Raw genomic sequence first — 139,530 nt, forward strand, 5'->3', positions numbered from 1 at the left:
GGATCTGGGCAGGGACTGAAGCTGGAGGAGATGTTTCTGCAGCTCTGCAGCCTGACTGGGAGCCACAGGCTAATCTCTTGTTTCTACTGGGCAGTAACTCCTAGAGCATATTTCATTCCCTGTGGCAGAGCTATGTGAACATGATGCCAGACTTCAAGGAGCTTTGTGGGTGTTCAGGCTTTGCTGATGGGTGAAATGCTTTGGTGCTCACGAACTGGGGAAGTCTGGGGTCTGAGGTTCATGGTGCTGACACTGTGAAGGTCTCATTGTCTCAGCACTCCTCAAGCATCCTCTGAGATGTTGATTGCTCAGCTAAAAAAATGGTTGTGAGATGCCAGCAGTTAGCTGAAGCTTTCAGCACACACAGAGGGCAGCAGCAAGCCCTTGCAACAGGAGCCTCTCATGCACAGGCTCCTGTAGGGTAAAGCAGAGCCAGGCTGAGACTGAAGCTTTGCCAGAGCTTCTGCACTCGACAAGCAGAGCTCCTCTGCTACTTTCCACTCTGCAGTGATTTGGGTGTTTTCACTGTGTTAGGTGGGGGAAGCCTGGTTGATTTATGAGAGGACTGAATATCTCTGTGTGGATGGAGCCCCAGCCATCTGCTCTCCAAGCTGATCTCCTGGGGGATGGGGAACATCGTTGCCAGGGATTGTTCCCACAGTAGGATAACGTGGTCCAAGCCCAGGGGACCAATCTCACCAGCTTTGTTTGCTGGGATGAGGGTCAGAGGAGCAGAATTTCCCCTAAATCAGTAAATGATAGGGAAACTGTCCCCATCCTCTGCCTCTTAGCACTGAGTTTGTACCAACTCTCAAATGGGGAGGAAATCTGAAAGCAAAAATGAGCAATATCTTGGGAAGAGAAAGTCCATTTCTAGACAAATAGCTTGGGCAGGAGAGAGCATCCTGCAAAGAGGGACATGGTGACTTGAGAGGGGACTCAGCTTTGGGCTGCAGGTCCTCAGGCAGTGGCTGGAGCTCAGGGTGGAACTACATCCTCCTGGGGAGAGAGCATGAAAAGCAACACTGAGGTTTGGGTTGCCAGGGCTTCTTAATTTGGCAGAGACATACCAAAGGTGTTTGTGCTCTCTTAGAATCATAGAACCAAGCAGGTTGGAAGAGAGCTCCAAGCTCAGCCAGCCCAACCTAGCACCCAGCCCTGGCCAAGCAACCAGACCATGGCACTAAGTGCCCCAGCCAGGCTTGGCTTCAACACCTCCAGCCACAGAGACTCCACCACCTCCCTGGGCAGCCCATTCCAGTGCCAATCACTCTCTCTGACAACAACTTCGTCCTAACATCCAGCCTAGACCTGCCCTGCCACAGCTCGAGACTCTGTTCCCTTGTTCTGTTGCTGCTTGCCTGGCAGCAGAGCCCAACCCCACCTGGCTACAGCCTCCCTGCAGGCAGCTGCAGGCAGCAATGAGCTCTGCCCTGAGCCTCCTCTGCTGCAGGCTGCACACCCCCAGCTCCCTCAGCCTCTCCTCACAGGGCTGTGCTCCAGGCCCCTCCCCAGCCTTGCTGCCCTTCTCCAAACACCTTCCACCACCTCAGCATCTCTCTTGAATTCAGGAGCCCAGAACTGGACACAGCATTCAAGGTGTGGCCTGAGCAGTGCTGAGCACAGGGGCAGAAGAACCTCCCTTGTCCTGCTGCCCACACTGCTCCTGAGCCAGCCCAGGATGCCATTGGCTCTGCTGCCCACCTGGGCACTGCTGCCTCATCTTCAGCTCCTCTCTCCCAGCTCCCCCAGCTCCCTCTCTGCCTGGCTGCTCTCAGCCACTCTGGCCCCAGCCTGCAGTGCTGCTTGGGCTTGTTGTGGCCAAAGTGCAGAACCCTGCCCTTGGCCTTGTTCAGTCTCATCCCATTGGCCTCTGCCCACCCATCCAGCCTGGCCAGGTCCCTCTGCAGGGCTCTGCTACCCTCCAACAGCTCCACAGCTGCTCCTAGCTTGGTGTCATCTGCAAATTATTGATGCTGGACTCAATCCTCTGGTCCAGATCATCAATAAAGATACTGAACAGGACTGTGCCCAGCACTGATCCCTGGGGCACACCACTAGTGCCAGCTGCCAGCTGGATGTGGCACCATTCACCACCACTCTCTGGGCTCTGTCCTCCAGCCAGTTCTTGACCCCTATCAGAGTGACTCTGTCCAAGCCAGGAGCTGCCAGCTGTGCCAGGAGCTTGCTGTGGCTGCATTGAGCTTGGTAGTTTTTGGGGACCCTTTCAGTCCCATGGCTCACATGTTCAGTGGGTACCATAGATTGGGCTAAACCAGGTTTGCTTTTCTTTACAGCACTTGGAAAGCTCTATTTGCATCTGCTGCTTTCTTAGTTTTCCACCCTGCCATCTAAGAGCCTTAATCCACACTAACACCTAACATGTAGAAAGGGGAATTACATCAACAGAATAAACACTTTCAAGTGTCATGGCAGCAGCTTACAGATACGTTACAGGCTCTAGTTTAACATGCAAGGCTCCTTAATAAAGACCCTAAAGGATTCTTACAAGCAGAGGAGCAGCAGAGTGAAGAAGTCTATTAGGAACAACCCAAAAAAAAAGGCAGTCATCAAAAAGCTACATCTAAATCAGGGAAACAGAGTGGAGCATAAACACTGGCAAATGGAAAGCCACATTTAATAAGGCAAGGGGAAAAAATTACAGAACACTTTGCCAGAGGCATAAAAATCCACTTAAAAACACAGCAGAGACAGAAAGTCTACCAGGGACTTGCTGTGGCCAGGAAGCAGTGAACTGGCTGGAGAGCAGCCCTGAGGAGAGGGACTTGGGGGTGCTGCCGGAGGAGAAGCTCAGCAGGAGCCAGCAGTGTGCACTTGCAGCCCAGAAAGCCAAGCAGAGCCTGGGCTGCAGCAGCAGAAGTGTGGCCAGCAGGGCCAGGGAGGGGATTCTCCCCCTCTGCTCTGCTCTGCTGAGACCCCACCTGGAGTCCTGCATCCAGCTCTGGAGCCCCTGGGACAAGAGGGCTGTGGAGATGCTGGAGAGTGTCCAGAGCAGGGCCAGGAGGATGCTGAGAGGCTGCAGCAGCTCTGCTGTGAGCACAGACTGAAAGAGTTGGGGCTGTGCAGGCTGGAGCAGAGGAGGCTCCCAGAGGACCTTCTTGTGGCCTGCCAGCATCTGAAGGGGGCTCCAAAAAAGCTGTGGAGGGACTTTTGAGGCTGTGAGGGAGTGGCAGGAGTGGGGGGAATGGATCAAAGCTGGAGGTGGGGAGAGTGAGAGTGGATGTGAGGAGGAAGTTGTTGAGCATGACAGTAGTGAGAGCTTGAGTGCTGTGTCCAGTTCTGGGCTTCTCCATTGCAGAGAGCTGTTGAGGTGCTGGAAGGTGTTTGGAGAAGGGCAGCAAGGCTGGGGAGGGGCCTGGAGCAGAGCCCTGTGAGGAGAGGCTGAGGGAGCTGGGGGTGTGCAGCCTGCAGCAGAGGAGGCTCAGGGCAGAGCTCATTGCTGTCTGCAGCTGCCTGCAGGGAGGCTGTAGCCAGGTGGGGTTGGGCTCTGCTGCCAGGCAAGCAGCAACAGAAGAAGGGGACAGAGTCTGCAGCTATGCCAGGGGAGGTCTAGGCTGGATGTTGTTAGGAAGTTGTTGTCAGAGAGAGTGATTGGCATTGGAATGGGCTGCCCAGGGAGGTGGTGGAGTCTGTGTGGCTGGAGGTGTTGCAGCCAAGCCTGGCTGGGGCACTTAGTGCCATGGTCTGGTTGGGTGGGCAGGGCTGGGTGCTAGGTTGGGCTGGCTGAGCTTGGAGCTCTCTTCCAACCTGCTTGGTTCCCTGATTCCATTCTAAACCAATTTCCCCCTGATGTCCCAAAAGCATAGTGTTTGAAAGTGACATAGTGAGGAAAAGAGGCAAAATGAGATCTTCGAGCTCCTTCCTTGTCCCTGGAGGTGTTGAAGCCAAACCTGGCTGGGGCACTCAGTGCCATGGTCTGGTTGACTGGATAGGGCTGGGGGATAGGTTGGACTGGCTGAGCTTGGATGTCTCTTCCAACCTGCCTGATTCTACGATTCTCTGATTCTCCCATCCCCATGTGGGGCTGGGGGAGCAGCAGAAGACACTGTAAATGCAGTAACATTGAGGGGAGGTTTGACTGCAGGAAAGCCAAGCTGAGCTGAGTTGTTTGGGAGTGTGTTTAGGAAGAGCATTAAAGTTTGCTTAGGCCATGTGAAAGCCAAAGTGCAGCAAAGGTCTTGCTTGCAGCGGGGGGGAGAAGTGGGAGAAGTTGAAGAGGATGCAGCCAGGAGGTTTGTTTTTCACACTGGTTTCGGTGCTGTGTTTGTTTCCTTTGACAGTGACTTACAGCCTGGCTTTCTTCTCTATTTTGTTAGGGCAATAAAGAAGATAAATCTGCAATAATTCAGCTCTCTGTCTTTAATAAAATCTTGTCTTCCTCACACAGCCCCTGGGAAGATCTCCCTCTCGCAGCCCTGGGAGATTGGTTGGGTTTTTCCACTTCACCTCTTCACCAGGAATGACAGAAAAATAACATTACCAGGAAAATTAATAGCTAAATCCAATTGCAGGCAGAAGGAAAGCTTTGGGCAAGAAGAGCAGGACTTGATCCTATGTCTTACTGCTCAAACCCGGGGGGATCCTCTTCAGAAAAGCCCAGGAGCAATGTGTTGGCCGCTGCAAGCACTTCTGCCTTCATTATTGGGCTGCTGAGTTACTGTGATGGCCACTGCAACCACTTCTGCCTTCATTATTTGGCTTCTGAGTTGCTGTGATGGCCACTGCAAGCACTCTGCCTTCATTATTGGGCTGCTGAGTTACTGTGATGGCCACTGCAATCACTCTGCCTTCATTATTGGGCTGCTGAGTTAGGGTAATGGCCACTGAACCCACTTCTGCCTTCATTATTGGGCTGCTGAGTTAGGGTAATGGCCACTGAACCCACTTCTGCCTTCATTATTGGGCTGCTGAGTTAGGGTAATGGCCACTGAACCCACTTCTGCCTTCATTATTGGGCTGCTGAGTTGGGGGCATCAAAAAGAAGCTAATGAGAGTTTCTGTCCTCAATGCAGATCAATGCTCAGCTAATCTTTGTTTTGTGCTTGTGTTTGGTACCAAGGGGAAAGGAAATTAAGCTCTGAGTGAAGAATCATAGAATAGAATCATAGAATCAAGCAGGTTGGAAGAGACCTCCAAGCTCAGGCAGTCCAATCTAGCCCTCAGCCCAATCACACAGACCATGGCACTAAGTGCCTCATCCAGGCTTTGCTTCAACACCTCTAAGGATGGTGACTCCACTACCTCCCTGGGCAGCCCATTCCAATGCCAATCACAGAATCATAGGATCTTAGAATGAGTCAGGTTGGAAGAGACCTCCAAGATCACCCAGTCCAACCTAGCACCCAGCCACATTCCCCTCTCTTTTACAGGACGTGAGAACAATCCTTTTCCTATGTTTAATACAGGATTTCCATAGAATCATAGAATCAAGCAGGTTGGAAGAGAGCTCCAAGCTCAGCCAGCCCAACCTAGCACCCAGCCCTGGCCAATCAACCAGACCATGGCACTAAGTGCTGGATGTTAGGAGGAAGTTCTTGCCAGAGAGTGATTGGCATTGGAATGGGCTGCCCAGGGAGGTGGTGGAGTCACCATCCCTGGAGGTGTTCAAGAAAAGCCTGGCTGGGGCACTTGGTGCCATATTCTGGTTGACTGGATAGGGCTGGGTGCTAGGTTGGACTTGGAGGTCTCTTCCAACCTGGTTGATTCTATGGTTCTATGACCCAGAACAAGGTCTGCAGGCAGCTGTGGGTCTGATGAACCCCCTAGAATCCAGACACTACTTGGGGGGCAGGAGGCAATCTAGAATCTCCAAGTCAAGAGGCAACTCAGATGCCCAGGTGATGTAGAACCAGGCCTCCAGGCAATTGTGGGTGTGAAGACCCATCTCCTTCCCCACCCCCCCAGACCTGCAGGGGAGCACAAGGTAATCTAGAACTCCCCAGTGTGCTCCAGCTCCCCAGCTGATCATAGAATCACAGAATTGAGCAGGTTGGAAGAGAGCTCCAAGCTCATCCAGCCCAACCTAGCACCCAGCCCTGGCCAAGCAACCAGACCATGGCACTAAGTGCCCCAGCCAGGCTTGGCTTCAACACCTCCAGGCACAGAGACTCCACCACCTCCCTGGGCAGCCCATTCCAATGCCAATCACTCTCTCTGACAACTACTTCCTAACAACATCCAGCCTAGACCTGCCCTGCCACAGCTTCAGGCTGTGTCCCCTTGTTCTGTTGCCACTTGCCTGGCAGCAGAGCCCAACCCCACCTGGCTACAGCCTCCCTTCAGGCAGCTGCAGACAGCAATGAGGTCTGCCCTGAGCCTCCTCTGCTGCAGGCTGCACACCCCCAGCTCCCTCAGCCTCTCCTCACAGGGCTCTGCTCCAGGCCCCTCCCCAGCCTTGCTGCCCTGCTCCAAACACCTTCCAGCACCTCAACAGCTCTCCTGAATTGAGGAGCCCAGAACTGGACACAGCACTCAAGGGGTGGCCTGAGCAGAGCTGAGCACAGGGGCAGAAGAACCTCCCTTGTCCTGCTGCCCACACTGCTCCTGAGCCAGCCCAGGATGCCATTGGCTCTGCTGCCCACCTGGGCACTGCTGCCTCAGCTTCAGCTACTATCAGTACCCTGATCTAGAACCCAGGACGACCCCCGCGCAGGTGACCTAGAAGAGTCTCCCTGCACTGTCTCCACGGGCAGGACGTGCCCGCCCCAGAGCTGCGCCGAGTGCGCGGCGCCCAGCGGAGCGCGGCGCCTTTAAGAGCGGCCCCGACCCTTTTACTCTATGTTTACATAACACACCGAGGCCGTACCACTGCGCGCCGGGAGGGGGGCGCAAGGTGAGAAGCGGGGGGGCGGGGCGCAGCGCAGCGGCTCCCCGTCCCGCCCCCCGCGGGCGCACCCCCGCCGCAGGCGGTGAACGGGAGCTGGGCGGGTGGGGCCACGCGTGTCCAGGCAGCGGGAGGAGGGCAGCGTTCCGCTCTGCACACCCCCCTGCCGGAGCGAGTTGGTACGCGCTGCGCGGCGCTCCTCCCCTCGCCCCCCCAGCCCCGAGTGTAGTGGCCGTGGCCGGGCGGCCGGCGGCTCAGTGCGGGGCGCATCGCCGAGCCCTGTCGGGACTGGCTCCCCGCCCCGGGGCGGGTGTGGGGGGACTGCTGGCGGCCGAGGTGACTTTGGCGGCGGCCTCATGTTTTCTCCCAGCCAGGAGGAGCACTGCGCGCCCAACAAGGAGCCTGTGAAGTACGGGGAGCTGGTGGTGCTGGGGTGAGCGCTGCGAAGGGGCGATGAGGCTGGGGGGGAGGTGAGGGGGGAACGGGACGACGCGGCGGGGACCCGTCCTGCGGCGGGGGGGAGCTGCTGCGGCCGCGGCGGCCGATTCTTCTCGGCGCCGGCTGAGGCATCGCCTCCCGCTTTGCCGCGGCCCTTGGGGTCCCACCGCTGCGAGGGCGGCCGCTGGTCCCCGGCGCCGGCAGCAGCAAGTTTGGCGGCTCGGAGACGGCGGCTCGGCCCGCATCCCGCTGCGGCGGCTCGGGGCGTGGGGGCTGTCGTGCACCGCGGCTGCGGGGCCTGCGGGCTGCGCAGAAACTTTGAGCGGGTCAAGGCGGGTGCGGAGTTGGCCGGAGAGGCAGTGCGGAGACCCCCCCCGGCCCTGTTCTCTCTTCGGTCGCTACCGCTCGCTGGGCTCTCCCCCTTCTCCTTTTCGCTGCCTTCGCCGGCGTCCTCCTCGCAGATTGCAGGGGAGATGACTTTGGAATTAAGGAGCGGAGGAGGCGTGGGGGGAGGAGGAGGAGGAGGAGGAGGAGGAGGGTGAAGCACTTGTATTCCGATTCGTAGCGGAGATGTTTATTTTCCCAGCTTGATACGGATCTTCAAGTAATCCGCTGGGTATTATGTTCTTGCCCTGCTGTTGGAGCTCGGAGCCTCTCTGCTGAGCGCCGCGCAGGCAGATGAGGGAGCAGCGCCTAAGCCGCGCTCGCTGAGAGCCCTCCTGAACCTTCTAAGAGATGCTTCATTTCGGCCGTTTAATTCGCAGAATCGCAGTCAAGGGCTCAGTTTTTAGCTGCAAACACACCAGAAAGGTTTCCATCCAGAGCGGTCAGAGCCTCGTTGCGTTCTTCACTTCCACCACCCCCTCCCCCCCCCTCCCCTCTCAGAATCTGTTACATATTTGCTGCAGGGTCGTCAATAAAAACAAATCCTGAGGCTGGTTCGTTATGGATTATTTTGTTGTTGTTGTTGTTTTGGGTCGAGTCATCTCGCCAGGGAGTGTTTCCCACCCTCCCCCCCTGCAGAATAACTGTTTGGATCTCTGGGAGGCGATAAAAAGAGCAGCCAAGACTGGGGACTTCTGTGTCCGATGATGTACCTTTCCCTGGGTTTGTTTTTCCCCTCGAGGGATGCGAAATGTTTCTTTTCACGAGTCTAGGTCAAGATACAGTTACCATCGACTAAAACGCAGCTGGCATTTGAAAGGCTTGAATTGAAGCTAACTCGATTCAGGAGAAATATCCGTAGCAAAAGTAAATCTAATCAAGAAGCCTCCTTGCTGTTTCCATTGTGGCAATGGAGGGTAGTAACCTCAGCTGTGCAACAATGAAGTCGTCGGGTGATGTTGAATCTTTAATTAAATTAGAGTGCATAAATTGATGTTGTGCTGCAGAGGCTTTTTGTGCACAGCTGGAAGCGTTTGCCTTTTCTGTTGCTTTCCTATTTTTAGCAGCAGTCGAAAAGTACAGAAGTATGAAATGTTTTGGCTCTGATCTTAACCTAGCAAAGCCTGGTGTGCTTCTCCTTTAATATGGGGAGGGCATTGATCTGGCTTTATCGGCTCTGCCAGAGGTCCTGATCTTCGCTGCTGTGTGTTTTGAAGCATGCCAGTCCTATTTAAATAAACTTCATAGGACTGAGGCTTGTTTTGATTCGAGCTGTTTTGATTTGAGCTGATTTCAGCTGTTCCCCTGAAACTCCCGAGGCTGTATCTTTGGGGTGTTAACATGCACTAAGAAAAGGCAAACAGATCCCCGTGTCCTTGCAGTTGAATGACGAGGAAGAGGTTTGCAGAGGGGCAGAACCTCTCTGGTCAGTATGTCTCTGTAGGCTGCTCTGAAACAATGGGACCTTGGCTCTCACGGTTTGCTGACACAATGAGCTTAGTGGCTGTGATGTAGGAATAGGTAGAGGTGGTGGAAACAGTCCAGGAAATGCCTTGGCTTGGGTAATTAGGTTTTTCCCTTTTTGGGACTGAAGATTTTGGGGGATGTTTAAGAACCATTTGACATTTCAGGAGTTGATTAGAGCATTTCCTGCCAGAGATGTCTTAAATGTTGTATGTGGTGCCATAAATAATACAAACATCTCTCTCTTTTTGGTGACTCAACGTTTGTGACTGGGAAACTGTTGGAACAGTTTAAGCATCTGTTCAGTGTTCTATATTAAAAAAAAATACTTCTTAATAGCTATTTTCTATTAAACATTCAATCTGGAGTCCCATTTGAACAAGACAATGCAAATCTGCTCTTCCACCTCCACGGAAACAGACCTGTGGAGCAGCAGCAGCATAACATTGCAGCTTCTGTTGCAAGTGCTTGATTAAAATTGATGGAGTGACCTCACAGCTAGATTTAAATTAGCAAACCCAGCAAGCCCCAGTTGTTCTGAGACACTGAGTGGTTTAAAGAGGGGAGGGCATGGATGGTGATGCTGATGAATAACTTGTAAGCTGGGAGGTTTTCTCAATGGAAGGCTGATGAACAAAGGAATTGGTGTACCTGGCAAACTGCTGAGAGCCCTGGCTTTAAGATAACAAAACTTCCCTTTATCTTTTGCTCTTCTCAGCAGTAAGGTGGTTGCGTTCTTGACCCTTTTAAGAGTGTTCTTTTGGCAGTAGGTAGCTCTCCCACCAGGGAATGTTCCTGTGTTGTCTTGAAGATAGTTGGGATTGCTTGTCAGTGTGTTGGTGTGATCAGAGGGTGAAGCCTGAGGTGTCTGAAGTCAGTTGTTGCAGCAGATATGTTTCCAATAGAGTCATAGAATCATTAAGGTTGGAAAAGACCTCTCAGATCATCAAGTCCATCCTTCTGCCCAGCACCTCCATGACCACCAGACCACAGAATCAACCAGGTTAAATAACCTCCTTCCAGCAAACCCTTACATGTTTTTCTGTGGGAGATGTGGCAGTGCACGTTTGGCTAAGGCTTTGCCGAGGTTTCCATAAGCAATGTTGTAGTGGATGTTTATGTAAATGAAGGCAGGCAGGTCAGGATGGCTGGTAAAGAGATCATCTGCTGATTGTGAACCTGCTTGTGTGCATCTGCTCCTGGCATCATCTGCTCACAGAAGGCTGTGGATTTCCTGGGGAAGCAGAAGCATTCCTATTCTAAATCTGAGGGGGGGGAACAAGGATTGTTTTGAAGTCATAGAATCAGGCAGGTTGGAAGAGAGCTCCAAGCTCAGCCAGCCCAACCTAGCACCTAGCCCTGACCAAGCAACCAGACCATGGCACTAAGTGCCCCAGCCAGGCTTGGCTTCAACACCTCCAGCCACAGCAACTCCACCACCTCCCTGGGCAGCCCATTCCAATGCCAATCACTCTCTCTGACAACAACTTCCTAACAACATCCAGCCTAGGCCTCCCCTGCCACAACTCCAGGCTGTCCCCTCTTGTTCTGTTGCTAGTTGTTTGGGAGAAAAGCCCAACCCCACCTGGCTACAGCCTCCCTTCAGGTAGTAGTAGACATCAGTGAGCTCTGCCCTGAGCCTCCTCTTCTCCAGGCTAAGCAACCCCAGCTCCGTCATAGGGTAGCAGCCTATTACATATCCCTTAAAACATGGGGTCAGGGGCAGAGTTTTGAGGGAGATACTGAATATAGTAACCAGTATGAGTAGAGCATCAGGGCATTAGTGTGTTGTCAGTGGCCTTCACTTCACTGGTGGTGCCTGGTTAGCACTCCAGAGCAACTTCCAGTTAAGAACTGTGCTAGGGAAAACAAAATTAACCTTCTGAGGTGAATGTCCTGTCCCCTTCCTCCTTGTACCCCATTTCCCTCCCTAGTTTGCATTGAAGTGTGAATGATTTATTCTGGCATAAGGACATCCAGGCCAGCTTGGCTTTGTCTTGCGTGCAGGGTGTTGGTCCCTGGCTGTACGGGGTGGCTTTTGCTGAAGGCAGCTGTCAGTGACCTGGTGCTGTTAATTCTCTCTTCCTTTGGGACTGCTTGAAGGTGCCTTGGTGATCTTTTCCAATATTTAATGATGCTGAAGGGCAGCTTTAACATCTCAGGAAAGTCACTTGATTAAAATGATGCAAACCGAAGGAGAGCAAGTCGGTGGTGGAGTTCTCTAGCAGTGAAATACTCTAACATCAGGTATAAAACTCTGTCAGTGCAATGTACTGTCACCAATTCTGAGGGGTTTGGGGTTTCTAATAGGTGTGTGTAATGTTTCTTGCTAATCCAAGACATCTGTTAGCTGTTCATTAGCAAGGGGGATGCAGCCTTTAGCTGAACTAGACAAAACTCTTAAGGGCTGATGCTCAGTGTTGCTATAGTACTCACTTGAAAATCTGTCAGCACTTTATGTATCAATTTTCCATATCCAACCATTTAAATCACTGAATGTGCTAACTTGGATGCTGCCAAAGAAGCCACTGAGTTAACCTGAGCTTTGTTTGATATGGACTGTTGGATGTCCTTGAATAAACACTCAGATCCTGCAGTGAAACGTGGTGATTCTCTGTTAATCTGAAGGGTCCTCCAGGTTTAGGCTCTTGCTGCTTGTACAGACTTTTCCTAATGAAGCAAAATTGCTCCTTAACCAGTACCTCCTCGAGGTAAAAGTTCCTGAAGTGGTTCCTGCTTTGAAGCATGTTTCAGATTTTTCACTTAGCTCTTTGGTTTCTCATAGAATTCTTCTTAATCTCTTGCTGTGTACCTCAAGGAGAAACCAGTACAGTAGTGCTGAGAGTGCAGATGAGTTATGGCATCTACATTTGTCCCTGGTAGCTGTTTGCTTCTGTTTAGGCACCAAAGACAGGAAGGATCACTCTGGCTGTGGCTGGTGAGACCCCACTTGGAGTCCTGCATCCAGCTCTGGAGCCCCTGGGACAAGAGGGATGTGAAGATGCTGGAGAGTGTCCAGAGCAGGGCCAGGAGGATGCTGAGAGGCTGCAGCAGCTCTGCTGTGAGCACAGACTGAGTTGGGGCTGTTGAGTCTGGAGCAGAGGAGGCTCCCAGGGGACTTTCTTGTGGCCTGCCAGGATCTTAAAGGGGGCTCCAAAACAGCTGGGGAGGGACTTTTGAGGCTGTGAGGGAGTGCCAGGAGTGGGGGGAATGGAGCAAAGCTGGAGATGGGGAGAGTGAGGCTGGAGGTGAGGAGGAAGTTCCTGAGCAGGAGAGTGGTGAGAGGCTGGAGTGGGTTGCCCAGGGAGGTGGTTGAGGCCCCATGGCTGGAGGTGTTTGAGGCCAGGCTGGCTGAGGCTGTGTGCAGCCTGCTCTAGGGTAGGGTGTCCCTGGGCATGGCAGGGGGGTTGGAACTGTCTGCTCCTTGTGGTCCCTTCCAGCCCTGACTGATTCTGTGATTCTAATTATCCTGACTGGCTGGGGCACTTAGTGCCATGGTCTGGTTGGTTGGTCAGGGCTGGGTGCTAGGTTGGACTTGATGAGCTTGGAAGTCTCTTCCAACCTGGTTGATTCTATGATTTGCTGTTTGATATCAAGCTGAAGCTTTGTCTAATGATCCTGTAATTTTCTTTAATGTTCTATATGCTGCAGATGTATTGGTGAAATTGTTCAGATAATTCAGGTTCTGCTTTGGAGACCTATCTAAAAATGTACTTCAAGCTTCATTTTAAGGAGCATCTATAGCAAGCCATGGTAGACACCCATTAAATATGTTCAAGGTCATGATTCCCTCTGAGAATCATTTTCTTCAGCAGACATAGCTGGGAGGCTGCTGTTTGGGAGGAACTGATTTAATTTCTTGTCTTGATATTGACAGTGGCTTCTTGGGAGACTTTTACGTCTTACACTTAGTTTATGGAGGATCTTATATGCTGCATATTGAGAATGTGAACAGTGCCAGTTCAGAGCTTGCCAGATTAATCAAATGCAGAATCATAGAATCAAGCAGGTTGGAAGAGAGCTCCAAGCTCATCCAGCCCAACCTAGCACCCAGCCCTGGCCAAGCAACCAGACCATGGCACTAAGTGCCCCAGCCAGGCTTGGCTTCAACACCTCCAGGGACAGAGACTCCACCACCTCCCTGGGCAGCCCATTCCAATGCCAATCACTCTCTCTGCCAACAACTTCCTAACAACATCCAGCCTAGACCTGCCCTGGCACAGCTTCAGGCTGTGTCCCCTTCTTCTGTCCCTGGCTGCCTGGCAGCAGAGCCCAACCCCACCTGGCTACAGCCTCCCTGCAGGCAGCTGCAGACAGCAATGAGCTCTGCCCTGAGCCTCCTCTGCTGCAGGCTGCACACCCCCAGCTCCCTCAGCCTCTCCTCACAGGGTTTGTGCTCCAGGCCTTTCACCAGCTTTGTTGCCCTTCTCCAAACACCTTCCAGCACTTCAACATCTCTCTTGAATTAAAGATCCCAGAACTGGACACAGCACTCAAGGGGTGTCCTGAGCAATGCTGAGCACAGGGGCAGAAGAACCTCCCTCGTCCTACTGGCCACACTGTTGACTAGAGTCTGTGGAAGTCAGCTTGGTGGTTCTTTGAAATATGCATATAAAGGTAGAAATTACTTTCTAGGTTATTGACTTGGGTGTTTTTGTTGCTGAAAGCAGCATCTTGGTTAAACTATGTCATGCTCCATCTCTACCAGCAGGCTCTTTTTCCACTGTGATTACAAAGTTGCTTGAGCACAGATTTTTTCCTAGAGGAGTCAGGAACTATTTATTATCCAGTTCAAACTAAATTATGACTGGTCTATGCTCATGTATTATGCAGCTACTGCTGCTCTCTAACTCACTTAGTATCTACTCCTCAGAAGTGACCCCACTTTGGCAAAGTATCTTGCACTACTCTAAGTGAGAAGCTGCATGAGTGTTGTATGGTGCTGAGCCTTAGCTATTGGACCCTGTTGAATCATACAATGCTTTAGGTTGGAAGGGACCTCAAAGATCATCCAGTTCCCACCCTCTGCCATAGGAAGGGACACCTCCCACTAGAACAGGTTGCTCAAGGACTCGTCCAACCTGGCTCTGGACACCTCCAGCGAGGTTGTGCTTCTCATGATGTCATCTGCATTTGTCTTTGGTTATGCTGCACTTGGATACTTGTGGCTTCTTTGCCCTGTGATCAGCAAGGCAAGTGACATAGAGGAGGGTTCAGACTGAGCTCCCAGTTTGAAACAGAAGCTGTAGTCAGTTCCTAGGTTTGCTGTCAAATCCTGTTCCACTTGTACTGTTTGATACCTTAAATCCCATTTGTGTTGAGGATGCTTTTCCTTTTACCAACAAAAGTCTGGAGAAATGGAGGCTCAGGACTGAGCTCATTGCTGTCTGCAGCTGCCTGCAGGGAGGCTGTAGCCAGGTGGGGTTGGGCTCTGCTGCCAGGCAGCCAGCAACAGAACAAGGGGACAGAATCTGAAGCTGTGCCAGGGCAAGTCTAGGCTGGATGTTGTTAGGAAGTTGTTGTCAGAGAGAGTGATTGGCATTGGAATGGGCTGCCCAGGGAGGTGGTGGAGTCTGTGTGGCTGGAGGTGTTGAAGCCAAGCCTGGCTGGGGCACTTAGTGCCATGGTCTGGTTGACTGGCCAGGGCTGGGTGCTAGGTTGGGCTGGCTGAGCCTGGAGCTCTCTTCCAACCTGGTTGATTCTGCGAGTCTATGAAATGTATCCTTCTGTTTATTGTCCCTCTGTCCCAAGGTCAGCACTGAAAGCTTGCATGTGACTCGTCACAAGCTTAAACCTTGAGGGACAGGAGTGGGGATGCTGACGCAGGGAGCATGTGCACTTCCAGGCAGCTTTGCAAGGCAGAGCTGCTCATTTTGCTTGTTTTCCAAGTACACCTCTTAGTGATGGCTTTGCATTTTCCACCTGCATCACCTATCTATGCCAGTAGCCTTGTTGAAGGGCTCCTGCTTTTCTTTCAGATGACTTGTTTCCCTCCTGACAAGGTGCAGTTCTATGCTTCCCTTACCTTTTGTGTCTGTGATGGTTTGTGTGTTTCCCACCACCCCCACTCTTGTGAAAACCACCTAGACTAGACTCAGCTGATGTGGACATTAGATAAATGCAGCTTTATATATGCAGCTTAGCACAAGATACAAGCAGAGATTTACACTATCTACAGCTACAGACAGAAATAGACGAGTTAAAAGTAATCCAGAAACACAGCAGCCCTCCCAGAAACCAGAGTCCCCAGGAGGGGCTCCCAACCACCCTTCCACCTTCTTCCCACCCCTCTACCTTATCCCAGACATTGCCTTATGTTCAAGGTCATAGACTTGATGATATCATCATAGTATAAAACTATCTCATAAATACAGTGTAAAGCTAAACTAATAAAAGAAATCAAATCTTCACCACAACCATTGGAAAGGGCTGCCCAGGGAGGTGGTGGAGTTGCTGTGCCTGGAGGTGTTGAAGCCAAGCCTGGCTGGGGCACTTAGTGCCATGGTCTGGTTGCTTGGGCAGGGCTGGGTGCTAGGTTGGCCTGGATAAGCTTGGAGGTCTCTTCCAGCCTATCTGATTCTGTGATTCTAAGGTGAGTTTGGAGAATTGGCCAGGGGGGTTAGGAAGCAGAAGAATTAGGTAGCCAGTTAGAGAGAGAAAAGTGCAGCCCAAAGCCAGAGAGCAAGCTGTGTTATCTATGTTCATGTTCTTGTTGTTCTCCATCTCAGCAAGCCTATGAGTGCAGCAGCCATCACCTCTGTTTCCTTTTCCCAGCCTAGCATCTAATTCTTCTCACCAAAACATCCCAGCTAGGCTCAAATAGCACAGTCTCTTAAGTTTTTAGATATCTAAGGTAGCTTTATGCAGGTTAGTCCTGGGTTTATGCAGGTTAGTCCTGGGTTTATGCAGGTTAGTCCTGGGTTTATGCAGGTTAGTACTGTGTTTTTCTTCATAACATCATCCACATACTGTGGGGGACCAATTCATAACTTCCCTGCAAACTGCAGTTAACACAGAATAACAACTAAAGAATATTAATAGTAGTTTGAGTTGGGAGCAACCTTTATAGGTCACCTGGTCCCATCCCCTGCAGTGAGCAGGGATGTCTGCAACTAGATCAGTTTGCTCAGAGCTCCATCTAACTTGACCTGGAATGGTTCCAGCAGTATTGCTTTTACCACTACTTTTTCCAGCCTGGGCCACTGTTTCACCACCATCAGGGGAGACTTCTCCCTTGTACCACCTAGTCTGAATTCATGTGATGAACTTCAGGTAGTCCCCACTCTGAAAGAAGTGATCTGCTTTTGGTCTTAAGGCATTATACAATAGACTGCATTGATCTTATTACTTGATGGTCTAAAATAGGTCCTGGTCCTCGTATTAAGCAAACAGTGCAGTCAAGAGGACTCCTTTACTGAGCTGGGGGTCAGTGAATAGCTGGAGCAGTGCTGGCCCAGCTCTTCAGCTGTAGGACACCACTGTGCATCCTCTCTGGGTGACCAGATGTGTCCAGCAGGTCAAGGGACTGTTCCTAATCTAATGGAGCAAAAGGTTTCCTGTGCTGGGGCTGGCATGAAAGCCACACCTGTGCCCTTTTGAAGTGTTAGACAATAAAGCCCTAATATTCATCTGTCACACTTGCTGCTTGTATTAACTATGCTGTAGCTACATTACTGTGTGGCAATGAACTGCATTAAACAGAGTTGAAAGCAGCCAGCTGCACAGTGAGACAAAGGCTAAGCCAAGTAGTCTGTGTACTGTGCTGTGTCCCCAAAGGAATGGGGACAGGTGACATAGAAAAGAGAAGGCCAAGAAGCATTATGGTCTTCTCATGAGTGTTGTAATGTTAACTGATCCCTGTAGTAAAATTCCCCTTTTCCTCTCTGCATTCAAGGAATTGAGGACAAAGAAGTGTTGGTGAAGGGCCTGGAACACAAACCCTGTGAGGAGAGGCTGAGGGAGCTGGGGGTGTGCAGCCTGCAGCAGAGGAGGCTCAGGGCAGAGCTCATTGCTGTCTGCAGCTGCCTGCAGGGAGGCTGTAGCCAGGTGGGGTTGGGCTCTGCTGCCAGGTAAGCAGCACCAGAAGAAGGGGACACAGCCTGAAGCTGTGCCAGGGCAGGTCTAGGCTGGATGCTGTTAGGAAGTTCCTGCCCGAGAGAGTGATTGGCATTGGAATGGGCTGCCCAGGGAGGTGGTGGAGTCTGTGTGGCTGGAGGTGTTGAAGCCAAGCCTGGCTGGGGCACTTAGTGCCATGGTCTGGTTGGTTGGCCAGGGCTGGGTGCTAGGTTGGGCTGGCTGAGCTTGGAGCTCTCTTCCAACCTGGTTCATTCTATGACTGGCATGGTCTAGAACTGATAGGTTGTGAGGTCTCCTTCTCTGGAGCCTTTCAAGGCCTGTCTGGATGTGTTCCTGTGTGATCTGTGTTAGCACTGTCCTGCTCTGCAGGGGGTTGGACTCGATGATCTCTTTGGGTCCCTTCCCACCCCTAACATCCTGTGATCAACACTTTCCAAAGGCAGTCTTCATATCCAAGTGTAGGGATGCATTTAGTAGACTTTCAGATGACTCTTCAGCCTCAAGTACTTATCTGTGTGTTAGAATCTGGTAAACTCAAACCATTTTTATTCTCTGGCTTAATAGTGCCTGAACAGGCAGGTGTGTACTCTTGAGGCATGTACATGCCTTGGATGGATGCAGTGGTACCAGATGTGGAGACAATTAGTCATGGTAGGAAAGTAAACTAACCCAACTGAAGCACAGAGCAGCTTACATCTCCTCTTGTGCATTACAAAGAACTGCAGACTGAATGTGCACTCTCTAGCACGTGTCTTCAGGGAAGAGAAAGGAGTGTTTAGTCTAGACACAGAAGTTAATGGGCTGGAACTCTGATAGAAGCACAGCTGGATTCCTTCATGTGCAGCAGCATGACTTGGTTTTGCTTGGTGATGTCTGATTTAGTAGGGTTGGGTCGTAGCCTTTGCAACAGGAGCCGTGTGCCTGTGTCCTCCTTTCACAGGGAAGAGTTCCTGCGAGGTGCTGAGAGCTGCATGGTCCTTGCTTCCCTGCACGGCTGTGGCAGGGTTCTGCATCTTGCAGGTGACTACAACTACCTGAAGGGGCATTGTAGCCAGGTGGGGGGTGGCCTCTTCTCCCAGGCAACCAGCAATAGAACAAGGGGACACAGTCTCAAGTTGTGCCAGGGTAGGTCTAGGCTGGATGTTAGGAAGAAGTTCTTCCCAGAGAGAGTGATTGGCATTGGAATGGGCTGCCCAGGGAGGTGGTGGAGGCACCGTCCCTGGGGGTCTTCAAGCAAAGCCTGGCTGAGGCACTTGGTGCCATGGTCTGGTTGATTGGTTAGGGCTGGGTGCTAGGTTGGACTGGATGAGCTTGGAGGTCTCTTCCAACCTGGTTGATTCTATGATTCTGTTTTTATGGAACATTGATTTAGAAACCACAACATCATTCTGCTTCCACCCTGCCATCCTCCTAGCCAGTGCTCCACCTCTGAGAGCAAACAGCTGTGAAGCTCAATGCTTTGATTCAAAAATCATTTTTGGTGCTGGAGAGGAACCCTTCAGACTGGGTAGGATTCATTACCTTGTGGTTTGTCCTGACCTTTCCACTAACTGATGTGTAAAACCTCCTGTGTGTTGCTTTCTGAAATGTAATGTTTTTGGAATCACTTCCTTGTTGAGGTGCTGGAAGGTGTTTGGAGAAGGGCAACAAAGCTGGTGAGGGGCCTGGAACACAAATCCTATGAGAAGAGGCTGAGGGAGCTGGGGGTGTGCAGCCTGCAGCAGAGGAGGCTCAGGGCAGAGCTCATTGCTGTCTGCAGCTGCCTGCAGGGAGGCTGTAGCCAGGTGGGGTTGGGCTCTGCTGCCAGGCAAGCAGCAACAGAAGAAGGGGACACAGCCTGGAGTTGTGCCAGGGGAGGTGCAGGCTGGATGTTGTTAGGAAGTTGTTGTCAGAGAGGGTGATTGGCATTGGAATGGGCTGCCAGGCTTGGCTTCAACACCTTCAGGGATGGTGACTTGAGTCAAAAAGGCTGTCAGTTCCTTGGTGAGTTTTTGCCCCCAAACTATCAGCATGTTACACAAGTGGAACAGGCTCATCTTAAGGCAGCTGTGGTTGACATCAGCAGCTGAGTGACTTGTAGAATCAGTAAAGTTGAAAGGCACCACAAGGATCATCTAGTTCCAACCCTCCTGCCATGAGTGGGGACACCCTACCCTACATCAGGCTGGCCACAGCCTCATCCAGCCTGGATTTGTCCCATCAGAGCTAATGTGGAGAAGTAGGGCAGCAGAGCTATGCTGCACTGTGTTTTACTCATCTCTTGTTTTCAGCTGGTCTTTGCTGAAGCAATAGAAGGTTTGAGACAGCCCTGGCTAGCCTGCTGCCCTTGGGACAGTGCCAGCGTTCCTAGAGCTTAGAGGAGTGTGCTTCCATGGGCCCTGCCTGTGGAAGTGGCAATGCTTTGGTTTCTCTGACTGTGCTGGGATCTTCCCCTTGGGTAAGATGTCCTGCTGAAGGTGCCAGGGTACAGACCACAGTGCACTTGTTGGGGAAACTTCTTTCCAAGGCACCCAAGCATTTCTTAACCCTTTTTGATAGTGAACCCCTGCAGCTGTTTAAAGACTGAGAGAGCTTTTCCCAGAGCTCTAAGTATATTCCTCCTTTTGCTTTGAGACAAATAAGTGGGTTTTTTTTTTCCCCAGTCTGTTTGCTGCCAGAGCAAAAAATCCTTAGCTTTGACTTCTGTGCCTTCCTTTCAATGTTTGAGCTCAAAATAACTGTTACCTTGCTGGCTAAGCCCTACCTTATCTCTTTTGCTTGCACAGTCACACTTTCAGCTGCAATACTTGAGTGCTATGTGTCTAGTTTTAGTGTAAGCTTTGAGTTTCCAGGATGCAGGGGTTGGGGCAATATAGCAAATACCTTTCCATGTAAGGGAAGCTACAAAATACAGTGAACTCCATGGAATAAACTCCACCAGTCCAGGCTGGGAGGTGATCTGCTGGAGAGCAGCCCTGTGGAGAGTGACCTGGGGGTCCTGGTGGCTAACATCCATGGCACAGCAATGTGCCCTTGTGGCCAAGAAGGCCAATGGGATCCTGGGGTGTATTAGCAGGAGTGTGTCCAGCAGATCAAGGGAGGTTCTGCTCCCCCTCTACTCTGCCCTGGTGAGACCTCATCTTGAATACTGCCTTCAGTTTTGGTCTCCCCAGTTGCAGAGGGACAGGAATCTGCTGGAGAGGGTCCAGTGGAGGGCTGCAAGGATTATTAAGAGACTGGAGGGCATGGCTGATGTGGAGAGGCTGAGGGCCCTGGGGCTGCTTAGTCTGGAGAAGAGAAGACTTAGAGGGGATTTGATCAATGTTTATAAGTATCTGAAGGCTGCCAGGAGCAGGGGGACAGGCTCTGCTCACTGCTGCCTGGGATAGGACAAGCAGCAATGGATGGAAGCTGCAGCACAGGAGGTTCCAGCTCAGCACAAGGGGGAACTTCTTTCCTGTAAGGGTCCCAGAGCCCTGGCACAGGCTGCCCAGAGAGGTTGTGGAGTCTCCTTCTCTGGAGCCTTTCCAGGCCTGTCTGGATGTGTTGCTCTGTGTTAGATAGGATTGTCCTGCTCTGGCAGGGGAGTTGGACTGGATGATCTCCTTGGGTCCTTTCCAACCCCTAACATCCTGTGAGCTGTGTGAAAATAAAATGTACAGGTTTCTCTAAGCAAAGATGAGATTTAGGTGATCAGCAGAGTCCAACTGAAGCTCAGTGTACCCTCCCAGTTTACTGTGTATGCTGTGACTTTAAACTCAATTTAGGAACTCACCTCTGATCATGTATTGATAGTTTACACCTTAGACTCCTTAAAGGAGCCAGGTTTATATTACAGCTCCCTGCAGGGAGGCTGTAGCCAGGTGGGGTTGGGCTCTGCTGCCAGGCAAGCAGCAACACAACAAGGGGACAGACTCTAGAGTTGTGCCAGGGGAGGTCTAGGCTGGATGTTGTTAGGAAGTTGTTGTCAGAGAGAGTGATTGGCATTGGAATGGGCTGCCCAGGGAGGTGGTGGAGTCTGTGTGGCTGGAGGTGTTGAAGCCAAGCCTGGCTGGGGCACTTAGTGCCATGGTCTGGTTGACTGGATAGGGCTGGGTGCTAGGTTGGGCTGGCTGAGCTTGGAGTTCTCTTCCAATCTGGTTGACTCTATGATGACAATAAGGCTTTTCCCCCCCTTCACTCAAGAACTTGGGAAGCAGAAGAGCAATCAGATCTGTTCCAGAACATCAAGAGAGCAGTAAGGTCACCTTGGAGAAGCTCAGCTACTTTTCCATGTGATTTCTTACCTTCTTTTCAGTTGATAAGGTTCTGCTTGATTTGTGTACCTTGTGAAGTGCCATGGTCTGGTTGCTTGGCCAGGGCTGGGTGCTATGTTGGGCTGCATGATCTTGGAGGTCTTTTCCAACCTGCTTGATTCTATGATGTTTTCAGTGTCTGAAGGGGGCTACAAAAAAGCTAGGGAGGGACATTTTAGGCTATCGGGTAGTGACAGGACTAGGGAGAATGGAGTGAAGCTGGAGATGGGTAGGTTCAGACTGGACATGAGGAGGATGCTGGGCAAGACATGCCTTGAGAGCAGCTCTGATGAGAAGGACTTTGCAATGCTGGCTGACAAGAAGCTCAACTTGAGCTCATGGAGCAAAGCTGGAGGTGGGGAGAGTGAGGCTGGAGGTGAGGAGGAAGTTCCTGAGCAGGAGAGTGGTGAGAGGCTGGAATGGGTTGCCCAGGGAGGTGGTTGAGGCCCCATGGCTGGAGATGTTTGAGGCCAGGCTGGCTGAGGCTGTGTGCAGCCTGCTCTAGGGTAGGGTGTCCCTGGGCATGGCAGGGGAGTTGGAACTGGCTGATCCTTCTGGTCCCTTCCAACCTTGACTGATTCTATGATTCTATGTTGCTCATTTCTGGAGAAGAGTTCCAGTGGATGTTCAGACCTGTGCAGACTGTGACAGATGTCAAAATGTACAAAAGAAGTGGTAGAGCCACCCAGAAGTGCAGATGTGCAGCTTATCTTGCCAACATTTAAAGCCACTTGAAATCTAGAGTGGTTCTGGAAGAGGTGCCTGGTTTGCACTGCTCATGGTAGCTGCTTGCAGCCCCCAGAAATGCTTGCATTTAGGGTGCCTCTTTGGAACTCCACAGGGCAGTTGTTGAGTAGGGCCAGAACAAGGTAGTCACTTTAGTGGTGATGATCCAAACAGATGGAATGAAGTGAGCTGTCTGAAGCAGTTACTGCTTGCAGCCATCTAAGCAGTCTTCTTGCAGGGGGACACTGCAGCCTCAACTCTGCTGGCACTCTTAGCTCCCTGTTCCAGTCATTTTCCATCTGCCTCTGATGCATGCCCTGGGATTTAGCTGAAGATGCAGTGACAGGTGAGGTTGTGTTCTCTAACTGGAAATGAAGGATGTCATTGAGTTAATTTTGTTCCAAAGCCTCCCAATGCTGTTTGAGCTGTATGGAGGAGAGTCTGTATGATGGAGCTCCCCTCAGCCTCATTCAACATCAGAGCATCTCACCTCTGAGGAGAAGCTTCAGTTGGAGCTGTCACCTCAGTAGACAGAGGAGGACTCCAACTGCATAACATTACTCAGAGGAAATGATGCTTTGGTGGTTCTCCAGCTTATGAAACTCCTTGGTTTTTGGTTGTGCTCATTGTCACTGCTGCTGTTTCACCTCTGCTGCCTGCAGTAGTGGTGGGATCTCAGCTTTGCATGAATGAGAATGGGCACAAAAGTTCTGGGCACTGCTAGTAACTATGGTGAAGAGATTTGGATGTGGAAGAGTGCTGTAATCCCCAGTGGCCACACCACTGCTATTTGAGAGGAGAACTTCACTAGAGTAAATGTTCCCTCTGTGTGTACAAGTCAGCACAGTGCCTTGGGGTGAAAACTCTTCTGGTTGTGTTTGGGCTACTAGAAGAGGCTTCATTAATTGTTTTGTGACATACTCAATGTAGAACATTGGCCTGGCTCAGGAGCAGTGTGGGCAGCAGGACAAGGGAGGTTCTTGTGCCCCTGTGCTCAGCACTGCTCAGGCCACCCCTGGAGTGCTGTGTCCAGTTCTGGACTCCTGAATTCAAGAGAGATGTTGAGGTGCTGGAAGGTGTTTGGAGAAGGGCAGCAAGGCTGGGGAGGGGCCTGGAGCAGAGCCCTGTGAGGAGAGGCTGAGGGAGCTGGGGGTGTGCAGCCTGCAGCAGAGGAGGCTCAGGGCAGAGCTCATTGCTGTCTGCAGCTGCCTGCAGGGAGGCTGTAGCCAGGTGGGGTTGGGCTCTGCTGCCAGGCAAGCAGCAACAGAAGAAGGGGAGAGAGTCTGAAGTTGAGCCAGGGCAGGTCTAGGCTGGATGTTGTTAGGAAGTTGTTGTCAGAGAGAGTGATTGGCATTGGAATGGGCTGCCCAGGGAGGTGGTGGAGTCTGTGTGGCTGGAGGTGTTGCAGCCAAGCCTGGCTGGGGCACTTAGTGCCATGGTCTGGTTGCTTGGCCAGGGCTGGGTGCTAGGTTGGGCTGGCTGAGCTTGGAAGCCTCTTCCCACCTGGCTGATTCTATGTTTCTTGTGGTGACACATGATTTTGCTTTGGGTCAGTTCACCTCTGCTTTCTCAATGGAAGATGATGTCCCTGGAGAGTGTTTCTGAGTGTCAGCTTGCCTTGGAAAGCCAGGCTTTTTTGGAGGCATTTTAAAGACAACCTCAAACTTTGTTTTGGTAATTGTGAGTAACATCTCATGTAGTTTGGCAGTCTCATGCTCTTTTCTCTCATGAGCTCAGTTCAGAACTAGAATCATAGAATCAACCAGGTTGGACGAGACCTCCAAGCTGAGGGGAGCTGAGATTGTCTGTGCTTGCACAGAGGCACAGAATGGTGGAGGTTAGAGCAGACCTCTGGAGATCATCTGCTAAAGCAGAATCACTCACCTTAGGCTGCACAGGGTGCATTCCAAACCCACATCCAGGTGTTTTTGGAATCTCTCCAGAGAAGGAAACTCCACAGCCTCCCTGAGCAGCCTGTTTAAGAGCTCTGGCAGCTTCATGGGAAAGCTGGTTTTGGTTGTGTTCTGATGATGCTGCCTGCGTTCCAGTTTGTGCCTGGTGCTGCTTGTTGTGTTGCTGGGCACCACTGAGGGGTCTGGCCCCCACCATCTTTGGCTATTGATAAGCATTGAGAAGAGCTCAGTCTTCTCCAGGCTGAACAGCCCCGTGCCTCTCAGCATTTCATTGTCAGAGAAATGCTCTGCACCCCTCATTGTTGTAGCCTCTGCTGGACTCCCTTCAGTAGTTCCTTATCTCTTTGTGTAGGGAAGACAGAACTGGACACAATTCTCCTTTCAGATGTCACCCAGCTGGGGCAGAGCAGAGAAGGAAGCATAGAATCAGTCAGGGTTGGAAGGGAGCACAAGGAGCAGCCAGTTCCAACCCCCCTGCCATGCCCAGGGACACCCTACCCTAGAGCAGGCTGCACACAGCCTCAGCCAGCCTGGCCTCAAACACCTCCAGCCATGGGGCCTCAACCACCTCCCTGGGCAACCCAGTCCAGCCTCTCACCACTCTCCTGCTCAACAACTTCCTCCTCACCTCCAGCCTCACTCTCCCCACCTCCAGCTTTGCTCCAGTCCCCCCAGTCCTGGCACTTCCTGATATCCTGAAGAGTCCCTTCCCAGCTTTTTTGTAGCCCCCTTCAGATGCTGGAAGGCCACAAGAAGGTCCCCTGGGAGCCTCCTCTTCTTCCAACTGAGGAGACCTTCTGTATCCTTAGACACTGGCAAGAGAAAAGGATGCCAAATTTCTTAGCATCATGCTCCTCTCCTCTTCAACTGAGTATCATGGCCAAGGTGCCCTTATGGGTCATAGAATCAAGCAGGTTGGAAGAGACCTCCAAGCTCATCCAGCCCAACCTAGCACCCAGCCCTGGCCAAGCAACCAGACCATGGCACTAAGTGCCTCATCCAGGCTTTGCTTGAAGACTCCACCACCTCCTTGGGTGGTCACTTGACTGCAAAAAGTCATCTCTTCAACCACCTGGCTGTAATCAGTTGCTTGGTTTCTGTGTCCCTGAACTAGCCCTCTTCAGACATGTTTTGCTGGGCAATCTGCTTCCAGTTTCACTCTTGGGCTCGTGAGGTTTGTATCTACAGCTGAATTTCCATTTGGCTTGCAAATGCTGCTTGTAAGTCCTGTAGTAGTGTTTGGAATTACAGCCTGTACTTTGTGAAAGTTTGCTTTAACCAGATCCTGTCTTTCCTTGCTCTGGTTTGCCCCCATAGGGGCATCCTTGCCTTTAAAAGCAAAGAGATCTCAATAACGAGAGAGAAACATCTGGAGTGGCTTGGGTGAACAAAAATAGTAGTAGGATGCTGACTCTGTGGATTTTGGCACAGAAAAAGAGAAGGATTTCCAAGGGTGGGGAGGGGGGGGAAAAACTGAGGGAGAACTAGATGTGGTTTCAAAGTTGCTTTCTGTTCTGCAATCCATTGTGCCATTGCTGTGCATTACTTAATAGCTGCTGGAATGTAGAAACACACACTTGATGCATCTTCCTTTGGTAGAGTTTGTAACCAGAAGCAGACTGGGTGAGCACTGCTGATAAACCAAGGGGGGGAAATGGTGGAGCTCCAAGAATCACAGAATGGTAGGGGTTGGAAGAGGCTTTGAAAGGTCATCTAGTCTAAGCCCCCCATGCCAGAGCAGGGTCACCTAGAAGAGATCACACAGGAGCACTCTGTGCTGGATCAAGAACTGGCTGGATGGCAGAGCCCAGAGAGTGGTGGTGAATGGTGCCACATCCAGCTGGCAGCTGGCACCAGTGGTGTTCCTCAAGGATCAGTGCTGGGCATAGTCCTGGGCAATATCTTTATTGATGATCTGGACTAGGGGATTGAGTCCAGCATCAGTAAGTTTGCAGATGACAGCAAGCTGAGAGCAGCTGTGGAGCTGTTGGAGGGTAGCAGAGCCCTGCAGAGGGACCTGGCCAGGCTGGATGGGTGGGCAGAGGCCAATGGGATGAGATTTAACAAGGCCAAGGGCAGGGTTCTGCACATTGGCCACAACAACCCCAAGCAGCACTTGGGGCTGGGGCCAGAGTGGCTGAGAGCAGGCAGGCAGAGAGGGAGCTGGGGGTGGTGGGAGAGAGGAGCTGAAGCTGAGGCAGCAGTGCCCAGGTGGGCAGCAGAGCCAATGGCATCCTGGGCTGGCTGAGGAGCAGTGTGGGCAGCAGGACAAGGGAGGTTCTTCTGCCCCTGTGCTCAGCACTGCTCAGGCCACACCTTGAGTGCTGTGTCCAGTTCTGGGCTCCTGAATTGCAGAGAGCTGTTGAGGTGCTGGAAGGTGTTGAGAGAAGGGCAGCAAGGCTGGGGGGGGGCCTGGAGCAGAAACCCTATGAGGAGAGGCTGAGGGAGCTGGGGGTGTGCAGCCTGCAGCAGAGGAGGCTCAGGGCAGAGCTCATTGCTGCCTATAACAATCTGAAGGGAGCCTGTGGCCAGGTGGGGTTGGGACTCTTCTCCCAGGCAAGCAGCAAGAGAACAAGGGGACACAGCCTCAAGTTGTGCTGGGGAAAGTACAGGCTGGATGTTGTTAGGAAGTTCCTGTCAGAGAGAGTGATTGGCATTGGAATGGGCTGCCCAGGGAGGTGGTGGAGTCTCTGTGGCTGGAGGTGTTGCAGCCAAGCCTGGCTGGGGCACTTAGTGCCATGGTCTGGTTGGTTGGGCAGGGCTGGGTGCTAGGTTGGGCTGGCTGAGCTTGGAGCTCTCTTCCAGCCTGCTTGATTCTATGAAATGATCAACTTGAGGAATACATCTCCCTGGTGACTGATTTGTGCTTAGTACATGCTGATATCTCAGCTCTTAAATATTTGTGCTGGTGTTCTGAGAACCTGTAAACCCTCAGTGTTTATTTTGATGGTGTGTTTTGGAAAGTCCTCTTAAGGACTCAAACCCCTGTGGGTAAGGTTGTGAAACTGAATCACTGCCATAAAGCTAAGGAGATCAGATTTTGTTTTGCTGGTGAGCAGTACAGCAGCAAGATCTTTTCCTAGCTGGGGGCAACTGCTCACTCTTGTTACAGATTGCTAAAAGCAAGCAGCCAAGGTTGCTGCACATGAGAAAGTTGTCAGAGTGTTATGAATCTGAAGGAGATCTGAATGTTACCACATCCAGTTGGCAGCTGGCACCAGTGGTGTGCCCCAGGGAGCAGTGCTGGGCACAGTCCTGTTCAGTATCTGTATTGATGATCTGGAGCAGGGGATTGAGTCCAGCATCAGTAAGTTTGCAGATGACACCAAGCTAGGAGCAGTGTGGTGCTGTTGGAGGGTAGCAGAGCCCTGCAGAGGGACCTGGCCAGGCTGGATGGGTGGGCAGAGGCCAATGGGATGAGACTGAACAAGGCCAAGTGCAGGGTTCTGCACTTTGGCCACAGCAACCCCAAGCAGCACTTGGGGCTGGGGCCAGAGTGGCTGAGAGCAGGCAGGCAGAGAGGGAGCTGGGGGTGCTGGGAGAGAGGAGCTGAAGCTGAGGCAGCAGTGCCCAGGTGGGCAGCAGAGCCAATGGCATCCTGGGCTGGCTGAGGAGCAGTGTGGCCAGCAGGACAAGGGAGGTTCTTCTGCCCCTGTGCTCAGCACTGCTCAGGCCACCCCTGGAATGCTGTGTCCAGTTCTGGGCTCCTCAGTTCAAGAGAGATGCCAATGGCATCCTGTATTCAGCACTTCAAATACAAGGTCCAGGTTTAGGCCTCTCACTAGAAGGAGGACACTAAGGACTGTAGTGTGTCCAAAGAAGGGCAGTGAAGCTGGTGAAGGGTCTAAAAGACTTGGGAGGATTATCTGAGGGAACTGAGCTTGTTCAGCCTGAGGAAGAGGAGGCTGAGGGGAGACCTTCTCAATCTCTACAGCTACCTGAAAGTGAATTATATTGTGGTGGGAGTTGGTCTTTCATCTCATTTAACAAGTGAGAAAACAAGAGGAAATAGCCTGAAGTTGCAGCAGGGGAGGTTTATGTTGGACATCAGGAACAATTTATTCACTGAAGGGGTTGTGAGTGCCTGGGACAGGCTGCCCAGACAAGTGTTCGAATCATCTCTCATTAAGGCATTTAAAAGCCAAGTGAAAATGTTGCTGAGGGACATGGTTTGGGGGTGACTTGGCAGTGTTGGGTTGGACTTGATCATGTTAAAGGTCTCTTCCAGCCTAAATGATCCTATAGTGCTGCATTGCTTCATTGTGCTCTGCTGTGCTGTTCTAGTAGGCTTCTGTGTGTTCTTTGTCCCCCTGGCTTTGTTCCTACATCTACCTCCTAGAATGCTCTTCCTCTTCATTTTTGTGTTTGCAGAGCAAGAATTGAAAGCAGAAATCTCTGGCAGTAACTCACACTGAATCCTCCATGCAAAGTGGTAACCACAGAACGCTTCTCAGCTAGGTGCTAGTGCAGCAGCTTTTGAAAGTAACCATCAGAAAACTTCCCAACTGCTGGATTTTCACAGGATGTTAGGAGTTGGAAGGGACCCAAGGAGATGGGGTCCAACCCCCTGCCAGAGCAGGACAATCCTATCTAACACAGAGCACAGAGGAACATATCCAGACAGGCTTTGGAAGGCTCCAGAGAAGGAGACTCCACAACCTCTCTGGGCAGCCTGTGCCAGGGCTCTGGGACCCTTACAGGAAAGAAGTTCCCCCTTGTGTTGAGCTGGAACCTGCTGTGCTGCAGCTTACACCCATTGCTCCTTGTCCTATCCCAGGGAGCAGTGAGCAGAGCCTGTCCCCCCCTCCTGGCAGCCTTCAGATACTTAGAAACATTGATCAAGCCCCCTCTCAGTCTTCTCTTCTCCAGACTAAGCAGCCCCAGGGCCCTCAGCCTCTCCTCACCAGCCATGCCCTCCTGTCCCCTCATCATCCTCATAGCCCTCTGCTGGACCCTCTCCAGCAGATCCTTGTCCCTCTTCAGCTGGGGAGCCCAAAACTGTATTCAAGGTGAGGTCTCACCAGGGCAGAGTAGAGGGGCAGGAGAACCTCCCTTGATCTGCTGGCCACACTCTTGCTAATCCACCCCAGGATCCCATTGGCCTCCTTGGCCACAAGGGCACATTGCTGTGCCATGGGTAACTTGTTAGCCATCAGGACCCCCAGGTCCCCTCTCCACAGGGCTACTCTCCAGCAGTCACCTCCCAGCCTCTACTGGTGGAGTTCATTCCTCCCCAGATGCAGGACTTGGTGGGTGCCAGAAGGCAGAAAGGGAATTCTTTGTTTTCTCTCCTCACTTAGCTGCTCTAACTCTGCTTGGAGCAGGCTGTGTGGCAGATGATCCTGCCTGTGACTGCTTCTGCTGCTGTAGCAGTTGGTGATAATTTAGCATCAGGGATATTAAGGAAGCTGTGGTGTTGAGAGAGGCAGTAATGCTTGCAAGTGCTGCAAAGAAAGAACCCTCATTCTTTATGTTCTGTTTGAGGCAAACACTTTGGGTTTAGCTAAGCAGTTGGGACTGAACAGAGAGCTGTGTCTGTTGCAAGGCTGTCTTGTCCCTGAGAAACTAAAGAGGATGTTAAAGTCAATGGGATTTGACCCAACTTGCAGGTGAGGAGAGGGCAGAGAGCTGCACTTTGTGTGGAGTGCACTGCCTGAGAGATCACCTCTATGCATGAAGTGGATGCGAATTGCATCTCCTCAGCTGTGCTGAACAATCCTGTTAGCAGGTTTAAGTGTTTGAAAACACTGTCAGTAACAGGCATCCTGCAGCTCCTTGTCTGGGGAGTTACAAAAGTGCTGTTACAGCTGCTTGTGTTTGGAGGATAATTCAAGTCTCAAGGAAGCTGTCAGTTACCCTTCAGAGAATCATAGAATCGAGCAGCTTGGAAGAGAGCTCCAAGCTCAGCCAGCCCAACCTAGCACCCAGCCCTGCCCAACCAACCAGACCATGGCACTAAGTGCCCCAGCCAGGCTTGGCTTCAACACCTCCAGCCACAGAGACTCCACCACCTCCCTGGGCAGCCCATGCCAATGCCTTAGGAGAATGGCAGCTGTCAGAGAGTTCTTGGTAGTGTGTTAGGGAAATCTGAGGATGGCTTAGGAAATGGTTTGCCTGCATTTATGCTTTTATTTTCTCCTAATGGCTCAAAACGTCCTTTGAGGCATTGAATCATAGAATCAAGCAGGTTGGAAGAGAGCTCCAAGCTCAGCCAGCCCAGCCTAGCACCCAGCCCTGGCCAATCAACCAGACCATGGCACTAAGAGCCTCATCCAGGCTTGGCTTCAACACCTCCAGCCACACAGACTCCACCACCTCCCTGGGCAGCCCATTCCAGTGCCAATCACTCTCTCTGCCAACAACTTCCTAACAACATCCAGCCTAGACCTCCCCTGGCACAGCTCAAGGCTGTGTCCCCTTCTTCTGTTGCTGCTTGCCTGGCAGCAGAGCCCAACCCCACCTGGCTACAGCCTCCCTGCAGGCAGCTGCAGACAGCAATGAGCTCTGCCCTGAGCCTCCTCTGCTGCAGGCTGCACATCCTCAGCTCCCTCAGACTCTCCTCACAGGGCTCTGCTCCAGGCTCCTCCCCAGCCTTGCTGCTCTTCTCTGGACACCTTCCAGCACCTCAACATCTCTCTGCAATGGAGGGGCCCAGAACTGGACACAGCACTCAAGGGGTGGCCTGAGCAGTGCTGAGCACAGGGGCACAAGAACCTCCCTTGCCCTGCAGGCCACCTCCCTCATGTTTAATGCAGTGAAATCTCAGCTGTAACCTGCTGTTACTGCTGTTGATTGCTCACACTGAAATGTGAGCAGCCTGCTTTTGCACCTTCAGCTGTGAATGAAGATCAAATGGGTTGGGAGCAAGTTTGGTATGTGAGGGGCAGGTGTGCTTTGAGGTCTCTGGTGCTGGTGTGTTTTGTGAAGTCCAATTTGCCTTAATTTTGAAACTTGCCACCTCTTTTTAATTTGATCTGGCACTTAAGATTGTTAATTGTTCCCAGACAGGAGTGTGTGGAAAGAAGGTTGTAGCTAGGTGAGGTTTGGTTCCTTCTACCGGGCAAGCAGCACCAAAAGAAGGGGGCACAGCCTCAAGCTGTGCCAGGGGAGGTCTAGGCTGGATGTTGTTAGGAAGTTGTTGGCAGAGAGAGTGATTGGCATTGGAATGGGCTGCCCAGGGAGGTGGTGGAGTCTGTGTGGCTGGAGGTGTTGAAGCCAAGCCTGGCTGGGGCACTTAGTGCCATGGTCTGGTTGCTTGGCCAGGGCTGGGTGCTAGGTTGGGCTGGCTGAGCTTGGAAGTCTCTTCCAATCTGGTTGATTCTATGGTCTGGTTGATTGGCCAGGGCTGGGTGCTAGGTTGGACTGGATGAGCTTGGAGGTCTCTTCCAATCTGGTTGATTCTATGGTCTGCTTGATTGGCCAGGGCTGGGTGCTAGGTTGGACTGGATGAGGTTGGAGCTCTGGTTGATTCTATGATCCTAAGCCTTTGGTATGTTGAATAAGCAACCTTCTTCCTTCACTTCTTTCTATTTGACCAAAATCTGTGTGTTGCCCTTGCCTTTAAAAGGGATTTTGTGTTTCTCTGACTTGTTCTGCAAGCAGTCAAACCCCAGTTTCTCTTTCTGTCCTGTCTCTTTCAATGTGGTTTAACAAAATCCCCCATCAAGCAATTTCAGTGGCGTTTGGCCGGATTATAGGCAGTTCTCAGCTGAATGGCATTTCCTCTATAGAATGAGAGGTTTAGGGCTGGAAAGAGGATTCCCTCAACGTGGTGCTTTGCTCACCTCTTGTGCTCTTGTAGCTGGAATAGAAAGCCTGCTTTGAAGTGAGCTTGATGAGTTTATACCCAGTGTTTTGCTGCGTGCCAGCGTGGTTGGCTTTACCCAGCGGCGAATGGCTTCGGTTGGCAGCTTTGGAGAGGGGCTGAAGGCACTGACTGGAATTGCCTCCTTGTTAAATGGATGCTGGGGGGAGCAGGAAAATGTTGGGAATACAGACTGTTAAGGAAGTCATTATGTGAAAGAACAGATTCCTTTTTACTCTTTGCTTTCTCAGAGGAAAATCCTTTGCATTCTAATGCAAGAAAAGCCTGGATGAGGCACTTAGTGCCATGGTCTGGTTGACTGGATAGGGTTGGGAGATAGGTTGGACTGGATGAGCTTGGAGGTCTCTTCCAACCTGGCTGATTCTATGATTCTATATTATGCTGGAATTGGTGTAATAGTATCTTAAATGTGAGGGTTTGGAGGTATTTTCCCTGTTAAAGGTAGCTGCTTTTTCCCCTACTAGTATCATGGTTATGGATGTGTGCTAGTTTGAAGCAGTGTGCCCAGGTGGGCAGCAGAGCCAATGGCATCCTGGGCTGGCTCAGGAGCAGTGTGGGCAGCAGGACAAGGGAGGTTCTTGTGCCCCTGTGCTCAGCACTGCTCAGGCCACACCTGGAGTGCTGTGTCCAGTTCTGGGCTCCTCAATTCAAGAGAGCTGTTGAGGTGCTGGAAGGTGTTTGGAGAAGGGCAGCAAGGCTGGGGAGGGTCCTGGAGCAGAGCCCTGTGAGGAGAGGCTGAGGGAGCTGGGGGTGTGCAGCCTGCAGCAGAGGAGGCTCAGGGCAGAGCTCATTGCTGCCTGCAGCTGCCTGCAGGGAGGCTGTAGCCAGGTGGGGTTGGGCTCTGCTGCCAGGCAAGCAGCAACAGAACAAGGGGACACAGCCTTGAGCTGTGCCAGGGGAGGTCTAGGCTGGATGTTGTTAGGAAGTTCCTGCCCGAGAGAGTGATTGGCATTGGAATGGGCTGCCCAGGGAGGTGGTGGAGTCTCTGTGGCTGGAGGTGTTGAAGCCAAGCCTGGCTGGGGCACTTAGTGCCATGGTCTGGTTGGTTGGGCAGGGCTGGGTGCTAGGTTGGACTGGCTGAGCTTGGAGCTCTCTTCCAGCCTGGCTGATTCTGTGAGAATGTTTTGGTGAGAAGAATTAGGTTACAGGCTGTGAAAAAGAAACCATGGAGAAGTCCACTCCTCATAGGCTTGCTGAGATGTATAAGAGGAAGAATGGAAATGTAGATAACAGAGTCTCTCTCTGACTTTGGGGCTGCATGAAGTGCTCTCTGTCACCTAAATTGCTGCCTAACTAATCCATCTGCTTGTTGACCCTCCAAGGTCACTTTGAATGTAAGCCCAAGTCTTGGGTAAGGTAGATGGGTGGGAGGAAGGTGTTAGGGTGTTTGGGAGCCCCTCCTGAGGACTCAGGTTTGTGGGAGGGCTGCTGTGTGCCTGTATCCCTTTTTACCCTGTCTATTTCTGCCTGTAGCTGTAAGTATTGTAACTCTCTGCTTGTATCTTGTGCTAAGCTGTAAATATAAAGCCTCATTCCATTTTCCAGTGTGGCCCAGTCTAGTCTGGGTCATTTCCCTAAGTGTGGGGGGGAGGAAGGTAACACCCAAACCATTACAGGATGGCTTCTATGGAGTCTTACCTTGTAGGTGAGAATATAATCATTCTTTTCTCTGGCTGTGCTCCTTAACTCAGCTGCCTTGCTAGGTTTGCAGCTATTAAGTTGTTTTGGAGCTGTCAAGTTATTTGACTGCCTTAATTGAAGCTCTGCTGATGCTCTGCTAGTCTGCATCAACATACTCCTTTAGGCACTTGGAGAGTATTAGCTTTTAATCAAACTCTTGTGCTGATGTGATGGTTTGAGTGTTCCCTGCCCCCCCCCCCCACACACACATTGGAAATCACCCAGACTAGGCTCAGGGGCTCTGGAAATGGAATGAAGCTTATATTTACAGCTTAGCACAATATACAAGCAGATAGTTGCAGTATGTACAGCTACAGACAGAAGTATACAGGGTAAAAGGTAATACAGACACACAAAAGCCCTCCCAGAAACCTGAGTCCTCAGGAGGGGCTCCCAACCACCCTTCCACCTTTCCTCCCACCCCTCTGTCTTACCCAAGACCTCATTATGTTCAGGGTCATAGACTTGATGATATCATAAGCATAGTATAAAACTATCTCACAAATATGGTGTGAAACTAAACTAATAAAAGAGATCCAAGCTTCACCACAGCCATTGGAATGGGCTGCCCAGGGAGGTGGTGGAGTCTGTGTGGCTGGAGGTGTTGAAGCCAAGCCTGGCTGGGGCACTTAGTGCCATGGTCTGGTTGGTTGGGCAGGGCTGGGTGCTAGGTTGGACTGGCTGAGCTTGGAGCTCTCTTCCAACCTGCTTGGTTTTACGATGTCAACAAGGCTTTCCCCCCCCTTCACTCAAGAACCTGGAGAGCAGAAGAGCAATCAGATCTGTTCCAGAACACCAAGGGAGCAGTAAGGTCACCTTGGAGAAGCTCAGCTACTTTTCCATGTGATGTCTTACCTTGCTTGCAGTTGATAAGGTTCTGCTTGATTTGTGCACCTTGGGAAGGAGTGAAGTAGGTTCCATCTTACCTCATCTGTTCTAGATGCTTCCAAAAGATCCCCCCCTGCTCCCCACCCCCTGGTGTGCATAACCTTTTAGCTGTGTGTTCAGCTACTCCAAACTTCTGATTCTGCTTAGAGGCTGCCTGCATTTGAACACCAAGTGCCATAAGCAATGTGCCCTTGTGGCCAAGAAGGCCAATGGCATCCTGGGGTGTATCAGCAGGAGTGTGGCCAGCAGATCAAGGGAGGTTCTCCTCTGCCTCTACTCTGCCCTGCTGAGACCTTGAATACTGTGTTCAGTTTTGGGCTCTCCAGTTGAAGAGGGACAGGGAGCTGCTGGAGAGGGTCCAGGGGAGGGCTATGAGGATGATGAGGGGACTGGAGGGCATGGCTGATGAGGAGAGGCTGAGGGCCCTGGGGCTGCTTAGTCTGGAAAGCAGAAGACTGAGAGGGGATTTGATCAATGTTTCTAAGTATCTGAAGGCTGCCAGGAGGGGGGGACAGGCTCTGCTCACTGCTCCCTGGGATAGGACAAGCAGCAATGGGTGCAAGCTGCAGCACAGCAGGTTCCAGCTCAACACAAGGGGGAACTTCTTTCCTGTAAGGGTCCCAGAGCCCTGGCACAGGCTGCCCAGAGAGGTTGTGGAGTCTCCTTCCCTGGAGCCCTTCCAGGCCTGTCTGGATGTGTTCCTGTGTGACCTGAGCTAGATTATATGGTTCTGCTGTGGCAGGAGGCTTGGCCTCGATGATCTCCTGCCAACCCCTAACATACTCTGATCTTGTGATAAGTGCAGCATACATCTTCTGGTCAGGCTGACTGCAAGGCTGCTAATGGTGGCAGGAACAATGAGCAGCAGCTTCTGAACAGTAGCTAACAAAAATACCCCCTAATCACCAGCTGGCAATGCAAATTGACCTTCTCTGAGAGAACTACCTGATAATTAGAGGAGTTAGCAGGTCAGGCTGCATTGCACTGAAACTCTGCAAGCTCTGTGGACGTTCTGCTTTGCCCTAGTGAGGCCCTTCTGGGCACAATTGCACAGAGTCAGGGAACTACTGGGCAGAGTCCAGCAAAGGCTATGGAGGTGCTGAGGAGCCTGGAACGTTTCTGTGAAGAGAAAGGGCTGTTTAGCCTGGGGCTGTTTAGCCTGGGGAAGAGGAAGCCTGAGAGGGCATCTTTTCAATAGCTAAATAGGTGTCAAGAGGATGGAGTCAGACTACTTATCATAGAATCAAGCAGGTTGGAAGAGAGCTCCAAGCTCAGCCAGTCCAACCTAGCACCCAGCCCTGGCCAAGCAACCAGACCATGGCACTAAGTGCCCCAGCCAGGCTTGGCTTCAACACCTCCTGGGATGGTGACTCCACCACCTCCCTGGGCAGCCCATTCCAATGCCAATCACTCTCTCTGGCAACAACTTCCTAACAACATCCAGCCTAGACCTCCCTTGGCACAACTTGAGGCTGTGTCCCCTTGTTCTTGTGGTGCCCAAAGGTAGAACAGGGGGCAATGGACCCAAACTGAACAGAGGAGGTTCCTCCTTAACCTAAGGAAGAACTTCACTCTGAAGGGTGATGAAGCAATGGAGGTTACCAGAGAGGTTGCAGAGTCTCCTGCCCTGAAGAGATTCCAAACCTGCCTGGACACAATCCTGGGCAACCTGCTGGTTCTGAGCCTGCTTTATCAGGGAGGTTGGACTAGATGATCTCCAGACCTTCCAGTCCCTACTCCACTGTGATTCTAGGTCAGCAGAGGTAGCAGTAAACCGGGGAGGCAGTGGTAAAATTGGGTGCTGGGGAAGAGAAGGTTTGTGGTGAGCAGATCAGATCAATCACTGTGCCAAAAAGTCTCACAAGTAGTGGAGAAGGGAACACTCCCCAAACTTTGAGAGTAAATGACTTCTCAGATGCCTGTTTTTTTTTGGCACATGTGTTTGTTCTTGCAACTCTGAGCTGATTGTAGCCACATTGAGCTTTTCCAGCATACCTTTCTCAGGGCTGGTCAGCTGCACAGATGCAAAACCCTTGCTCTTAATTGCAGAAAGAGATATTATGTGAGACTTTGGAACTGGCTGGTTTGGATTTTCTTGCTCTGCAGGAAGGCTGCTTTATGAAGCTGTGCTGCTGGTAGTGATTAGGAGGCATTGCTGCCTGTGGAGACATTTGAGGCAGGACTGTGCCTTCCAATAGGAGTCCTCTATGGTTGCACAAACTAAAGATCTTAGAATCCTAGAAGCAGTCAGGGCTGGAAGGGACCACAAGGAGCAGCCAGTTCCAACCCCCCTGCCATGCCCAGGGACACCCTACCCTAGAGCAGGCTGCACACAGCCTCAGCCAGCCTGGCCTCAAACACCTCCAGCCATGGGGCCTCAACCACCTCCCTGGGCAACCCCTGCCAGCCTCTCACCACTCTCCTGCTCAACAACTTCCTCCTCACCTCCAGCCTCACTCTCCCCACCTCCAGCTTTGCTCCATTCCCCCCACTCCTGCCACTCTCTCACAGCCTCAAAAGTCCCTCCCCAGCTTTTTTGGAGGTTCCCTTCAGATGCTGGAAGGCCACAAGAAGGTCGCCTGGGAGCCTCCTCTGCTCCAGCCTGCACAGCCCCAACTCTTTCAGTCTGTGCTCACAGCAGAGCTGCTGCAGCCTCTCAGCATCCTCCTGGCACTGCTCTGGACACTCTCCAGCATCTCCACATCCCTCTTGTCCCAGGGGCTCCAGAACTGGGTGCAGGACTCCAGGTGGGGTCTCAGCAGAGCAGAGCAGAGGGGGAGAATCCCCTCCCTGGCCCTGCTGGCCACACTTCTGCTGCTGCAGCCCAGGCTCTGCTTGGCTTTCTGGGCTGCAAGTGCACACTGCTGGCTCCTGCTGAGCTTCTCCTCCAGCAGCACCCCCAAGTCTCTCTCCTCAGGTCTGCTCTCCAGCCACTCACTGCCCAGCCTGGATTGGTGCTTGGCACTGCCCTGCCCCAGAGGAACCAGTGGCTCTCGATAGTGAAAGAACAGCAGTTCTTTGCTTACCCATAAGCTACTCATTGCTATGCTTAGAGAAACAAAAACTCTTAGGCTACTTTAGTTTGCTGTTGCTGCTTCTTAAAATGCTTTCCTTCAGAAAGTAAAATCAGCTGAGAACCAAATCCTGTAGCATGTGAGCCTGCTGTGGAAGGGGAAAAAGAAGAGGTTGTTTAGGCTCTGTGGTGGATTTGACAGGAGGTGCCTGAGACCTGCTTTGACTTCAGTGTCCCTTGCTGTGGACTTGAGGACTGTTTTAACTCTGAAGATCTTGAAACAATGTGGAGAGGCCTGGATTTTGCAGCCTAACAGACATAAAAGGCATGGATTAACTAGATCAAACCTTTGAGGTGGGGGATGGGACTCTGACCCCTTGGATTTTCATCTAAGTCCATTTCCTATCATTCCTATCATCAGGAAACTACTCTTTTGCTAGAAGTATGACTTTGGAGGACAGAAGGGAACCTTTATGTCCATGTAGACCTGTTAAGCTGCTTGTGGAGTGCCAGGGCATGATGATGAGGACGACAGCATCCTCCTTCCAAACTCACAAGAAACTTCAACGTGAAAGGATTGTTTTTGGTAACCTTCGCTACAGGAACAGACTGGCAGTTACCATAGCTCTGGTGGATCTGAGATCAGTTGATGCATGTAATCATCTGCTGGAGGACAAGCTTCAGTTCAGATGGTGCTGATAGCACAGGATGTTAGGGGTTGGAAGGGACCCAAGGAGATGGGCAGGGATCTGCTGGAGAGGGTACGGTGGAGGGCTACGGGGATGATTAGGGCACTTGGAGGGCATGGCTTATGAGGAGGGGCTGAGGGCCCTGGGGCTGCTTAGTCTGGAGAACAGAAGACTGAGAGGGGATTTGATCAATGTTTATAAGTATCTGAGGGCTGCCAGGATGGGGGGGGATGATCAGTGATCTCCTTGGGTCCCTTCCAACCCCTAACATCCTACGATCATCCAGTCCAACCCCCTGGCCAGAGCAGTGCCACACAATCTAGCACAGAGCACACAGGACCACATCCAGACAGGCTTGGAAAGGCTCCAGAGAAGGAGAAACCACAACCTCTGGGCAGCCTGTGCAGTGCTCTGGGACCCTTCCCGGAAAGGAGTTCCCCCTTGTGTTGTGCTGGAACCTGCTGTGCTGCAACTTAGCATAGAAGCAAGCAGGTTGGAAGAGACCTCCAAGCTCACCAAGCCCAACCTAGCACCCAGCCCTGGCCAAGCAACCAGACCATGGCACTAAGTGCCCCAGCCAGGCTTGGCTTCAACACCTCCAGCCACAGAGACTCCACCACCTCCCTGGGCAGCCCATTCCAATGCCAATCACTCTCTCTGACAGCAACTTCCTCCTAACAACATCCAGCCTAGACCTGCCCTGGCACAGCTTGAGACTATGTCCCCTCGTTCTGTTGCTGCTTGCCTGGCAGCAGAGCCCAACCCCACCTGGCTACAGCCTCCCTGCAGGCAGCTGCAGACAGCAATGAGCTCTGCCCTGAGCCTCCTCTGCTGCAGGCTGCACACCCCCAGCTCCCTCAGTGCTGTTGGAAGAGATTAAAGATCTCTTTGAACCAAAATGATTCTGTGCTTCTGTGGGACCTTTTTCCTTTTGATGTGTTCAAGGCTGCCCAGGGAGGTGGTGGAGTCACTGTCCCTGGAGGTGTTCAAGCCAAGCCTGACTGGGGCACTTAGTGCCGTGGTCTGGTTCACTGGTTAGGGCTGGGTGCAAGGTTGGGTGGCTGAGCTTGGAGGTCTCTTCCCACCTGCTTGATTCTGTGATTCTAAGGGAGTACTTGTTGGATACTTCGGCAGGAGAAGGCTTTCCAGTTGGTCAGGACTTTGGCATTCAGTCCTGGAAAGCTCTGGGGCTGGCCATTGTGAAGGTGAGTGATGTCCCTTTAGACTTGTAAGGCTTGTAGATGCCATGAGAACTGTAGGCTCAGAACACTTGCAGAGGAACCCCCTGCCCTGTGTGCCATTTTCCCTTTGCTGCTGATGTAAGAGCTTCTGTGGCTTTGCAGTGAGCTGCAGAGCCAGGAACTGATGTGGCTTACAACTAACTTTAAAGCCTGAGTCTGGTTCTGTTTCCATGAACCAGGCAGAGGAGCAGTAGGAGGAAACTAGCAAATGATAGGTGGGACTGCAACGTTGGCCCACTCTGTGTTTACACTGTGCTCTTATCATCCCTGGGCTTAACTGAATGCTTGTGTGCAGTATTTGCTCTGGGATGATGCAGAGCATGGAATGGGAATGTGCTTAGAAGGAAAAAGTCACTTAAATCTGACTTCACTTCTACAGCTTCAGTGTAACAGAGATGTGCTTTCTGTGGCTCAGTGCAGCTATGGGAATAACTGATTATGGCTGAACAGCTGCAGCAGAGGAGGCTCAGGGCAGAGCTCATTGCTGTCTGCAGCTGCCTGCAGGGAGGCTGTAGCCAGGTGGGGTTGGGCTCTGCTGCCAGGCAGCCAGGTACAGAAGAAGGGGACACAGCCTCAAATTGTGGCAGGGCAGGTCTAGGCTGGATGTTGTTAGGAAGTTGTTGTCAGAGAGAGTGATTGGCATTGGAATGGGCTGCCCAGGGAGGTGGTGGAGTCTGTGTGGCTGGAGGTGTTGAAGCCAAGCCTGGCTGGGGCACTTAGTGCCATGGTCTGGTTGCTTGGCCAGGGCTGGGTGCTAGGTTGGGCTGGGTGAGCTTGGAGGTCTTTCTGGATGCTCAGAGGGCTGCAGCAGCTCTGCTGTGAGCACAGACCGAAAGAGTTGGGGCTGTGCAGGCTGGAGCAGAGAAGGCTCCCAGGTGACCTTCTTGTGGCCTTCCAGGATCTGAAGGGGGCTACAAAAAAGCTGGGGAGGGACTTTTGAGGCTGTGAGGGAGTGGCAGGAGTGGGGGGAATGGAGCAAAGCTGGAGATGAGGAGATTCAGGCTGGAGGTGAGGAGGAAGTTGTTGAGCAGGAGAGTGGTGAGAGGCTGGAGTGGGTTGCCCAGGGAGGTGGTTGAGGCCCCATGGCTGGAGGTGTTTGAGGCCAGGCTGGCTGAGGCTGTGTGCAGCCTGCTCTAGGGTAGGGTGTCCCTGGGCATTGCAGGGGGGTTGGAACTGGCTGCTCCTTGTGCTCCCTCCCAACCCTGACTGATTCTATGATCCTTCCAACCTGGTTGGTTCTGTGAACTGTCATCTGCACAGCTAAGTCTGGAAAATGGGATGGCTTGTGTCTGTAAATGGGGAGGTGTGCAGCAGAACTGTTAGTAGTATGTGAGGGAAGCCAAGTGAAATTACTCCTTTGTGCCCAGGGGAAATACTACCTGTGGAAATTATGACTTGCTCAGTTTGCAGTCTTTTAGGAGGTAGATTACATGGGGATGGGGAAGTATTTCACTTTTATGGCAGCTTGTATTTTCATAGCATTGTGAAAACCTAATTGGCTCCATGCAGCAGCTTCTGTCTGGGAGCTGGTAGCTATTCCCTGTCATTTCCAGTTGGCAGCTGTCACTAGTGGTGTTCCCCAAGAATCAGTGCTGGGCCCAGTCCTGTTCAACATCTTTATTGATGTTCTGGAGCAGGGGATTGAGTCGAGCATCAGTGAGTTTGCAGATGACAGCAAGCTAGGAGCAGCTGTGGAGCTGTTGGAGGGTAGCAGAGCCCTGCAGAGGGACCTGGCCAGGCTGGATGGGTGGGCAGAGGCCAAGGGGATGAGACTGAACAAGGGCAAGTGCAGGGTTCTGCACTTTGGCCACAACAACCCCAAGCAGCACTTGGGGCTGGGGCCAGAGTGGCTGAGAGCAGCCAGGAGGAAAAGGGAGCTGGGGGTGCTGGTGGACAGTCGGCTAAAGCTGAGGCAGCAGTGCCCAGGTGGGCAGCAGAGCCAATGGCATCCTGGGCTGGCTCAGGAGCAGTGTGGGCAGCAGGACAAGGGAGGTTCTTGTGCCCCTGTGCTCAGCACTGCTCAGGCCACACCTTGAGTGCTGTGTCCACTTCTGGGCTCCTGAATTGCAGAGAGATGCTGAGGTGCTGGAAGGTGTTTGGAGAAGGGCAGCAAGGCTGGGGAGGGGCCTGGAGCACAGCCCTGTGAGGAGAGGCTGAGGGAGCTGGGGGTGTGCAGCCTGCAGCAGAGAAGGCTCAGGGCAGAGCTCATTGCTGCCTGCAGCTGCCTGCAGGGAGGCTGTAGCCAGGTGGGGTTGGGCTCTGCTGCCAGGCAAGCAGCAACAGAACAAGGGGACAGAGTCTGGAGTTGTGGCAGGGCAGGTCTAGGCTGGATGTTGTTAGGAAGTTGTTGTCAGAGAGAGTGATTGGCATTGGAATGGGCTGCCCAGGGAGGTGGTGGAGTCTCTGTGGCTGGAGGTGTTGAAGCAAAGCCTGGCTGGGGCACTTAGTGCCATGGTCTGGTTGACTGGATAGGGCTGGGTACTAGGTTGGACTGGATGAGTTTGGAGCTCTCTTCCAACCTGTTTGATTCTATGATTTCCAGGGTGACTTCCCTGTGTTGAAGTCTGACTTTTCAAGCTGCAGGACAGGGTTGTTAGAGCTCTTACTCTCAGTAGTAGAAGTCTTGTTTGTGCTTTGCCACTGACTGAGCCTGATTGCTTTCTGGAAAAGCCCAGCAGAACACAAAGCTGGTGGAACAAGCTGCCCCACAAACACTGCTTGGTGCTCCCTGAAGTAGTCAAGTAGGTTCCTCCAAAACTTGTAGGAAGGAGGAACTTGCCCCAGTGTTCGGACTGTGGGAGAGAGCATGTGTGGTCTTGCTCCCCAGACAGCCACCGAGCCAGGCAGAGGAGAGCTGTGGGAAAAACCTGATGGGAGTTTGCATTTCATTATGTACCAGAAGTCCTCAACTGTTTGATGTGAATGTGTAGGAAACTGGCTTTGTTAATTATGGTGCCCACAGCCTATGCCAACACCACTCCCTTATTTGCAAGGAACAGTGCTATCAACTGAGGTAATTATCCCACAAGGTTTCATACTGCTGGTTGTCCAAGTATTGCTGTCATAGGCTTGGTATTAGGAGGGAGTTCTTCACAGAGAGTGACTGGCATTGGAATGGGCTGCCTGGAGGTGTTGCAGCCAAGCCTGGCTGGGGCACTTAGTGCCATGGTCTGGTTGCTTGGCCAGGGCTGGGTGCTAGGTTGGGCTGGATGCTCTTGGAGTTCTCTTCCAACCTGGTTGATGCTATGGTCTAGTTGACTGGATAGGGCTGGATGATATAGGTTGGACTGGATGAGCTTGGAGGTCTCCTCCAACTTGGTTGATTCTATGGTCTGGTTGATTGGCCAGGGCTGGATGCTAGGATGGACTGGATGAGCTTGGAGGTCCCTTCCAACCTGGTTGATTCTATGGTCTGGTTGATTGGATAGGGCTGGATGCTAGGTTGGACTGGATGAGCTTGGAGGTCTCCTCCAACCTGGTTGATTCTGTGGTCTGGTTGACTGGATAGGGCTGGGTGCTAGGTTGGACTGGATGAGCTTGGAGCTCTCCTCCAACCTGATTGACTCTGTGGTCTGGTTGACTGGATAGGGCTGGGTGCCAGGTTGGACTGGATGAGCTTGGAGGTCTCCTCCAACCTGGTTACTTGCATGGTGAAACAGTTGGGGGGGAGGTGGTTGCGCGGTGCAATGGTTGGGAGCAATGAAGGAGGAGAGGGCTGCTTCTCTAGCTCCTTGCTCTTAGGAAACCAGACTTAAAGCATGGGTGGCTGTGCCTGTGCTCCTCCTTCTGGCTGCTGACACCCACCATGTCCTGCAGGACAGCACAGTTCAGAAAGGCCAGGAGGTGCCCGTGGGGTCTGTGGCTCCCAGGGCAGCCTCACTTGCACACCTCCCAGGGCTGAGGTGCTGCCCACGTGGGGGGCGCAGGTCCTGCCGCGGCTGATGAGAGCCCATGGCGTTTGAGCTGCTCCATTTGCTATGTAGATGGTGTAGGTAGTGGCAAGGCAAGGTGTGGCCCAAGTGCCATGGGGAGAGTGGTTTGTGGTGAGCAAGTTGAGAGTCCTGGCCTAGAAAAAACGAAGGTGTCTGCAGGCTGTGGAGAGGAGGAGGCAGGTTCTCTGACACTCCTTTTTCCTCCTCTGAAGCATGCCCTTGGCTTAGCTCTAGTAACCCCTGTCGGATCCAAATAAAGCTGGCAGGGCTGTAATTAAGGCATAACCAAGTAAAACTACCACTTGGCTCCTCCTGCCCTTGTGTGAAACTGAAATCTGGGAGTGGGCACCAAGCAAACCTTCCTGAAAACCTGTCAGTGCTGATGGGGGTGAAGGAATTGAACTCTCACTTGGCTTTTATTGCCCTCCTGTTTAAAGTTTGCAGGAGACTTTTTAACCTTGAGTGTTTTCTTCACTCCTTTTTCTTTTCCCAAAGAGAGTTAAATCCCACAGGGACCTGAAATGAAATTGGGTTGCTTTGCCTAGTTCTGATTAGTTTGTGAACAGGAGAGGAAGGGAGGGGGAAAAGGACAAACAAAATAACCTTACTGGCCTGGTCTTAACATTCAGTGCAGCTACTTCAGTGCTGCTTAGGTTACCCAAATACCAAAATTTGCCCCTCAATTCAAGAGAGCTGTTGAGGTGCTGGAAGGTGTTTGGAGAAGGGCAGCAAGGCTGGGGAGGGTCCTGGAGCAGAGCCCTGTGAGGAGAGGCTGAGGGAGCTGGGGGGGTGCAGCCTGCAGCAGAGGAGGCTCAGGGCAGAGCTCATTGCTGCCTGCAGCTGCCTGCAGGGAGGCTGTAGCCAGGTGGGGTTGGGCTCTGCTGCCAGGCAAGCAGCAACAGAAGAAGGGGACACAGCCTCAAGCTGTGCCAGGGCAGGTCTAGGCTGGATGTTGTTAGGAAGTTGTTGTCAGAGAGAGTGATTGGCATTGGAATGGGCTGCCCAGGGAGGTGGTGGAGTCTGTGTGCCTGGAGGTGTTGCAGCCAAGCCTGGCTGGGGCACTTAGTGCCATGGTCTGGTTGGTTGGGCAGGGCTGGGTGCTAGGTTGGGCTGGCTGAGCTTGGAGCTCTATTCCAACCTGCTTGATTCTATGATTCTATAAACTCTTCTTCCTTCTCCCTGTCAGATTCTTTCCCTGACAGCAGTAGCAGCTTTTATTCGCAAGGACTGCAGGAAAGAGATAGATCCGATCAGTGTAGAACAGACCTCAGCAGCAAAACAAATGAGCTTTCTAAGTGGGATAACATCTGTAGCTCTTCAGGCAAAAATCTGAACTCTCTGGGGATCAGCAATGGAAGAGACAGCTCTGCAGTGGAGTCCTGAGAGATCTGCAAGACCTGCTGAGAGTTAGCAGGACTGTTCCAGGTGGCAGCAGTGTGAGGAGAGGCACCTACCTGTCCTAGATCTCTGGAGTAGGAGTGTGGTGAATTCAGCACTTCTGCATTGCAAATCATTTTCCAGTCGATCCTTTCCATGGGGAAGGAGCTGCATCCTCCTGAGACTTGAGGCTTCTCTGAATAATTAATCTGTTGGGTCTCTGTCCTCAGAGATGAAAGAGCTGTTGAAGGCTACCCTGTTACACCTGGTAAGGGAAGTAATTAGTAAGTCTGCAGACGTAGTCACAGAAATTAAAACCACTCACATCCTCTTCCCTTAATAATAGATGAAGCCTTTAGGATTAGAGCTTAAAAAAAGTGTGGGGGGGAACCCCCAACCCCACTAAAAGAACCTTCTTTGAGGTAAAATTCCCTTTCCTTGCACCTTAATGACTTTGTTTTTCCAAACTGCTTCTCCTCTTCCTTTTTTCTTGTCAATTCATAGAATCAAGCAGGATGGAAGAGAGCTCCAAGCTCATCCAGCCCAACCTAGCACCCAGCCCTGGCCAAGCAACCAGACCATGGCACTAAGTGCCTCATCCAGGCTTTGCTTCAACACCTCCAGGCACACAGACTACACCACCTCCCTGGGCAGTCCATTCCAATGCCAATCACTCTCTCTGACAACAACTTCCTAACAACATCCAGCCTAGACCTGCCCTGGCACAGCTTTGAGGCTGTGTCCCCTTGTTCTGGTGCTGCTTGCCTGGCAGCAGAGCCCAACCCCATCTGGCTACAGCCTCCCTTCAGGTAGTTGTAGCCAGCAATGAGGTCACCTCTCAGCCTCCTCCTCTCCAGGCTAGCAGGTCTACAGGTGAAGAAATGTTTCTGTGACCAAACCACTCAGTGTTTAATTTGTAGTTGATTCCCTTATTAATGATGAGTAAAATTGCAACCATTGGTAAGTAAAGAATGTTTGAATGTTCATGAGTCAAGGAACAAAATTGACCACAGTTGCAACTTTTTAGTTTCACAGGCTCACAGGATATTAGGGGTTGGAAGGGACCCAAGGAGATTGAGTACAACTTCCCTGCTAGAGCAGGACAATCCTATCTATCACAGAGCAACACATCCAGACAGGCCTGGAAAGGCTCCAGAGAAGGAGACTCCACAATCTCTCTGGGCAGCCTGTGCCAGGGCTCTGGGACCCTTACAGGAAAGAAGTTCCCCCTTGTGCTGAGCTGGAACCTCCTGTGCTGCAGCTTCCATCCATTGCTGCTTGTCCTATCCCAGGCAGCAGTGAGCAGAGCCTGTCCCTCCCTCTCCTGGCAGCCTTCAGATACTTAGGAACATTGATCAAATCCCCTCTCAGTCTTCTCTTCTCCAGACTTGTGATGCTTTGAGTGTTCCACTCCCCCCCACACTCTGTAAATCACCCAGACTAGACTCAGCCTGCTCTGGAAACTGAATGAAGCTTATATTTAAGCAGAATATCCAGTTTAGCAGAATATCCAAGCAGACAATTACAGTATGCACAGTTATAGACAGAAATAGACAAGGTAAAAAGTAATACAGAAATACAGCTGCCCTCCCAAAAACTTGAGTCCTCCAGAGGGGCTCGCAACCACCCCTTCACCTTCCCCCTACCCCTCTCAACCTTACCCCAGTCCCAAGGAAGAGAGGAGGTTTGGCCAGGGGGGTTAGGAAGCAAAGTGGATGAGAAAAGAAAATGGAAGGTGAGGTTAGAGAATGAGATCCAGCTCAGAGCTCCCAAGCAGCAGAGAAGATTCCCTTATCTGTGTTTTGCTTTTATTCCTGTACATCTCAGCAAGCCTATGAGCAAAGCAGACATCACCCTTGTTTTCCTTCCACAGCCTGTGATCTAGTTCTTCTCACCAAAACATTCTAGCCTGCTTCAAACTAGCACAAGACTAAGCAGCCCCAAGTCACAGTATCACCAGGGTTGGAAGAGACCTCACAGATCAAGTCCAACCCTTTACCACAGAGCTCAAGGCCAGACCATGGCACCAAGTGCCACGTCCAGTCCTGCCTTGAACAGCTCCAGGGACGGCGACTCCACCACCTCCCTCAGCCTCTCCTCACCAGGCAGTGCTCCAGTCCCCTTATGGAACATGTCCAGAGAAGGGCAACAAAGCTGGTGAGGGGCCTGGAGCACAAATCCTATGAGGAGAGCTTGAGGGAGCTGGGCCTGTTTAGCCTGGAGAAGAGGAGGCTCAGGGCTGATCTTATTACTGTCTACAACTACCTGAAGGGGCATTGTAGCCAGGTGGGGGGTGGCCTCTTCTCCCAGGCAACCAGCAATAGAACAAGGGGACACAGTCTCAAGTTGTGCCAGGGTAGGTGTAGGCTGGATGTTAGGAAGAAGTTCTTCACAGAGAGAGTGATTGGCATTGGAATGGGCTGCCCAGGGAGGTGGTGGAGGCACTGTCCCTGGGGGTCTTCAAGAAAAGCCTGGCTGAGGCACTTGGTGCCATGGTCTGGTTGATTGGATAGGGCTGGGTGCTAGGTTGGGCTGGCTGAGCTTGGAGGTCTCTTCCAACCTGCTTGATTCTATGATTCTATCATCCTTGTAGCCCTCTTCTAGACCATCTCCAGCAGATCCCTGTCTCTCTTCAACTGGAGAGCCCCAAACTGAACACAGTATTCAAGATGAGGTCTCGGCAGGGCAGAGTAGATGCAGAGCAGAACCTCCCTTGATCTGCTGGCCACACTCCTGCTAACACACCCCAGGATCCCATTGGCCTTCTTGGCCACAAGGGCACATTGCTTATGCCCCTGATATGACGACACCAGGATACTGTGAGCGGGTTGCTGCTCCTTTTGCTGCATTTGGTGGTGATTTATGGCAGGCTTTCTGTGTTTGTCCCCAGGTATAATGGCTCCCTCCCTACCGGTGACAGAGGACGCAGGAAAAGCAGATTTGCCCTTTATAAGCGACCGAAGGCGAATGGAGTTAAGCCCAGCACCGTGCACGTCATTTCCACCCCCCAGGCATCCAAGGTATGTGGCAGGCAGACCAATCCTGTTGGCTAGGTGATCCTGGCTGGAGAACAACTCGTGTTTTGCTGCTGATTTCCCTTACTGCCTGTTGAATCTGTGCTTTAATGGAAGGTCTACAGCAGGTTGCCTTGCTAGAGGTATAGGTCTTTATCATAGAATCAACCAGGTTGGAAGAGACCTCCAAGAGCATCCAGGCCAACCTATCCCCCAGCCCTACCCAGTCAACTAGACCATGGCATCAAGTGCCTCATCCAGTCTCTTCTTGAAGACCTCCAGCCACAGAGACTCCACCACCTCCCTGGGCAGCCCATTCCAATGCCAATCACTCTCTCTGACAACAACTTCCTAACAACATCCAGCCTAGACCTGCCCTGGCACAACTTGAGACTCTGTCCCCTTGTTCTATTGCTGGTTGCCTGGGAGAAGAGGCCACCACCCACGTGGCTGCAATGTCCCTTCAGGTAGTTAATTTTAATCCAGTTACCTGCTTAAATAGTCTTTAACCTTAGGAGATAATCTGCTGCTTCTGCACCTGTTCAGAAAGCTGTCTGACTGCTTGACCCTAGCCTGGAAGTACTTAGAATTGTCGAATCATAGAATCAACCAGGTTGGAAGAGACCTCCAAGCTCATCCAGTTCAACCCAGCCCCCAGCCCTAGCCAATCAACCAGACCATGGGTTTGATGGGTGGACATGGTGGTCCCATCCATCAAACCCATGTGTTGCCAGCTTAGAGACCAGGATGTGGTGCAGGACAGTTTCAAAGGCATTGCTCAACTCCAGGTAAATGCCATCAGTTGCCCATGGGTTCTGACAGGGCTCTGGGCAACCTGAGTACTGTGTCTAGTTCTGGGCTCCTCAATTCAAGAGAGATGTTGAGGTGCTGGAAGGTGTCCAGAGAAGGGCGATGAAGCTGGGGAGGAGCCTGGAGCACAGCCCTGTGAGGAGAGGCTGAGGGAGCTGGGGGTGTGCAGTCTGCAGCAGAGGAGGCTCAGGGCAGAGCTCATTGCTGCCTGCAGGGAGGCTGTAGCCAGGTGGGGTTGGGCTTTGCTGCCAGGCACCCAGCACCAGAAGAAGGGGACACAGTCTGGAGTTGTGCCAGGGGAGGTCTAGGCTGGATGTTGTTAGGAAGTTGTTGTCAGAGAGAGTGATTGGCATTGGAATGGGCTGCCCAGGGAGGTGTTGGAGTCTGTGTGGCTGGAGGTGTTGAAGCCAAGCCTGGCTGGGGCACTTAGTGCCATGGTCTGGTTGCTTGGGCAGGGCTGGGTGCTAGGTTGGGCTGGATGAGCTTGGAGCTCTCTTCCAACCTTGGTGGTTCTGTGGTCATTCTAAATTGATTCTGTGATTTAGTTGAACCCCTGCTTGCTGCAGGCAGGTTGGAGTAGATGACCTTTGGGAGTTCCTTCCCACCTAGGGCATTCTGTGATTCTGAGTGTGTTTTCTCTCACAGTGCCATACACAGCAGCTAACATCTAGACTTAGTCAAACACACAGTATCTGTTTGTATTGGACCTGCCTCATGCAAATCTCTTCAGATGAAAATTGCCTGTAAATACTATTTTTTCCCTAGTATTTCCTTACTAAAAAGGAAAATGTTTAACTCAATGAAATCAACCTTCCAAATAAGGCTCTGGTCTGTTTCTAGGTGGGTAACTCTGCTCTGTAGCTCCAAAAAGTAACAAATGAATGAGCTGTGATTCCCATAGCTGGTGGAAATGTGCACATGCTCTCCCTGGATAATCTTTAAGCATTTGGACTGCAGGATGGATTTTGGCATTTTGAGTTGCAAAACATTCAAACCCCTGGCAGACAGCAGGAGGTATCTGGTTAATGTTTGTCTGTGGTGCTGCTGTAGCACAGATGAAGTGTGTGTGTGTGTGTGTGTGCTGTACAAATTAGTGCCCTTCTAAAGATAGCTTAGGGGCTGGGAAGATTAAAGCCCCTCCTTTGATGATTTGGATTCAGGTAGCTGTGTCAGGTTCAATGCATTCACTTGGACTTTCTCTGAACCCTTCTCAAAGAGCTTTTGTCTATTTATACAGTTGTCTGGGGCTAGGCTGGTGGATGTGTGCCAGAACAGTGATGCAGTGGATTTCAGTTCATGCTCTTTCCATGCACTTACATTTTAAGATGCTTTCGTAGGCTTTTCTGGCACCTTAGACACAGGACTCTAAATCTGTTCTGCAAGGGATGGTTTCTGCATGCAACTTCTACATTTAATCATGGGATTAACCAGGTTGGAAGAGAGATCCAAGCTCAGCCAGCCCAACCTAGCACCCAGCCCTGGCCAAGCAACCAGGCCATAGCACCTGGGGCTGCTTAGTCTGGAGAAGAGAAGACTGAGAGGGGATTTGATCAATGTTTATAAGTATCTGAGGGCTGCCAGGATGGGGGGGGATGATCAGTGATCTCTTTGGGTCCCTTCCAACCCCTAACATCCTACGATCATCCAGTCCAACCCCCCGGCCAGAGCAGTGCCACACAATCTAGCACAGAGCACACAGGACCACATCCAGACAGGCTTGGAAAGGCTCCAGAGAAGGAGAAACCACAACCTCTGGGCAGCCTGTGCCAGTGCTCTGGGACCCTTCCAGGAAAGGAGTTCCTCCTTGTGCTGAGCTGGAACTTCCTGTGCTGCAACTTATCATAGAATCAGGCAGGTTGGAAGAGAGCTCCAAGCTCATCCAGCCCAACCTAGCACCCAGCCCTGGCCAAGCAACCAGGCCATGGCACTAAGTGCCCCAGCCAGGCTTGGCTTCAACACCTTCAGCCACAGAGACTCCACCACCTCCCTGGGCAGCCCATTCCAATGCCAATCACTCTCTCTGCCAACAACAGGGGAGGTGGTGGAGTTGCCGTCCCTGGAGCTGTTCAAGGCAGGACTGGACATGGCACTTGGTGCCATGGTCTGGCCTTGAGCTCTGTGGTAAAGGGTTGGACTTGATGATCTGTGAGGTCTCTTCCAACCCTGATGATACTGTGATACTGTGAACTTCCTAACAACATCCAGCCTAGACCTCCCTTGGCACAGCTTGAGACTGTGTCTGGCAGCAGAGCCCAACCCCACCTGGCTACAGCCTCCCTTCAGGGAGCTGCAGACAGCAATGAGCTCTGCCCTGAGCCTCCTCTGCTGCAGGCTGCACACCCTCAGCTCCCTCAGCCTCTCCTCCCAGGGTTTGTGTCCCAGTCCTTTCACCAGCTTTGTTGCCCTTCTCTGGACACCTTCCAGTTTTTCTGCAACCATTTGCAGCCTTAGAGAGAAAAGAGTGAGCTGCTTTGTTCTGAGAACATAATATGCAACTTGACCTCAAAAATTCATTCTCTGCTCTCAGCCTTTAAGCCTAACTCTTATTTAAGGCAGATAAACCAGTGGCAATTTGAGCTGCACAGGATATTAACAAGCTTCCTCTCCTTACATCCTTGCTTCTCCTTTTCAGATACCACTTCCCTGCTATGCTACTTCTGTTGCTGCTCAAAGAGGATCTCTGAGTAGAAATAAGCATGCTGGGTTTGGAGTACTGATGCTTTTTGGGTGGTGGATTTAGTAGTGGGGACTGCCTGTCTCCAGTTGTTCTGTTTCTGCTGTGGCATTGGTGCTTAAATAAGGTGTAAAGACGATTTTTGTGCTAATTCCATTAACACAGCAGCTCAAGGAGTGGAGCTGTCACCAGTTTTCAGTTAGCATGTCAGCCTGAAAGCTGCAATAGATGGTAAGAGGATGCTTGTCATGTTCCATTGTCCCTGCTATGCAGGTGTCAGGGACAGCTGGAGTAGCAATGGTTTCAGTAGTAAATTTAGCTGAGCTAATTGCACATGAATCAGTGTCTTTTGTTTCTTCCACTGGAGTGCTTGTTTGTTGGTTTGGGTTTTTTTTTTTTTGGTCATTCTGCCTTCTGGAGGTGCTGAAGACAATTCAGAATCGCTTTGCCTTCTGAGGACATGAGGCTGTGTTTGGGGGGGAAGCACTGCACAGGGCAGCAAGCCTCAAGGATCTCAGAGAATTGCTGAAACATGCATCTCTGTCTTCAACACTTTGCACATTAAACCCTCATTTATTCATAGAATCAAGCAGGTTGGAAGAGAGCTTCAAGCTCAGCCAGTCCAACCTAGTACCCAGCCCTGGCCAAGCAACCAGACCATGGCACTAAGTGCCCCAGCCAGGCTTGGCTTCAACACCTCCAGCCACACAGACTCCACCACCTCCCTGGGCAGCCCATTCCAATGCCAATCACTCTCTCTGACAACAACTTCCTAACAACATCCAGCCTAGACCTCCCCTGCCACAGCTTGAGACTGTGTCCCCTTCTTCTGGTGCTGCTTGCCTGGCAGCAGAGCCCAACCCCACCTGGCTACAGCCTCCCTGCAGGCAGCTGCAGACAGCAATGAGCTCTGCCCTGAGCCTCCTCTGCTGCAGGCTGCACACCCCCAGCTCCCTCAGCCTCTCCTCACAGGGCTCTGCTCCAGGCCCCTCCCCAGCCTTGCTGCCCTTCTCCAAACACCTTCCAGCACCTCAACAGCTCTCTGCAATTCAGGAGCCCAGAACTGGACACAGCACTCAAGGGGTGGTCTGAGCAGTGCTGAGTACAGGGGCAGAAGAACCTCCCTTGTCCTGCTGCCCACACTGCTCCTGAGCCAGCCCAGGATGCCATTGGCTCTGCTGCCCACCTGGGCACTCTGCTCCTGAGCCAGCCCAGGATGCCATTGGCTCTGCTGCCCACCTGGGCACTCTGCTCCTGAGCCAGCCCAGGATGCCATTGGCTCTGCTGCCCACCTGGGCACTCTGCTCCTGAGCCAGGCCATTCAGGACATTTTTCTACTGTTCCCTATTTTACAAAATTCAGATTGAGACAGACATTGCCAAAGAAAGAAAGGTTAAAACTCTTAGACTGTCTCTAATGCCTGTGTGTGTATGGGGTGGAGGGGGGGGGGGGAAATCTGAGACATCTTTGTATGAACTTACTCAATACTTAAATTCTTAGGTCTAGCAAAGAGGATTATTGTTTCAAAATCAAGTCACAAGAGAGGCTGTTCCTTCTATCAGCTTGTGCTTTGTAATGAAGAGAAAGGCAACCCTCAGTCATGATTAGATCAACCAGGTTGGAAGAGACCTCCAAGATCATCCAGCCCAACCTAGCACCCAGCCCTGGCCAAGCAACCAGACCATGGCACTAAGTGCCCCAGCCAGGCTTGGCTTCAACACCTCCAGGGACAATGATTGCACCACCTCCCTGGGCAGCCCATTCCAATGCCAATCACTCTCTCTGTGAAGAACTTCCTCCTAACATCCAGCTTATGCCTCCTCTGGCACAGCTTGAGACTGTGTCCCCTTGTTCTGTTGCTGGTTGCTTGGCAGGAGAGATCAATCTGACCTGGCTGCAGCCTCCCTTCAGGTAGTTGTAGCCAGCAATGAGGTCATCCCTGAGCCTTCTCTTCTCCAGGCTAATGCATGTGTAAGAAAGAGGTGTCTGTAACTGAGAACCCAGCTTAATATTACTGCAGAATACAATTGAGGGCAGTGTATCTTTCTTGAAGGTCTAAAGTAGGTGGATTGTATGCTCTGTCTAAATAGAGCTGTGTGATCCCAGTGTGTGCTGAGCAAAGATGCTCATGTTCTGCTACGCATCCAATCCATTGGTTCAGTGAGCTGCTACGTTAACACTTTCTTCTTGTGCAGACACAGGTAGGTCTTCACTCCTCCTCTTCATGGGTATCACTGACCTCCTGGTTGGATGATGGTAGTTGGAGGTCCTTTTGTGGAACAGTGTGAGAGAACTCCTCCAGTTCCATATAGGGGAATTAACAATGATGTTACAGCTGATAGCTCTCAGGTCGTGTAGTCCACCATAGAGTTAACTAGGATGGAAGAGAGCTCTAGGCTCAGCCAGCCCAACCTAGCACCCAGACCTGGCCAAGCAACCAGACCATGGCACTAAGTGCCCCAGCCAGGCTTGGCTTCAACACCTCCAGCCACACAGACTCCACCACCTCCCTGGGCAGCCCATTCCAATGCCAATCACTCTGTCTGACAACAACTTCCTAACAACATCCAGCCTAGACTTGCCCTGGCACAGCTTCAGGCTGTGTCCCCTTCTTCTGTTGCTGCTTGCCTGGCAGCAGAGCCCAACCCCACCTGGCTACAGCCTCCCTGCAGGCAGCTGCAGACAGCAATGAGCTCTGCCCTGAGCCTCCTCTGCTGCAGGCTGCACACCCCCAGCTCCCTCAGCCTCTCCTCACAGAGGCTGTGCTCCAGGCCCCTCCCCAGCCTTGCTGCCCTTCTCCAAACACCTTCCAGCACCTCAACATCTCTCTTGAATTGTGGGGCCCAGAACTGGACACAGCACTCCAGGGGTGGCCTGAGCAGTGCTGAGCACAGGGGCAGAAGAACCTCCCTTGTCCTGCTGCCCACACTGCTCCTCAGCCAGCCCAGGATGCCATTGGCTCTACTGTCCACCTGAGCACACTGCTGTCTCATCTTCAGCCTGCTATCTATCAGTACCCCCAGGGCCCTCTCTGCCTGGATGCTCTCAGCCACTCTGGCCCCAGCCCCAAGTGCTGCTTGGGGTTGCTGTGGCCAAAGTGCAGATCCCTGCCCTTGGCCTTGTTCAGTCTCATCCCCTTGGCCTCTGCCCACCCATCCAGCCTGGCCAGGTCCCTCTGCAGGGCTCTGCTACCCTCCAACAGCTCCACAGCTGCTCCTAGCTTGGTGTCATCTGCAAACTTACTGATGCTGGACTCAATCCCCTGCTCCAGATCATCACTAAAGCTACTGAACAGGACTGGGCCCAGCACTGATCCTTGGGAACACCACTAGTAACTGACTGGCAACTGGATGTTGGCATGTATGTGGTGCTGAGTCTTACTATCCTTTGTGTGTTTCTTGGGATCAAAAGATTTCCTTTGGTTAGCCTGTGGTGGAAGAAGTCAGCCTCTCTTCCCCCCCGAAGAAATTACCCTTTCAAGCTGCCTGGGGAAGATCTTTCTCACTTCAAGCCCAATTACCTGCAGAGTCGGCTTCTGCTTTGCACTATCGCAACAGCAACTCCTATAGTCACTGCCTGGGTTCCTGCAGCTCAAATCAACTTTCAAGCTGCTGCTGGGAGAGGAACAAAATGCAGCCATAGGAATAATTATTAGGTTGAGGAAAGAGCTGCAATTTGCCTTCTGAGTGATGAGAGAAAATGAAAGTATAGGATTCTTGTCATTAGTTATCTACTGTAGATACTGCATCTGCTTTGATGTGCTCTCTGAATTCTGAGTTGAAAAAGGGGAGCAGAAATCCTTTTGACAGACAGCTTTTTTGGTGCTCATTCTAGGGGAGAGCTGCAGAGCTCAGCTGCTGTCAGGAGGGTATTGTGTCTTGTCAGTGGCTTCCCCATCCCTATTGGGTTTATTTATGGTGTAGTCAGTTCGTGGAGCGCTAATTTATTCTGCAGTAACTTAATCACAAGGGTGTCTTGAGAGCCCTGACTTGTGCAGAGGCAGCTTTCTCTTGGCTTGTCAGACAGAGTCTTCTTGAATAATAGTTCCCTTAGTGGAATGTCCTTCTGTTAAAGGAGCATTATCTAAACATTTCAAATCCCTGTCGCCTTGCCCTTGCAAATAGCAGGGCAGAAGAAAATGGTTGGACCCATTTCGTTTGTAGGGCTTAATAAACAACAACTGCTACTTGTTTTGAAGCTCTCCTTCCCAGGCTGTTGGGACCTATTGAGCAGAATGCATGTCAAAGGGTTTGGAACACTGTTTGACAGTGTTTTCTTTATTGATGATCTGGATGAGGGGGTTGAGTCCAGCATCAGTAAGTTTGCAGATGACAGCAAGCTAGGAGCAGCTGTGGAGCTGTTGGAAGGTAGCAGAGCCCTGCAGAGGGACCTGGCCAGGCTGGATGGGTGGGCAGAGGCCAATGGGATGAGACTGAACAAGGCCAAGGGCAGGGTTCTGCACTTTGGCCACAGAAACCCCAAGCAGCACTTGGGGCTGGGGCCAGAGTGGCTGAGAGCAGGCAGGCAGAGAGGGCCCTGGGGGTGTTGGGAGAGAGGAGCTGAAGCTGAGGCAGCAGTGCCCAGGTGGGCAGCAGAGCCAATGGCATCCTGGGCTGGCTCAGGAGCAGTGTGGGCAGCAGGACAAGGGAGGTTCTTGTGCCCCTGTGCTCAGCACTGCTCAGGACACACCTTGAGTGCTGTGTCCAGTTCTGGGCTCCTCCATTGCAGAGAGATGTTGAGGTGCTGGAAGGTGTTGAGAGAAGGGCAGCAAGGCTGGGGAGGGGCCTGGAGCAGAGCCCTGTGAGGAGAGGCTGAGGGAGCTGGGGGGGTGCAGCCTGCAGCAGAGGAGGCTCAGGGCAGAGCTCATTGCTGTCTGCAGCTGCCTGCAGGGAGGCTGTAGCCAGGTGGGGTTGGGCTCTGCTGCCAGGCAAGCAGCAACAGAAGAAGGGGACACAGTCTCAAGCTGTGGCAGGGGAGGTCTAGGCTGGATGTTGTTAGGAAGTTGTTGTCAGAGAGAGTGATTGGCATTGGAATGGGCTGCCCAGGGAGGTGGTGGAGTCTGTGTGCCTGGAGGTGTTGAAGCCAAGCCTGGCTGGGGCACTTAGTGCCATGGTCTGGTTGGTTGGGCAGGGCTGGGTGCTAGGTTGGGCTGGATGAGTTTGGAGGTCTCTTCCAACCTGCTTGATTCTGTGATCTTGGTGGTTTGCTCCTACTCAACACCAAAGACCTGACAAAGATTTTTAAGAGAAAGCAGGGAGTATTTTGTCAGGATAATCTCTTCTGAAGGGATCTAACCCCAGCAGGGTGCCTGTGGTGATTCTTCCATGGCTGAACACTGCAAGCTCTTTAGTGCTGCATGCAGAAGCTGTTACCTGTGCTTAGCAGTCAGAAGAGCGGTTCAGAGTTGTTTAGAGCTATGGGTTTGCTTCTACAAGGTCAGGATATCCGTTTTGACCATCTCATGAGCTCTTCTTTCATGAAAACAAACTTGTCTAGTCATTGACTCTATGTGATGGTTTGAGTGTTCCCTGCTCTCCTCCACCAACTTAGGAAAATCACCCAGACTAGACTCAGCCAGTTGGAAATGGAATGCAGCTTATATTTACAGCTTAGCCCAAGAGACAAGCAGAGATGTACAACATACACAGCAACAGGCAAGTTAAAAATGATACAGACACACAGCAGCCCTCCCAGAAACCACAGACCCCAGGAGGGGCTCCCAACCACCCTTCCACCTTCCTTCCACCCCTCTACCTTACCCAAGACTTGCCTTATATTCAAGGAAAGTTTGGAGGGTCAGCCAGGGGGGTTAGGAAGCAGATGGATTAGTCACACAGATGACAAGTTAGATCAGAGAGAGAAGTTCAGCCCAAAGCCCAGACAGAGAGCAACTCTGTTATCTATGTTTATGTTCTTGTTGTCCATCTCAGCAAGCCTATGAGTGCAGCAGCCATCACCACTGTTTCCTCTTCACAGCCTAGCATCTGATTCTCCTCACCAAAATATCCCAGCTAGGCTCAAAGTAGCACAGTCTACATCAGACCTTGCACTTGCATGACCTTCATGTGGAACTGTATTGTGTACTGACTTGCCTTTGAGTTCTGCTGGTGCCTCTTGTCCCTAGTGCTAGTGCCAGCATGGGTTTAGGAAGGGCAGGTCCTGTCTCACCAACCTGATCACCTTTTATGATCAGGTTCCTGCCTGGTGAATCATAGAATCAAGCAGGTTGGAAGAGAGCTCCAAGCTCATCCAGGCCAACCTAGCACCCAGCCCTGGCCAGTCAACCAGACCATGGCACTAAGTGCCCCAGCCAGGCTTTGCTTCAACACCTCCAGGCACAGAGACTCCACCACCTCCCTGGGCAGCCCATTCCAATACCAATCACTCTCTCTGCCAACAACTTCCTAACAACATCCAACCTAGACCTGCCCTGGCACAACTCCAGACTGTGTCCCCTTGTTCTATTGCTGGTTGCCTGCGAGAAGAGGCCACCCCCCACCTGGCTACAATGTCCCCTCAGGTAGTTGTAGACAGTAATAAGATGACCTTTGAGCCTCCTCTTCTCCAGGCTGCACACCCCCAGCTCCCTCAGCCTCTCCTCATAGGATTTGTGCTCCAGGCCCCTCCCCAGCTTTGTTGCCCTTCTCTGGACATGTTCCAGCACCTCAACATCCTTCTTGAATTGAGGGGCCCAGAACTGAACACAGTACTCAAGGTGTGTGGGCAGGCTGTGGATGGAGTCTGCCTGGACTGCAGCAAAGCCTTTGACACTGTCTGCCACAAGCAGCTCCTGGCACAGCTGGCAGCTCCTGGCTTGGACAGATCCACTCTGTGCTAGATCAAGAACTGGCTGGAGGGCAGAGCCCAGAGAGTGGTAGTACTTCAGGAAGCTCTGGGCTCTGCTGCTGCCTGCTGTGAGATAATGCCCTGCTAATATACTTTGGTCTGCTGAGGCTGTAACAGCAGATGTCTATCACTTCACTTGGAGAACCTCATTAAGAGCCTAGCCCTGGTTAGTTCTCCAGGACTCTTTTTTTTTTCCTCTAGCTACTTATCAGTGTGAGCTCAGATCTCTCCTATGCTGACTTCACCACAGTCAGGGAACAATGGATGCTTTCTCCTCTGCCTTTTCACACCAGCAAGGAAAGACAATTCCTGTTATGTTTAAAACATTTGTCTGTGCTGCAGGTACAGGAATGCTCAAAAATGTCTTCAACAGTTCTGGGCTAATCATAGAATCATAGAATCAACCAGGTTGGAAGAGACCTCCAAGCTCATCCAGTCCAACCTAGCACCCAGCCCTATCCAGCTGCCTGCGTGGAGTCTGTAGCCAGGTGGGGTTGGGCTCTGCTGCCAGGCAAGCAGCAACAGAACAAGGGGACACTGCCTGGAGCTGTGCCAGGGGAGGTCTAGGCTGGATGTTGTTAGGAAGTTGTTGTCAGAGAGAGTGATTGGCATTGGAATGGGCTGCCCAGGGAGGTGGTGGAGTCTGTGTGGCTGGAGGTGTTGAAGCCAAGCCTGGCTGGGGCACTTAGTGCCATGGTCTGGTTGGTTGGGCAGGGCTGGGTGCTAGGTTGGGCTGGCTGAGCTTGGAGCTCTCTTCCAACCTGGTTGATTCTATGACTGCAAACTCAATAAAAGTGAAAGGACAGAAAGAAACTTGGAAGGGGCTTTGCAGTTGCTTTTGACTTGGCCTTTGTATAATGGCATTTATGAACTTCAGACAATGGACTGCTGTGTGAGACACACAAATTTTTCCCCAGCCCTGTTTTTTTTGTGTTAGCATTTGGTTTTCCACACCATTTTCTCTGTGCTTCAGCCCAGCAAAGAATCTTCCACCACTGAAGGTCAGCAGAAAGGCAGTGCCTTGGTGGTCCAGGTGGGAGGCAGACAGGAACAAAGCTGACCTCACTTCAGCATGGGCAGCTGCTCTTACTTTGTTCCAAATGAAAAGCTGCCCTTGGAAAGCTGGATTGCAAAACTTAGAATAGCTCAAAGGCTTCTTCCTAACTCACCCCACCCCCTGAAAGCTTTTCTTAAATCTTACTTTTTGGTGTCCTGTCACAAAAACTGCCTCTGCTGCTGGAGTGTAATAAATCAACTCTGACTTAAACCCAAAAGGTACCCATGGCACAGCAATGTGCCCTTGTGGCCAGGAAGGCCAATGGGATCCTGGGGTGTATCAGCAAGAGTGTGTCCAGCAGATCAAGGGAGGTTCTCTTTCCCCTCTACTCTGCCCTGCTGAGACCTCATCTTGAATACTGCCTTCAGTTTTGGGCTCCCCAGTTGCAAAGGGACAGGGTTCTGCTGGAGAGAGTCCAACAGAGGGCTGCAAGGGTGATGAGGGGACTGGAGGGCACTGCCTGGTGAGGAGAGGCTGAGGGACCTGGGGCTGCTTAGTCTGGACAAGAGAAGACTGAGAGGGGATTTGATCAATGTTTGTAAGTATCTGAAGGCTGCCAGGAGGGGGGGGGGGGGGGCAGGCTCTGCTCCCTGGGATAGGACAAGCAGCAGTGGATGGAAGCTGCAGCACAGGAGGTTCCAGCTCAACACAAGGGGGAACTTCTTTCCTGTAAGGGTCCCAGAGCCCTGGCACAGGCTGCCCAGAGAGGTTGTGGAGTCTCCTTCTCTGGAGACCTTCAAGGCCTGTCTGGATGTGTTCCTCTGTGATCTGTGTTAGGATTGTCCTGCTCTGGCAGGGGGATTGGACTGGATGATCTCCTTGGATCCCTTCCAGCCCGTGACATCCTCTGAGCCTGTGAAAAACTTGTTGCAGGAGGCACCCCATCATAAGTATCTTAAAATGTGGCTCATGTATGATCTGGACTGGTACTGGGGAAGTCTGAGTCTAGTTTCCTTGGTTAAAAATATCTTGCTTATTTGCTGCTCTATCTTAGTGGTATCAGTGTGGTACAGTAGCAGGTACTGCTGGAGTTGAGAGTGTTGCTGTGTCATTGTGATGCATATAAAAAGCTTAAAACTTCCTGAGGAACATTGTTTTTCCTGTAAATGATAAAGGATTTCATACAGGAAAAAGAAGTGACACATCTCAGCTTGCTCCAAGGTCTCAGGGAGCAGCTCTACAGGCTGGGGCCAGAGTGGCTGAGAGCAACCAGGCAGAGAGGGAGCTGGGGGTGCTGGGAGAGAGGAGCTGAAGCTGAGGCAGCAGTGCCCAGGTGGGCAGCAGAGCCAATGGCATCCTGGGCTGGCTCAGGAGCAGTGTGGCCAGCAGGACAAGGGACCTAATTCTGCCCCTGTGCTCAGCACTGCTCAGGCCACCCCTTGAGTGCTGTGTCCAGTTCTGGGCTCCTCCATTGCAGAGAGCTGTTGAGGTGCTGGAAGGTGTTTGGAGAAGGGCAGCAAGGCTGGGGAGGGGCCTGGAGCAGAGCCCTGTGAGGAGAGGCTGAGGGAGCTGGGGGGGTGCAGCCTGCAGCAGAGGAGGCTCAGGGCAGAGCTCATTGCTGTCTGCAGCTGCCTGCAGGGAGGCTGTAGCCAGGTGGGGTTGGGCTCTGCTGCCAGGCAAGCAGCAACACAGGAGGACACAGTCTGGAGCTGTGGCAGGGCAGGTCTAGGCTGGATGTTGTTAGGAAGTTGTTGTCAGAGAGAGTGATTGGCATTGGAATGGGCTGCCCAGGGAGGTGGTGGAGTCTGTGTGGCTGGAGGTGTTGAAGCCAAGCCTGGCTGGGGCACTTAGTGCCATGGTCTGGTTGCTTGGCCAGGGCTGGGTGCTAGGTTGGGCTGGCTGAGCTTGGAGCTCTCTTCCAACCTGCTTAGTTCTATGAGACTGTGAAAAGTTCAGGCTATGAACCCAAGGTTAAGTAGTCCCTCTCCACATATGACTTCAGAACTTTTCCAGAAGCAGTTTTGTCCAACACCTGTGTAATGTGCTTATTTAGATGATGCAATCTATGTTTTACAGATGTTTTTCTAAACTGGTTTTACAGTGCTTGCAATGGAGATATTTTAGATATTTGAGGGGGGGGGGAGGAAAGAAAGCATTCCAGTTGTTGTTTGCAGAACACTGGAATTTGAAGCTTTGGCTTAATGGTTGTAACACTTACTGCAGTGAAAATTTGGCACAGAGTTCATTCAGTACATCTAAACAAGAGTACATGTTTTATACCTTGAACTTTTTCCAGAAGCCAGGCAGAGAGGGAGCTGGGGGTGCTGGGAGAGAGGAGCTGAAGCTGAGGCAGCAGTGCCCAGGTGGGCAGCAGAGCCAATAGCATCCTGGGCTGGCTCAGGAGCAGTGTGGGCAGCAGGACAAGGGAGGTTCTTCTGCCCCTGTGCTCAGCACTGCTCAGGGCACCCCTGCAGTGCTGTGTCCAGTTCTGGGCTCCTGAATTGCAGAGAGCTGTTGAGGTGCTGGAAGGTGTTTGGAGAAGGGCAGCAAGGCTGGGGAGGGGCCTGGAGCAGAGCCCTGTGAGGAGAGGCTGAGGGAGCTGGGGGTGTGCAGCCTGCAGCAGAGGAGGCTCAGGGCAGAGCTCATTGCTGCCTGCAGCTGCCTGCAGGGAGGCTGTAGCCAGGTGGGGTTGGGCTCTGCTGCCAGGCAGCCAGCACCAGAACAGGGGGACACAGCCTCAAGCTGTGCCAGGGGAGGTCTAGTCTGGATGTTGTTAGGAAGTTGTTGTCAGAGAGAGTGATTGGCATTGGAATGGGCTGCCCAGGGAGGTGGTGGAGTCTGTGTGGCTGGAGGTGTTGAAGCCAAGCCTGGCTGGGGCACTTAGTGCCATGGTCTGGTTGGTTGGGCAGGGCTGGGTGCTAGGCTGGGCTGGCTGAGCTTGGAGCTCTCTTCCTGCCTGGCTCTTTCTATGTTCAGTTAAAGGAGAGATTTCTTTCCTGCAGCCTCTTCCTCTCCCTGGATGAAGCTTTCCTTGCTAAGATGAAAAAATAGAACTCTGCTTTTTGTGTCCCTGCAGGAGCAGCCCCCTCAGGAATTCTGCTTAGCAAACAACTGATTGAACTTTAGACATAATAATAAAGACAAATGCATTTATATATGTACCTAACAGATCATGAGGGGAGGGAGACACCATCCTACACGTGTGGCAGTATGGGTCTGGTGAGAGGTGTTCAGACTAAACTAGTAATTCATTTTGCTTGCTGACAACCTGGCCTGAGCAGTGCTGAGCACAGGGGCAGAAGAACCTCCCTTCTGTGGACTTGCTGCAGCACTTCAGTGTCTTTGTTGTAGTGAGGGCCTGGCTAGCAAGGGGCACCTGGAGTCTTGAGTCTGAGTCTCTTTCTAGTTGGCCTATGCTAGGTAGCAATGAGAAGCCTTTGAGCCTCTTAAAACATAGCTGAACCTTTTCTTCTTGGAAAGAAAAATGTTACAACTGCACTCATGGGGGTTTTAGGCAGCGTTTTCCTTCTGGTTTTGCTTTTAATATATAAAACATCTATGCACAGTGCTTAGCACTCACTGCTATTGGTAGAGCCTTGCTCCTGCTGGAATACATACAGCAAAAAGAAGTCCAGCATGCCCAGGAGTTGTGAGACTTGATGTGCCCCAGTTTTCATTCAGACCACAAGCACCACGTCTAGATCCATTGCTCCATCTTGGTAGCATTTGACTTTGATTTTTGTTTCCCTCTTGAGCTGGCAAAATGATGGAGCTTGTTCTTGCCATGGGAAGTTTGTTGTCTCTGAACACCAATTATGGCAGCATAAGAAGAGAAAGGGAGGGGGTTGCAGACAGAACATTCAGGTGTAACATAGACCTGGAACAGAGGTTTCAGTAATCTAAAGTGGAGAGCTGCAAACTGTTCTCCTGCAAACTGTTCTCCTGCAAACTGTTCTCCTGCAAACTGTTCTCCTGCAAACTGTTCTCCTGCAAACTGTTCTCCTGCAAACTGTTCTCCTGCAAACTGTTCTCCTGCAAACTGTTCTCCTGCAAACTGTTCTCCTGCAAACTGTTCTCCTGCAAACTGTTCTCCTGCAAACTGTTCTCCTGCAAACTGTTCTCCTGCAAACTGTTCTCCTGCAAACTGTTCTCCTGCAAACTGTTCTCCTGCAAACTGTTCTCCTGCAAACTGTTCTCCTGCAAACTGTTCTCCTGCAAATCATTTGTTTTCAGTGCCTGTGTTTGTGGAAGTAGTTCAAAGAATCAGAATCAGTCAGGGCTGGAAGGGACCACAAGGAGCAGCCAGTTCCAACCCCTCTGCCATGCCCAGGGACACCCTACCCTAGAGCAGGCTGCACACAGCCTCAGCCAGCCTGGCCTCAACCACCTCCCTGGGCAACCCAGTCCAGCCTCTCACCACTCTCCTGCTCAACAACTTCCTCCTCACCTCCAGCCTCACTCTCCCCACCTCCAGCTTTGCTCCATCCCCCCCAGCCCTGTCACTCCCTCACAGCCTCAAAAGTCCCTCCCCAGCTTTTTTGGAAGGCCACAAGAAGGTCCCCTGGGAGCCTCCTCTGCTCCAGCCTGCACAGCCCCAACTCTTTCAGTCTGTGCTCACAGCAGAGCTGCTGCAGCCTCTGAGCATCCTCCTGGCCCTGCTGTCTCTTATGGTCCTCTCTTATGGTCCTCTCTTATGGTCCTCTCTTATGGTCCTCTCTTATGGTCCTCTCTTATGGTCCTCTCTTATGGTCCTCTCTTATGGTCCTCTCTTATGGTCCTCTCTTATGGTCCTCTCTTATGGCTGTTTCCAGAGCTGGACAGAACTTGAGCTATTGTTTTTTACTGTAGCATTTGCCCTGGACAAGTTTCCTAGCCACAGCTCAGCTTTTTCTCCTCCAGGAGCAATGACTGCCCTTTGTTCTCACAACTTAAGCTCATTGTTCTTCTGAGTGCTGTTTCCAGGAGCGCTGTGTGGGAGTTTTTGTTTGGTTTTGTTGTGTTGGTTTTTTTTCCTAACCCAACTCACAAAACTCCTGCATGAATTGAGTGAAATCACTTTTGAACCTCCTAACAGAAGTTAGTTGGGTTGATGTGCGACTGAGCTAAAGCTGCAATTATCTCTTATCTTCCTACTCCCCTGGGGCTTCATTAAAGTGGCTTCTCTTTCCCTGCTGCTGTTTCCCACCACAGTCAAATTGGGGATTCAGCAGACACAACAACATGGGGTTGGTTTGTGTGTGTAATGTTTTGTACCTGCAGATGGAATATATAACCACCCTGTTCTTGGAGTAGCTGTGTGAGGTCTGAGAGGCTTTCTGGTCTTTAAAGCTGTCTGGTTGATGGTTGATGCTTTTGCTGCATCATCTGCTTTGCTCTCAGCCAAAGACAGAGACAATTCCTTCTCTGAAATGGCTTCAGACTGCTGCATTGCTGATGTGGCCTAATACAGCTGTACAGGCATGTAGCACACTAACTCTTACACCCTGGCCCATCAAGAAATACACTTGAACCTCAGCAGGTTTTACTGAGCTTTCAGCTTTGCTACTCAGGCTCAGGGGCAAGGATTTAGCACTTCACATCTTCCAGGCTTTTCATTCCACACTGCAGTAACTCTGTCCTGCTCAGGTAGTGCTTTGTCTTTTCAGAGCACCTCAGCCTTACACTCATAGAATCAGCCAGGTTGGAAGAGACCTCCAAGATCATCCAGAGCAACCTATCCAACTAAATTCATCTAATCCAACTTATCCAACCTATGCATCCAGAGCAACCTATCCCACCAAATTCATCTAGTCCAACTTATCCAACCAAATTCATCCAGTGCAACCTATCCCACCAAATTCATCTAGTCCATCTTATCCAACCTATGCATCCAGAGCAACCTATCTCACCAAATTCATCTAGTCCAACTTATCCAACCTATGCATCCAGAGCAACCTATCCAACCAAATTCATCTAGTCCAACTTATCCAACCAAATTCATCCAGTGCAACCTATCCCACCAAATTCATCTAGTCCAGCTTATCCAACCTATGCATCCAGAGCAACCTATCCAACCAAATTCATCCAGTCCAACTTATCCAACCAAATTCATCCAGTGCAACTTATCCAACCAAATTCATCCAGTGCAACTTATCCCACCTATGCATCCAGTGCAACTTATCCAACCAAATTCATCCAGTGCAACTTATCCAACCTATGCATCCAGTGCAACTTATCCAACCAAATTCATCCAGTGCAACTTATCCAACCTAATCCATCCAGTGCAACTTATCCAACCAAATCCATCCAGTGCAACTTATCCAACCAATCCATCCAGTGCAACTTATCCCACCAATCCATCCAGTGCAACTTATCCCACCAAATTCATCCAGTGCAACTTATCCCACCAAATTCATCCAGTGGAACTTATCCCACCAAATTCATCCAGTGCAACTTATCCCACCAAATTCATCCAGTGCAATCTATCCAACCAAATTCATCCAGTCCAACTTATCCAGTCTATATCTCCAGTGCAACCTATCCAGCCTGCTCTAGGGTAGGGTGTCCCTGGGCATGGCAGGAGGGTTGGAAGTGACTTATCCTTGTGGTCCCTTCCAACCCTGACTGGTGTTGTGATTCTAAGATGCCCCTGGTGACCGCAGGGGGGCTGGACCAGGTGACCTCTAAAGGTCCCATTCCATGACCTGAGAGCCTGTCTGTTTGCATCCCAAAGGGAGGAGCAGTGCACCTCACCTGCTCAGTGCTTTCCTGCCCCTGTGCACCTTTGCCTGTGTTTGGGGAGGAGCAGAGAGCAGTGTGGGGCTGCAGGTCGAGTCCTGCTTCATCGAGTACCGATACAAGAGCCACTTCTGAATGAGTGTGTTTGCAGGAGTCCAGAGTGGCTGGAGAGTGAGAGGCAGAGCACACACTGCCTTGGTAACTGATCGCTGCTATTAGAGCAGCAGGGGAACTCCTGAAGAGTTCTAATGGCCTGCTAAGAGTGTGAAGCACTGTAAACTGCGTGGCTGGGGACTGGAACTGCATTCCTCAATGCCCTGTGCAGGATGGGGATGTAGTGCTGCTGAACACAGGTCTGTGGGAAATGGACTTTTGGTGAAAACCTACTCATCTGTATGGGCCCTTGGCACAAAACTTGTCTGGTTGCAGTGCCTTATTGCATGGGATCATAGAATCAGTCAGGGCTGGAAGGGACCACAAGGATCAGCCAGTTCCAACTCCCTGCCATGCCCAGGGACACCCTACCCTAGAGCAGGCTGCACACAGCCTCAGCCAGCCTGGCCTCAAACACCTCCAGCCATGGGGCCTCAACCCCCTCCCTGGGCAACCCAGTCCAGCCTCTCACCACTCTCATGCTCAACAACTTCCTCCTCACCTCCAGCCTCACTCTCCCCACCTCCAGCTTTGCTCCATCCCCCCCACTCCTGGCACTCCCTGAGAGCTTAAAAAGTCCCTCCCCAGCTTTTTTGGAGGGCCCTTCAGCTCCTGGAAGGCCACAAGAAGGTCCCCTGGGAGCCTCCTGTGCTCCAGCCTGCACAGCCCCAACTCTTTCAGGCTGTGCTCACAGCAGAGCTGCTGCAGCCTCTGAGCATCCTCCAGGCCCTGCTCTGGACACTCTCCAGCATCTCCACAGCCCTCTTGTCCCAGGGGCTCCAGAACTGGATGCAGGACTCCAGGTGGGGTCTCAGCAGAGCAGAGGAGGAGAATCCCCTCCCTGGCCCTGCTGGCCACACTTCTGCTGCTGCAGCCCAGGCTCTGCTTGGCTTTCTGGGCTGCAAGTGCACACTGCTGGCTCCTGCTGAGCTTCTCCTCCAGCAGCACCTCCAAGTCCCTCTCCTCAGGGCTGCTCTCCAGCCACTCCCTGCACAGCCTGCAATGGTGCTTGGCATTTCCCCAACTCAGCTGCAGGACCTTGCACTTGGTCTTGTTTAAGCTCCTGAGCTTGGCTTGTGCCCACTTCTGCAGCCTGTCCAGGTCCCTCTGGATGGCATCTAGAGAACACCATGAGTGGTTTAGGAGCAGTCTTGGCCAAGGTTAGGTAATGGTTGGTCTTGGTCTTGTAGTCTTTCCCTACTGAAACAATTCTAGGGTTCCATGATCAGTAGGTGGTGGCTTTGAGCAGGGCCTGTAGCTATTACAACAGGGACTATGCCTTGGGAACTGGAGTTGTCTGCAGCCTGTAAAAATGAGTAATAGATTACTTGGCTGGCATGAGAAGGATGGGGGGAGGAGGAGGGGATAGAAGCATCACATAGTCTGAAGAGGCTGCTCAGTGGAATCCTCCATGTGCAGTTCTGCTGTCAGGTCTTCACAAGGACTTTGCAAAACTGGAGAGCATGCACACAGGAGTCTCAGAGCTGATTTGGAGGAGGGGATGGAGAGGCTGACTTGTTACAGCATCAAATGAAATCTGGCAGCTTGAACTAGCTGTTCTGTGAGTTACTCACCACAGCTGCTCGAGGAACTGCCATTTCCATGGCAGAAAGTGGCTCACAAATTTGCTTCTCAACTGCAGCAACTGCTGAGCAATTTCAGCTTGCTGCTGCCTGGAAGCCAAAGCTCCTTGATGAAGAGTCTCGTTTGCTTCTTGGAGACTGCTGAGCTCTGTGAGTGTGCATAGAATCAGAGAATCAAACAGGTTGGAAGAGAGCTCCAAGCTCAGCCAGCCCAACCTAGCACCCAGCCCTGGCCAAGCAACCAGACCATGGCACTAAGTGCCCCAGCCAGGCTTGGCTTCAACACCTCCAGCCACAGCCACTCCACCACCTCCCTGGGCAGCCCATTCCAATGCCAATCACTCTCTCTGACAACAACTTCCTAACAACATCCAGCCTAGACCTGCCCTGGCACAACTCCACACTGTGTCCCCTTGTTCTGTTGCTGCTTGCCTGGCAGCAGAGCCCAACCCCACCTGGCTGCAACCTCCCTTCTGGCAGCTGCAGACAGCAATGAGCTCTACCCTGAGCCTCCTCTGCTGTAGGCTAAGCAACCCCAGCTCCCTCAGCCTCTCCTCATAGAGTTTGTGTTCCAGGCTTTCACCAGCTTTGTCATGCTTCTCTGGACACCTTCCAGCACCTCAACATCTCTCTTGAATTCAGGAGCCCAGAACTGGACACAGCACTGCAGGAGTGGCCTGAGCAGTGCTGAGCACAGGGGCAGAAGAACCTCCCTTGTCCTGTGGCTCTGAAAATACAAGGTACTAAAAGGCATCCTGTTCTAGCAGGAGAATCAGTAATGAGAGCTCCAAGCTGAAGCCAAACCAACTCTGATGGGATGCTGTTTGGGGGACTAGTTGATTACTAGAGCAAGCTAGCAAGAAAGAGAACTTTTGATGTCTTCTGAAATTCAACTGGTGTGGTGCAGATTGAGAGGTCTTAGCCAAGCATGGGTTGCTTGAACCAATACAGAGATAGAACCAAATCATCATTAGGATGAGGTGCAGTGGTTTTAAATGGGATGATGAAGCTGGTGAGGGGCTTGGAGCACAGCCCTGTGAGGAGAGGCTGAGGGAGCTGGGGGTGTGCAGCCTGCAGCAGAGGAGGCTCAGGGCAGAGCTCATTGCTGTCTGCAGCTGCCTGCAGGGAGGCTGTAGCCAGGTGGGGTTGGGCTCTGCTGCCAGGCAAGCAGCAACAGAACAAGGGGACAGTGTCTGGAGCTGTGCCAGGGCAGGTCTAGGCTGGATGTTGTTAGGAAGTTGTTGTCAGAGAGAGTGATTGGCATTGGAATGGGCTGCCCAGAGAGGTGGTGGAGTCTGTGTGGCTGGAGGTGTTGAAGCCAAGCCTGGCTGGGGCACTGAGTGCCATGGTCTGGTTGATTGCACAGAGCTGGGTGCTAGGTTGGACTGAATGGTATTGGAGGTCTCTTCCAGCCTGGTTGATTGGCCAGGGCTGGGAGCTATTTTGGACTGGATGAGCTTGGAGCTCTCTTCCAACCTGATTGATTCTATGATCTGTTTGATTGCACAGGGCTGGGTGCTAGGTTGGACTGGATGAGCTTGGAGGTCTCTTCCAACCTGATTGATTCTTTGATCTGTTTGATTGCACAGGGCTGGGTGCTAGGTTGGACTGGATGTGCTTGGAGCTCTCTTCCAACCTGATTGATTCTTTGATCTGTTTGATTGCACAGGGCTGGGTGCTAGGTTGGACTGGATGAGCTTGGAGCTCTCTTCCAACCTGGTTGAGTCTCTGACTATAGAAGAACTGAACAGGGGTTCTGCTCCAGTTCTCTGTCAGCAATTCCTCAAACCAAGCTCATTATTTGTGTCCAGTCTGTGCATTAGAAGGGGCTGTGCTGGTGCTGCTCTCTGTGTGGTCTGTGTTTCTCCCACAACACTCTGCTATGAAGCTCTTGTTTTCAAGGATCAGTGAATCTGTACCAGCTTGTTGGGTGTTTGTTGTGGAAACTGAGAAGCCTTCCCCCCACCCCACCCCCCCACTTCTATTAAATGTGAATTTGAATCCATTCTACACTTCCACTGACGTTGAAGAGATGATGTTTTCCTCTGGATTTCCATTCATTGCATCCTCCCTGAAACTATGTGAAGTTCTTAATTGATTCTTTTTTTCTTCCTCTTGCCATTTGATCTGGATTGCTGCTTTCATCTGCTGCTGTTAATTAGCCTCCCTGCTGCTTTGTGGAGACTTACAGTTCACACTTGATGAAAGAATCAGTTGGTTTTGGTGCAGATTCCATCACAAACTGCTCCTAAACTTACTTTTTTAGCCCCACAAAGTGGTGGATTTTGCTAACTTCTGCAGTTTGGTCTTCACTGTCACTGCTGCTTTGTCTTTAAAAAGGCCTATTCATGATTCTTCTACTGCTGCCTGCATGAGATTCAGCTGAGCATTTATTTGCAGGTATTTGCTTCCTAATTCTCCATGGGCTAAATGGTGAGAGGCTGGACTGGGTTGCCCAGGGAGGTGGTTGAGGCCCCATGGCTGGAGGTGTTTGAGGCCAGGCTGGCTGAGGCTGTGTGCAGCCTGCTCTAGGGTAGGGTGTCCCTGGGCATGGCAGGGGGGTTGGAACTGGCTGCTCCTTGTGGTCCCTTCCAAACCTGACTGATTCTGTGATTCTAATTCACCCATCCACAGTTGACTTCTCTTGGCCTTCATACACTCAGTGTCCTGAGGATTATTTTGGATGTCATCCAGGTATGCCATAAGTGCAGTGGAATTTGACTAACATTTGACCCAAAGCCACTTGATTTCAGTGGTTTTAATTCTATATAGAGAAAATGGGGGATGGATCATAGAATCCCAGAATCAATCAGGCTGGAAGAGAGCTCCAAGCTCAGCCAGCCCAACCTAGCACCCAGCCCTGGCCAAGCAACCAGACCATGGCACTCAGTGCCCCAGCCAGGCTTGGCTTCAACACCTCCAGGCACAGCCACTCCACCACCTCCCTGGGCAGCCCATTCCAATGCCAATCACTCTCTCTGCCAACAACTTCCTAACAACATCCACCCTAGACCTGCCCTGGCACAACTCCACACTGTCCCCTTGTTCTGGTGCTGCTTGCCTGGCAGCAGAGCCCAACCCCACCTGGCTACAGCCTCCCTGCAGGGAGCTGCAGGCAGCAATGAGCTCTGCCCTGAGCCTCCTCTGCTGCAGGCTGCACACCCCCAGCTCCCTCAGCCTCTCCTCACAGGGCTCTGCTCCAGGACCCTCCCCAGCCTTGCTGCCCTTCTCTCAACACCTTCCAGCACCTCAACAGCTCTCTGCAATTCAGGAGCCCAGAACTGGACACAGCACTGCAGATGTGGCCTGAGCAGTGCTGAGCACAGGGGCAGAAGAACCTCCCTTGTCCTGCTGCCCACACTGCTCCTGAGCCAGCCCAGGATGCCATTGGCTCTGCTGCCCACCTGGGCACACTGCTGCCTCAGATGCTTCTCTCTGTCAGTTGTTCAGTGACTGGCCCAGCCCTAACCCTTGCCAATACCTTTTAAAAGCTCCTCTTTTTGACCCTGTGCTCAGGTTAACTTGAGCCTCACTGTTCCAGGTATGCATGGGGAAGGCCAAGCATTAATGCAGGCCAAAGCCCTGCTTATGTCTGAGCCATCCTGGCTGTGTGTTTGGGGGAGGGCAGAGAGGGAAATGGGTCATCTGGGTGGTAAAACCGTGTTGTCTGAAGAGCACAGCTTTTGCTGAGCTGCTCTGTAGCTCACACTAGATGTGCATATAAAGCACGTTGCCTGTAAAGCTTGCTTTAAATTTTAATCAGCTGCAGGAGGGATAAGTGGCAGCTTCTGCCTCTGAGTGCATCTAGCACAGGCTGCTGAGACCAAATGCCACTGGTGCACGTTGTAAAACAGGTCTGTGCAGCTCCAATGTTGAGGCTGGCCTGATGAGATTTACATTTTAGGCACACCAATTTTTTTCCTTCCTTCTCTCTTTTCCTCTGCCTGAATAATCAATCTCAGGGAGAAGTGATGGAGGAGCTGAATTGGGGAGCACAAAGGAAAGAACAGGAACTGAGACCAAGAGAGGCAACTAATCCTCTGATTGCTTTCTCTGAACACTGGGGGTTGTGCTGCAGAGTCTCCTTCACTACAATCCAGAGTAAGCAGTTAGAGAGGGGAGGGATGTTGCTGCCCACTGGGAACAGCAATGGGCTCTGGGGGTCTGTGTCTGATAGAGCAGGAACCAGATGTGGCTGCTCTGTCAAATGGCTGTTTCCAGCCTTGGCTTTTTCAGGCTGTTCATTGCCCTTTCACACCCTGAGCTTTGAAATGGGACTAGATGAGGAGGCAGGCAGAGCCCTTTGCTCTGGGGATGGGGGGCTCAGAAGGTGGCAGCTTGGCAGCAGTGCTGTTTGTGTCGGGCTGACCTATAAAAGCTCTCTTAGGCTGCACTCTGGTACCAAAGCCGTTTAGTGGCAGACATGACCCATATTTGCCTCAAGTGCTCTCAGACAGGGTTTTATTTCCCCCTGGATGCTTTATTTTGTAGCTTGCTCTTGATGCTGATTTTGATATCTTTATTTTCCCCCCTTCCAGACTGACCTTAGGAAATGTATAAATGCTTTTGGGTATGCCCTGAGATGGAGCAAAGCTGCAGGAGGGGAGAGTGAGGCTGGAGGTGAGGAGGAAGTTGTTGGTGATGAGAGTGGTGAGAGGCTGGCAGGGGTTGCCCAGGGAGATGGTTGAGGCCCCATGGCTGGAGGTGTTTGAGGCCAGGCTGGCTGAGGCTGTGTGCAGCCTGCTCTAGGGTAGGGTGTCCCTGGGCATGGCAGGGGGGTTGGAACTGGCTGCTCCTTGTGGTCCCTTCCAACCCTGACTGATTCTGTGGTTGAGGTCTCATCCCTGGAGGTGTTTGAGGCCAGGCTGGCTGAGGCTGTGTGCAGCCTGCTCTAGGGTAGGGTGTCCCTGAGCATGGCAGGGGGTTGGAACTGGCTGATCCTTGTGGTCCCTTCCAACCCTGACTGATTCTATACTATATATCAATACATAAATACTTCTGTGTGTTTCCTAATGTCAGTTAAGCTTTCAGTTGTGCCTCTCTGTGTTATTATTGGATGTATTTTGTGAACCTAGCATGGACTGGAAAATTTGTGGAGACAAAAACATTGTGATAAGTTAATCCTGAATTTGGTTGTTAATCAGAATCATAGAATAGAATTATAGGGTCATAGAATCAAGCAGATTGGAACTGTCCAGAGCAGGGCAGCAAGGCTGGGGAGGGGCCTGGAGCAGAGCCCTGTGAGGAGAGGCTGAGGGAGCTGGGGGTGTGCAGCCTGCAGCAGAGGAGGCTCAGGGCAGAGCTCATTGCTGTCTGCAGCTCCCTGCAGGGAGGCTGTAGCCAGGTGGGGTTGGGCTCTGCTGCCAGGCAAGCAGCAACAGAACAAGGGGACACAGCCTCAAGCTGTGCCAGGGGAGGTCTAGGCTGGATGTTGTTAGGAAGTTGTTGTCAGAGAGAGTGATTGGCATTGGAATGGGCTGCCCAGGGAGGTGGTGGAGGCACCATCCCTGGAGGTGTTGAAGCCAAGCTTGGCTGGGGCACTTAGTGCCATGGTCTGGTTGGTTGGGCAGGGCTGGGTGCTAGGTTGGGCTGGCTGAGCTTGGAGCTCTCTTCCAGCCTGCTTGATTCTATGATTCTCTGATTCTGTGCTCTCCCTTTGGCAGGCAGGCTTAGTCTGGTGCTTGTGAGTGCTCTGATTCACAGAAGCACTCAGTGGTGATACCCAGAGTGTACAAATCTTTCAGCCTGTGTATTGATAGGAGCCCTTGGGGGGGGACTTTATCCCTGTATATTTTTTTTTCCCTGTTCTTTTTTTTTTTAAGCTGAGGCTTCTAATTTGTAGCTGTTTCGTGTGCTTGGCATATCCAAACACATAAGTGCAGCCAGGCAGCTGCTGCTTTTGTTCCTGCTGTCTATAAAGGAGTTGTAGACTCTTGGCACCCAAATGTTCAGCCACAAGCACTGTTGCATCTTGTTCTGATTACTGATATGTGAGTGTATCAAGAGCTTTTGGGGGATGTGCTCCAGCTGCAGTGGGCAAATCATGTTGGTGCTTTTGTCTTTCAATTCTATGGGCTTCTGTAGAAGAAATTCTACCCTTAGTGACCTAATGCCTGGAGTTTTGGGGTCAGAGATTTTGCTTTTAGAGATGAATATCTCCCTGTGAAATGTGTCCTCAGAACAGGAGCAGAAAGTTCAACAGCAATGTGCAGGCAGTAGTTTACCCAGAGGGTTCTTAGAATAGAGTAGAATCAAGCAGGTTGGAAGAGAGCTCCAAGCTCAGCCAGCCCAACCTAGCACCCAGCCCTGCCCAACCAACCAGACCATGGCACTAAGTGCCCCAGTCAGGCTTGGCTTCAACACCTCCAGCCACACAGACTCCACCACCTCCCTGGGCAGCCCATTCCAATGCCAATCACTCTCTCTGACAACAACTTCCTAACAACATCCAGCCTAGACCTGCCCTGGCACAGCTTGAGACTCTGTCCCCTTCTTCTGTTACTGCTTGCCTGGCAGCAGAGCCCAACCCCACCTGGCTACAGCCTCCCTGCAGGCAGCTGCAGACAGCAATGAGCTCTGCCCTGAGCCTCCTCTGCTGCAGGCTGCACACCCCCAGCTCCCTCAGCCTCTCCTCACAGGGCTCTGCTCCAGGCCCCTCCCCAGCCTTGCTGCCCTTCTCTGGGCACCTTCCAGCACCTCAACATCTCTCCTGAATTCAGGAGCCCAGAACTGGACACAGCACTGCAGGGGTGGCCTGAACAGTGCTGAGCACAGGGGCACAAGAACCTCCCTTGTCCTGCTGCCCACACTGCTCCTGAGCCAGCCCAGGATGCCATTGGCTCTGCTGCCCACCTGGGCACTGCTGGCTCAGCTTCAGCTACTATCCACCACCACCCCCAGCTCCCTCTCTGCCTGCCTGCTCTCAGCCACTCTGGCCCCAGCCCCAAGTGCTGCTTGGGGTTGTTGTGACCAAAGTGCAGAATCCTTCACTTGGCCTTGTTCAGTCTCATCCCATTGGCCTCTGCCCACCCATCCAGCCTGGCCAGGTCCCTCTGCAGGGCTCTGCTACCTTCCAACAGCTCCACACCTGTTGATCTAAAGTGAGACTATTGATTGGAGAGAGAGAGAATGAAGCAAACAAAACAGAGGTAGGAGGAAAAAGCAGAAGGAAGGGGAGACAGAATGTAGGAAGAGCAGGGGGATAAACACCACCACATGGTCCTTCGTTGGGTGGTGGGGGAGGGACATTCTGGGCAGCTGCCTCCAGCCTGAGATGTGCCTGGTGACATTGTCCCCTCTGCTTAGCCCAGGGTTTTTATTCTGTCCCTGTTCCTTCATCATAGCTCCACCTGGCCCACACTAACAGTGCATAGGTGACTTCTAAGGGGTCTCTGTGCTTACAGGGCTTGGTGCTGAGCAGCCTCCACCCCTCTTTGCTGCCCACTGTGTGCCACATGCCCTGGGCAGCTGCTGCCTGAATGGGCAGAGATGTCCCATCAGGAGGATGGCTCAGGCTGAGCTTGTCTTTTTTGGGTCACTGTTCAGTCCTCAGTGTGATAATCACAATCCCAAGGTGAGTTGTGTTCAGGAGAGGATTGGCCCTTAGCACTCCTGTAACAACCTGAAGGGAACTTAGAGTGGAGGCAGGGGTTTGGCCCTTCTCCCAGACGAGTGGTGACAGGACAAGAGGGCATGGTCTGAAGCTGTGCCAGGGCAGGTTTAGGTTGGCTGTTAGGAAGCAGTTCCTCAGGGCAAGGGTGATCAGGCACTGGAGCAGACTGCCCAGGGAGCTGATGGAGCCACCATCCCTGGAGGCCTTTAAAGAAGCTTGGATGTGGCACTTGGAGGCATGGCTTAGCTGATGTTGTGGTGTTAGGTTATGGGTTGGGCTTGCTGATCTTGGAGGTCTTTTCCAGCCTCAGTGATTCTGTGACAGGAGCATTCTGCAGCGTAGGGTAAGTGATTTACCCTGTGGGCAGCTTTGTTCTGTGCCTCTCAGGTGTCTCTGCCTCTGCTCTGTTTGGAGGGGAGGGCATTTAGCAAGCTGAGTAAAGGAGGAAAACTACAGACTGGATTTTAGAGATGGGTGAAAAGGATTGTTAGATTGTGGGCTCCCCAGCTGAAGAGGGACAGGGATCTGCTGGAGAAGGTCTAGCAGAGAGCTACGAGGATGATGAGGGGACTGGAGAGCACTGCCTGGTGAGGAGAGGCTGAGGGACCTGGGGCTGCTTAGTCTGGAGAAGAGAAGACTGAGAGGGGATTTGATCAAAGCTTATAAGTATCTGAAGGCTGCCAGGAGGGGGGGACAGGCTCTGCTCACTGCTGCCTGGGATAGGACAAGCAGCAATGGGTGTAAGCTGCAGCACAGCAGGTTCCAGCTCAACACAAGGGGGAACTTCTTTCCTGTAAGGGTCCCAGAGCCCTGGCACAGGCTGCCCAGAGAGGCTGTGGAGTCTCCTTCTCTGGAGCCTTTCCAGGCCTGTCTGGATGTGTTTCTGTGTTAGATAGGGGACACAGCCTCAAGCTGTGCCAGGGCAGGTCTAGGCTGGATGTTGTTAGGAAGTTGTTGTCAGAGAGAGTGATTGGCACTGGAATGGGCTGCCCAGGGAGGTGGTGGAGTTGCCATCCTTGGAGGTGTTGCAGCCAAGCCTGGCTGGGGCACTTAGTGCCATGGTCTGGTTGCTTGGCCAGGGCTGGGTGCTAGGTTGGGCTGGCTGAGCTTGGAGCTCTCTTCCAAACTGCTTGATTCTATGGTTCTAAGAGTTGAGTAGTGTCCTGCTCTGGCAGGGGGATTGGCCTGGATGATCTCCTTGTGTCCCTTCCAACCCCTAACATCCTGTGAACCTGTGTGATCCTGTGAACTTAATATTGCTGAAGATGGATGGAAGAAGACAGATGAGGAAAGTTGTATGGGTTTGAGAAGCTAAAAAGTGAGATTGGGAGGAAAACTATTCACAAGGTGCTTAGTTGTGGTGGCTGTGAATCAGCACCTTAAGTTTGTGAGTTACAGAACAATTCCTGAGCTGCTGTATTATAAAGCTGTGCCTCTTAGTGTAAAACCCTGCATGCTTTGGGTTGATTTTGATTCTTGGAGCTGATGGAATGGCTTTGGTTGCTGTACCAGAGCTGGTCAAGAGCCCTGGATGTGAAGTAGAACTTGTGCCTTGTAAGTGGCCACAATAATAATGGTTTTGGCTACCTAACTTCAATCTGTGCAGTTCAGTCTGCACCAGCTACGTGTTTTGAATGCTCACTTCAGCGTCAGCAAGTGGAGAAGGTGGTTTAACATCTGCCTGTTGAGCTGATAAATGGCAAATTGCTCGAGTGGTAAGCACACAACCTCCCATGTGCGCTCGCAGCAGATGGCTTTGATGTGTGCTAGAGGCAAATGTTGTCCCTCCTGCCCCCCTCCACCTTAAATCCCCAAGCTCAGCATGAAAGGGTACACAGAACAAACTTGTGAGTGCTTTGAAAGCCATAAAAGCTTGGAGTGTCAATAGAGCAGCCTGTTTGCTGGAGTGGTTTCTGCATGGCACTGAGCCTGGCTGTCCTGAGTTTCGGGCAGGGAGCAGGGGGGAGGGGGTGGTTGTGCAGTCAGTGCATTGAAGAGGGGTGGCCTGCAACTTCCCTGCATCAGCTACTTCATTGTGGCTGTGGTTGCAGACAGTGCCACACATAGGTAGCTTTGAACTGTGGCTTTAGATGTCAAGTAGCTCTTGTCCAGTGCCTTGTTACCTGCACGTTGTGAGCTTGCCTGCAGTCTTGTAGAAGCATAGACTCAGTTGGAAGGGAGCACAAGGAGCAGCCAGTTCCAACTCCCCTGCCATGCCCAGGGACACCCTACCCTAGAGCAGGCTGCACACAGCCTCAGCCAGCCTGGCCTCAAACACCTCCAGCCATGGGGCCTCAACCCCCTCCCTGGGCAACCCAGTCCAGCCTCTCACCACTCTCCTGCTCAGGAACTTCCTCCTCACCTCCAGCCTCACTCTCCCCACCTCCAGCTTTGCTCCATTCCCCCCACTCCTGTCACTCCCTCACAGCCTCAAAAGTCCCTCCCCAGTTTTTTTGTATCTCCCTTCAGATCCTGGAAGGCCACAAGAAGGTCCCCTGGGAGCCTCCTCTGCTCCAGCCTGCACAGCCCCAACTCTTTCAGTCTGTGCTCACAGCAGAGCTGCTGCAGCCTCTCAGCATCCTCCTGGCCCTGCTCTGGACACTCTCCAGCATCTCCACATCCCTCTTGTCCCAGGGGCTCCAGAGCTGGATGCAGGACTCCAGGTGGGGTCTCAGCAGAGCTCAGCAGAGGAGGAGAATCCCCTCCCTGGCCCTGCTGGCCACACTTCTGCTGCTGCAGCCCAGGCTCTGGTTGGCACCAGAAGGTCTGGCAGGAGCAGGATGTCCATGTGGCATCACTGTGAGCTTTCTTACAGTAACCTAATGTCTGCTGGCTCTGGCCCCCGCTCTGTCCGCACATCCAGCAGACTTGTGATGTGTTCTTTGCTTTGAAAGGATTCCTTCCTTGCTAGCTAAAGCTTCCTTTTAAGTTGCAAGATCTTTTGTCTGCCATCCCTGAGCGTTTCTTGTGTTCTCCTTTCTGGAAGAAGCTGAGGGCTGGCAGCCAAGTGAGAAAGCCTTTAACTCATGAAGGCTCTGCTGGCATTAATGGTACTCACGTCACCACGCTGGCGGTCAGCTCCACTGCCAACAAAGGGACCCAAAGTGTTCCCATAAATCATTTCATTGTCCCAATCCAACCTAATTAACTAAACCAAAACTCCTATTCTAATGGAGCAGCCTTTCCTGTGAGACATCTACCTCTTTTCTTAATGGATTTTAGCCTTCACTTGTGCTGTAGTGCAGGCGCCTTGGGAGCCGTAATGATGTTAAATCCCTCCTGTGAGCTTTGGGGAGCTGCTGTGGCACAACTGAACTGGAAAGCTCAAAGTTCCAAGGGTACAGAATTTAGGGTGGTTGGTTGGGTTTGGGGTATTTTTTTTTTTGCACCTCTTGGAAACACTGTTAGTGGATGGGAAGAAAGCAGCAAAGTCTCCATTTGTAGAGGTAGATTATGCCTGCTTCCTGAAGGCTTGTAAGTGGCAGCCTAAATGCTGTGTGAATGTGGGGATCTGCTTTAAATCACAGAATCAACCAGGCTGGAAGAGAGCTCCAAGCTCAGCCAGTCCAACCTAGCACCCAGCCCTATCCAGTCAAACAGACCATGGCACTGGAATGGGCTGCCCAGGGAGGTGGTGGAGTCTCTGTGCCTGGAGGTGTCGAAGCCAAGCCTGGCTGGGGCACTTAGTGCCATGGTCTGGGTGCTAGGTTGGGCTGGCTGAGCTTGGAGCTCTCTTCCAACCTGCTTGATTCTGTGATTCTATGATTCTATGGTTGTGAGTGCAGAGTGCAGGAATGAGTTTGGGTTCTCTAAACGGAGGAGAACAAAACATGTGTGCAAGGGGGCAGGGGAGAGACCAAGGCCAAGAGCGCTTTCAGCCATCAGGAAGGACAGAACTGAACACTTGAGGTGCAACTTGCAAAGCTTCCCTTTTTTGTTCTTAGACAAAACATGCTTAGGCCACTTTTATGTGGTGGGAGGATGTGTGGCTTCTCAAATGCAGCTCTTGTCACTCTGTGGTAAATGTAAGGGCAGGTTTGATAACTCTAAGCCTCTGAAACTCAAATCTCAAGGCAGTGGGAGTGCCACACAGTGGGGATTAGGTGTGGGGTTTGACTGACAGGGTAGGAATCATAGACTCATAGAATCAAGCAGCTTGGAAGAGAGCTCCAAGCTCAGCCAGCCCAACCTAGCACCCAGCCCTGCCCAACCAACCAGACCATGGCACTAAGTGCCCCAGCCAGGCTTGGCTTCAACACCTCCAGGGATGGCAACTCCACCACCTCTCTGGGCAGCCCATTCCAATGCCAATCACTCTCTCTGACAACAACTTCCTAACAACATCCAGCCTAGACCTCCCCTGGCACAGCTTGAGACTGTGTCCCCTTGTTCTATTGCAGCTTGCCTGGCAGCAGAGCCCAACCCCACCTGGCTACAGCCTCCCTGCAGGCAGCTGCAGACAGCAATGAGCTCTGCCCTGAGCCTCCTCTGCTGCAGGCTGCACACCCCCAGCTCCCTCAGCCTCTCCTCACAGGGCTCTGCTCCAGGCCCCTCCCCAGCCTTGCTGCCCTTCTCCAAACACCTTCCAGCACCTCAACATCTCTCTTGACTGGAGGAGTCCAGAGGTGTTTGTCAGTGTGCATCAAGAAACCACTGAAGATTTTCAGGTGTGGTGACCTTTCTGCTCATTTCCAGCCAGCAGCTGGGAGAGAGGTGGTGGCACTGAGGGCTGGGTGGTTGCCCTGGGTGCACTGTGTGAGTACAATGCTGCGTGCACTGCCTGTCTGTTGGACCCATGTCCACTCTGCTGAAGATGTAGCTGAGATTTGTTCCCTCCTTTTTCTGTATCTGCTCAAAAAGCAGAATGCTCAGAAGCACTGCTTTTAAATGAAACCAGTCTCGAGTCTTGTTCCCCTTTTCTGCAGGGTGTGTTCATATGTGGGGTGAGGGAATTCTACCCTCTTGCTACTTGACGTTGGGGTAAAACTGCTCCCAGCTGTTCTTCTGGGGCAATGAGTGGACAGCAAAGAATTTGGGTGGGCTGGGATGTTCCAGGAGCTGGCCCTGTTGCTGCTGGGAAAGCAGGCTCTGTTTGATCTTAGCTCCTCTGAGACCTGAGAGATTTGTAAGCTGTTGCCTTTAGCTGCTGCTTTGATTTTGGGATGAGATTTAACAAGGCCAAATGCAGAGTTCTGTACTTTGGCCACAACAACCCCAAGCAGCACTTGGGGCTGGGGTCAGAGTGGCTGAGAGCAGGCAGGCAGAGAGGGAGCTGGGGGTGGTGGGAGAGAGGAGCTGAAGAGGAGGCAGCAGTGCCCAGGTGGGCAGCAGAGCCAATGGCATCCTGGGCTGGCTCAGGAGCAGTGTGGGCAGCAGGACAAGGGAGGTTCTTGTGCCCCTGTGCTCAGCACTGCTTAGGCCACCCCTGCAGTGCTGTGTCCAGTTCTGGGCTCCTGAATTGCAGAGAGATGTGGAGGTGCTGGAAGGTGTTTGGAGAAGGGCAGCAAGGCTGGGGAGGGGCCTGGAGCAGAGCCCTGTGAGGAGAGGCTGAGGGAGCTGGGGGTGTGCAGCCTGCAGCAGAGGAGGCACAGGGCAGAGCTCATTGCTGTCTGCAGCTGCCTGCAGGGAGGCTGTAGCCAGGTGGGGTTGGGCTCTGCTGCCAGGCAAGCAGCAACAGAACAAGGGGACAGTCTGGAGTTTTTGCAGGGGAGGTCTAGGCTGGATGTTGTTAGGAAGTTGTTGTCAGAGAGAGTGATTGGCATTGGAATGGGCTGCCCAGGGAGGTGGTGGAGTCTGTGTGGCTGGAGGTGTTGAAGCCAAGCCTGGCTGGGGCACTTAGTGCCATGGTCTGGTTGGTTGGGCAGGGCTGGGTGCTAGGTTGGGCTGGCTGAGCTTGGAGCTCTGTTCCAGCCTGGCTGATTCTAAGGTCAGCTCTTGTCCAGAGCTGAGGTAGTCTCCTCTCTGGTGCTGTAAATGCAGCAGAGATTCTTGCCCAATGTGTTTTGGACTAATCCTGCGTCGAACAACTTTGCCTACCTTCAGTGGGCTTTTAGTATGCATGTGGATGATTTTAATACCTCCAACAGTTGATAGGATTTTTAATGACCTGTTTAATAATTGATCTTTGGCTTTGGGATCATTTAGACTTCTGTGAGTGATGATAGGCAGACGAGAAGGAGGTATTTAGCTGCTTGGTTTTAATCATCTCTAGCTGTGAATTTTGTTGGTGGAGAGCAGTGTTGAAGAGTGGAAGCTCTCCTGGAAAATTACCACCCTTAGCAGAGAAATGGAGGACCCTTTAATTAACCTATTAATTCAATCCTTAAGTGTCCACCAAGTGTTTTCTGAGCTGTAGCAGTATTTGCCTCTTATAGTTGTGTGCAGTTATATGGACCTTATATTGACCTAAATTCCCCTTTTCATAGAATCAACCAGGATGGAAGAGAGCTCCAAGCTCAGCCAGCCCAACCTAGCACCCAGCCCTGCCCAACCAACCAGACCATGGCACTAAGTGCCCCAGCCAGGCTTGGCTTCAACACCTCCAGCCACAGAGACTCCACCACCTCCCTGGGCAGCCCATTCCAATGCCAATCACTCTCTCACAACAACTTCCTAACAACATCCAGCCTAGACCTGCCCTGGCACAGCTTGAGATTGTGTCCCCTTCTTCTCTTGCTGCTTGCCTGGCAGCAGAGCCCAACCCCACCTGGCTACAGCCTCCCTGCAGGCAGCTGCAGACAGCAATGAGCTCTGCCCTGAGCCTCCTCTGCTGCAGGCTGCACACCCCCAGCTCCCTCAGCCTCTCCTCACAGGGCTCTGCTCCAGGCCCCTCCCCAGCCTTGCTGCCCTTCTCCAAACACCTTCCAGTACCTCAACATCTCTCTGCAATGGAGGAGCCCAGAACTGGACACAGCACTGCAGGGGTGGCCTGAGCAGTGCTGAGCACAGGGGCAGAGGAACCTCCCTTGTCCTGCTGCCCACACTGCTCCTGAGCCAGCCCAGGATGCCATTGGCTCTGCTGCCCACCTGGGCACACTGCTGGTCTTTGAAATACCTCCAGCAATGATGATTCAGTCTCTTCTCTGGGCAGCCTATTGCAGGCCTTGACAACCCTTTCAGGAGATTTTTAGGGTTTTATTTTCTGATGTCCATCCTGGATCTCCCTTGCTGCAATCTGAGGCCATTGCCTCTTGTCCTATCACTTGTTATTTAGGAGAAGAAACCATTGCCCATCTGTCTCCAGTCTCCTTTTAGGCACCTGCAGAGTGAGGATGTCTCCCCTCTTCCCTCAGCCTCCTTTTCTCCAGACTCAACAACCCCAGTTCCCTCAGCTGCTCCTCATAGACTTTTGCTGCAGACACTTTATCAGCTTTGTCACCCTTTTATGGACCTCTTCTGCCACCTCAGTGCCTTTTTTTAGTGATAAATAAAAGTGATCACTTCATCAGTAAAATACAGGAGGGCAGGGATCCATCCAGAGGCACTGCACAGGCTGCAGAGGTGGGCACAAGCCAAGCTCAGGAGGGTCAACAAGAGCAAGTGCAAGGTCCTACAGCTGGGTGGAGGCACTGCCAAGCACAAATCCAGGCTGGGCAGTGAGTGACTGGAGAGCAGCCCTGAGGAGAGGGACTTGAGGGTGCTGCTGGAGGAGAAGCTCAAGAGGAGCCAGCAGTGTGCACTTGCAGCCCAGAAAGCCAAGCAGAGCCTGGGCTGCAGCAGCAGCAGTGTGGCCAGCAGGGCCAGGGAGGGGATTCTCCCCCTCTGCTGTGCTCTGCTGAGACCCCACCTGGAGTCCTGCATCCAGCTCTGGAGCCCCTGGGACAAGAGGGCTGTGGAGATGCTGGAGAGTGTCCAGAGCAGGGCCAGGAGGATGCTGAGAGGCTGCAGCAGCTCTGCTGTGAGCACAGCCTGAAAGAGTTGGGGCTGTGCAGGCTGGAGCAGAGGAGGCTCCCAGGTGACCTTCTTGTGGCTTGCCAGGATCTGAAGGGGGCTCCAAAAAAGCTGGGGAGGGACTTTTGAGGCTGTGAGGGAGTGCCAGGAGTGGGGGGAATGGAGCAAAGCTGGAGGTGGGGAGAGTGAGGCTGGAGGTGAGGAGGAAGTTGTTGAGCAGGAGAGTGGTGAGAGGCTGGAGTGGGTTGCCCAGGGAGGTGGTTGAGGCCCCATGGCTGGAGGTGTTTGAGGCCAGGCTGGCTGAGGTTGTGTGCAGCCTGCTCTAGGGTAGGGTGTCCCTGGGCATGGCAGGGGGGCTGGATGTGGCTGCTCCTTGTGGTCCCTTCCAACCCTGACTGATTCTGTGAAGTTGATGCTGGGGTACAGGATGCTATGAGGATTAATAACTTATTTCAGCTCGAAAACAGTGACTTTGGAGTCCCACCTGTGACAGTGATCAGTATTGGGTACTTCTGCACTCGAATCAAGCAGGTGCTGATTGGGCTTTCCCTCTGAAGCCCACGACAGAGCAGCCTGTTGTACATCTTTACCCACCCCTGGAGTAAACTGTTCTGATACTCTGCTTTTCCTGAGGGTAGAGAAGTGTTTGTTTGGTGAAGTGGATTTGATGACAGTGCCTGTCTGGGAGCTCTGGATTACAGAGATGTTCTCTTTGTTCAACAGGCCATCAGCTGTAAAGGTCAGCACAGCATCTCCTACACATTATCCAGGAACCAGACTGTGGTGGTGGAATACACTCATGACAAAGACACAGATATGTTCCAGGTAAGACTCTCTGCAGTGCATGCATTGTGCAAGGTTGGCAAGCAGACCTGTGCCTTACATTCTTCTGTGTCCTGTGCAGTAGATGTGGAGTGCCCATGGCAGAGGGGTTGGAACTAGGTGATGCTTCTGCTCCCTTCCAACCCTGCCTGATTCTCTGATTCTGAGTTTCCAGGGTTGAACTCTGCTGCATTGTTTTGAAACACTTCAAAATGTTACATGATTTGCTCTTCTCACACTAGTGCCAGGGCCTGCTGATGTGCTTGCTGCTTTCCCTGGACTCTGCTTTTACTTCAAGGGCAGTGTAGCAACAGTACAAACACTGCTAGAAAGAAACATGTGATATGGGTCAAGAACTGGCTGGAGGGCCAGGCCTGGAGAGTGGTGGTGAATGGTGCCACATCCAGTTGGCAGCTGGCACCAGTGGTGTGCCCCAGGGAGCAGTGCTGGGCACAGTCCTGCTCAGTATCTTTATTGATGATCTGGAGCAGGGGATTGAGTCCAGCATCAGTAAGTTTGCAGATGACACCAAGCTAGGAGCAGTGTGGAGCTGTTGGAGGGTAGGAGAGCCCTGCAGAGGGACCTGGCCAGGCTGGATGGGTGGGCAGAGGCCAATGGGATGAGATTGAGCAAGGCAAAGTGCAGAGTTCTGCACTTTGGCCTCAACAACCCCAAGCAGCACTTGGGGCTGGGGCCAGAGTGGCTGAGAGCAGGCAGGCAGAGAGGGAGCTGGGGGTGGTGGGAGAGAGGAGCTGAAGCTGAGGCAGCAGTGCCCAGGTGGGCAGCAGAGCCAATGGCATCCTGGGCTGGCTCAGGAGCAGTGTGGGCAGCAGGACAAGGGAGGTTCTTCTGCCCCTGAATTGAAAGAGAGATGTTGAGGTGCTGGAAGGTGTTGAGAGAAGGGCAGCAAGGCTGTGGAGGGGCCTGGAGCAGAGCCCTGTGAGGAGAGGCTGAGGGAGCTGGGGGTGTGCAGCCTGCAGCAGAGGAGGCTCAGGGCAGAGCTCATTGCTGTCTGCAGCTGCCTGCAGGGAGGCTGTAGCCAGGTGGGGTTGGGCTCTGCTTCAGGCAAGCAGCACCAGAAGAAGGGGACACAGTCTGGAGCTGTGCCAGGGCAGGTCTAGGCTGGATGTTGTTAGGAAGTTGTTGTCAGAGAGAGTGATTGGCATTGGAATGGGCTGCCCAGGGAGGTGGTGGAGTCTCTGTGGCTGGAGGTGTTGAAGCCAAGCCTGGCTGGGGCACTTAGTGCCATGGTCTGGTGAGTTGGCCAGGGCTGGGTGCTAGGTTGGGCTGGATGAGCTTGGAGCTCTCTTCCATCCTGGTTGATTCTATGGTTCCATGAGTAGGGGGAATACAGTGGATAGGATAGGAAAGAGGAAATTGAATGGCATGCAGGGAGGGGAGTGAGAGGCTGTACACTCAAGGAGACGAACTAGTGATAGGAAACTGCTCCTGAGGGGGTTTGCAAATCCATCAGAAGCTGTAGGGGGCTGTCCTGAATTCCTCTGAGCTGCCATCCACCCAACATGTTTTCACTCTGCCCTCTATGCATTTGCATTTTCCTGCATCATCAAACATTCAGAGAAGTTCTGTTGTTTTCTTGTGCAGTGTTTATTTCATACCTAAAAAGAGAGCAGAGATTCTCTACAAAATTAGACTTCAGGCTTGGAACAAAACCAAGCACAGACTACCTCTTCTCATCTGAGCCTGCCTTGTCAGTGACCTCTGTAATTAGAGCATCTTATCATGAAGTGTTATCCCTCCTCATTAAGCCTTTCATATTTAGAAGGGTCAGCAGCTGAGTGCTGTTGACAGAAGAGGAAATAGCTCTGTCAAGATGTCTTTGCTTCGTGTGGCTTCTGCTTCTGCACTACATACGTTTCATTGCAGTGTGGCTTTGGAATGATTAAATCCAAATAGAGATGGAATAAAACCAGACTGGATGTTAGGAGGAAGTTGTTGTCAGAGAGAGTGATTGGCATTGGAATGGGCTGCCCAGGGAGGTGGTGGAGGCACCGTCCCTGGGGGTCTTCAAGAAAAGACTGGGTAAGGCACTTAGTGCCATGGTCTGGTTGATTGGATAGGGCTGGGTGCTAGGTTGGACTGGATGATCTTGGAGGTCTCTTCCAACCTGGTTGATTCTATGATTCTATGGTCTGGTTGGTTGGGTAGGGCTGGGTGCTAGGTTGGGCTGGCTGAGCTTGGAGCTCTCTTCCAACCTGGCTGATTCTATGCTATCAAAATCAACACAGCTCTTTTACGTACTCCATCACATCTTCCTAATAGCATTCCATCTCTTGTGGTTCTTTTGTGTGTTTCCAGGTTGGGAGGTCGACAGAAAGCCCTATAGACTTTGTAGTAACAGATACTATATCAGGAAGCCCAAACAATGAGGAGACCCAGATCACACAAAGCACCATCTCCCGTTTCGCCTGCAGGATCGTTTGTGACAGGAGCCCGCCCTACACAGCAAGGATTTTTGCAGCTGGATTTGACTCATCCAAAAACATATTTCTTGGTGTAAGTACTGTGAATGAGGTACAAGCAAAGTCTGGTGGTTTGGTGGGGTTTTTTTTTTATCTTCTCTGTTATTTTCAAGCACAGCTCACAGGATGTTAGGGGTTGGAAGGGACCCAAGGGAATCATCCAGTCCAACTCCCCTGCCAGAGCAGGACAATCCTATCTAACACAGAGCAACACATCCAGACAGGCCTTGAAAGGCTCCAGAGAAGGAGACTCCACAACCTCTCTGGGCACCCTGTGCCAGGGCTCTGGGACCCTTACAGGAAAGAAGTTCCCCCTTGTGTTGAGCTGGAACCTCCTGTGCTGCAGCTTCCATCCATTGCTGCTTGTCCTATCCCAGGCAGCAGTGAGCAGAGCCTGTCCTCTTGCTCCTGGCAGCCTTCAGATACTTATAAACATTGATCAAATCCCCTCTGAGTCTTCTCTTCTCCAGACTAAGCAGCCCCAGGGCCCTCAGCCTCTCCTCATCAGGCAGTGCTCCAGTCCCCTCATCATCCTCATAGCCCTCTGCTGGACCCTCTCCAGCAGATCCCTGTCCCTCTTCAACTGGAGAGCCCCAAACTGAACACAGTATACAAGATGAGGTCTCAGCCGGCCAGAGTAGAGGCAGAGGAGAACCTCTCTTGATCTGCTGGACACACTCCTGCTGATACACCCCAGGATCCCATTGGCCTTCTTGGCCACAAGGACAAAGCCTCAAAACTGCCTTATACTGATTGATAACTTAGTGCTGCCATTAGGGTGTGGGGCAAAATTCTTACTAGGGAGCAAAGCTGGAGGTGGGGAGATTCAGACTGGATGTGAGGAGGAAGTTTTTCAGCGTGAGAGTGGTGAGAGCCCTAAAACCAATATAGGAGTTTAACATCCCCTGATCCAGTGTGGCCAGCACGGCCAGGGAGGGGATTCTCCTCCTCTGCTGTGCTCTGCTGAGACCCCACCTGGAGTCCTGCATCCAGTTCTGGAGCCCCTGGGACAAGAGGGCTGTGGAGATGCTGGAGTGTGTCCAGAGCAGGGCCAGGAGGATGCTGAGAGGCTGCAGCAGCTCTGCTGTGAGCACAGCCTGAAAGAGTTGGGGCTGTGCAGGCTGGAGCAGAGGAGGCTCCCAGGTGACCTTCTTGTGGCCTTCCAGGATCTGAAGGGGGCTCCAAAAAATCTGGGGAGGGACTTTTGAGGCTGTGGGGGAGTGCCAGGAGTGGGGGGAATGGAGCAAAGCTGGAGGTGGGGAGAGTGAGGCTGGAGGTGAGGAGGAAGTTGTTGAGCAGGAGAGTGGTGAGAGGCTGGAGTGGGTTGCCCAGGGAGGTGGTTGAGGCCCCATGGCTGGAGGTGTTTGAGGCCAGGCTGGCTGAGGCTGTGTGCAGCCTGCTCTAGGGTAGGGTGTCCCTGGGCATGGCAGGGGGGTTGGAACTGGCTGCTCCTTGTGGTCCTTTCCAGCCCTGACTGATTCTATGGTTCTCTTTATTACTCTGATGTATCAGCTGCAGTGTTGAGCAGAAACTGCACTTTTATGTGCCAGATTTATTACCAACATGGACTCGTGGTCATAATTGTCTTCTAACAACGAAGCTCTGCTTTAGTAATCTACTTTAGATTTTCTTTTAGGTCTGTCTGATATATTCTTGACAGTTCCTGTGAATAAGCTGCTGTTGCAGTTCTGAGTGCTGAGGGCTAAGGTTTCATCAGTTTCATGACACAGAAGGCTGTGCCTGTCTTACCTTTGAGGCCTTAATTCTGACCTGACCTGCAGGCAGGGGCACTCAGCTGAGTTTACACATAACATCTAAGGGAGCATCATAGAATCAGCCAGGTTGGAAGAGACCTCCAAGCTCATCCAGTCCAACCTAGCACCCAGCCCTGGCCAATCAACAAGACCATGGCACTAAGTGCCTCATCGTATAATAGAATCAAGCAGGTTGGAAGAGGCCTCCAAGCTCATCCAGTCCAACCTAGCACCCAGCCCTAGCCAGTCATCTAGACCATGGCACTAAGTGCCCCATCCAGTCTCACAGAATCATCAGGTTGGGAGTTACCTATGAAGGTTATCTTGTCCAGCCTCCCATGCCATGGACAGGGACACCTTCCACAAGAGCAGGTTGCTCAAGGACTCATCCAGCCTGGCCCTGAACACTTCTAAGAGGAGGCATTCACAACTTCTCTGTTTGCTGTGTCTCACCACTCCCACTGTAAAGACTTTCTCCCTGATATCCAGTGTAAATCTCCCCTCTTCCACTTTTAAAGCCACTCCTCCCTACCACGACTAGTCCTTGGACAAAGTCGTGAACCAGCTTTCTTGTAGGACCCCTTCAGGTACTGACAGCTTTAACTAGATCAGGTTGTTCAGGAGCCCATCAAGTGTTACCTTGAATGTCTCCAAACCTGGGCCCTCCACCACATCTCTGGGCAGCCTGTTGCAGTATTTGGCCTCAGTGTAAAGAAGTTCACCCTGATATCCAAGATGTCACCACTGTGGCACAAGGGAGTCTTTCAAAGGCCTTTTTGGGTTTCCTTGTGTTTTCTCATGTGTGTGAATCTGTGCCTGTGAACTGCCTGACCAGTGAGGAGCTGTTTGTGTTTTAGCCAGTGCTAGAAAGACTTCAGTGTGTAAAACTTCAGTTCATAACCTTTAGGACAAAACAAAGACCTGTGAGGAGAGGCTGAGGGAGCTGGGGGTGTGCAGCCTGCAGCAGAGGAGGCTCAGGGTAGAGCTCATTGCTGCCTGCAGCTGCCTGCAGGGAGGCTGTAGCCAGGTGAGGTTGGGCTCTGTTGCCAGGCAAGCAGCAACAGAAGAAGGGGACAGAGTCTGGAGTTGTGCCAGGGCAGGTCTAGGCTGGATGTTGTTAGGAAGTTGTTGTCAGAGAGAGTGATTGGCATTGGAATGGGCTGCCCAGGGAGGTGGTGGAGTCTGTGTGGCTGGAGGTGTTGAAGCCAAGCCTGGCTGGGGCACTTAGTGCCATGGTCTGGTTGATTGGCCAGGGCTGGGTACTAGGTTGGGCTGGCTGAGCCTCAGGTCTCTTCCAGCCTGCTTCATTCTATGATTGGATAAGGCTGGACTGGATGATCTTTGTTGAATAGGCTGGACTGGATAGATAGGTTGGATAGGTTGGACTGGGTGATCTTGGAGCTCTCTTCCAACCTGGCTGATTCTATGATTCCAACTTGCTTGATTCTATGATTCCAACCTGCTTGATTCTATGATTCCAACCTGCTTGATTCTATGATTCCAACCTGCTTGATTCTATGATTCCAACCTGCTTGATTCTATGATTCCAATCTGCTTGATTCTATGATTCCAACTTGCTTGTTTCTATGATTCTGTGATTCCAGCCTGGTTGATTCTATGGTGTAGTTGCCTGGCTAGGGCTGGGTGCTAGTTTGGACTGGATGAGCTTGGAGGTCTCTTCCAATCTGGTTCATTCTATGGTCTGGTTGACTGGCTAGGGCTGGGTGCTAGGTTGGACTGGATGAGCTTGGAGGTCTCTTCCAGTCTGGTTCATTCTATGGTCTAGTTGACTGGCCAGGGCTGGGTGCTAGGTTGGACTGGCTGAGCTTGGAGGCCTCTTCCAACCTGGTTGATTCTATGTCTGTATTCTATGATTCTTTCTTTCCTGGGATGGTCATCACGTGTAGGAAAAAGCAGCAAAGTGGAAAAATCCTGATGGGCACATGGATGGATTGACAACTAACGGGGTGCTGGTCATGCACCCCAAAGGAGGCTTCACAGAGGAGTCAAAGCCTGGAGTCTGGAGGGAAATCTCCGTCTGCGGTGACGTCTACACGCTGCGGGAAACCAGATCTGCTCAGCAGAGGGGGAAGCTGGTGAGTGGAATGTGATTGAACTGGTAATTAAAACAAGGGTGTGGTGGTTTGGGAGTCCCTCCTTTCCCCCTCCCCACATTCACCAGGCTAACTCAGCCAACTGGTGGCTTAGGAACGAAGCTGTCATTTACAGACTTGCAGGCCTGCGTACGCAGTATGTGTGCAGATGTTTACAACTGGGTGTAATTATATGCAGGTTAAAAGTAGTGCAGAAATTCAACACACATCCACCCCCCCCAGACAGCAGAACTGCTCAGGAGGGCTCTGAACTAACTCCCCCCCAGTTTTTATTCCCACCCCCTCTCTTATTTCAGAAGATGTTCAAGAAAAGCCTGGATGAGGCACTTGGTGCCATGGTCTGGTTGACTGGATAGGGCTGGGGGATAGGCTGGGCTGGGTGAGCTTGGAGGTGTCTTTCAACCTGGTTGATTCTATGATACTATGAGGCACTTAGTGCCATGTTCTGGTTGCTTGACCAGGGCTGGGTGCTAGGTTGGACTGGGTGAGCTTGGAGGTCTCTTCCAACCTGCTTGATTCTATGATTCTAGGGCAGAAGTGCAGGGCTGAGATTGCCAGTAAGGAGTTAGAAGAAGAATGATTAGTTTGGGTTGCACGAGTTCAGGCAGAGATAGTTAATATAGCAAGCAGCAGCCAGGTACTGACTGACTTTCATAACAGAATCAACCAAGTTGGAAGAGATCTCCAAGCTCACCCAGTCTAACCCAGCTCTAGCAAATCAACCAGACCATGGCACTAAGTGCCCCAGCCAGGCTTGGCTTCAACACCTCCAGCCACAGAGATTCCACCACCTCCCTGGGCAGCCCATTCCAATGCCAATCACTCTCTCTGACAACAGCTTCCTCCTAACATCCAGCCTAGACCTGCCCTGCCACAGCTTGAGACTCTGTCCCCTTCTTCTGTTGCTGCTTGCCTGGCAACAGAGCCCAACCCCACCTGGCTACAGCCTCCCTGCAGGCAGCTGCAGACAGCAATGAGCTCTGCCCTGAGCCTCCTCTGCTGCAGGCTGCACACCCCCAGCTCCCTCAGCCTCTCCTCACAGGTCTGTGCTCCAGACCCCTCCCCAGCCTTGCTGCCCTTCTCCAAACACCTTCCAGCACCTCAACATCTGTCTTGAGCTGAGGAGCCCAGAACTGGACACAGCACTCAAGGGGTGGCCTGAGCAGTGCTGAGTACAGGGGCAGAAGAACCTCCCTTGTCCTGCTGCCCACACTGCTCACTGTTGCTTCTTGCTTTTGTATCCCTAATCAAAACCAGTCAGTGACAGAGACATCTCTGCTATTTCCTTTTCACAGAAAATTCTCTGTCTAACCTAATCTCTAATCTAATTTCTCTCATTAAAATATTCCAATTAGCCTCAAACCAGCACAAAGAGATACTTATTTTCTTGGGATCCAATGGAGGCAGTCATGGGCTGAGTGCAGAGCAGTAGTATTGTTGCTGGGTAGTGAGCACTGAAGTCATTGAAGCAGCTGTGTTAGAGCAGCCTGTGCTGCTCTTCTGTTTAGTTACACAGAGCAGCACTTAAGAGTTCTCTCAGTGTCACCTTTCCAGCTGAAACAGCATGAAGTGTGAGAGCTAAGTAAACTGTGCTCTTGAATCTCCATCTCTGAACTGTTCTCCTGGGGCATGGGGACATCTGGAAGTTTCCCCATGGGGAACTGTCTTGCAGCACTGTCTTGAAAGGAGGAATCCTCCTGCATGCAAAACAAGCTTGGGTAACACAGCTTCTGCTTGATTTACCTGCTACTGAGAAGAGAAGCCCTGCTAAGGATAATCCTCTTTTATCCTGTGAGGCAGGATGGGCTTTGAATTCCAGCTGCCATGGAATGGGCTGCCCAGGGAGGTGGTGGAGTCACTGTGCCTGGAGGTGCTCAAGCAAAGCCTGGCTGAGGCACTTAATGCCATGGTCTGGTTGACGGGACAGGGCTGGGTGTTAGGTTGGACTGGATGAGCTTGGAGGTCTCTTCCAACCTGCTTGATTCTATGATTGGCCAGGGCTGGGTGCTAGGTTGGACTGGATGAGCTTGGAGGTCTCTTCCAACCTGCTTGATTCTGTGATTGGCCAGGGCTGGGTGCTAGATTGGGCTGGATGAGCTTGGAGGTCTCTTCCAACCTGCTTGATTCTGTGATTGGCCAGGGCTGGGTGCTAGGTTGGAGTGGATGAGCTTGGAGGTCTCTTCCAACCTGACTGATTCTGTGATTGAGTAGGGCTGTGTGCTAGATTGGGCTGGATGAGCTTGGAGGTCTCTTCCAACCTGTTTGATTATATGACTGGCCAGGGCTGGGTGCTAGGTTGGACTGGATGAGCTTGGAGGTCTCTTCCAACCTGTTTGATTCTATGACTGGCCAGGGCTGGGTGCTAGGTTGGGCTGGATGAGCTTGGAGGTCTCTTCCAACCTGTTTGATTCTATGACTGGCCAGGGCTGGGTGCTAGGTTGGACTGGATGAGCTTGGAGCTCTCTTCCAACCTGCTTGATTCTGTGTTTCACAAGTGAACGATTTTGGCCGCAACAAAGACCTGTGGCACACAGAACCAGAAGAGAGGCTCCCATGAAAGAGTGTGTCCACTTCTTGATAAGAGATGGAAGGGAATTCCCATAGTTGTCCTGTTCTTTCCTCTTCCCAAAACCTCTGAGGCCTACAAAGGAGAATGACCTCATCACTCATGTGGTTTTCATCTGCCCTGAAAGTGGGAAAGTGCAGAAACCACCACCAGGTCCTGGAGGTGATAGAAGTAACCCAGGGAAATAGAGAGCCAGACAGATTGCCAGAGAGAAAATGAGGTTCCCCACACGTCCTCTTTGGCTAGGTGAGAATGCTGTCCTGCCTCTGCACCCAAGAAGGCCTCTTCTGCCATCTTATTAGGGGTCAGGAAGTGGAAGGATATTCAAAGAGCATCTTCACAGCAACTGAATTTTCCCTTTTCTCTTATAATCTTGTCACAGCCAACTGCTAGGCCTTGCAGACTGGAAAAGAGTGCACTGCAGGGGGGAATATTCTCCCTTCTCTTCTTGATACCAGAATTGCTTTTGTGCTGCTACCTTGGGCTTAGAATCACAGAATCAGTCAGGGTTGGAAGGGACCACAAGGAGCAGCCAGTTCCAACTCCCCTGCCATGCCCAGGGACACCCTACCCTAGAGCAGGCTGCACACAGCCTCAGCCAGCCTGGCCTTAAACACCTCCAGCCATGGGGCCTCAACCACCTCCCTGGGCAATCCAGTCCAGCCTCTCACCACTCTCATGCTCAACAACTTCCTCCTCACCTCCAGCCTCACTCTCCCCACCTCCAGCTTTGCTCCATTCCCCCCACTCCTGGCACTCCCTCACAGCCTCAAAAGTCCCTCTCCAGATTTTTTGAGGCCCCTTCAGGTCCTGGAAGGCCACAAGAAGGTCCCCTGGGAGCCTCCTCTGCTCCAGCCTGCACAGCCCCAACTCTTTCAGTCTGTGCTCACAGCAGAGCTGCTGCAGCCTCTCAGCATCCTCCTGGCCCTGCTCTGGACACACTCCAGCATCTCCACAGCCCTCTTGTCCCAGGGGCTCCAGAGCTGGATGCAGGACTCCAGGTGGGGTCTCAGCAGAGCACAGCAGAGGGGGAGAATCCCCTCCCTGGCCCTGCTGGCCACACTTCTGCTGCTGCAGCCCAGGCTCTGCTTGGCTTTCTGGGCTGCAAGTGCAAACTGCTGGCTCCTGCTGAGCTTCTCCTCCAGCAGCACCCCCAAGTCCCTGTCCTCAGGGCTGCTCTCCAGCCACTCACTGCCCAGCCTGCATTTGTGCTTGGCATTGCCTTGACTCAGCTGCAGGACCTTGCACTTGGTCTTGTTGACCCTCCTGAGCTTGGCTTGTGCCCACCTCTGCAGCCTGTCCAGCTTGAATTAGCTTGATTGTGCTTGGGGTATCCCAGACACTCATCCCTTGCCATGGGCTTGGCAGAAAACTGCCTGCTTAAAGGAATCAGGCCAATGGAGTGTGACTGTTTTGCTTTCAGTAGACAGCCTGCAGCACATAAATTGCTTTGTCACTTTAATGATGGCAGCAAGCATTGCCTCTGGGGCTGGGACAGATGATGTTGCAATTGCACCCTTTGTAAGTGGTTAGCAAAGCACCTTTTTAGGGCTGGTAAAGCACAGGAAAACAAATAAATCCCCTTCCCTGCACCCAAAGTGAGTTAGATTCTCACTGAAATAAAATCACATGGCACACTGGCATGGATGTGATCAGTGACTGTTGATTGGCTTCATAAAACCAGTGCACACTGGATAATGAATTGAACTCATTGCAAAGGAGGAAGTTTCCTTTGCTCTCCTGTTTGTGAAAGAATTGCCTGCATCAAAATGCATCACAGCTGAGACTTCTCTCGTCTCTTCTTGGACTGCCAGGGTTTTTTTTTCTGCTGCAAGTACTTTTATGTTGCAGTCTGGGTTATACCATCTGGGGAGAGGCCTGGAGCACAGCCCTGTGAGGAGAGGCTGAGGGAGCTGGGGGTGTGCAGCCTGCAGCAGAGGAGGCTCAGGGCAGAGCTCATTGCTGTCTGCAGCTGCCTGCAGGGAGGCTGTAGCCAGGTGGGGTTGGGCTCTGCTGCCAGGCAAGCAGCACCAGAAGAAGGGGACACAGTCTGGAGTTGTGGCAGGGCAGGTCTAGGCTGGATGTTGTTAGGAAGTTGTTGTCAGAGAGAGTGATTGGCATTGGAATGGGCTGCCCAGGGAGGTGGTGGAGTGGCCATCCCTGAAGCTGTTCAAGCCAAGCCTGGCTGAGGCACTTAGTGCCATGGTCTGGTTGGTTGGGCAGGGCTGGGTGCTAGGTTGGGCTGGCTGAGCTTGGAGCTCTCTTCCAACCTTCTTGATTCAGTGATTCTGTGATCTAGGTGTTTTGTGCAAGGATGATCCACAGTTAATCTGTGCATTTAAACTGGAGTGAAGGGCTGGGTGCTAGGTTGGACTGGAAGATCTTGGAGGTCTCTTCCAACCTGCTTGATTCTATGATTCCCAAAGCCAAACTGGCTGTCATTCATAGTGTTCTTAGGCAGGCATGATGGTTTCATGTCCCCTGCTTAATGTGTGTGTTTATACTTGGACATCTGTTTTGCCCTAGTGATGTTTTCTGAGTGTTTCCTATGTGCAAAGCCAGGCAGTGGATCTGTTTTCCATTTTAATTTCAGGAAGAACCACTTTAATATCTATTCCTCATTACTGAACTCGTAGCAGTAGCACAGGTTGCTTATGTGTTTGTGACATGAGAATGAAGTGGAGACTGTTTCAGCCAAGTGCAAAGTGTGTTTGGCATAATCCCTTGAAAAGGCTTTAAGTCCTTGCTTTTAGTCTGATGAGAGGAGCCTTTAAGCAGTGCACATTGGGGCTGTATTTGCATGGAATACCTCATTAAAGGGCTTAACTAGTTGGGGTGGCTAATTGCTCACAAGCTGAGCCTGTGTGGCTTCAGCTGCAGAGCTTGTCACTTGAGACATTCGGCTGCTCATTCAGTCTGCTGTGATGCTGATCTGTGCAAGTACCTGTGCACATTGCATTTGTCATCCCTAACCATAGAATCAAGCAGGCTGGAAGAGAGCTCCAAGGTCCTCCAGCCCAACCTAGCACCCAGCCCTGGCCAGTCAACCAGACCATGGCACTAAGCGCCCCAGCCAGGCTTGGCTTCAACACCTCCAGCCACAGAGACTCCACCACCTCCCTGGGCAGCCCATTCCAATGCCAATCACTCTCTCTGACAACAACTTCCTAACAACATCCAACCAAGACCTCCCCCAATACAACTCCAGACTCTGTCCCTTTCTTCTGTTGCTGCTTGCCTGGCAGCAGAGCCCAACCCCACCTGGCTACAGCCTCCCTGCAGGCAGCTGCAGACAGCAATGAGCTCTGCCCTGAGCCTCCTCTGCTGCAGGCTGCACACCCCCAGCTCCCTCAGCCTCTCCTCCCAGGGCTCTGCTCTAGGCCCCTCCCCAGCCTTGCTGCCCTTCTCCCAACACCTTCCAGGCTGTCCAGAACTTAGTTGTCTGTAGATCTCTGAGACCTAACTCCTCCTGCTGCTGTCTTCCCCCCAGGTAGAGAACGAGACCAACGTGCTGCAGGACGGCTCCCTGATCGACCTGTGCGGGGCCACGCTGCTGTGGCGCACGGCGGATGGGCTCCTGCACACCCCCACCCAGAAGCACATCGAAGCCCTGCGGCAGGAGATCAACGCTGCCCGGCCCCAGTGCCCCGTGGGCTTGAACACTTTGGCCTTCCCCAGCATCAACCGCAAGGAGGTGGTGGAAGAGAAGCAGCCTTGGGCGTACCTGAGCTGCGGGCACGTGCACGGCTACCACAACTGGGGGCACCGCAGCGACGCGGAGGCCAACGAGCGCGAGTGCCCCATGTGTCGAACCGTGGGCCCCTACGTGCCGCTCTGGCTGGGCTGCGAGGCAGGCTTCTACGTGGACGCGGGGCCCCCCACCCACGCCTTCACCCCCTGCGGGCACGTCTGCTCCGAGAAGTCCGCCAAGTACTGGTCCCAGATCCCGCTGCCCCACGGCACCCACGCCTTCCACGCCGCCTGCCCCTTCTGTGCCACCCAGCTGGCCGGCGAGCACAACTGCGTCAAGCTCATCTTCCAGGGGCCCGTCGACTGACCACGGCCACAGCCCCCTCTGAACCACTTACTGTGAAGACTTTGCCACTAACTCTTAGATTTTACCTTTTCCTTTGGGGTTTTTATACATATATATATATATATATAATGTTATGAACTGGGGGGTTGGGCGTTGGGGAGGGGAGGGGTGGGGAACCAACGAGGACACCATGAGGGGCTGTGGTGGAATTGGGCTGCATTGATACCTGAAACGTGGCCAGTGATGGAATTGGGCTGCATTGATACCTGAAACATGGCCAGTGATGGAATTGGGCTGCATTGATACCTGAAACGTGGCCAGATATCAGTGGTGGAATTGGGCTGCACTGATACCTGAAACGTGGCCAGATATCAGTGATGGAATTGGGCTGCATTGATACCTGAAACGTGGCCAGATATCAGTGATGGAATTGGGCTGCATTGATCCCTGAAATGTGGCCAGATATGAGTGATGGAATTGGGCTGCATTGATACCTGAAATGTGGCCAGATATCAGTGATGGAATTGGGCTGCATTGATACCTGAAATGTGGCCAGATATGAGTGATGGAATTGGGCTGCATTGATACCTGAAACGTAGCCAGTGATGGAATTGGGCTGCACTGATACCTGAAACGTGGCCAGTGATGGAATTGGGCTGCACTGATACCTGAAACGTGGCCAGTGATGGAATTGGGCTGCACTGATACCTGAAACGTGGCCAGTGATGGAATTGGGCTGCATTGATACCTGAAACATGGCCAGTGATGGAATTGGGCTGCATTGATACTTGAAATGTGGCCAGTGATGGAATTGGGCTGCATTGATAACTGAAACGTGGCCAGATATCAGTGATGGAATTGGGCTGCATTGATACCTGAAACGTGGCCAGATATCAGTGATGGAATTGGGCTGCATTGATCCCTGAAACGTGGCCAGATAGCAGTGATGGAATTGGGCTGCACTGATACCTGAAACGTGGCCAGATAGCAGTGATGGAATTGGGCTGCACTGATACCTGAAACGTGGCCAGATATCAGTGATGGAATTGGGCTGCATTGATACCTGAAACGTGGCCAGTGATGGAATTGGGCTGCATTGATCCCAGAAACGTGGCCAGATATCAGTGATGGAATTGGGCTGCATTGATCCCTGAAATGTGGCCAGATATCAGTGATGGAATTGGGCTGCACTGATACCTGAAATGTGGCCAGATATCAGTGATGGAATTGGGCTGCACTGATACCTGAAACGTGGCCAGATATCAGTGATGGAATTGGGCTGCATTGATACCTGAAATGTGGCCAGATATCAGTGATGGAATTGGGCTGCATTGATCCCTGAAACGTGGCCAGATATCAGTGATGGAATTGGGCTGCATTGATCCCTGAAACGTGGCCAGATATCAGTGATGGAATTGGGCTGCATTGATCCCTGAAACGTGGCCAGATATCAGTGATGGAATTGAGCTGCATTGATACCTGAAACGTGGCCAGATATCAGTGATAGAATTGGGCTGCATTGATCCCTGAAATGTGGCCAGATATCAGTGATGGAATTGGGCTGCACTGATACCTGAAACGTGGCCAGATAGCAGTGATGGAATTGGGCTGCACTGATCCCTGAAACGTGGCCAGATATCAGTGATGGAATTGGGCTGCATTGATCCCTGAAATGTGGCCAGATAGCAGTGATGGAATTGGGCTGCATTGATACCTGAAACGTGGCCAGATAGCAGTGATGGAATTGGGCTGCATTGATCCCTGAAACGTGGCCAGATATCAGTGGTGGAATTGGGCTGCATTGATCCCTGAAATGTGGCCAGATAGCAGTGATGGAATTGGGCTGCATTGATCCCTGAAACGTGGCCAGATATCAGTGATGGAATTGGGCTGCATTGATCCCTGAAATGTGGCCAGATATCAGTGATGGAATTGGGCTGCACTGATCCCTGAAATGTGGCCAGATATCAGTGATGGAATTGGGCTGCACTGATCCCTGAAACGTGGCCAGATATCAGTGATGGAATTGGGCTGCATTGATCCCTGAAACGTGGCCACATATCAGTGGTGGAATTGGGCTGCACTGATACCTGAAACGTGGCCAGATAGCAGTGATGGAATTGGGCTGCACTGATACCTGACACGTGCCCAGATATCAGTGATGTTGCATGCTCCAAAGCAGCAGGTTCATGGAGTCTTCTTCTTGGTCCAAAAAAAGAAAAGAAATGTAGTATATTTGTAATCTTTTTATTAGCACCCCTGGGGCAGACCAAAAGGGGTCTTGATGATTTTTTTAAGCTGAGATTTTTTTAAACAGGAAGCTTTTTCCTTCTGAACTTTGCCATGCCTTTAAAAGCCTATTTTTCCAACCTAAACAACACACAGAATGTACCTGCCTTTCATTTGCAATGTAATCTCACTTGAATCTCTTCTCAAGGGAGCTCACAGGGAACGTGTGGACAAGCAGAGGGGAATGTTGACTCCAGATCGTTGGGTATGGAAGAGAAAAATTAGCTGCTTCCATTGTAAAGCATAAAAGCTACTAATTTATCTCTGGTGGTGGAACAGAAGCTGGATAAAAAAGGCATCAAAGAGTACTTGAAGCTGAGGGAATCCTGTCTGTATCCATTTCCTTGCAGTGTGCTGGGTATCCACTGCTCACAGGCTCACAGGATGGTAGGGGTTGGAAGGGACCCAAGAAGATCACCCAGTCCAACCCCACCCCTGCAGGACCACACAATCTAGCACAGACCACCCAGGAGCACATCCAGCACAGATCAGACAGGAACACATCCAGCACAGATCACCCAGGAGCACATCCGGCACAGATCACCCAGGAGCACATCCAGCACAGATCACCCAGGAGCACGTCCAGCACAGATCACCCAGGAGCACATCCAGCACAGACCAGACAGGAACACATCCAGCACAGATCACCCAGGAGCACATCCAGCACAGATCACCCAGGAGCACATCCAGCACAGATCACCCAGGAGCACATCCAGCACAGATCAGACAGGAACACATCCAGCACAGATCAGACAGGAACACATCCAGCACAGACCACCCAGGAACACATCCAGCACAGATCAGACAGGAGCACATCCAGCACAGACCAGACAGGAGCACATCCAGCACAGACCAGACAGGAGCACATCCAGCACAGATCACCCAGGAGCACATCCAGCACAGATCAGACAGGAGCACATCCAGCACAGATCAGACAGGAGCACATCCAGCACAGACCAGACAGGAGCACATCCAGCACAGATCACCCAGGAGCACATCCAGCACAGATCAGACAGGAGCACATCCAGCACAGACCAGACAGGAGCACATCCAGCACAGATCACCCAGGAGCACATCCAGCACAGACCAGACAGGAGCACATCCAGCACAGACCAGACAGGAGCACATCCAGACAGGCCTTGAAGGTCTCCAGAGAAGGAGACTCCACAACCTCTCTGTTCTTTATGTATGGGATATAGATGATTTTTCTTATTCTTCCCTTTGTTTTTCTCCCTCCCTCCCCCGCCCTGTTTAAGCTGCATCTGGTGAAACTGCTTTACTTTATTTACCCCCTTCTTTTTGTTTCTTTTAAGTCAATGTTCTGTAGTTTGGCCCTTATTTGGTTTCTGCTTAACTTAGCTTGCCCTAAGTGTTCCCTCACATGCCCAGGGCCAGTGAGTTGACTCAGAATCAGTCAGGGCTGGAAGGGACCATGAGGAGCAGCCAGTGCCAGCCCCCCTGCCATGTCCAGGGACACCCTACCCTAGAGCAGGCTGCACACAGCCTCAGCCAGCCTGGCCTCAAACACCTCCAGCCATGGGGCCTCAACCACCTCCCTGGGCAACCCACTCCAGCCTCTCACCACTCCTGCTCAACAACTTCCTCTTCACCTCCACTCTCACTCTCCCCACCTCCAGCTTTGCTCCATTCCCCCCACTCCTGGCACTCCCTCACACCCTCAAAAGTCCCTCCCCAGCTTTTTTGTAGCCCCCTTCAGATGCTGGAAGGCCACAAGAAGGTCACCTGGGAGCCTCCTCTGCTCCAGCCTGCACAGCCCCAACTCTTTCAGTCTGTGCTCACAGCAGAGCTGCTGCAGCCTCTCAGCATCCTCCTGGCCCTGCTCTGGACACTCTCCAGCATCTCCACAGCCCTCTTGTCCCAGGGGCTCCAGAGCTGGATGCAGGACTCCAGGTGGGGTCTCAGCAGAGTGGAGTAGAGGGGGAGAATCCCCTCCCTGGCCCTGCTGGCCACACTGCTGCTGCTGCAGCCCAGATGCAGCAAGCCTTTAAAAACTGCATTAACGAAGGGGAAGGTTTTAGGTACAACTTAACACAGAACTTCCTCTACAGTCCTGAATTCAGGAGAGCACTTAGTTGGTGTTTCAATACAGGCCCACAGCTGGGACTGTTTAGATTCTCCAAGTGCTTCAGTGGGTTGTGCTTCTATGCTGTTATGTTTTGAAATAAACAAAGACCAATTCAAAATGAGGCTTTATTCTTTGCAGCTCACTGGCTGGCCAGAATGCCTGTAAGGAGAGCATCATTTCCAGTTCACCAGAGTGGTTTGCTTCAGTCTGCAACTTAACTGCCATCTGTCACCTCCTTTGTGGGTTTTTTCCCTTCCCTTGCAGCAGGTTGAAATATGTTTGTGTTCATTTATCCTCCCCCCCCCCCCCCATCCTTAAATGTTTGCCAAGCAAACAACTCTCAGATGTAATCAAAGAGATGCACCCAGAGTGGTTGCACCTGAAGTGGATCACTTCTGACTAAGAGAGCTGATAAATGTTGACTGTGGAAGTCAGGATTTCATCTGAGCTGTCCTCCACCCCCTGTGAAGTGTCATTGGGGTTGCTCTTGAGTCTTTTCTGCCTTCTGTGCTCTTGGTGTCTGAAGTCTCAATCTATCCAGCTTCAGTTTTCAACTTAACTGTTGTCTGTCCCCTTTTGTTTCCCCCTTCTTGCAGGTTGAAATATGTTTGTCTTCATTTCCCCCCCCCCCCTCCTCAAATGTTTGCAGATCAAACAACTCTGAGATGTAGTCAAAGAGATGCACCCAGAGTGGTTGCACCTGAAGTGGATCACTTCTGACTAAGAGAGCAGATAAGTGTTAACTGTGGAAGTCAGGATTTCATCTGAGCTGTCCTCCACCCCCTGTGAAGTGTCATTGGGGTTGCTTTTAATTCCTTTCTCTGCCTTCTGTGCTCTTGGTGTCTGAGGTCTCAATCTAGCCAGCTTCAGTTTTCAACTTACCTGCCATCAGTCCCCTCTTTTTTCCCCCCTTCCTGCAGATTAAAATATGTTTGTCATCAATTTTTCTCCCTCCTCAAATGTTTGCCAAGCAAACAACTCTCAGATGTAATCAAAGAGATGCACCCAGAGTGGTTGCACCTGAAGTGGATCACTTCTGACTAAGAGAGCTGATAAATGTTGACTGTGGAAGTCAGGATTCCATCTGAGCTGTCCCCCACCCCCTGTGAAGTGTCATTGGGGTTGCTCTTGAGTCCTTTCTGCCTTCTGTGCTCTTAGTGTCTGAGGTCTCAATCTGTCCAGCTTCAGTTTTCAACTTAACTGTTGTCTGTCCCCATTTGTTTCCCCCTTCTTGCAGGTTGAAATATGTTTGTCTTCATTTCCCCCCCCCCCCCAAATGTTTGCAGATCAAACAACTCTGAGATGTAATCAAAGAGATGCACCCAGAGTGGTTGCACCTGAAGTGGATCACTTCTGACTAAGAGAGCTGACAAATGTTTGCTGTGGAAGTCAGGATTCCTTATGAGCTGTCCCCCACCCCCTGTGAAGTGTCATTGGGGTTGCTCTTGAGTCCTTTCTGCCTTCTGTGCTCTTGGTGTCTGAGGTCTCAATCTATCCAGCTTCAGTTTTCAACTTAACTGTCGTCTGTCCCCATTTGTTTCCCCCTTCTTGCAGGTTGAAATATATTTGTCTTCATTTCCCCACCCCCCTCAAATGTTTGCAGATCAAACAACTCTGAGATGTAATCAAAGAGATGCACCCAGAGTGGTTGCACCTGAAGTGGATCACTTCTGACTAAGCTGATAAATGTTTGCTGTGGAAACAATTAAATCAGGGTTTCATATGAGCTGTCCCCCACCCACTCTGAAGTGTCATTTCATACAGGATGAGGACTTTGATTCGTGGTGGTTTGTGGTTAGGTTTGTGGTTTGGGTTGGTTTGGTTGGGGGTTGCTTTTAATTCCTTGCTCTGCTTTCTGTGCTCTTGGTGTCTGAGGTCTCAGTCTATCCAGCTTCAAAAATCAAATAGAACCTGGGAGGCAATTCCAACACCTCCAGGTGAAATTGATCATTCAAGCTCAGTTCTGTTGAAACAACTCTGGCTTTTTGCTAGAATGATGTCCTTTGTATAAATATATAATTTATATGATTTTAATATATTCTCTCTCTGTGTGTGTATAGAATCACAGAAGCAGTCAGGGTTGGAAGGGAGCACAAGGAGCAGCCACTTCCAGCCCCCCTGCCATGCCCAGGGACACCCTACCCTAGAGCAGGCTGCACACAGCCTCAGCCAGCCTGGCCTCAAACACCTCCAGCCATGGGGCCTCAACCACCTCCCTGGGCAACCCACTCCAGCCTCTCACCACTCTCATCACCACCAACTTCCTCCTCACCTCCACTCTCAATCTCCCCACTCCACCTTTGCTCCACTCTCTCAAGTCCTGTCACTCCCTGAGTGCCTAAAAAGTCCCTCCCCAGCTGTTTTGGGAGCCCCCTTCAGATCCTGGAAGGCCACAAGAAGGTCCCCTGGGAGCCTCCTCTGCTCCAGCCTGCACAGCCCCAACTCTTTCAGGCTGTGCTCACAGCAGAGCTGCTGCAGCCTCTCAGCATCCTCCTGGCCCTGCTCTGGACACTCTCCAGCATCTCCACAGCCCTCTTGTCCCAGGGGCTCCAGAGCTGGATGCAGGACTCCAGGTGGGGTCTGAGCAGAGCAGAGGGGGAGAATCCCCTCCCTGGCCCTGCTGGCCACACTTCTGCTGCTGCAGCCCAGGCTCTGCTTGGCTTTCTGAGCTGCAAGTGCACACTGCTGGCTCCTGTTGAGCTTCTCCTCCACCAGCACCCCCAAGTCCCTCTCCTCAGGGCTGCTCTCCAGCCACTCACTGCCCAACCTGGATGTGTGCTTGGCATTGCCTCCACCCAGCTGCAGGACCTTGCCCTTGCTCTTGTTGACCCTCCTGAGCTTGGCTTGTGCCCACCTCTGCAGCCTGCCCAGGTGCCTCTGGATGGATCCCTGCCCTCCAGCCTGGCTGCTGCACCACACAGCTTGGTGTGGGCAGCAAACCTGCTGAGGCTGCACTCAGTGCCTCTGTCCATGGCACCCACAAAGATGTTGAACAAGACTGGTGCCAGGACTGACCCCTGAGGGACTCTGCTTGTCACTGCCTGCACTTGGCCATGGAGCCATTGACAGCCACTCTCTGGGTGCAGCCATCAAGCCAGTTCTGTATCCATCCAGTGCTGCCCCCATCACATTCACTTTGTGTCTCAGAAGAGCTGCTCTGAGAAGACACTTTAAGGCTGTGTCCCTGGGTGAATTAAGGCCACAAGCCATGTGTTAAGGCTGGAGGCCTTAAGGTGTGGAGCTCCACGTCCAGCAGCTTCACAGGTCTGGGCTGGCAATTACATTGCTGAGCTGGTCAGGACTTGCCTGTGTGGTCTTCATTTGAGCACAAATGGATTGCAAACAGGCAGGTTCTTGCAGTGCTGCAGTTTAATTGCTGCTTCAGGGCTTGATACAGCTCTGCCCTGTGCTGAGTGAGTGTGGAGTGTCAGAGGAGCCCTGCTGGAAACCTGAGCAGACCATCTGGCTCTGGTGTCTTTGGCTGCCATGGGCTGGAAGACTGGCTGGGGGGTTGTGCCCACTTGCCACTGAAATGGGCTGCCCAGGGAGGTGGTGGAGTCACCATCCCTGGAGGTGTTGAAGCCAAGCCTGGCTGAGGCACTTAGTGCCATGGTCTGGTTGATTGGGCAGGGCTGGGTGCTAGGTTGGGCTGGCTGAGCTTGGAGCTCTCTTCCAGCCTGGTTGATTCTGTGAGGGGGCAGTTTTCAGTGAGTGCTTTGCTGCTTGCATGGTTGGCAATTCTGTGTGACACAAGTGCTGCAGGAAGGAAAACTCCTCTCTGGGAAGCAGAAGTTGCCCAGTCCCTTTGCATGAATCCAGGTGCTTTGCCATGAAGCACTATTCAAATCCAGGGTGAGTCCTGCAGAGCTGGCTTTTCTGGGGAGGCAGAAGGGTGCACAGGAGGCTTTTCCTCCAACACTGTTCCCACTATGCTGCTCTCATGGAATAATGAACCACTTGGCTGCTAAGCCCTTTGCTCCTTCTTTGCTCCCAGTAAACACACACCTTCCCTGGTCTGGAAACAGGAGGAGGCTGAGCTCCTCAACTCAAGGGAGATGTTGGGCTGCTGGATGGTGTCCAGAGAAGGGCAATGAAGCTGGGGACACAGCCTCAAGTTGTGCCAGGGCAGGTCTAGGCTGGATGTTGTTAGGAAGTTGTTGTCAGAGAGAGTTATTGGCATTGGAATGGGCTGCCCAGGGAGGTGGTGGAGTCTGTGTGGCTGGAGGTGTTGCAGCCAAGCCTGGCTGGGGCACTTAGTGCCATGGCCTGGTTGGTTGGCCAGGGCTGGGTGTTAGGTTGGGCTGGCTGAGCTTGGAGGTCTCTTCCAACCTGCTTGATTCTATGATTCTATGATTCTATCTTGGAGGTCTCTTCTATGATTCTTTTGCTGCTCAGCAAACTGAGAGCAGCCCAAGCCTGTGACTGAGGCTTCCTAGGCATTCAAGGCAATGGAATGCATTCAGGTGTGAGTGCCCCCAAATTTCAGGTTCATTCACTTCCCCAGGGTTTCAATTGAGCTGTTTCCAATGCCAGCTGCCTTCTCTTGGTGTTACCATATAATTGCTAAATAAAAGCAATTTCCAGCAATAATCTGCTCTGTGACTCTTAAAATGAATTTCCATCCCAGCAAGGCAGTGTTTTGTTTCCATCTGCACCTTCAGCCCTTTGATTTGGGTGCACAGTCCCTCTGAGTGCAACAAGCTTTGTGTTTCAAAAGGAGCTGTCAGCCTTTTTTTGCTGGAAAAGGAAAAGAAAGGTTGGTGTGAGCATAGGAAAGGGAAACAAGGATCCCTGCAACCTTCTTGAGCTGTGCTGTGGACTGCCAGCTGGCTCTCAGGCTTCCTTGTAATTGAGGACTGCCAAATATTTTCCAGGAAAGATGATCAGTGCTGGGCACAGTCCTGTTCAATGTCTTTATTGATGATCTGGAGCAGGGGATTGAGTCCAGCATCACTGAGTTTGCAGATGACACCAAGCTAGGAGCAGTGTGGAACTGTTGGAGGGTAGCAGAGCCCTGCAGAGGGACCTGGCCAGGCTGGATGGGTGGGCAGAGGCCAATGGGATGAGACTGAACAAGGCCAAGGGCAGGGTTCTGCACTTTGGCCACAACAACCCCAAGCAGCACTTGGGGCTGGGGCCAGAGTGGCTGAGAGCAGGCAGGCAGAGAGGGAGCTGGGGGTGGTGGGAGAGAGGAGCTGAAGCTGAGGCAGCAGTGCCCAGGTGGGCAGCAGAGCCAATGGCATCCTGGGCTGGCTCAGGAGCAGTGTGGGCAGCAGGACAAGGGAGGTTCTTGTGCCCCTGTGCTCAGCACTGCTCACGCTGTGCCTGGAGGTGTTGCAGCCAAGCCTGGCTGGGGCACTTAGTGCCATGGTCTGGTTGCTTGGCCAGGGCTGGGTGCTAGGTTGGGCTGGTTGAGCTTGGAGCTCTCTTCCAACCTGCTTGATTCTATGACTGTATCTGCTCTAACAGCCACCACCATACTGCAGGCTTGGGGTTTGTTACTGAACTCTGCTGCTTTCAGTCTGCTCTGTTCCTTTCCTACAAGGCAGCAGGAATAAACCTCAGCCTAATGATCCCATCCCCTTGCAGCTTTTCTCCTCATCATTTCAGCTGGCTGATTAAAAAGGCCCTGACCTCTTTCCCTGTAGAAGAGAAGGTGGATTCCTGCTCCACTTACCTGGCTGCTGAACCTCTTCCTACAGCTGTTTCTGCCAGGAAGAGGTCTCTGTGAGAGGCTTGCAGAGCATTCCTGGTGACTGCTTTCCTTTCCCTGTCAAGCTATGGCTGCACAGATCCATCTGTTTCAGGAGAAAACTTCATGGAATCTCTTTCATGTAAGACTAAAGGCAGACAGAAGTTTGACACAGGAGCCTGAGCCTGACAGTTCTTTTCTTTTTAACTGGCTGAAAGACTCAAGTCTGAAGATAAGCTTGAGGTGAGAGAATGCTTCACAGCAAGAGATGTTCAAGTAGCACCTCAATTACATCAGCTCATGGAACCATAGAGTCAGTCAGGGTTGGAACGCACCACAAGGAGCAGCCAGTTCCAACCCCCCTGCCATGCCCAGGGACACCCTACCCTAGAGCAGGCTGCACACAGCCTCAGCCAGCCTGGCCTCAAACACCTCCAGCCATGGGGCCTCAACCACCTCCCTGGGCAACCCAGTCCAGCCTCTCACCACTCTTATGCTCAGCAACTTCCTCCTCACCTTCAGTCTGACTCTCCCCACCTCCAGCTTTGCTCCCTTCACCCACTCCTGGCACTCCCTCAGAGCCTCAAAAGTCCCTCCCCAGCTTTTTTTGTATCTCCCTTCAGCTCCTGGAAGGCCACAAGAAGGTCACCTGGGAGCCTCCTCTGCTCCAGCCTGCACAGCCCCAACTCTTTCAGGCTGTGCTCACAGCAGAGCTGCTCCAATCTTGTGATGCTTATTCTGTATGCACAGGAATGCATTTTCTGGAGTGTTCAGGGTTGGGTCATAGAATTGTTCTGGTTGGAAAACACCTTTAGGATTGAGTCCAACCCAGCACTGCCAGACCACCATTAAACCATGTCCCTCAGCATCACATCAGGCAAGCAGCACCAGAACAAGGGGACACAGCCTCAAGCTGTGCCAGGGGAGGTCTAGGCTGGATGTTGTTAGGAAGTTGTTGTCAGAGAGAGTGATTGGCATTGGAATGGGCTGCCCAGGGAGGTGGTGGAGTCTGTGTGGCTGGAGGTGTTGAAGCCAAGCCTGGCTGGGGCACTTAGTGCCATGGTCTGGTTGCTTGGCCAGGGCTGGGAGCTAGGTTGGGCTGGCTGAGCTTGGAGCTCTCTTCCAACCTGCTTGGTTCTATGATTCCAGGTGACTCCAGGACTGGCTTGCCCACAAGGGAAATATGGAATCATGGAATCAGTCTATGACTCTCTGATTCTACCTACACAGCTTTTAAGTCCTTCCAGGGGTGGGGACTGCACCACTGCCCAGGGCAGCCTGCTCCAGGCCTTGAGAACTCTTTTGAGGAAGAAGTTTTCCCCTAATGTCCAACCCAAACCTCCCCTGGCACAATTTTAGGCCACTTCATCTCATCCTATCACTTATCACTTAGAAGAAGGGTCCCAAGCCCCACTTGAGTGCAATCTCTTTCAGGTAGTTGCAGAGAAGTAGTCTCATTTCTCCAGGCTAAACAACTCCCTTGGCCTTAAGTGCTGTGTACCTCTAAGGCTTCAAGTAAAGCAGGCTGTAGAGACAGAGACCTCTGAACTGAGCAGGAATTAGCCACTGCTGGGGAAAGTGGGGATGAAAGTTGTCTTTTAATCTAAGCCTGAGCCTCCTCCTCTACTCGACACTGCTGAGACCCCACCTGGAGTCCTGCATCCAGCTCTGGAGCCCCTGGGACAAGAGGGCTGTGGAGATGCTGGAGAGTGTCCAGAGCAGGGCCAGGAGGATGCTGAGAGGCTGCAGCAGCTCTGCTGTAAGCATAGACTGAAAGAGTTGGGGCTGTGCAGGCTGGAGCAGAGGAGGCTCCCAGGTGACCTTCTTGTGGCCTTCCAGGATCTGAAGGGGGCCAAGAAGACTTTTCAGGCTCTCAAGTAGTGCCAGGAGTGGGGGGAATGGAGCAAAGCTGGAGGTGGGGAGAGTGAGGCTGGAGGTGAGGAGGAAGTTGTTGAGCAGGAGAGTGGTGAGAGGCTGGACTGGGTTGCCCAGGGAGGTGGTTGAGGCCCCATGGCTGGAGGTGTTTGAGGCCAGGCTGGCTGAGGCTGTGTGCAGCCTGCTCTAGGGTAGGGTGTCCCTGGGCATGGCAGGGGGGTTGGAACTGGCTGCTCCTTGTGGTCCCTTCCAACTCTGATTCTATGATCCTATCTCAGACTTTCTTGCTCCACAGTGAGGCACTGGAGGCTGTCACTGCCCTCTCCACTTCACTGCCCCTGCTCAGCCTGGGCTTGGATTTCAGAGAGTGGCTGGAGCAGCACTGGCCATGGGGCAGGCAGATCCCACAGCCCAGACAATGGATGCTGATGGATTTCCTCATGGGTGGTTTCTGTGTGGTCCTGTGCATCACCTTGTGAAGGCAAGGGAGGTGTGCCACAGGCAGCTCCCAGGCTGCTGGCATCCAGCTCGGGCTCTGGGGAGCAGCTGTGCAGCCAGGTGTGCTCACAAGGAGGGGGGCCCCAAGGGCACCGTGGCATTTTGGCCAAATTGCCTGTCAGGATGAGAGCACAAATCCACAGCAGGCTGTGGAGAGCAATGAGTAACATCTGGCTAATGGCAGGCCTGTGGAGCATCCCCTCCCCTCTTTACTTCTCACTGATTAAATCAAGCAAGGAGCCAGGGAAGGGGTGGAGGAAGGGAGAAGGAGCCAAAGGAATTCTGATGAGACAGTACAGGCAAGGACAGGGTTGAGCTTTGGCCAAGAAAGGTTGAGGAGTCTCCTTCTCTGGAGTGATTCCAAACCTGCCTGCATGCAACCCTGGACAACATGCTCTGTGTGAACCTCTTTTAGCAGAGGCTTTGGACTAGGTCATCTCCAGAGGTTGGATGCCTGCACCAAGCTAGGAGCAGCTGTGGAGCTGTTGGAGGGTAGGAGAGCCCTGCAGAGGGACCTGGCCAGGCTGGATGGGTGGGCAGAGGCCAATGGGATGAGATTGAACAAGGCCAAGTGCAGGGTTCTACACTTTGGCCACAACAACCCCAAGCAGCACTACAGGCTGGGGCCAGAGTGGCTGAGAGCAGGCAGGCAGAGAGGGAGCTGGGGGTGCTGGGAGAGAGGAGCTGCAGAGGAGGCAGCAGTGCCCAGGTGGGCAGCAGAGCCAATGGCATCCTGGGCTGGCTCAGGAGCAGTGTGGGCAGCAGGACAAGGGAGGTTCTTGTGCCCCTGTGCTCAGCACTGCTCAGGCCACACCTGGAGTGCTGTGTCCAGTTCTGGGCTCCTGAATTCAAGAGAGATGCTGAGGTGCTGGAAGGTGTTTGGAGAAGGGCAGCAAGGCTGGGGAGGGGCCTGGAGCAGAGCCCTGTGAGGAGAGGCTGAGGGAGCTGGGGGTGTGCAGCCTGCAGCAGAGGAGGCTCAGGGCAGAGCTCATTGCTGTCTGCAGCTGCCTGCAGGGAGGCTGTAGCCAGGTGGGGTTGGGCTCTGCTGCCAGGCAAGCAGCAACAGAACAAGGGGACACAGCCTGAAGCTGTGCCAGGGCAGGTCTAGGCTGGATGTTGTTAGGAAGTTGTTGTGAGAGAGAGTGATTGGCATTGGAATGGGCTGCCCAGGGAGGTGGTGGAGTCTGTGTGGCTGGAGGTGTTGAAGCCAAGCCTGGCTGGGGCACTTAGTGCCATGGTCTGGTTGGTTGGCCAGGGCTGGGTGCTAGGTTGGGCTGGCTGAGCTTGGAGCTCTCTTCCAACCTGGCTGATTCCATGGTTCTGTAACAACCCTCCTGCCTTCCTCACTACCTGACGTTCCCCCTGCCCTCCTCACTAGGATGGATTTTCAGCTCATTAACAGCAGGGCCAGCAGGCAGCAGCTCAGCACTGATTGCTGATGTACCCTGGGGAGCTCCCCCAAGCTGGACTCCAGTATTGACTGTGCTGTAAGCCACTTAGCTTGTGTTTATTGATGTTTTGCAGCCCTGCTTTCAAATGTCAGGGTGTTCAATGTCAGGAGCCTCCTGGAAGCCTCTCTGCATGCTGGGCTGTTAACAAACCTCAGCATTAGCTCATTAAGAAGGGGAGCATGTGTGTACAGGGCTTACTTCCTACACAACCACCCCTGGAACCAGATGGGTTTGCATCTCTTTAGTCCTTGAATTGAATCTGGAAACCCACAACTAATGCTGCTTTCCACCTGGGACACCTGGTGGGATGCAGCCTGAGTTTGCTTTCCCCCATCCACACTAAGTCATCTTTCTCTTCTCCTTGCATGTCCTTGCTCTCCACAATGGATTAGGAATGAAGAGCAGCAGCATGTTCATAGGGTCATAGAATCAACCAGGCTGGAAGAGAGCTCCAAGCTCAGCCAGTCCAACCTAGCACCCAGCCCTGGCCAATCAACCAGACCATGGCACTAAGTGCCCCAAACAGGCTTGGCTGCAACACCTCCAGCCACACAGACTCCACCACCTCCCTGGGCAGCCCATTCCAATGCCAATCACTCTCTCTGACAACAACTTCCTAACAACATCCAGCCTAGACCTCCCCTGGCACAGCTTGAGATTGTGTCCCCTTCTTCTGGTGCAGCAGAACCCAACCCCACCTGGCTACAGCCTCCCTGCAGGCAGCTGCAGACAGCAATGAGCTCTGCCCTGAGCCTCCTCTGCTGCAGGCTGCACACCCCCAGCTCCCTCAGCCTCTCCTCACAGGGCTGTGCTCCAGGACCCTCCCCAGCCTTGCTGCCCTGCTCTGGACATTTCTCTGGAGTTTTTAGGCTGTGAGGAGTGCCAGGAGTGGGGGGAATGGAGCAAAGGTGGAGGTGGGGAGAGTAAGGCTGGAGGTGAGGAGGAAGTTCCTGAGCAGGAGAGTGGTGAGAGGCTGGACTGGGTTGCCCAGGGAGGTGGTTGAGGCCCCATGGCTGCAGGTGTTTGAGGCCAGGCTGGCTGAGGCTGTGTGCAGCCTGCTCTAGGGTAGGGTGTCCCTGGGCATGGCAGGGGCTTGGCACTGGCTGCTCCTTGTGCTCCCTTCCAGCCCTGACTGATTCTGTGGTTCTATGACATGTTCCAGTATCTCAGCATCTCTCTTGGATTGAGGAGCCCAGAACTGGACACAGCACTCAGGGCAAACACAGGATTCACAGAATGGTTTGGATTGGAAGGGACCACAAGGATCTTGTAGTTCCAAGCCCCTGCTGTGGGCATGGACACCTTTCAGCAGAGGTTGTAAGGGCCTCATCCAACCTGGCCTTGAACATATTCATGATTTGGGTTGGAAGGAACCATAAAGATGGGCAGTTCCCTCCTCCAGCCTCTACCATTACCTTCTGTGTGGCCTTGCCAGTGCAGCCTGAGGTGAAGAAGCCATTGAGCACCACAGCCTTCTCCACAGCACTTGTCTGCACCTGGTACTTTGCATCAGAGCTTTACTGTTTTCCTTGCCAAAGCCACTTTGCTTTGTCAGTGAGGGCTGCAAGGGCTTTGTCACAGCTGTCTTGTAACTCACAGGAGAGCAGCAGAATGATGGAGCTGCTGGCCAAAACCATTGAGCTTTCAGCAGATGTTCATATAACAGTCCTGGCTCCCTGGAGAGGTCCCCAAAGACTGGAAGCTGCCAGTGTGATCCCATCCACACAAAGGGTCATAAGGAGGAGACAGAAAAGCACTGAGCTGTCAGCCTGACCTCAGTGCCAGGCAAGGGCATGGAACAGCTCCTCTTGAGTGCCATCACACAGCACCTACAGCATGGCCAAGGGACCAGGCCCAGCCAGCATGGGTTTAGGAAGGGCAGGTCCTGCCTGACCAACCTGATCTCCTTTTATCATCAGGTTCCTGCCTGGTGCATGTGGGGCAGGCTGTGGATGGAGTCTGCCTGGACTGCAGCAAAGCCTTTGACAGTGTCTGCCACAAGAAGCTCCTGGCACAGCTGGCAGCTCATGGCTTGGACAGATTCACTCTGATAGGGGTCAAGAACTGGCTGGAGGGCAGAGCCCAGAGTGTGGTGGTGAATGGTGCCACATCCAGTTGGTAGCTGGCACCAGTGGTGTGCCCCAGGGGTCAGTGCTGGGCACATTCCTGTTCAATATCTTTATTGATGATCTGGAGCAGGGGATTGAGTCCAGCATCAGAGAATTTGCAGATGACACCAAGCTGGGAGCAGCTGTGGAGCTGTTGGAGGGTAGCAGAGCCCTGCAGAGGGACCTGGCCAGGCTGGATGGGTGGGCAGAGGCCAATGGGATGAGACTGAACAAGGCCAAGGGCAGGGTTCTGCACTTTGGCCACAACAACCCCAAGCAGCACTTGGGGCTGGGGCCAGAGTGTCTGAGAGCAGGCAGGCAGAGAGGGAGCTGGGGGTGGTGGGAGAGAGGAGCTGAAGCTGAGGCAGCAGTGCCCAGGTGGGCAGCAGAGCCAATGGCATCCTGGGCTGGCTCAGGAGCAGTGTAGGCAGCAGGACAAGGGAGGTTCTTCTGCCCCTGTGCTCAGCACTGCTCAAGCCACCCCTTGAGTGCTGTGTCCAGTTCTGTGCTCCTCCATTGCACAGAGATGTGGAGGTGCTGGAAGGTGTTGGGAGAAGGGCAGCAAGGCTGGGGAGGGGCCTGGAGCAGAGCCCTGTGAGGAGAGGCTGAGGGAGCTGGGGGTGTGCAGCCTGCAGCAGAGGAGGCTCAGGGCAGAGCTCATTGCTGTCTGCAGCTGCCTGCAGGGAGGCTGTAGCCAGGTGGGGTTGGGCTCTGCTGCCAGGCAAGCAGCAACAGAAGAAGGGGACAGAGTCTGGAGTTGTGCCAGGGCAGGTCTAGGCTGGATGTTGTTAGGAAGTTGTTGTCAGAGAGAGTGATTGGCATTGGAATGGGCTGCCCAGGGAGGTGGTGGAGTCTGTGTGGCTGGAGGTGTTGCAGCCAAGCCTGGCTGGGGCACTTAGTGCCATGGTCTGGTTGGTTGGGCAGGGCTGGGTGCTAGGTTGGACTGTCTGAGCTTGGAGCTCTCTTCCAGCCTGGCTGATTCTGTGATTCTATATGAGATTGAGGGCACTCTCAGCAGGTTTGCTGGTGACACCAAGCTGTGTGGTGTGTTCCCCAGGTCTGAGGGCAGGATATCATCCTCAGGGAGTTGAAGCCTGAGAAATGGGCCCGTGGGAACCTTCTGAGGTTCAACAAGGCCAAGGGCAAAATCCTGCAGCTGACTTGGGTGAAACCCAGCAGCAGCACAGGCTGGGGTTGAAGTGGGGGAGAGCAGCCCTGTGGAGCAGGACCTGTGGGTGAAAGGTGAACTTCAGCACACTGTGCACTCTCAGCTCAGACCCAAACTGTGCCCAGGGCTAACTCCTAGCAGCATGGGCAGCAGGTTGTGAAGGAAAGGGAATTCTGCCCCTCCACTGCACTCTGCTGAGACTCCCCCTGCAGTGCGGGGGCCAGCTTTTGGCAGGGCCAGTGGTGGCAGGAGATTAGGGGAAGGTTTTGCACCAAATGAAGGAGATTCAGACTAGAGAGAGGGGGAAAATGTTATGTTGATGGTGCTGAGACACTGCCCCAGGCTGTGCAGAGAAGGGGCAGCTGCCCCATCCCTGGATCATTCCAGATCAGGTTGGATGGAGTTGGAAGGAGCAGGATGAGCAACCTGTGCAATGGTCCCTTCCAATCCAACCCCTTCTATGGTTCTACAGCATGCCACAGACTCAGGTGCTGCTCCAGGCTGCCCAGCATCCATCCCTGGATCATTCCAGATCTGGTTGGATGGGGTTGGAAGGAGCAGGAACAGCAACCTGCTCTCATTACAGATGTCTATGCTGCCTGCAAGGTCCCTTCCAACCCATTCTATGGTTCTAGAGAGTGCCACTGGCTCAGGTGCTGCTCCAGGCTGCCCAGCATCCATCCCTGGATCATTCCAGATCTGGTTGGATGGGGTTGGAAGGAGCAGGAACAGCAACCTGCTCTCACTGCAGATGTCTATGCTGCCTGCAGTGGTTCCTTCCAACCCATTCTATGGTTCTAGACAGTGCCACAGGCTCAGGTGTTGCTCTTGCTGCCCAGCATCCATCCCTGTATCGTTCCAGATCAGGTTGGATGGGGTTGGAAGGAGCAGGATGAGCAACCTGCTCTCACTGTAGATGTCTATGCTGCCTGCAGTGGTTCCTTCCAACCCATTCTATGGTTCTAGAGAGTGCCACTGGCTCAGGTGCTGCTCCAGGCTGCCCAGCATCCATCCCTGGATCATTCCAGATGTGGTTGGATGGGGTTGGAAGGAGCAGGAAGAGCAACCTGCTCTCATTACAGATGTCTATGCTGCCTGCAAGGTCCCTTCCAACCCAACCCCTTCTATGGTTCCAGAGAGTGCCACAGACTCAGGTGCTGCTGTTGCTGCCCAGCATCCATCCCTGGATCATTCCAGATCAGGTTGGATGGGGTTGGAAGGAGCAGGATGAGCAACCTGCTCTCACTGCAGATGTCTATGCTGCCTGCAGTGGTCCCTTCCAACCCATTCTATGGTTCTAGAGAGTGCCACAGACTCAGGTGCTGCTGTTGCTGCCCAGCATCCATCCCTGGATCATTCCAGATGTGGTTGGATGGGGTTGGAAGGAGCAGGAAGAGCAACCTGCTCTCATTACAGATGTCTATGCTGCCTGCAAGGTCCCTTCCAACCCAACCCCTTCTATGGTTCCAGAGAGTGCCACAGACTCAGGTGCTGCTGTTGCTGCCCAGCATCCATCCCTGGATCATTCCAGATCAGGTTGGATGGGGTTGGAAGGAGCAGGATGAGCAACCTGCTCTCACTGCAGATGTCTATGCTGCCTGCAGTGGTCCCTTCCAACCCATTCTATGGTTCTAGAGAGTGCCTCTGGCTCAGGTGCTGCTCTTGCTGCCCAACATAGGGCACTGTGTTGCAAAACAGACCCTAAACCAAAACAAAACATCTTGGAGGTCTCTTCCAAGCTGGTGGTGAGATTTTTCCCCAGTGGTTTTGGCAGGAGGCAAAGCAGAGCTCAACCAGTAATGAAACAAAGCTTCAGCTCAAGGTCTTGCTGGAGGCTGTTGTGATGAAGAAGGTCCTGGGGTGCTATGAGGGGGCTGTAGTTGTGAGGAAATACTTGCTGCAATAAATGAAGTGATTATACTTCCCCCTCCCCCAGATGTATTTAGGGCTAGGAGGCAAAGAGGAAATTCCTAGCTGAATTCCTGCCTGTGGGATAACTTTCTTTCCATGGGCTTCCCTGCCAAGAATCACTTAATGATGACTAATTAAATAACACCCACACCCCCCTCACCCCCTAAACCTAAGCCAGGGCTTTGATTTGTCTTTAAGCTGCTGAGGGATTTAGGGACAGGAAAATAGAAGAAGGGACTAAACAATAAAGCAATGAGCTGAGTGACCTCCTGTGTGGGTGGGACTCAGTAAAGAGGGAGATGCTGCAGCAGAAAGGGGGTGCTGGGGGGAAAGGGGATGCTGCTTAGCAGGGCAGGGATGCTGGCCACAGCCAGGCAGTGTCTAACAGTACAACCCTGCACCCATGCTGCAGCCAGGGATGCTTCTCAGGTCCTTAAGCACAGCTCCTTCTCTCCAGAAGAGATGCTAACTCTGCTGTCTCCCTCCTTATTCTCCCTGGCAGGCAAAGTCTCTCTTTGCTCCAGGGATTTGGGGCTGTGGCAAAGGGCTGGGGGCTGCTGGCTTGCTTTGCCAGGAAACCCTGGGGCTGGTCAGCAGATGAAGTGACAAAGGCAGGCTCTGGAGCACTTGTGGCCACTGTTCTCAGGCATTCACTTGGTTAACCTCTCCTTGCCACTTGTCTGAGCACAGACCTTCCCAAGTGCGATGCTTAGAGCACTGAACTCATGCAAACATGGGCAGGGGCAACCCACCCCGCCCTAGAGCAGGCTGCACACAGCCTCTGCCAGCCTGGCCTCAAACACCTCCAGCCATGGGGCCTCAACCACCTCCCTGGGCAACCCAGTCCAGCCTCTCACCACTCTCATCACCAACAACTTCCTCCTCACCTCCAGCCTCACTCTCCCCACCTCCAGCTTTGCTCCATTCCCCCCACTCCTGGCACTCCCTCACAGCCTCAAAAGTCCCTCCCCAGCTTTTTTGAGGCCCCTTTCAGATCCTGGCAGGCCACAAGAAGGTCCCCTGGGAGCCTCCTCTGCTCCAGCCTGCACAGCCCCAACTCTTTCAGGCTGTGCTCACAGCAGAGCTGCTGCAGCCTCTGAGCATCCTCCTGGCCCTGCTCTGGACACTCTCCAGCATCTCCACAGCCCTCTTGTCCCAGGGGCTCCAGAACTGGATGCAGGACTCCAGGTGGGGTCTCAGCAGAGCACAGCAGAGGAGGAGAATCCCCTCCCTGGCCCTGCTGGCCACACTTCTGCTGCTGCAGCCCAGGCTCTGCTTGGCTCTCTGGGCTGCAAGTGCACACTGCTGGCTCCTGCTGAGCTTCTCCTCCAGCAGCACCCCCAAGTCCCTCTCCTCAGGGCTGCTCTCCAGCCACTCACTGCACAGCCTGCATTGGTGCTTGGCATTGCCCTGACCCAGCTGCAGGACCTTGCCCTTGCTCTCGTTGCCCCTCCTGAGCTTGGCTTGTGCCCACCTTTGCAGCTTGTCCAGCTTGCATTAGTGCACTGCAGGGGGGAATATCCTCCCTTCTCTACTTGTGATACCAGAATTGCTTTTGCGCTGCTACCTTGAGCTTAGAATCACAGAATCAGTCAGGGCTGGAAGGGACCACAAGGAGCAGCCAGTTCCAACCCCCCCTGCCATGCCCAGGGACACCCTACCCTAGAGCAGGCTGCACACAGCCTCAGCCAGCCTGGCCTCAAACACCTCCAGCCATGGGGCCTCAACCACCTCCCTGGGCAGCCCAGTCCAGCCTCTTGTCCCAGAGGCTCCAGAACTGGATGCAGTCCTCCAGGTGGGGTCTCAGCAGAGAGCAGTAGAGGGGAGAATCACCTCCCTGGCCCTGCTGGGGACATTAAACACCTATACAGATTTTAGGGCGACGATTGGGTGTCCCTGGTGACAGCAGGGAGTTGGAACTGGCTGATCCTTGTGGTCCTTTCCCACCCTGACTGATTCTATGATGATTCAGTTGGCCAGGGAGCATTCAAAAGATGCTTTAGCAAAGCATAACCCCTAGTGGGATTTTTGTGTGCTCCATCCATGTCCTCCCTACTCCTGTAACTCAGACACCCACAGTGTTGATGGGACTCAGAGGGTTTGCCTGTGTAGCCTTCACCCTCTTAGGGCTGTGATTTTTAGATGCTGGCCTTAATTGTTGCTGTTGTATTGGAATGGGTGTCCAGGACACAGCTGAAATCACACTCAGAAGGATGCTTGCTCTGTTGTGATGTGATACATGTTCATGCTCTGTCCAGCTTGATCTAGAGTAGGATGTCCCTGCCCATGGCAGGGGGGGGTTGGAACTAGATAATCCTTGTGGTCCCTTCCAACCCTGACTGATTCTATGACACCATGCAAGTGAAAACACACTAGGGGCAACCTCCCAGGCACGATGGCTCTGCAAACACCCCTGGTTTCATGGGAGAAGGAGAGAGGGTGGGAAGTGATGGAGGGAAAATATGATGTTGAGGGAAATGGGTGGGAGAGGAGGGAAAAGGAGGGACAGAGGCTGATCCTTGTGTGTGTTTAGGTTGTGATAGCCACAAGGGTCATAAAACAAGCATGAGTTTGGGATGGAGCCCACATCTGCAATCTCTTTCCCTGGGAGTTGGCCCATCCACTCTCCTGTCCAGCTGAGGGAAAAAGTGGGGAGGGTGATAAAAAGCATCTGCACTAATTACACCTCTCCAAACTCAGTCGTGGACACACAAATCCCCTCAGCTCCCAGCAATTGTGTTGCTATTTTGTTTCAGCTGTCAAGAGGTTCAAGAGCCAAACCCAAGACTGTGAGCATCATCCCAGAGCCTGATCCAGTCTCTGCCCATCACCTCCCCAGGATGACCAGCACTAGCAGCTTGGCTTTTCACTGCCTGCCTGTAAAGTCCTTTGCAAAAAGCCTGCAGGTTTTGACAACAACCTCCTTACACAAAGGAAATGTCACAGCAAGCATCTCGAGCAGCCCTGGCTGTGAGCTTTAGCTGCCACTGGCTCAGATGCAGGCTGAATAACAAGGACTCCCTGTCCTGCAGAAGAGAGGACAATGTATTCTTGCAGGGCACTAAAGCCTGGTTGATGCTAGGCTCTGACAGCAGCTGGAGCTCTGGTCAGGTCCTTAGCATGGGACAGATGTGGGCCTGTTTGGGCAGGTTCAGAGAAGGCCACTGGAAAGGTCTAGGGGATGAGGATGCTCTGTTGTAGGGGTGGACTGGAGAGTAGGAGAGCCCTGCAGAGGGACCTGGCCAGGCTGGATGGGTGGGCAGAGGCCAATGGGATGAGATTGAACAAGGCCAAGTGCAGGGTTCTGCACTTTGGCCATAACAACCTCAAGCAGCACTTGGGGCTGGGGACAGAGAGGCTGAGAGCAGCCAGGCAGAGAGGGAGCTGGGGGTGGTGGGAGAGAGGAACTGAAGCTGAGGCAGCAGTGCCCAGTGGGCAGCAGAGCCAATGGCATCCTGGGCTGGCTCAGGAGCAGTGTGGACAGCAGGACAAGGGAGGTTCTTGTGCCCCTGTGCTCAGCACTGCTCAGGCCACACCTTGAGTGCTGTGTCCAGTTCTGGGCTCCTCCATTGCAGAGAGATGTTGAGGTGCTGGAAGGTGTTTGGAGAAGGGCAGCAAGGCTGGGGAGGGGCCTGGAGCAGAGCCCTGTGAGGAGAGGCTGAGGGAGCTGGGGGTGTGCAGCCTGCAGAAGAAGTTGTCCCTGCCCATGGTGGGGGATTGGAAGTGGCTGAGCTTTGAGGCCCCTTCCAACCTAAACCATTCTATGATGGGAGCTGCCCCTGCCCATGGCAGGGTGGTTAGAACTAAATCACTGTCAAGGTCCCTTCTAATCCAAACCACTTTACATTTGTCTGAAAAGTGCAGCTCACTTTTGAAGCCCTGGTGGTTGTTGGGTTGGTTTTTTTATTAGCAGGTGCAAGAAAAGCTTTGTACTGCCCTGAGCTTCTCCCTCCTGGCATCAGCCTTTCCCTGACCACACTGAAATCCTGGCATGCTGCTTCCAACAGAGCTGGAGGGACTTCCCTGCACCGCAACTCATCCCCAAAGCTCCTGCTCCTAGGCAGCACTTTTGTGTCTGCTTTCCCATTTTATCCTCTTGTACTTCCACTGCTTTGAGTCTTTGCTGCCTTGGAGAGGTTTGGTTTTCTCTCTCTCTCTCTCTCCTACCCTTCTCACTAGCATCAGCTTCCTGACACAGGAGATGCATTGGAATAAGAGTAGATTTTTATCTCCCAAGCCTGCTTATTAAACTCTCTCCCTTCTTTCACAGCAACCAACCACCCACCCTCCTGGACATTTGTTGATTCCAATCAGATTTAATCAACTCACAATATTGGACACTGTAAAATTGGATTTCTGGAGGCCCAATAAAGCTGTGCCACTGCTTGGGAAGCTGAGATTTCATCAGGTCCTGCCAGTGGCCGCAAGAAACCGCCCGTAAGAAACTCATCTCCTCTGCTCCAGCAGGCTGCTAGAAATGGATGGAGCCTCTCCTGAAGAAATATTGACTATTAGTATTCTGATTAGCATTCTGCTGTCAGAAATGACCACTGCTAATAAATAGGCCTGCATCTTTCCCTTGTCCTGCCCATTCATCACTGTCTGCCTGAGCTTCCCTTGGTGCTGGTTGCGCTTCCCCTTAACCGCGCCTGACCTCCTCTCTTCACCTCATCTCCTGGCCAAAAAAGGAGCTGTTTGCCCTCACACTGTCACCTTCCCTATTTTATTGTCTTGTTGTTATTGTGTTGGTTTATTTCTTTTTAACAGAGGGAAAAACCAGAGCAAGAAAGGAGTCCCTGAGAACATCTGCCCTGCATCTTCCCCCGGCGGAAAGTCCTATGGAGGTAGGAGAGGGCAGGATGTGGCCCCGGAGTCCAGGATGCTCCTCCTGGCCTGTAATCAGAGTTCCATGTTTATAGTGATAAATATTGCTAGACTTAGGTCATTCCCAAGTCTTATTTCTTTCTTAATCTTGGCTGAACTTCAGCACGAGGGTAAATCAAGCTGTGCTTTGGCAGGGATCTGCTGGAGAGGGTCCAGCAGAGGGCTATGAGGATGATGAGGGAACTGGAGGGCTGCCTGATGAGGAGAGGCTGAGGGACCTGGGGCTGCTTAGTCTGGAGAAGAGAAGACTGAGAGGGGATTTGATCAATGTTTATAAATATCTGAGGGCTAGCCAGGAGGTGGGGGACAGGCTCTGCTCACTGCTGCCTGGGATAGGACAAGCAGCAATGGGTGTAAGCTGCAGCACAGGAGGTTCCAGCTCAACACAAGGGGGAACTTCTTTCCTGTAAGGGTCCCAGAGCCCTGGCACAGGCTGCCCAGAGAGGTTGTGGAGTCTCCTTCTCTGGAGCCTTTTGTGTCCTGTCTGGATGTGTTCCTGTGTGCTCTGTGTTAGATAGAATTGTCCTGCTGTGGCAGGGGATTGGACTGGATGATCTCCTTGGGTCCCTTCCAGCCCCTAACATCCTATGAGCCTGTAATTCCTTTGAGCCTTAGAATCATAGAATCAACCAGGTTGGAAGAGACCTGGAAGGTGTTTGGAGAAGGGCAGCAAGGCTGGGGAGGGGCCTGGAGCAGAGCCCTGTGAGGAGAGGCTGAGGGAGCTGGGGGTGTGCAGCCTGCAGCAGAGGAGGCTCAGGGCAGAGCTCATTGCTGTCTGCAGCTGCCTGCAGGGAGGCTGTAGCCAGGTGGGGTTGGGCTCTGCTGCCAGGCAAGCAGCAACAGAAGAAGGGGACACAGTCTCAAGATGTGCCAGGGCAGGTCTAGGCTGGATGTTGTTAGGAAGTTATTGTCAGAGAGAGTGATTGGCATTGGAATTGGCTGCCCAGGGAAGTGGTGGAGTCTCTGTGGCTGGAGGTGTTGAAGCCAAGCCTGGCTGGGGCACTTAGTGCCATGGTCTGGTTGGTTGGGCAGGGCTGGGTGCTAGGTTGGGCTGGATGAGCTTGGAGCTCTCTTCCAACCTGCTTGATTCTGTGATTCTATTCCTGTAGTAGTTTATTCTCCTGCTACTGCTATATTTAAACTATAAGCAACACACTTTCATTTCCTCCTGGCTTTCCACAAATCCATGTTGGAAAGAGTTCACTCTGCCAGAGGAAGGATCCACCTGAGCCCAGGACAATGCATTCTGCTGGGCAGAGCCAGCAGGACCTGGCTCCAGCACAGTCCCAGCCCAGCAGGAACTGTTGTCATTTTTAATTAAGAAGAAGCACCATAGCCCAATTATTAGACATGTTTTGAACATCTCCCTTGTGAATTATGGTCAAGGTACAATTCCTAACATCTCTAGCTATGACCTAGAGTCAGCTTTATTGATCTTCTCCATGATGTGTAGGAGTTCCCATTCATTGCTTTGACAGTTTCATCATACACTGATAGACTTCCTTTTGGCTAATTACAGTTACTGCCTTTGGTTTCAGTCTTCTGTAGGACATTTCCTTAGACAGCTCTACTTGGATCATGCTGCTTTCTTTACTTGTGCATATGGAAGAGGCTTGGATAGCAGCACTGATTGTTTCATCATGGTAGTGCAAGGCTTGCCAAAACAATTCAAGGGTTAATCACACAAGAACACTTCTATCACTGACTTGCATTGTCATAATTATTCATCCCCTGAACTCAGCACTGCTCAGGCCACACCTTGAGTGCTGTGTCCAGTTCTGGGCTCCTCCATTGCAGAGGGATGTTGAGGTGCTGGAAGGTGTTTGGAGAAGGGCAGCAAGGCTGGGGAGGGGCCTGGAGCACAGCCCTGTGAGGAGAGGCTGAGGGAGCTGGGGGTGTGCAGCCTGCAGCAGAGGAGGCTCAGGGCAGAGCTCATTGCTGTCTGCAGCTGCCTGCAGGGAGGCTGCAGCCAGGTGGGGTTGGGCTCTGCTGCCAGGCAAGCAGCAACAGAACAAGGGGACAGAGTGTCAAGTTGTGGCAGGGGAGGTCTAGGCTGGGTGTTAGGAGGAAGTTGTTGTCTGAGAGAGTGATTTGCATTGGAATGGGCTGCCCAGGGAGGTGGTGGAGTCTCTGTGTGTGGAGGTGTTGCAGCCAAGCCTGGCTGGGGCACTTAGTGCCATGGTCTGGTTGGTTGGGCAGGGCTGGGTGCTAGGTTGGGACTGGCTGAGATTGGAGCTCTCTTCCAACCTGCTTGATTCTATGATTCTATGATTTAGCCTGGATAAAAGGCTCCCAGCACATCCCTGAGGGATCACAGAGTGGTCTCCAAGGGCCTACAGGGGAAGTGCTGCCCCTTGCTTCACCTGGCCAAGCATTGTGATAGTTGGAGATGTCTTGTCCCAATGTATCCCTCTTCATCCCAGACTGATCACAGAGTGGTCCCCAAGGGGTAGCAGGGGAAGTGCTGCCCCTTGCTTCACCTGGCCAAGCACTGTGATAGTTGGAGATGTCTTGTCCCAATTTATTCCTCTTCTTCCTCCCAGTGCATCCCTGAGGGATCACAGAGTGGTCCTCAAGGGCTAGCAGGGGAAGTGCTGCCCCCTGCTTTACCTGGCCAAGCATTGTGACAGTTGGAGATGTCTTGTCCCAATTTATCCCTCTTCTTCATCCCAGACCATCCCTAAGGGAGCACAGAGTGGCCTCCAAGCACTAGCAGGAGAAGTGCTGCCCCCTGCTTCACCTGGCCAAGCATCATGGGTGCTTGAGTGCACTCATTAGGCTTTGCCACCAATAATGAAGCCAGATTCCCATTCGGGAGTGAGCTCAAGCCAGTGCCTATAGCTGATTCTGTGGCCACCTCCAGGGTCAGAAATGTCTTCCCACCTCTCAGACAGGAGTGATCTCTCCCTCCAGTCCCTGGTCATTAAAAGGAAATTAATTTCCCCAGGCTCTGATGCAAGCAGCCCCTCTGATTTCTGCTCTGTTATGACTGCTAACCAGCCAGGGCTCGCTTCAATAGCTTAGTTAAAGCACTGAGCCTCTGACAGCCCAGCTGATGGATGGAGCTGTCAGCCTCTGCTTGGTTTGGAGAGGAGAGGAACATCTCTTCAACTAGAAGCTCTATAAATCAAAAGGATAAAATTCAGCCAGTGCATTTTTCCTGGACAGGGGAGTCCTTCTCCCCACGGAGTCTAACAGCCACTAACCTGAGGTTGGATTTATCGGCTCGGAAACTCCTCTCGACAGGTGCTGTGGCAGCTGGAGTGGGGGAGAGCAGGCACACAGTGGTGAAGCTGCTGGCAGCAGGGCCAGAGAGAACCTGAGAATCAGTCAGGGATGGAAGGGAGCACAAGGAGCAGCCAGTTCCAACCCCCCTGCCATGCCCAGGGACACCCTACCCTAGAGCAGGCTGCACACAGCCTCAGCCAGCCTGGCCTCAAACACCTCCAGCCATGGGGCCTCAACCACCTCCCTGGGCAACCCAGTCCAGCCTCTCACCATGCCATGGTGAAGAACTTCCTCCTTACATCCAACCTGAATCTCCTCACCTTCAGCTTTGCTCCCTTCCTCCCACTCCTGGCACTCCCTGACAGCATCAAAACTTCCTCCTCAGCTTTTATGGAGGCCCCTTCAGATCCTGGAAGGCCACAAGAAGGTCACCTGGGAGCCTCCTCTGTCCCAGACTGATCAATATCTTTATTGATGATCTGGAGCAGGGGATTGAGTCCAGCATCAGTGAGTTTGCAGATGACACCAAGCTAGGAGCAGCTGTGGAGCTGTTGGAGGGTAGCAGAGCCCTGCAGAGGGACCTGGCCAGGCTGGATGGGTGGGCAGAGGCCAATGGGGTGAGACTGAACAAGGCCAAGGGCAGGGTTCTGCACTTTGGCCACAACAGCCCCAAGCAGCACTTGGGGCTGGGGCCAGAGTGGCTGAGAGTAGGCAGGCAGAGAGGGAGCTGGGGGTGGTGGGAGAGAGGAGCTGAAGCTGAGGCAGCAGTGCCCAGGTGGGCAGCAGAGCCAATGGCATCCTGGGCTGGCTCAGGAGCAGTGTGGGCAGCAGGACAAGGGAGGTTCTTCTGCCCCTTGGCACAGCTTGAGACTGTGTCCCCTTGTCCTGTTGCTGCTTGCCTGGCAGCAGAGCCCAACCTCACCTGGCTACAGCCTCCCTTCAGGCAGCTGCAGACAGCAATGAGCCCAGCAACAAACATCCCCAGTTCCCTCAGCTGCATCTCACAACTGTTCTCTGGACCCTTCACCAGCTTCATTGCTCTTCTCTGGACCCACTCCAGCAGTAATGAGGGGCCCCAACCTGAACCCAGTACCTGAGGTGCAGCCTTAGCAGTGCTGAGTACAGAGGGACAAGCATCTGTTGCAACATGCATTTGGTAATGAACATCTGCTCTGGGGAAAGAAATAAGCAGGACAGGCAATGTTAATGCAGACCAAAAGTGGGTTTCAGCTGATAGTTGGAGATGTCTTGTCCCAGTTTATCCCTCTTCTTCCTCCCAGTGCATCCCTGAGGGATCACAGAGTGGTCCCCAAGGGCCAACAGGGGAAGTGCTGCCCCCTGCTTCACCTGGCCAAGCACTGTGATAGTTGGAGATGTCTTGTCCCCGTTTATCCCTCTTCTTCCTCCCAGTGCATCCCTGAGGGATCACAGAGTGGTCCCCAAGGGCCAACAGGGGAAGTGCTGCCCCTTGCTTCACCTGGCCAAGCACTGTGATAGTTGGAGATGTCTTGTCCCCGTTTATCCCTCTTCTTCCTCCCAGTGCATCCCTGAGGGATCACTGAGTGGTCCCCAAGGGCTAGCAGGGGAAGTGCTGCCCCTTGCTTCACCTGGCCAAGCATTGTGACAGTTGGAGATGTCTTGTCCCAGTTTATCCCTCTTCATCCTCCCCAGCCTCTCCTCACAGGGCTGTGCTCCAGGCCCCTCAGCAGCTTTGTCACCCTTCTCTGGACACGTTGCAGTACCTCAACATCTCTCTTGAACTGAATTGCCTTCCTGCTCTCCTGCTGTAGGCTAAATGTCCTCCAAGGTCCCTACTGACCCAGACCATGCTATGCAATAGTAGCAGGACAGACTCTTGCTGCTGGAGGCTCTGCTCCCTCTGAGAACCTGGGAGCAACTGGATCCTTTCATCCACGGTTTTTTAAGGCTGCCTTTCCCACCAAGCTGATAGACAGGAGCAGGCACCCCCCCATCCCCCCCCAGATGTGTTATTTGCAGTGCCTTGGTTTTGTTTAATATTGAAAGACCTTTGAAGTGTGGCTCTGACCTAGTTTGGGAGCTCTTTGGGGGAAGGCTGGCGCTGGCACCGCCGGGCTGGGGAGCGGTGCTGAAGGCAGAGCCCCTGCCTTGCAGAGGGATGCTGCTGCCATGAAATAATCATTTGGGGTGGGAATTAACCCACTTAATCAGAGGCACTCACAGGTTGCTGCTTGGTGAAAGCTCCAAGGTAACTTGAGGTGCTGCTCCTGCATTGCCCCGGTGTCACCAGGCCTCTTCTGCTCTCTCTTTTTGGCCCTCTTCTTTTCCTCCTCGCTTTCTCCTTCCCTCTACTCTTTCCTCCCCCCATTTTCTCCTTCCTTCTCTTCTCCTCTTTCCTCTCCCCTTTTCCTCTCCTCTCCTCTCCTCTCCTCTCCTCTCCTCTCCTCTCCTCTCCTCTCCTCTCCTCTCCTCTCCTCTCCTCTCCTCTCCTCTCCTCTCCTCTCCTCTCCTCTCCTCTCCTCTCCCCTCTTCTCCCCTCCCCTCCCCTCCCCTCCCCTCCCCTCCCCTCCCCTCCCCCCTTCCCCTCCCCCTCCCCCTCTTCCTCCTCCTCCTCCTCCCCTCCTCCTCCTCTCCTCCTCCTCTCCTCTTTCCTCCCTGCATTTTCTCCTTCCCCCTAATTTCTCCTTCCCCCCACCCCTTTATCTCCTCCCCTCTCGTCTGTTTTGTCCTTCCCTCCCTCATTGTCCCGTCCCTTGCTCTCCCAGGGCTGCACTGCAGCAGCCCCAGCGCAGTGGGCAGCCCCAGCCCTGCCATACCCTGCAAGCAGAGGGGAGTTCTGTGCTCGAAGGATGGATGTCTTTGGAAAACACACACGAGGTGCTCTGTTAAGATCCCACTCTGGGTTTTTAAACACTTCCCAGCATAAAAGCACACCCTTGAAAAATTTGGCTGTGCAATTCCATCACCTTAGGGTAGATCCCAGGCTCACAGGAGTTGGAAGAGACCCAAAGAGATCACAGAATCAGTCAGGGTTGGAAGGGACCATGAGGAGCAGCCAGTTCCAACCCCCCTGCCATGCCCAGGGACACCCTACCCTAGAGCAGGCTGCACACAGCCTCAGCCAGCCTGGCCTCAAACACCTCCAGCCATGGGGCCTTAACCACCTCCCTGGGCAACCCATTCCAGCCTCTCACCACTCTCATGCTCAGCAACTTCCTCCTCACAGCCAGGCTACCATCTTCAAGCCAAGCCTGGCTGGGGCACTTAGTGCCATGGTCTGGTTGGTTGGCCAGGGCTGGGTGCTAGGTTGGGCTGGCTGAGCTTGGAGCTCTCTTCCAACCTGCTTGATTCTATGATTCTGTGATCTGCAAACTGACTGTTGCTGGACTCAGTCCCCTGCTCCAGACCATCAATAACTCAGCTCTGGGTGCAAACCTCTCAGCTATTCACAGCCAAGCTTTGGCATGCAGTTTTAGGGTGAACCTTGTAGAGTAAAGGCTGTTGGTTGGAATTTGAGCTCCTGAGGGTCATTTCACCCTGCATGCTTCTGTGATTCTGTGTGATGTGAACCCATGAGGCTCCTGCAATACTTCTGGGTGCAGCTGGAGTCACTTTGTGCTGTTTTTTTGGGGGAGGAGGAAGGATTTGGTGTCACTGCATTGGAAGAGAGTGTCTCCCTGGGTGCTAGGTTGAGCCTAACTGGGACATTTTGGCCAGAAGAATTAGGTGCTAGGTTGGGAAAAGGAAACAGTGGTGATGGCTGCTGCACTCATGGGCTTGCTGAGATGGAGAACAACAAGAAAACAAACATAGATAACACAGAGTTGTTCTCTGGCTTTTGGCTACCTCTCTTCTCTCCTTAGTCTGTGTAACTAATCCTTCTGCTTTCTAACCCCACTGGCTGATTCTCCAAACTCACCTTGCACGTGAGGCAAAGTCTGGGATAAGGTAGAGGGGTGAAAAGAAGGTGGAAGGGATCAGTGCTGGGCCCAGTGCTGTTCAACATCATTATTGGTGATCTGGATGAGGGGATTGAGTCCAGCATCACTGAGTTTGCAGATGACAGCAAGCTAGGAGCAGCTGTGGAGCTGTTGGAGGGTAGCAGAGCCCTGCAGAGGGACCTTGGCAGGCTGGATGGGTGGGCAGAGGCCAATGGGATGAGACTGAACAAGGCCAAGTGCAGGGTTCTGCACTTTGGCCACAACAACCCCAAGCAGCACTACAGGCTGGGGCCAGAGTGGCTGAGAGCAGGCAGGCAGCTGGGGGTGGTGGGAGAGAGGAGCTGAAGGTGAGGCAGCAGTGCCCAGGTGGGCAGCAGAGCCAATGGCATCCTGGGCTGGCTCAGGAGCAGTGTGGGCAGCAGGACAAGGGAGGTTCTTGTGCCCCTGTGCTCAGCACTGCTCAGGCCACCCCTTGAGTGCTGTGTCCAGTTCTGGGCTCCTCCATTGCAGAGAGCTGTTGAGGTGCTGGAAGGTGTTTGGAGCAGGGCAGCAAGGCTGGGGAGGGGCCTGGAGCAGAGCCCTGTGAGGAGAGGCTGAGGGAGCTGGGGGTGTGCAGCCTGCAGCAGAGGAGGCTCAGGGCAGAGCTCATTGCTGTCTGCAGCTGCCTGCAGGGAGGCTGTAGCCAGGTGGGGTTGGGCTCTGCTGCCAGGCAAGCAGCAACAGGACAAGGGGACACAATCTCAAGTTGTGGCAGGGCAGGTCTAGGCTGGATGTTGTTAGGAAGTTGTTGTCAGAGAGAGTGATTGGCATTGGAATGGGCTGCCCAGGGAGGTGGTGGAGTCTCTGTGGCTGGAGGTGTTGAAGCCAAGCCTGGCTGGGGCACTTAGTGCCATGGTCTGGTTGGTTGGGCAGGGCTGGGTGCTAGGTTGGGCTGGCTGAGCTTGGAGCTCTCTTCCAACCTGTTTGGTTCTCTGATTCTCTGATGAACCCCTGGGTCAGCCCTGGTGTGTCCCTAGATGGGAAGGAGCATGATGCAACACGGTGGTCCCTGCTGTAGTCCTCATGCCAGGAAACTGGGACTTGCCTTTTTCCCTTTCTCCCTCTTTTTTACACAGCCTGGGCAACTATCCAAGGCAGTTGTCCTTGGAGGCTGAAGAACTACCTCCTCCTATGGATATTTTGGGTGCTGAAATCGAGGTAGAGTGCAGCTCTCTTCACAGCCCATAGTCAGTGATAAGCTGGCTCATGGCTCAGTGAGGCTGGGGCCAGAGCTGACCCTGTTGCTCTAAAACCCAGGCACTTCCCATGCATTTAAAAATAGAAACACCAGCAATGATTTCTCCCTCTCAAGCCCAGAGGGGCAGAAGCTTGATTAGCTTATAGATCTCATTTACATCTCAGTGACTGTGGTGTCCAGGAAGGAAAAGGGGGAAATGGGGAGTAGCTCTCTGCCTGCATCCATGGGTCCTGGTGTGGATGTCCAGACAGTGCTGCTATCTCCAGGTTTGTGTCCCTAAAATGCCCTCAATGCTTGGTTTTCAGTGGGGCAGCCAGCATGGAGCTGATGGATGAGGCTTTGGGGTGCAGTGCCAGGCTGTGTCACCTTGATTGATAGCAGAGAGACAGGGAAGTGTGGATAGGGAGAAGAATGAAAAATGCATCAGTTTGTGAGCTTTGGCTGGTCAGTGCTGGCTTGAAATAGCTGATGCTTGGTGTGGGTCCACCTGCAGTGTTTTTGCCCTTGTGTCCCTGCACCCAAACCCAAGGGCCCCAGAAAAGACCCTCTGGGGTAAGGTTGGAACTGCCTGTTTATGTGAGCAGAAAATCACAGAATGAGAGTGGCTGGAAGGGACCTCAGCAGCCAGGCTGGAGGGCAGGGATCCATCCAGAGGCACCTGGGCAGGCTGCAGAGGTGAGCACAAGCCAAGCTCAGGAGGGTCAACAAGAGCAAGTGCAAGGTCCTGCAGCTGGGTGGAGGCAATGCCAAGCACAACTCCAGGCTGGGCAGTGAGTGGCTGGAGAGCAGCCCTGAGGAGAGGGACTTGGGGGTGCTGCTGGAGGAGAAGCTCAAGAGGAGCCAGCAGTGTGCACCTGCAGCCCAGAAAGCCAAGCAGAGCCTGGGCTGCAGCAGCAGCAGTGTGGCCAGCAGGGCCAGGGAGGGGATTCTCCTCCTCTGCTGTGCTCTGCTGAGACCCCACCTGGAGTCCTGCATCCAGTTCTGGAGCCCCTGGGACAAGAGGGCTGTGGAGATGCTGGAGTGTGTCCAGAGCAGGGCCAGGAGGATGCTGAGAGGCTGCAGCAGCTCTGCTGTGAGCACAGACTGAAAGAGTTGGGGCTGTGCAGGCTGGAGGAGAGGAGGCTCCCAGGGGACCTTCTTGTGGCCTCCCAGGATCTGAAGGGGCCTCAAAAAATCTGGGGAGGGACTTTTGAGGCTGTGAGGGAGTGCCAGGCCTGGGGGGAATGGAGCAAAGCTGGAGGTGGGGAGAGTGAGGCTGGAGGTGAGGAGGAAGTTGTTGAGCAGGAGAGTGGTGAGAGGCTGGAGTGGGTTGCCCAGGGAGGTGGTTGAGGCCCCATGGCTGGAGGTGTTTGAGGCCAGGCTGGCTGAGGCTGTGTGCAGCCTGCTCTAGGGTAGGGTGTCCCTGGGCATGGCAGGGGGGTTGGAACTGGCTGCTCCTTGTGGTCCCTTCCAGCCCTGACTGATTCTGTGACTCTATGACTCGAGGTCTGTGTGAAGGTCCCAGGCATCTGACTGCAGCTGGGTGTGTGCAGCTGGGCTGGGGTAGTCAACCCTTTAGAAAGCAGGAGCAGCACGGGGCAGCAGCCCCTGATGCAGCAAACACATCTCCAAGGGTTGGGGGGAGAACTGGCTGCATTTTAAACCAGTGATTTCTGTTCTAATCACCCCTGAAGCTTCATCATTGCAAGCATTAGTGTGTCTGAGCCAGTGGCCTTGTGAGGCAGCAGATGCACTATGCTTCATCTGTGACCCCTGCCAGCTCCCTGATTCATCTGCTTCCATTTTCATTTCCATCTCATTGATCTATTAATGATGTCTTACCTATCTAGGGCTCTTTTGGAGGGCCCCTAGGACCCAGCCCCCTCCCCTCTCCAAATAGCTGGGCTTTCAAACTGTGGGCATGGAATCAGAGAATAGAATCATAGAATCCACCAGGTTGGATGTGACCTCCAAGCTCAACCAGTCCAACCTAGCACCCAGCCCTGGCCAAGCAACCAGACCATGGCACTAAGTGCCTCATCCAGTTGTGTCTTCAACACCTCCAAGGATGATGTCCACCACCTCCCTTATCCAGACTATTCATCCTCACCACTCCAGAGATTAGATATGTTAGCATTTAATAACTGAAACATTCTCTGTGGCTCATACAATGTCAGGATAATTTGTCTGCTGAGAAAGTAACCTTCCTCTTTCCCATCATAAATGGGGTACCTCATGCCTCTGGGGTGTGTTTGGACATGGAGGCTCTGTCCAAGAGCTCCACTGGGATGCAGAGGTGGGGACATGGCTCTATCCAAGAACTCCATTGGGATGCAGAGGTGGGGATATTGCTCTGTCCAAGAGCTCCATTGGGATGCAGAGGTGGGGGCATGGCTCTGTCCAAGAGCTCCATTGGGATGCAGAGGTGGGGGAATAGCTCTATCCAAAAGCTCCACTGGGATGCAGAGGTTAGGGATATTGCTGCCTACAGCTACCTGAACTGACCCAGTGGAGAGGCTGCTGCTGGGCTCTGCTCACAGCTCATTGGAGACAGAACAAGGGGGAATGGCCTCAGGCTGAGTCTGAGGAGGTTTAGATTGGACGTTAGGAAATAGTTTGTCACAGAGAGAGTGCTCAGGGACTGGAATGAGCTGCCCAGGGAGGTGCTGGAGTCACCCAGCCTGGCTGTGTTTCAGGGTGGGTTGGATGTGGTGCTTAGGGATGTGGTTGAAGGTGAATCTTGCAGAGTATAGGTTGGACTTGGTGCTGCTGAGGGGCTTTGCCAGCCTGCATGGTGCTGGGATTCTGTGGTATCCAGGCTGAGGAGCTGGACTGTTTCTCTTACATTTCCATGCTCTCTGGGCTGGTTCAGCCTGGAATAATCCCATGGGCAGAATTTGTGCAAGGATTTGTTTTTCCTCCCTGTACTTCAAAAAGCTGGTGAAAGGTTTGACCAAACAACAGGGAGCTCATGAGGATCTTCTTGGGCAGGGAAGTCATTTCTACAGTGTCTGTTTGACCTGGGGCATGCTGGAGCTGTGAGAAATTGTTTCTTTTCTGCATCCTGTTAAAAAACAAAACAAGAAACAAAAAGTCTTTATCCCCCACACTGCTCCTAACAGTGAGCCTGGAGCAGGTTATCAGAACAGAAGGGAGGTTTTTCTGCCCCTGTGCTCAGCACTGCTCAGGACAAACCTTGAGTGCTGTGTCCAGTTCTGGGCTCCTCCATTCAAGAGAGATGTTGAGGTGCTGGAAGGTGTTTGGAGAAGGGCAGCAAGGCTGGGGAGGGGCCTGGAGCAGAGCCCTGTGAGGAGAGCCTGAGGGAGCTGGGGGTGTGCAGCCTGCAGCAGAGGAGGCTCAGGGCAGAGCTCATTGCTGCCTGCAGCTGCCTGCAGGGAGGCTGTAGCCAGGTGGGGTTGAGCTCTGCTGCCAGGCAAGCAGCAACAGAAGAAGGGGACACAGTCTGGAGTTGTGGCAGGGCAGGTCTAGGCTGGATGTTGTTAGGAAGTTGTTGTCAGAGAGAGTGATTGGCATTGGAATGGGCTGCCCAGGGAGGTGGTGGAGTCTCTGTGGCTGGAGATGTTGCAGCCAAGCCTGGCTGGGGCACTTAGTGCCATGGTCTGGTTGGTTGGCCAGGGCTGGGTGCTAGGTTGGGCTGGATGAGCTTGGAGCTCTCTTCCAACTTGATTGATTCTATGATTCTATTCTATGATTCCATGAACTCTGAAATGGAGGTTGGACTTGATGATCTCTTTGGGTCCCTTCCAACCCCTAATATCTGTGATCCTGTGAACTCCAGAATCATTTTGGCCAGAAGAGACCCTTAAGTTCATCTGGTTCAACTGTTAGCACAGCCAAGTCACCACTAAACCATGTCCTTCAGTGAACCTATTGGCTTGCCTTGGCCGTGTAAGAGGATTTTTCTCCTCTCTGAGAATGTCCTCTGGACAAACCACAAAGCCAAGGGACCTGTGTAAGGACCTGATGAAAATCTCTGGCCAGTCCTACCCTGTCCACTGTGTTCCTGTCCATGGCCTCTGCCAGGCTCTTGGCATCCAGCACCTCTCAATCTTTATCTTCATGAAAGCCTTTTTCACTTGGCCCAAGGCTTTGCTGAGCTGCCCAGAGCAGAACCCATGCTCAAAAAGCCTTTCCTACTGAAAAGTGTCTTTTTGCTGTTCAACTCTGACCTTTGGGCTTTGGGCTTTGCAGAGACCAACCTCTGCTAGTAAACACATCAACCCAGGGCCTCTGGGGAAGGTTGCCCCAAGTTCATTCACAGGCTCCCTGTGCTTTTATTCAGTCTTCAAGCCAAGCCTGGCTGAGGCACTTAGTGCCATGGTCTGGTTGACTGGATAGGGCTGGGTGCTAGGTTGGGATGGCTGAGCTTGGAGGTCTCTTCCAACCTGGTTGATTCTAAAGCATCATCTCTTGCCCCTGTACACTGCTCCTTGCTCTCACCTTTTCTGCTGGGGGTGCCTGGGAATTGTTACCTATTTCCACCTGCTCAGCTGAACCCCTGGGGGGACTTTCCTTTGCTTCTGGGGACAGCTGAGGGCTTTAGGGTGGTGTTCAGTTAACTGAGCCCTGATGTGGCAGCAGTTCTGCTTTTCCAACTGATCCCTGCTCTGCTTTCCAGCCCAGTTAAGTGCTCGGCTCTCTGAAGGACAGCTGGGTGCTTAGTCACTCTCGGCTTCAGCTGGGAGCAAGCCTTGGCCTCCCTTTGTACTAGCTTTTGCCCCTGAACAAACGAACACACCCCCTTCCTCCCTCTCTCCCTCCTTTCCTCCCTCCCTCCTTTCCTCCTTCCCTCCCTTCCTCCCTTCCTCCCTTCCTCCCTTCCTTCCTCCCTTCCTCCCTTCCTTCCTCCCTTCTTTCTTGCTTCCCTCCTTTCTCTCTTTTCTTCTTTCCTCTTTCTCTCCTTTCTTTCCTCCTCTCCTCCTTTCTTTCTCTCTTTCTTTCATTCTTTCTCTCTTTCTCTCTTTTTTTCTTTCTCCCGTTTTCTTTCTTTCTTTCTTTCTTTCTTTCTTTCTTTCTTTCTTTCTTTCTTTCTTTCTTTCTTTCTTTCTTTCTTTCTTTCTTTCTTTCTTTCTTTCTTTCTTTCTTTCTTTCTTTCTTTCTTTCTTTCTTTCTTTCTTTCTTTCTTTCTTTCTTTCTTTCTCTCTTCCTTTCTGTCTCTTTTTCTCTCTTTCTCCCTTTCCCCTTTTCTTTTCCTTCCTTCCTTCCTTAGAATCATAGAATCATAGAATCAAGCAGGTTGGAAGAGAGCTCCAAGCTCATCCAGTCCAACCTAGCACCCAGCCCTGCCCAACCAACCAGACCATGACACTAAGTGCCTCATGCAGTCTTTGCTTGAAGACCCCCAGGGACAGTGCCTCCACCACCTCCCTGGGCAGCCCATTCCAATGCCAATCACTCTCTCTGGGAAGAACTTCCTCCTGACATCCAGCCTAGACCTACCCTGGCACAGCTTGAGACTGTGTCCCCTTGTTCTATTGCTGGTTGCCTGGCAGAAGAGGCCACCCCCCACCTGGCTACAATGCCCCTTCAGGTAGTTGTAGACAGTAATAAGATCACCCCTGAGCCTCCTCTTCTCCAGGCTAAACAGGCCCAGTTCCCTCAGCCTCTCCTCATAGGATTTGTGCTCCCGGCCCCTCACCAGCTTTGTTGCCCTTCCTTCCTTCCTTCCTTCCTTCCTTCCTTCCTTCCTTCCTTCCTTCCTTCCTTCCTTCCTTCCTTCCTTCCTTCCTTCCTTCCTTCCTTCCTTCCTTCCTTCCTTCCTTCCTTCCTTCCTTCCTTCCTTCCTTCCTTCCTTCCTTCCCTCCCTCCCTCCCTTCTTTCTTGCTTCCCTCCTTTCTCTCTTTTCTCCTTTCCTTCTTTCCTCTTTCCCTCCTTTCTTTCCTCCTCATTTCTTTCCCTCTTTCTCTCTTCTTTCTTTCTTTCTCTCTTCTTTCTTTCTTTCTTTCTTTCTTTCTTTCTTTCTTTCTTTCTTTCTTTCTTTCTTTCTTTCTTTCTTTCTTTCTTTCTTTCTTTCTTTCTTTCTTTCTTTCTTTCTTTCTTTCTTTCTCTCCTTCTCTCCTTCTCTCCTTCTTTCCTTCTTTTTCTTTCCTTCTTTCTTTCTTTCCTTCCTTCTTTCTCTCTCTTTCTTTCTCACTTTCTCTTTCTTTCTATCTCTCTTTCTCTCTTTTTTCTTTCTCCCTCTTTCTTTCTTTCTTTCTTTCTTTCTTTCTTTCTTTCTTTCTTTCTTTCTTTCTCTCTCGCTCTCTCTCTCTCTTTCTTTGTCTCTTTTACACTCTTTCTCCCTTTCCCCCTTTCTTTTTCCCTTTCTCCTTTTCCTTCCTTCCTTCCTTCCTTCCTTCCTTCCTTCCTTCCTTCCTTCCTTCCTTCCTTCCTTCCTTCCTTCCTTCCTTCCTTCCTTCCTTCCTTCCCCTTCCCTCTCCTTCCTTTCCTCCTTCCTCTCCTTTCCTTTCCTTCATTTCCTCTCCTTCTTTTCATCCTTCCTCTGCTTTCCTCCTTCCTCTCCTCCTTTCCTCCTTCCTCCTTTCCTCCTCCCTCTGTGCTGAACTTCAGGCACTGACAGGTGCATGCATGCTCAGCCCAGCCAGCCAGTGCCACGTTACTGGCACTACAGACAGGCCCTTGCTGCTCCTATAAATCTAAGCACCTCTCCAAATCAATAAATCATCATTAACACTGCTTTAAATTGGCACAGCATGTCGAGGGAGTTTGCTGGGCAATTCTTCTTCCTCCTGATTCATTTACTTTGTCCATGCAAAATTCAGATGCTTCAGGAGCAGCTCCCCATTTGGATGTCCTGGATTTCCACCAGCACCATGGCTGAACCCTCTCTTGGATGCAGCCCAGCTTCAGCTGGGCTCTGAGAGACACACACACACAAAAAGGGGGTCTTGTGTTGCTGTTTTCTTTCAGAAAGGAAAACATCCAGTGTCACAAAGAGGGATAGAGCTCTTCCTGAGCCCTGTGGGAGCAATCATTGGGGAGGTGCCACTCTCTTCCCTGGGGTCACACCTGCTTGCCTTCTAAGGCTGCCCAAATCTGCACTGAAGTGGCAGAAAGGAGCTCAGTGTTGCAGCTGGGACTGCAAACAACACACAGTCTGAATGGCCTGGGGAGCCTGGTGCACCCCACCTGCTTCTTCCCCACAAATAGAGCTGCTGAGCTAAAGACACTGGCTTGGAAAAGCCCTGAAGCCCTGGCTGCTTGCACACTGACACAGTCCCTTACCCTGGCTCCACTGCTTTTGTTGTTCCTAGTTACTAAAGGCTCCAGGGGTGTGCAAAGCTACCACTTTCTGCATGGAAGGGGCCTCAGGAGACAAAAAGGTCCAGGCAGATCATGAAAACTCCTTACTCTGAGAGATGATGTGGCCAAGACCTGTTCATATGGGCACCTGGATCTGATTCATGCCCTGGTTAGTAACCACAGAATCATAGAATCAGAGGATAGTTTGGGCTAGAAGGAATATTTAAAGGTCATCTACTCCAATCACCCTGCAGCAATCAGGGACATCTAGATCATAGAATCATAGAATCAAGCAGGTTGGAAGAGACCTCCAAGATCACCCAGTCCAACCTAGCACCCAGCCCTGGCCAATCAACCAGACCATGGCACTAAGTGCCCCAGCCAGGCTTGGCTGCAACACCTCCAGGGATGGTGACTCCATTACAGGCTGGGGCCAGAGTGGCTGAGAGCAGGCAGGCAGAGAGGGAGCTGGGGGTGCAGGGAGAGAGGAGCTGAAGCTGAGGCAGCAGTGCCCAGGTGGGCAGCAGAGCCAATGGCATCCTGGGCTGGCTCAGGAGCAGTGTGGGCAGCAGGACAAGGGAGGTTCTTCTGCCCCTGTGCTCAGCACTGCTCAGGCCACCCCTTGAGTGCTGTGTCCAGTTCTGGGCTCCTCAACTCAAGAGAGATGTTGAGGTGCTGGAAGGTGTTTGGAGAAGGGCAGCAAGGCTGGGGAGGGGCCTGGAGCAGAGCCCTGTGAGGAGAGCCTGAGGGAGCTGGGGGTGTGCAGCCTGCAGCAGAGGAGGCTCAGGGCAGAGCTCATTGCTGTCTGCAGCTGCCTGCAGGGAGGCTGTAGCCAGGTGGGGTTGGGCTCTGCTGCCAGGCAAGCAGCAACAGAACAAGGGGACACAGCCTGAAGTTGTGGCAGGGCAGGTCTAGGCTGGATGTTGTTAGGAAGTTCCTGTCAGAGAGAGTGATTGGCATTGGAATGGGCTGCCCAGGGAGGTGGTGGAGTCTGTGTGGCTGGAGGTGTTGAAGCCAAGCCTGGCTGGGGCACTTAGTGCCATGGTCTGGTTGATTGGCCAGGGCTGGGTGCTAGGTTGGGCTGGCTGAGCTTGGAGCTCTCTTCCAACCTTCTTGCTTCTATGATTCTAATGCTTGCTTGCTACATTCCCCCAGACGTCTGCTCGGCGTTGATGTGGTGGCTTGGGCTGCCCTCTCTTGGCACCGCTGCGTGTGGCACTGAGCAGAACGCCCCGGCCGAGAAAACAATGCCACTGGTTTAAGCCAGCTTCTTCCTCGCTGCCGCTGCTTCCTTCCAAACGCTTGATGAGAAGAGCTGCTTTAGAGCTCCTCCACCCTCCCCTTTCGCTACCTGGTGGCCAAGTGCCCCGTTTTAAGGTGAGGGACCGCAGCCTGATGCCACGATTGGGGCACATCTGCCTGCCAGCCTCCTTAACGAACCCTCTCAACCTGGCTGTCGGCTCCAGGGTAGCTCTGAAGCAGCCCTTGGGAGAGTCATTAAGGTGGTTTTATTTTAATACTATGTTTTTTTTTTCCCCTCCCCCAACATTTGTGCTTGTGGCCTCCTGCTCCCCCACCCCTGATGGTGCAAACCACTGCAGTGCACACTGCTAGGGCACAAAATCCCCCTGCGCCGGCAGCTCCATCGCGCTTGGCATCTCCTGAGCCTCCTCCTTGGCAGGCAGGGGCTGCTGAATCTCATCAAGGAGGCAGAGAAAGGTTACAGCAGAAGGTCATGGGCAAGTTTTCCCACCCTTTTCATGTTGTTTTTTTTTAACTCTACATTTGGATGATGTTGATCTGCTTAACTCCTTCATCTGCAGCTCTGCAGTGTCGGGCGTGGGTGGGTGATGGTAAACCTCAACCTGCTCTGAAACCTCCAGGCTGTTTCCCAGGTTTGGAGAGCATGGTCAGTGCCTCTGTGGCTTTCTCTGCAGTGTTTCCAGTCTCTGGTGGTGTGGGGGTTGGGTTTGTTTTTTTTTTTTTTCTCTTGCATTTACAGAGGAGAGATCACAGAATGATAGTCACAGAATCACAGTCACAGAGTCATAGAGACATAGAATCACAGAATCATAGAATCAGTCAGGGTTGGAAGGGAGCACAAGGAGCAGCCAGTACCAACCCCCTGCCATGCCCAGGGACACCCTACCCTAGAGCAGGCTGCACACAGCCTCAGCCAGCCTGGCCTCAAGCACCTCCAGCCATGGGGCCTCAACCACCTCCCTGGGCAACCCACTCCAGCCTCTCACCACTCTCATGCTCAACAACTTCCTCCTCATGGCCAGCTTCACTCTCCCTACCTCCAGCTTTGCTCCATTCCCCCCACTCCTGCCACTCCCTCACAGCCTCAAAAGTCCCTCCCCAGCTTTTCTGGAGCCCCCTTCAGATGCTGGAAGGCCACAAGAAGGTCCACAAGAAGGTCCTCTGCTCCAGCCTGCACAGCCCCAACTCTTTCAGTCTGTGCTCACAGCAGAGCTGCTGCAGCCTCTCAGCATCCTCCTGGCCCTGCTCTGGACACTCTCCAGCATCTCCACATCCCACTTGTCCCAGGGGCTCCAGAACTGGATGCAGCACTCCAGGTGGGGTCTCAGCAGAGCACAGCAGAGAGGGAGAATCCCCTCCCTGGCCCTGCTGGCCACACTTCTGCTGCTGCAGCCCAGGCTCTGGGAAGATGCTGCTCTGCTGCTCACAGGAGGCATCTGGGTTGCTCTATTGGCTGAGGGCAGTGCTACAAGGTTCAAAAAGTCCAAGTGCCAGGACCTCTACTTGAGTCTTAAAAATGTCCATGAATGCTCCAAGCTTGGAGCAGTCTCAAGCTGTGCCAGGGCAGGTCCAGGCTGGATGTTAGGAGGAAGTTCCTGCCTGAGAGAGTGATTGGCATTGGAATGGGCTGCCCAGGGAGGTGGTGGAGTTGCTGTCCCTGGAGGTGTTGCAGCCAAGCCTGGCTGGGGCACTTAGTGCCATGGTCTGGTTGCTTGGCCAGGGCTGGGTGCTAGGTTGGACTGGATGAGCTTGGAGGTCTCTTCCAACCTGCTTGATTCTATGATTCTATGGTCTAGTTGATTGGACAGGGCTGGGTGCTAGGTTGGGCTGGCTGAGCTTGGAG

At 52.5% G+C, this 139,530-nt stretch overlaps 2 protein-coding genes across 2 annotated transcripts; both read left to right on the forward strand.

Moving 5' to 3' along the window:
• The first annotated feature begins 7,069 nt into the window (after positions 1–7,069).
• Positions 7,070–96,973, forward strand: PELI2 (pellino E3 ubiquitin protein ligase family member 2). The gene is made up of 6 exons (XM_064148995.1): positions 7,070–7,277; positions 47,655–47,784; positions 83,784–83,885; positions 86,202–86,399; positions 90,027–90,215; positions 96,290–96,973. Exons 1-6 carry the CDS (start codon positions 7,201–7,203, stop codon positions 96,854–96,856), a joined length of 1,263 nt encoding a protein of 420 aa, XP_064005065.1. The 5' UTR covers positions 7,070–7,200; the 3' UTR covers positions 96,857–96,973.
• A 2,023-nt stretch (positions 96,974–98,996) lies between these two features.
• Positions 98,997–120,249, forward strand: LOC135180818 (uncharacterized). Its single transcript, XM_064153587.1, has 3 exons — positions 98,997–99,073; positions 99,420–100,310; positions 120,184–120,249. Exons 1-3 carry the CDS (start codon positions 98,997–98,999, stop codon positions 120,215–120,217), a joined length of 1,002 nt encoding a protein of 333 aa, XP_064009657.1. The 3' UTR covers positions 120,218–120,249.
• Positions 120,250–139,530: the final 19,281 nt, after the last annotated feature.

This window comes from Pogoniulus pusillus, chromosome 1 (assembly GCF_015220805.1).
Source record: "Pogoniulus pusillus isolate bPogPus1 chromosome 1, bPogPus1.pri, whole genome shotgun sequence".
NCBI classification, from domain to species: domain Eukaryota; kingdom Metazoa; phylum Chordata; class Aves; order Piciformes; family Lybiidae; genus Pogoniulus; species Pogoniulus pusillus.

Bases quoted from the DNA above. Each gene is read 5' to 3' on its own strand.
- PELI2 (XM_064148995.1), top strand. From the start codon at position 7,201: ATGTTTTCTCCCAGCCAGGAGGAGCACTGCGCGCCCAACAAGGAGCCT. The intron at 7,278-47,654 runs GTGAGCGCTGCG...GTTTGTCCCCAG, and splicing joins GGGGAGCTGGTGGTGCTGGG to GTATAATGGCTCCCTCCCTA. The intron at 47,785-83,783 runs GTATGTGGCAGG...TTTGTTCAACAG, and splicing joins CCACCCCCCAGGCATCCAAG to GCCATCAGCTGTAAAGGTCA.
- LOC135180818 (XM_064153587.1), top strand. From the start codon at position 98,997: ATGTTGCATGCTCCAAAGCAGCAGGTTCATGGAGTCTTCTTCTTGGTC. The intron at 99,074-99,419 runs GTAATCTTTTTA...TGGATAAAAAAG, and splicing joins AAAAGAAATGTAGTATATTT to GCATCAAAGAGTACTTGAAG. The intron at 100,311-120,183 runs GTATGGGATATA...CTTCTTTCACAG, and splicing joins ACAACCTCTCTGTTCTTTAT to CAACCAACCACCCACCCTCC.